Source organism: Semicossyphus pulcher, unplaced genomic scaffold (genome assembly GCF_022749685.1).
Source record: "Semicossyphus pulcher isolate SPU_LCO1_2020_fin unplaced genomic scaffold, fSemPul1.0.p SCAF_8, whole genome shotgun sequence".
Lineage (NCBI taxonomy): Eukaryota > Metazoa > Chordata > Actinopteri > Labriformes > Labridae > Semicossyphus > Semicossyphus pulcher.
The window spans coordinates 20,833,304-20,969,082 of NW_027211759.1; the positions used below are offsets into that span (position 1 = coordinate 20,833,304).

Sequence of the window (135,779 nt, forward strand, 5' to 3'; positions counted from 1 at the left end):
AACAAAAAGATAAACCCCTTCAAAATAAAAGCACATGATTAAGGACAATTACGTCTCGTCCGGCCCTTTCCCTGCTATCTGCCGCTATAAATCTCACCCCATCAAGCACAATCTCCGCCTCCCTCTCCCGAACCCAACGTGGCGTGCCGCCTCAGTGGCAGTGGTAGAAACACATTTGCTCACACATGCGCATTGTTTATATTTAATCGATGTCGAGTGGAAGGTCCTGTTCCGAATGGCAGTCATTTGTCAAGTATTAATAATTCAGCCTCACGAACACAAATACGTGCAGGGAAAGACACACACACACGTTAGCTCCCACGCTGGATTGCATGAAGTTCAGCCTCACCTGAAGGTGAACACTCGCACGCAGCTTTCATTCTCTTTTGCAGACAGCTCCTGTTGTTTATGGTCTTGCAGTAATCATGAGGGGAGAGACGGCTGTGTGGCACCTGCAGAGAGACCGGTCGTATGTGAGGATTCGCAGGAGGCGCCTTGAACCGAGCTTTAAACAAATGCACGGTCAAACTTCCTTTTATGATGTGTAATGGCTAATAAGCGTCTGTTCTGGCGAGCATAATGGGACATTAGCTTTTGCCTTATAGGTGCACACACACACACACACACACGGGAAGCTTGTGCGCAGTTTTGAAGAGCCGGAACAGATGATAGGTGAAGGTGAGGTTGTGTGTGCGTGATGGGAACGTCCCATTATGTACGTACCCGACTGTCCCACCCTGGACCCAATTATAAATCTAGGCTGACCTGGACAGTAGCCACAAGGAGAACACGAGGAAGGACAGAGATGTGGAATCTGTGGTTAAATCAAGCTTGTTTCACCTTCCTGCTGCTGCACATGACAAGCTCTCTCTCCCTCTCTCTCTCTCTCACACACACATGCCTGACAGACCAGTTCTTGTATCTTCCCTGCATGTTGATAGATTTGTAGAGATTGTTACAAAGGATACAGGTGTATGGCAGCGAAAAACAAGGATACCTGCTTGATTAATGAGGTGTGACCAGCCCTCAGTCTTGTCTTCTTAGATAGAGTGAATGCTTTTTCTCTGGGGATTTGCAGGGAATGAAAAACACATACACACACACACAAGCATATATTGAGAGTGGGTAACTCCCTGCGGACTTCCTTGCCAGCCTCGTGAAAGTGCTCATGTTGACTGGAGACCATTAGTGGTGTGTTGATGCCATACCGAGGTGTTGCGGCAGCGGCAACTTCGGGAAGCAGAAGACTTCGTTTGATGGATGCTGAGTGGCAACATCGCCGGTCAAGGGCAGGTGCATGTTTTTAGGACAGCAGGTGGAAGGAGGAAGCATACGGTGTCTGCAGAGGGAGCGACAGAAAAGGGACAAAAAGGTGGACAAAGAATACGTGCGAAGCAAAGTGGTGGTCAAGTAATGTGCGTTTGCACATCACGAAAAACAAGGTGGTAAAAAGGAGAAGAGGTAAGTCTCCTGCGCCGGGGGAGTCAGAAGTTGTTTTCACACCGGTGTTGACTTCTCTTCTCTTGAAGGTTGCTGCAAAAGTACACACGCACAAAGTTAACTTCTATAATCGCATAATGAGTAACAGCACAGCCTCAAATAAAGTCTGCTTTATTCAGTAAAATGTGATTTATTCAACGTATTCTGCCAGAGAACGCCACAAAGACGATGTGTTACAATCACTTATCTCGGCCTAATGCACATTACCTATAAAAACGCATTTTTCTACAGCATGTAGATGGGATGCAGGACCTGATGTGACACTCTATTCGCCGCTCTTGATATCATAATAGGTAAACCATATTTCATGCACAGCCAATTGTGAACTGTGCCTTTTATCTGCGAGTATTATAATATATCAACCATCCAAAAAGCATTCGCATAATACTGAAGGCGCAGAGAGCGCTGATGTGTGAAATAAAGGACAGCTTGACAGCACTTGAGCCGTCCCATACGACCCATGCAGAATCGTCCACATTAGAAGACAATGGAATTCTCCGGGAGAATAAAATGCAATACATCACACAGGCTTCAGTGCCACAAAGAGAGAGAGACAAAGGGTAATAAATCACTCAAAGCTTGTGTGACCCTTTACAAAATCCTTTTCGGAGTTTGTCATTGCACAGCAACCCAAAGTTGGCCCCAACATGTTGTACCTGTGGAAGAAGTTAGCTGTCAGAAACCATAGAAGAAGAAATGTTAGCTTAAAGAGGGTTTTTTGTTTTAAGAGATAAGATAATGTTACAATGTTGGATGTCCATACTAAACGTGGGTGAAGTTTCAAATCTGTAGGTAAAAGTATGTTGGAGTAACCCCCTGCTTAAAAAAGTCTAAGTCTGCAGGCTGCTGTGAATGCCAGGTTTCAGACAGACTTCTCCAGACGCTTCACTTTGTGATGTCACAAAGTGGAGGAACTCTATATTTGGGCATCTGCCTGAGACACAGCAGAACTTCCTGCCCCTGGCACAGTTTAAGGACACGTCCACCCAGCAGCTCAGTCTGCCTCAGAATTTTTTTTCACTCCACCAGTCTGCTCAATGGCTCTGCTCGTCACGTTGGTTAAGCGCCCAATCAGACAGGGCGGGTTTTAGCAGCTGGGGGCGGCTTTTCTTTAGTTGTTTTCAATCAGAGGGACGCTTTTTGCGCGCTGCTTTTGTGTTGCAGAGTGCCTCACATTTCTCCACTCTGTGCGCATCGCGTTTTTGAGGAAATGCTCTGAGCGGCTTCAGTTGAAAAAAATTCAACTCAAAGCAGAAAAGTGCCCGACATCATTACCGTTTTTTCTCATTGTCCAATTGGATAAATGTAGAGGCGGGCCTTCTGTCAGTTTACAATATAACGGTTAGGTTGGACAGCTAGTATTTTGGTAGTTGCCTTAACAACAGTAGGAAAAAAAGGCGCAGCAAGCTGCTCTTTTTTTTAACCGTAGGCTTCAACAGAAAAGGCAGTGCCGTGCAGCTTGCGTTTTACTTTAAAAAGTCTCTGCCAACAACTCTGTAACACAGCCACAGGGTAAGAGGTGTGCCGCAAACATTAGCCCCTTTTACATAGCCCCTTCCGCCAGTTCAAGGCAGGATTATTACGGCTTTGTTACGTTCTGTCTTCTATGTAAAACACACAGAGGCAGAATGGTGGGGCAAAGTCATTTCGTTTCTGAGCCGGTTTTGCCCCTCGGCAGGCTTCGGAGAGCTGGCCAATCAGAAGAAAGCGGGCTTGTAGGGGCGGGGTTTCTTAAAGGGACAGAGCTGACTGAGTCGTTTCAGGCAGAGGCTGTACAGAGCACCAGTGTGAGAAAAATGAACTGTAAATTATGCTAAGCTACTCCACAGGTATCACAGAGTGAAATATGAAGCTTGAAATTAGCATAATTTCCCACCTTTAATAGTTCTGAACTTCCATGTCTGACATATTTAATGTCATGAGCTGCTTGATAAAAATAAATGAGCAGTCTAGTATGATCATCTCAGATGAGTGACTGTTGCATGCAACGCACATGAAACATCCTCCCCATCAGTCATGTTTGTTAAATGCAAATTAACTGCTCAATCAGTCATTGATCTTCATTACCACGACAGCTGAAACAGATAGTGACATGTTTTAATCGTGTCACATCAGAGAGCTGTATCTTCACACGAACATGCCACACAGACATCTCTCACTTTGAAACTCTAAGCTCAATCAGGGTCACTGTTGTTAACAGTCTGTGATGTTTGAATCAGCAGTTTACCTAATGTAATTGGGGTCACGCTGAAGTGCAGATAAATAGAAACCTAAAGCTAGCCAAGCTGTGTTTAATGTTTCACATAAATGTACCCCTGGGATGGTTTACAAGAGGCTCGTTGAAAAAGGCCTGATGGATTGAGATTTTACTGTACTGTACGCGTGTGTGTGCGAATCAAGTCAGGTGAAGCTGCGGTGTCACTGTCAAGGTCATAAACAAAGCTTTCGATGCTGCTTTTTATTGGAGGCTGTTTTTCTTCCCGTTACCTTCCCCTGACTTTATTACATCTTTGTGAGTATGTTAATGCATGTGGGAGTAAGGTCTTTAAAATAGTGTAGTGTGCATACACTACATATGTGTCGAGTGTTTTCTGCATGCATGTGTGTGAACATATGTGAGTTTTGAAGCCCTGCAGGAGATGTTCCTCCAGGGTGCCGTTTTTATCCCACACCTGTTCTTTCTCCTTCATAGTTCTCTCATTATCCGGGCGTCTAATCTGCAGAGATGCCACCGAGCACGCACACATCTTATTTGATTTCTGCAGGCAAAGCTCCCGGATCATTGCCATCTCCTTTTGCAGTCAGATAAAACAAGTGTTGCTGTTTAGTCGGGTGAGCCAAACTCAGCCAATCATTAACAACCCGAACTGTCTGCCTGATGATTACCACACCGAGAATCCTGTTAAAGGATGCTGTTGTTCTTATTCAAATTAATGTCTTTATTTCCACATTCTTCGCACATTCCAAGGTAATGAATGGACTTCTATTAGGCAGGGAAACAAATCGGAGCATGTAATTAAACATTTCCAGGTCAGTGTGCAAACAATACCCCATAATGCTTAGCTGCTCAACTTTGAAATAAATGAGCGCCATCGCCGAGTCGCTGAGTTATTGCCCTCTAACCGGTGAATTTCATACTATCCCTATAACTGCTCTGCTACATTATATTTTTAGCATTTTCCCAAACGAGGTAACCTTTCACTAGAACAACACTATCTCTCCTCTACAGCCACACCACTGCTTACAGGCACGGACTTAAATTAGAGCTCAAACTACTATGGGGCTGGTAGAGGGCTATGTATTCACAACACACAGCAGCACGCAGCAAAAATCAATACAATAACTGCATGAGGTCTGGCATTAGTTCAAGAGTTAGGTGGCAGTAAACAGAAAAAACTCCTGGAAGAACGACATACGAAACAGATCCAGATCTCGGGGGAGCATTATCTGCGTTTGAATTGCGCTTTAATTGGATAACTAGTCAAACTACAACCATCTTGTTTATGGATTAAATCAAGCTCTGGTGTAATGAGAGCTAGAGACAGAAAAGAGAAGACATAGAGTCATCTGTGCACTATATGAAATTCCAGTTGGAATCCATGGTAACATGAGAATGATGTCATCACAAAGCTCTGTCACTTATGTGTGATCTTGTGAACCATCTTTTTTTTCAGAGAAAGAAAACGGCGGTAGAAATGAGAGGAAAATTGTTGCACGTAACCTTTGCTGTTAATTATTTGTGTAATCACATGCTTTTTGCGTCATCATAACATGAATGCAGTCAAAAATACAGACTCACAGCACTTTTCAAAGAGGATGTACTAGATGCACATTGTGCTGAAAGTCATGTTTTAAGACATAAAATACTGTGCTTGAATTTTTTTCTTTTTAGCAAAATACGTTTAATTACCTCCCAAAGCATCTCCTCCTTCTCCATCACTAAAAATTCCCCAATCTGCATAGTCCCCGCCCACTGTGCACATTTCCAACCGCCCCCTCCTTCGCCAAAACAAAACACATCTCTGCCAACGTTTAGTGGGAACTTGTTGAAACTTTGCTCGCTTAAAATTCAGTAATTAGCAGTAGTAACATTAAGTTAGTAGTCAGTAGTGAGTTTGCAAAATTACAATGACAGTTGGCTCTCGTATCACCAAAATGGTTGCCATAGGTTACACATAATGATATGCATAGCGTCACCCCGTCCATTAACTCGGATTGGCTCCATAGGTTTGTGACGTCTCAAACCTGCCAATCTGAAAACGTGTTGTTCAGCCTGTCCTTGGTACACTGCAGTTTAAAAGCAGACAGGCCCAGCCATGGAGATGACTGCGTATGTTGTCCCTGATATGTCTTGTAGCACATGAAAAACACCACATGTTTACAAGGTTAAAAACTTGATTTTCACCTGAGCTGTTCTTTAAATGTTCAGTTAAGGAGAAGCCTTTCACTTCAGGACCTTCTGAAATAAATTCCTTTTGTGGCTATGAGCACTTAAATAGTCATTGAAATAAAACAAAGTTTAAATTCTAAAGTTCTAAAAACACTCTTCAAAACAATCTTCAAGTGCAGAACTGATTTGACAAACTAGATTTAAACCAGAAACCACCATTTCTGTAATCACAAAACAAAGTCAAGCAATGAGCACAGAAAACAATCCTCCTCTCTTAATTGTTTCTGACACCACTTCAGCTTTTGTGCCTCAGTAGGACCCTCAAACTAGTGAGTCTGAACCAAATTACACATAACACTTTCCCCTCTCGTTTGAACAGAGAGAGAATCACAAAGGAAAATGCAGCGCCATGCAGCTTTGAAAAAACACAACAGAGTGGCAGATTACCTGACTATATAGAGTGGCATTAAATACAGAACTACTCTAACAAAGTACAGAGTCAGCAGGCACAGCCTGTCTGCGCAGCCTGGGTGATATAAGAAAACATGGCTCCCTACAGCAGAGCGACTCAGCCAGCTGTAAAGAGAAAACAAGAGACACAGCTACACTTCAGAACAGAATGCACTAAACTCCAGCCTGTGAGAACTTATTATTTTAGCTAATTCACACGCAAACAACTCCAGCTGTACTCCAAAGTACAGCATAATTCCTCCAGTCTTTTCTCCTATAAGTTTACACTCATATGCAACTCGTTTGCATCAGCAAAATACATTTTGGGCGAAACACAACGCCTTACAGAAAACATTTTTATCAACTTATCAAACAGAACGGTCCAAGCATTTCTGCCAAATCAAACATCAGCAAAACATGATTAGGGTATTAGCTGTGTCCCAATCCAGGGGCTGCAGCCTTTGAAGGGTGTATTTGAAGGCCGATTGCGACACAGTGGTGCAACGAAGGCTGTCCCAATGTCGAAGGCTCCTTCAGATGCGGCCGACAAATGTGTCCTCCTTTTCCACGAAGGATCTATCGAGTGCGTCCTTCGTGGCCCAACATATCACGAGATTCATTGCACATCAATTCAAATGAGATGGTGGACTGTCACGGAGCAGAGGAATACACGTTTAAATGTAATGTGGTGTAATGTATTTTGATTTCAACTCAATTGAACAGCTGCGTTACACATGTTAAAAAAACAAAAGGACTCTTAAAACAAATTATCTTTAAAATAAGAGGTTAAGTTATGTGACATTAGTTACATTGCGTTTGGTGACACAAGGGTAAGGGCGGGAACAGCAGGTGACACAAACAGGAAATCCTCCGTAGACCAGACCGTCTCATTTCAGTTTGGCTTTAGCACTCTACACAGGCTACGACTGGCGCACCCTCCGTAGACCGCCTCCTTCGAAGGCTGCAGCCCCTAAATTGGGACACAGCTATTGTTAACATAATTCCACTAAAAACACAAAGCCAAGAATAGGGACTTGGTTACAAAAAAAACCCCCGTCCACACGACCGAGGTTATAAAAAATCCGTCCAAACAAAAAAACACAACAACACAACAGAAACGCTGTCATGAGAATGCCACACCAACAGGTGGCAATATAACCCAGTCATGCAAAGAAGAAGAATCGCTGCCAGTCAAAAGTCTGAAAAAATCTATCCCGACGCCTTTGTTCCTCAATTTAGTAGACAAGCAACTATACATATACTGTGTGTGTAAACATGTAAAAAGTCCTGTTAAGCATCACTGTTTTTGTCACATCTGTCACTTTGCAAAGAAAGTCACCTCATAAGTGACGCCTCTCAAAGGAGATAATGCAGCACAGCCTGACATCACAACCAAAAATGCCATTTACCCCGTCTACACATCTCCGCGGAAAAGGAGTTTCTAAAAGTCTTCACCCTGGCCGGAGTTTTATAAAATATCAGTTTTCAGTGACCTAAAAGGGCGTTTGTGTGTGGACGAAAGGCCAAAACGCAGAGGAGAAGCTGCGTTTTGAAAAATACCCGTGTACGTGTAGACATGGCCTGAGGATATAAATACTGCTCACTCTCAAATCTCCTGAAATCCATGTACCTTTTTTGCACTTCGACTTTCACATTACATTCTGCATTGGTATTAAATATTTCAGTGAATGTAAACCCCTAACGTAGACTGACTGAGTGAGTGAGTGAGTGACGGTACTTTCACAGCTGTAGAGAGAGAGAGTTACGACATCGCAATGGCGGATCATGGAGCATATTGGACCTCAACTGACACGACTCTTTGTCTTTGGCTCTGGATAATTTGTTCGGGGAGTATGCGGGGCTGCTCCTCCGCAGCGCGCACCTGCTTTCAAACACACTGTCATCAGCCTCATAAGGACGGTCCTTGTAACACATTGCCCACAAAAGCGCACATTGACCTGATGTGGTCAGCCACATACTAGGCTTTGACCTCGTCTTGTTACAGGTTAAATGTAGAAATGTCCCATTTTAACTTAATACATAAAAATAAATACACATGTAGAAGGATGGTCTTTTCTACTGATTGTCTCATGCTATCTTGTCTAAAAAAAAGCTTTGTGTCATGTTTATGTTTTTATTTCAAAATAACAATGAATGCGTTTCATTTTCTTTGAATAAGCTTTTTGTGTTTTCCTCTGCCCTCTTCCACAGAGTCTGCCATGTTGCACCGTCATGTTTCTACAGTAGTCCAGAATAAGTCTGTCATGGGACAACCCCCGGGCCCTCATGAGTAAGGTGCACACTTAAATGAAGAAATGCTACACTGCTCTTCTCTTTACTTAACATCAAGCCGGCTGGGAGGACTGTGCTGAGTGTTAGCATTGCATGAGTTAGCATTGCCAGAATCGTTACTCTGTGTGAAGGCCTGACAAAACATTAACAACTTACTGTAAGAAAAACACAAACACTGTAGCTTAATGAAAGAAAACGCACAAAGACATGGTCAAGGATACAATTGTTTGTTACCTGTTCCTCCTCTGCCATGCTCACCTCTGTTCAGACCAGGAAGTGCCAATCGGAAGGGAAGCCTGTGATTGGCTTATCAGGAGGGTGTTCCCAGTGAAAGGCTCCAAGCTAGGTGGAAGAGGTGGATGGGGTGTTTGTATTGTAGCAAATAAGAAATGTTATTTCAAATGCATTTTGAATATTAACTTACCTCAAATGTGTTTGGTAGACTGTATTGTTGTTGCTCATGTTTGGTAATGTAGCACACTGTGTATTTATGTCCTTTTAGTTAATTGATTTGAATTGTTGTTGGTATCACCCAACTCTTATAAAAGAGAAGGCTGGGAGTCCTGGAGGCAGTTGAGTTGTGGCAGGAGTTGTGGCAGTCACAAGTGACGTTAAGCGAAGCAGAGAGAGCATAAAACTGCAAGAGCCCTGTTTTTTTCATTTTAATTTTTCCAAGTTTTGTTTTCTCCAGTTTTAATACATTTTTGAGCCTTAACCACTAGGCCATCCTTACAAAGTCCATTCACAAGTGCCCATTTGTCTTTGACGTTATGCTCAGGTTGGGAGGCTCAGATGCTGTTAAAGTCAAGTAATAGTGAAAATCCATTGGGATATTGTGCCATATTTAAAGTTAAAACAACATATTTGATAACTCATAAAGTACTGACAGCTAAGTTAAAACAGCTAGCAATAGCATTCACCCCCCTCCTAGCTTTCATTAGCGTTAGCTTAACATTTCCTATCGTATCCTGTAACTTTATTAAACAGTGTTGTTAAATAATGTCTCATTTTAATCTATAGAGTTAATTGTTAATTATATTGATACACACAGTTTAGGCTGTCAAGTAACGCAAGAAGAATCTTACTGCAAATATCAGAGTGGTGGAGTGGATGGTAAACTTCCAGCTGGCCTGGCCCGTTAAAAAAACAACAAGATGGCTGCTGCTGATGTAGAGCTGTAGAGCAACAAACTGGACAATAGTTCAGTTTCAGATGTACAACAGGAAAGTGTTGACTTATAAATCATGCCATAACAAAACAGTTGTGTATAATGTTGAACTTTAAGCCATATGAACTGTTTGAAAGAACTAGCCTAGCAGCCTACAACTAGGTCACATGCTATGTTGCTCTGATTAGTTGTAGTTCTATTCTTTGGATTTAGACGCACTTTGGGTTTTTGTATGCTGATAACCTCCATTGGAAATAAAAAATAAACTTTCCAGATTATTTCACATTTGGAAATTGGTCCAACTGTGCCAGGCTTGGAAGAAGGTATACATATAGTGCATTGTTTATGTTGATTTGAATATGTGGCATTATTAATTAGACTTTTTTTTTCTTTTATGAAAATAATCAGAGCACAAACTGCATCGTAAGCTAATAGTGTTACATTACAGTATTCGTACAACAATTGCAAGAGGCCCTTTTCAATCAAATACCCAGCACAGATTTGCCTGTTGACTGTGGGAGCTCTCTGATTTCTACAAAGAAAAAAAGACACTTTGATTATCCAAACAATCCCTGCTGATGCTTATAAAGCCAAAACAAAGCAATGAAGCATGCACAAAGCCTTTGGGTTCAAGTAATGGCTTTTAGCCTCTTCACAATGGGAACATCGTATCCAAATGTCATGTAACATGTGGTGTGTGTGAGGAGGCTTTCTTCTAAACCCCAGTGACCTGGATGTTATCTTGCACCCAACTGGTAGGCTGCCCTTCAAGGGGCACATCAATGAGTAAATATGTGGCTTTTGCAGAAAAGAAAATATAATCCCTGTTTGACGCTGAAGAGGCCTGATTACTTTCCCTGCTCTGCGGATTCTTTGTACGAGTGGGGGGCTGCGAGTCTTTCCCCAGGAGAGGGGGGACATCAGAAAGCACAGCGCCTGTCATCTTACAGCTGTCCTTCCCAACCCCTTCCCCTGTCATCGACGATTGGATCAGGGATAATGACTCTCACAGGGACCCTTTACAGGAAGGTGGTCATTACGCAGATATGGTGGAAGAGCCACAAATACAGCCGTCCATGTCATGGTTAACAATACGCTACAATACAGCATGTGAAGGAGAACAGGATCAGCCACCCGCCATGTAATGCATTGCATCATTTCCTCACCCTTTCCCCCCTCACCATCACTATTACACATCATGTAGAACGGAGATTTGAAGGGACAAATAACCGCATCCGTCATTCATCCTCTCGCAGATACACAGAACACATAGCTTGTTAAATCCCCACACCGGCCTTTTTACAACATTTGCATTCATAAATCAGCGGGAGGACTGCGAATAGCCTCGATTCCCTTATTTATTATTTTCCCAGCTACTTGAATGCTTCCATCTGGATTTGAGGGTCAAGACATCAACAGCATAATGCAAAAAAAAAAAGTCAACACATGCATAAAAGCACAGCAGCTGCTTATGATGTTCTTGTTTTGGCAGATGGCTCTCGGCCATTCTTCTTCCTGGATCACGCTGCTGTACGCATTTATAGCCGCTGGAAAACAAGCCTTTTTTAAAGCCAAGGCTTAAGAAAGACTGTCTCTCCTCAGCACTTTGAACACAGCAAACATCATTATTGGCCAGACTGTGAGAAATGCCAAGATAAACTGAGAAAACCTCAGACAAAGAGAACGGGCGTATGACCAAGAATTCTGAGATCTAAATAGACAGAATGTACCCGTGGTATATTAGCTTAAACATGGAGATACATTTAATTTAATGTACCTTTTATTTACATGTTAATGGTAATTTAAATTATCATAAGATATTGCAATAATCTACTGTGCTGTAAGCTATAGAAAAACATGTTTGCATAAAGAATGTCCAAAGAATGCATCAGTCAGACATTAATGCTGATTTACAGCCTTCATATCATAAAGCCTTTCTTTCATTACCTCTCTCTCTCTCTCTCATACAACTAACACAGCCTGCATTCTGTTACCGCCGCTGCTCAGAAGTTGCAGCTTGAGCCACAGGCAAGGCTGTGCCACTTACACTCAGGTTTATAGTCTTGGTTTTATTATACACCTCCCCATAAGGCAGCCCTCGGAGACGATGACACCCCAGACACCTATTTAAAGGGCTTGGTGAGCTGCAGATGACGGAGCCCGGGCGGTGGCAGGTTGTCATCTGCAGGCCTTGTCTCTGTTTATGGGCTGTTAGAGCGTTTTGAACCGCAGGGTCAGACCTGCTGCGGAGGCACCATCACACTCCATAGGCGCACCACGAAATGAACAAAAATAAATCCTAATGAACCTTTTAAGCCCGCTTGCCCGTCCCTAGGCTAGGAGCGCCATGTGTAAAGAGATAATGCAAGGGGACAGGGGGAGAAGTGGTCTGCCAGCAGGGACAATGAGAACGGGCAGAGAGGGGCCTGTCACTGCTTTGTAAAACCTGGTGATCATCCGCGGAGGTGACAGATGCTGAAGAGGTGTTAGTTTACTGGTACACGAATCACAGGGCGACGCTGCTTGTTTGTGTAAGCATGAAAATGTGTGGGTGTGTGGTGTGTACTTCTCTGTCTGCTCTCAAACTTTTACGAAACAAACACCCCTGGCAGTTAAATAATGGCCAGTCTGTAAACTACAAAGGTACATGAACCTGACAACAATGGTCTGAGGGCGCTTCATCTTTTTCTGTGTTTTCAGATGCCTGCTGTCAGTTTTGAAACTTCAAATTAGCAAACTTCCTCAAAGTTCCTCATTCTAACCTCTCTGTGATCGGCTTTTAGACCTTAAATCAAGCCCTTTATCCTGCTTTCCTGCTCCGGTGTGGTCTCACTACTTATTAGACGCCTGCATCAGAAAGCCTCTGCTGAGAGAGAAGACAGCAACACACAACTCAAGGGAATTAGGAAACACTTTTTAGAGGTAGGAATGAGGAAGTTGAGATTGACACGATTAAGAGTGTTTTTTACTGTAAGCACGTTGGAGGTTGCTGACTCCACCTGGTACCAAACCTTGATTTAGGGGATCTGCCAGGGGAAAGGCGCAATTATTTCCCTTCTGTCGCCACTCTGCCACCTCTGGACATCCCCCTTGACCCGGAGTAGGCTGGGATCCATTTTCAGCTCTGTACAGACAGACGAGACAACCACATCCAAACATGAGCCTAACTGAGTTTGGTAACTGTGTCATGTTATAAAGTGTTGGGCAAGCTACTTGTAAAATGTAGTGACCTAAGCTGCCAGTTACCCCACATTCAATTTAGCTTCACTACACTAAAATAACTACTCTAAAATGATATCTAACCATATTTTAAGCTAACAATATTGACCAAAGGCAGACACTCAATGTCAGTGCCTTAACATTGTGTAAGTTGCACAACGAGTTCATTCGGCTAACTTTGCCACTTAGCCACCATTCTGGCTGTAAAACTTAGCATTAAGGCTAATCTTTAGTTGAACATGCCATGCTTGTAAATCACCAAGTTTAACATTTTTATCAAGATAAATCAGCTTACATTGTAGTAAAAAAAAAAGTAGCGTTTGTTGACTCGACTGCTTGATAAAATAGGTTAACTACTGAAACGCTATTTGATTCAGAAAACAATGACGCTACCACCTCGCTGAGAAATGACGTTAAATGCTAATGCCGCTACTTGTAGCGCCTGAACTGCCCAATGTTGCATAACTATATGAGGGGATGTCGTACTAGCTCTTTGGTTATAGTACATGCTGTAAAATGATTGGTATGCTGGTTAGAAGGGCTTTGAAGAAAAGATAAATTAATTGTATTCACCCTCTATTTTAATATCCATTTCGTTTAATTCCAACTTCATTGTATTAGAGTCTTTTCATCACCCTCTTGACTTGAGGAGTGCAATAGTCGCAGTCTTATGACAAAACCTCAGCTGCACCCTCACCGCTGTCATCTCCCTCCACGTCTATAGGAGAACATGTGGACGGAGGCTCAGTGAAAGGGGGCACTGCAGAGAGCAGGCAGGCTGAGGAGGAAGGTAATTTCTGCTGTCTCACCTCAGCGCTTTCCTCATTCGAGTCTGATTAGCTCCAATAATGTATCTCAGACTTTTCAGCTGTTCAAAAGAAAGGGGGCTGAAAGGAAGCGAGCGAGAGGGGCAAGATGGTGAAGAATACGTCCCCTCCCTCACAGCTCTTCCACACCATTAATCTTTCTCTTCTCGCTGTCGTCTCGAGAAAGTGATTATGTCGACTTAATTGTATTTGAGGAGTTTCTCTACATTGTATTTATTTTACCTTATAAGAGGACGTGTCAAACTTTGGGAAAGTGGCAGCATTTCGCCTGCACCACTTAAAATAGGACTTCAAAAATATATTTATAACAAATACGGTATTTAACAAATTTATTTCACAGATTGTATCAGTTTTGCTTGTTATTTGCATGGCTGTGTCTACAAAAAAGAAAGAAATTGCCCCCTCCTGGCTAAATCATGAGAAATTTGAGAATTGATTGAGCAAAGTTCTCATTTGTAAACCAGCCATTTTTGGTTATTTATCTTCTTTTTTTAGGCAGCAGCAGGAACAAGTTTGAATAGTTACACAACCAGTAGTGACAGCGAAACAAAACCATTAATTTCATTTCTGGTTACCTGGCAAATCGGTCCAATAACGGCCCTCCTTTTAGCTCTGCCCTTGGCCTCAACCAACTCATCAGGGAAATATCTGGTACAAATAGCTGCGTGAAGCTTCCATATTTAACAGCTTGTTTCCAACACTGTCTGTCTGCAATTTGAAGCTGAGCTGGCACTGTAAAGTTTTACCTATTTTTCAGTCAAAAAAGTTTCCTGCTGCCGCTAAAACAGCAAAGTTGTAGGCTGGAAAGCTGAACTAAGTACAAAGCTTTGCTATGCAGAGGAGAAAGTGTTTTTTTGGGGACAAATTCTCTCTAGGTCTGTCACTGTGAATGAGAAAATGCAGACATGCTCATGTTAATCAGGTGTAATGTTTATTGTTGGCATGCTAACACTTTCTAATTTGCACTAAAGGGTAAAAACTACAGCTGAAGCTAACAGGGATGTCATGAGTTAAAAATTGAGGGCAATATCACAATTAAGTCACATCACACCATACGTCTTATGTCACTCAAAACCACAATTGTTGACCTGATGGCCTATGTAAAGAAACTGAATAAGTCTGGGAACGATAAATGCCTCTTCTAAATGTGCTGGCCCACCAAACCTATAAATGTTGAGATGTTTCGTGATATGATTGAAAACGTTCAATCCAGTTGCTCTCAGCATGGCAAAATCTATCAAATGTCAGCTTTAATCAATCCTGCTTTGTTTTCTTAGATTCAACAAATGCCATGTGGGAGACCTCAGAAACAAAGATACTGCTGGCTTCCTATAAAAATATTGGCCATGAAAATGTTGCAGCCATGTTGATAATATAGTGGGGGGTTTGAACAATGATTTAATAATCATTATCTATAAAGTCAAAGATTAAAAGTCCGAAAGTCTCTTTAGACTTCCAATCCATACACAGCTGTTTGTTGCAATTTGCAAGCTAGCTTCCACAAAAAAAGCTCAATTTAGGTTCGCTAAAATGGAAGGAATTAAGTAATTTAATCTAACAAGGACACATTAAGAAGTGGAGAAAATATAAAGACCTCAACACATGCTGGTACCTTCTCACCTGTTAATGGAAAACAATATAGCATTACAGAATAAGTGATTTATACAGAGCGATTTGCTTCAGTTAGTCAAATGGAGAAAATGGCTACATGTTTACACTGTTTTGACAATAAGCAAAGTTTCCGAATTGTTAAGCAGTTTGTCAGTAGTCCGAATCATGATGGACATGTTGCTAAAAGTAGTGATTTTTGTAACCATGGCAGAGTAGCGTTAGCTTGAAAACTAGCTAACAGCCAATAGTTAACTGTCAGGCTGTGTCTGTATCAGACTGGCCCTGCTAATGGCTAAATTAAGGTTAGCTAAAAAAGGGAGAAATGCAAGTAATTGTATTTAACAATGCTTGGAATTGCAGAGACACATCAATCTACATGTCTTTAAAATATCTAAGGTTAATTCATTCAAAGTATGAACAAGAGCCCTAAAGCAAGAATAAATGTGTAACTATGGAAAACTAAAACAATTTGTTGAATGTTTTTCATGTTAGCAAGAGTGAACGACTGTTTTGTCATGAAGAACTAGCTTATTTTCAATCACATACACACTCCCCAGAGCAAATGGTCTCGCAAGCATGCAGACACGCAAAGGGACACGCGTTACAAACACATTGAACACGCACATTGTCCGATAGATACCCAGTGGTCATCAAGAGCTGTCTCTTTCCTTCAGCTCAGACAAAAGCTAGTGACATGTTCATTAAGCAGCAGGGATCCCATTACTGCACTCAACAGCCTCCCTGTCACAAAGCTCACACATAATTAGTTACACATGCAGCCTCAGGAATGCTAATTGTTGCTCTCCTCCCCTCACTCGCTCATCTCTCTGGATACAGTTCCTCACTTCCTCCTTTCTTTTCCCTCGTTTGTTCACTCTGCAGGTGGCATAGTGTGCCACTTTTAGACTGTCAAAGTTGTTCAGAAAAGCTTTCAAATTACAGTCTAAATTTCCCTGCTGAGAGCCTATTAATTCATAATGGAGAGAGTCAGAGAGAGTGAGACAAAAAGACGAGGCAAAGTATTGGGTGGCAGGCTGGAGGGCTTAAGACATAAGTGACACTTTCACATGTCCTGGAAAAACACTCCCTTTTTCCCTCCTCTTGTCACTTCCTGTCTCACTCTCTCTTTATTATCCATCATTAGCTGCTTGTTAAGGGGGAAAGGTCAGCGAAAAGTGTACACTGATGAGGCGACGGACAGTGGACAGGGGTGTCACTTTAATTGCATAGCTTCTTAGTCTGCAATTATTGATAGATAAAGCTGAAAGTTTGTTCTGAAACATCATGAAGCAGCAGAGCCTGGAAACACATCATTAAGTAATAGTAAGTGAAAAACAAACTGTGGACTCATTTTTGATTTTTTTTTCTTTGTTTATTTGTCTCTGCAAAATCATTCTTGGTTCTGTCTGCAGCCTCCCTTCCTATCTCTGTTAATTGGATCTTAATGAACTATGAAGACACTGTTACACAGATCAAGAACAAAACCCAATAGACATGGCGCTTCTGCTATTTTTGGCTGGTAAATTATCACTGTATTTATAGCAGTGTTTGTGAACTTTATGGGAAAAAACGCATCCATTACAAAGAAACAGACTATTAGATTCTAATAATACTAAAATCAAGAGTGTGTGCTATTTTGGCAAAGGGCTAACTACTTAGCGATGAGTGAATGTTTGTGCTTGACGGAGGCATAAAGGTCAAGTCAACACTAAGGCTATGTTGGGAAAAAAAGCCTGGGGTCATGTGAAACTTGGTTTAAAACCTAGTTTTTCGACTTGCATAGGCACATTACATTTATCTCAGTACAGTACACAACATTTATATATAAAAACACCACAGACTACAATGAAACGCACTACAAAACAACTTCACACCTTCATACTCTCCTGTAACAGGTCAATTTCTTCTGTCATAGAAAGTAGGCCTACAGATATTAAATCTCCAAAACAGATTCCCTGCATGCAAACAATCACACTAATCTAATTAAAAACTTCTGAGTAGTGTCAGAAACTATATCCAAATTTGGAGGAATCAGTATTTGGAACCATGCCACAGTTCGGTGCCAATAAACCCTTCTCACGAGCATATTGGTCCAGCAATGCAATGGAAATAAAATAACTTGCGCTGCCACAGAGGAACGACCACCAAACAGCCAAGACAACAATGGCATTGTGTCTGTTAGTGGTTGCCAATTGGAACATTAGCATTGCTAACACTTTAACCAAAAGAGTAATGTTAATGTTTTAAGGTAGCTAGAAATCAATACCACAAGCTAACGTTGCTGTAGCAAAGTCACTGGTAAGTAATTACAAATATTCTGATTGTTGGTTTCATTGTTTTTAATGGCTAACCCTCACTGTATTTTAGCTAGCATTAGTGTCTAGCCTATCAGCTAACGTGCTAGTCAAACAAAAAAGGGGCTTAAGCGGCATTGGACTTGTGAGTTCAGTATCTTTCATAGTTATTCTCCTTGCGCCGAGACTGCAATGGAGGGAGAGTTACACTAAGTGACAATTTCCATCATATAAATCTTTAACTTTGAAAGCTTTTTGATTTAACTAAGCTAACTTCAGAAAGCATTATCACACAGAAAAGAACTGAATTTCGTCCCCCATCTCTTACATCGGAGCTGCACTAGTGAGGGTTAGCTTGAAAGCCAGTATGGACACGATGAGATCTCCAAAAAATGACTCTTACAATTAGATTTGTTCGTGTCAGTATTGTAATTTGTAGACTTCTTATGTTGTGAAGTTAACTCTATTTTCCATAAATGGCTGTTGAGGGCCCAAAATTCCATAGTGTGAACATATTTCCCCACAGTTTGATTAATAAGTACGACGTACGATGCTCTCCAGTTTCTCTTTCAACAATAAAACCTGACAAACTACACTTCATTAACATGGAACCATACGACTGTTTTCTATAACTTCCTCTCATTCATATTCACATTAAAGTGTGGGAATTGATTAATGTGACCTCCAACGTGCAGTTTTACAGAATAATCACATTACCTCAATCATACATGCACACGGTGAGCGGTCTGTGGTAATTTCAGTAAAAGGTTGACAGCTCTGAGAGTACTACAGCTAATTCACTGAGACCAGAATATCAGCCCCCTGCTTACACAGGTGGTTAGCTGACTGTACGGCTCAGCCTTCTGCTTCAACAACTGCTCTTTCCCAATTTAGCCACTTGTCACGTTTCTGCTGGTTCTTAACGGCTGACAACTTGTACCAAGAGAGGGTTTTGTTTCATAAGGAAGGGACAAATATGAGATGCATAGTGTTTCTTTCCAAGGCAACCACTATCCCCTTAAGCTTTGCTAACGCCTGATGTCTGCGTCTCTGTCGCTCTGTTTTTAGACTTAATTTCACCCAAATGTGTGCTAGTCGTGTGCTCTACAACACCACCACTATCCTTGCATTGCATACACTCTTACTGCCTGTTGACATAGTTATTTAAGACAAAACAGGAAATGATTACCTTGGAGATTCATGGAGTATCTTAGCCTTGTACACTTACAGTAAGTAAATCTTTAACCAATTCAACATTCTTTTCAGTTTTAAACTCTTCTCCATGAAGCCTCCATAATATTGAAGCCATTGAATGAGTTATTTTTAAAATCTTTGGATGTAAAAATAAAGCCCTGTATTAATTATATTTTTAGTTCAAAACCTCCTTGATGTTGATAATAAAAAGCATTTTTCAACTATAAAACAGTAAAACAGTGTGCAGTGCTAGCAGTCAAGTATATACTTGTCTATAAAAGGGCTACTCAGTGATCGTGTCATGTTTTGCTTGTCCCGACTTGATTAGTTGGTCAAGAACTCTTTTACATTTTAAGTTAAACCACTTAAGCCATAGCAACTAAATACTAAACAATGCAATGCTGAATATGGATAATGGCAGGTCAGTCTCATACTAACATTATTATATAAAAAGTATATAGCATGATGCAACAGTTTGGTTATGTTATTGTATATGCTTTCAGCGGTGGACAGGGGATAGCAGCCCCATACGCAACAAACTGTGATGCCCTGTGTGTTCTGACATCTTTCTATTAGAACCAGCATGAACTTTTTCAGCAGTTTGAGCTACTGTACAGTTAGCTCTTCTGTTGTATCGGACCACACGATAGGTGCTACTGTAACGAGATAATCAATGTTATTGACTTTTCCTGTCAGTGGTCATAATGTTATGGCTGATCTGTGTGTTTTGGCCTTTAATCATGTTTAATTTTCAAATTTCAGTTCTGCCAAGTAGGATTGTTATGGTATTGCACTGACGTAGTGACGTTTTCATACAGAACCAATTATAATACTTAATGTTACTGTTCTATATTATTCACTGTTGCCCATGTTTCCAGGTGTGTATCCTTATACCATGCAGACATATAGTGGTGTCAATCTTGTCACCTTATTCTCATCAAGAGTGCAAACAAGCATTGTTTTTCTCTTAGTAAGAACAATTTAAACTAAAGCAATAATGAAAGCAGCAGAAATAAACTGGAAACAGTGACATACTAGTCAAATTTCTTGTTACCTGCCAAATATTCATCTCCCTTCTGTAAAAATGCAGGAGTGAAATATCTGACTCTTTAGCTATTAAATGCCCCATTGTATTCAACAGCATTTTGCATGCACATCGTGTTGTTTTTTTTTTTTCAAAACAGCTGCCTGCTGCATCTGGATACGATGCTGATGAGAGCAGGAGATGTGAAACCCAGACAATGAGGTCATAGTTCTGCTGTACATAGCTGAGGAGATCTGCAAAGAGATAATAATTATGTTTGGGACTGCCATTAATAAAATCTTGAAAAAAACACAATTTGGAAATAAATGACCTCTGCACAGCCTCAGTGTCTTGTTTGAGCCTGCAGTAGTTAGGATACTGAGAGACAAGCAGTCATTGATGCCCCAGAAGAACTATGTAGGTGGATCTCTGAAATGCGCTAATTGAAACACAAGGGGCTGCCACTAGCTGTGTCTAACCTATGATACAGTACAGCCTTGTCACAACAAGCTCACACTGCACTCTCTGCAGTCTGGTCCGACCCTCCTTTCTTGTCACTCACATGTCTCTCTCTCTCACATGTATCCTTCTTACACCTCTGCAACATTCCCTTAAGGAGGTATAGGAAGTGTATGTAGGTTATTTTAACCTGTATGAGTGGCATGGCATTCACTAACCATCAGCATGCATGTTCCATCGCCTACACACTCTCATATCACATCTGTGTTACTCACTCATCACGTAACCTTGCTCCCAAGCGGTATATGAGACAACAGTGTCACCTATAGGTGGAGGAGGGATGTGCACCCTGCTTTGTCAAGAAGTGAGAAGTAGAAGTGAAAGGTATTTTTTTTTACATCATTCACGCCACGCTCTGGCATTCCTTCACCTGAACGCACCACTCATGAGATGTGCAGAACTTGTGCCCTCCATGCAGAATGATTAACACCGCCGATTGGTTGCCAATCAAACAGACGTGGAGGAGTTCAAAAGACCAGGAGAGGAAGAGGAATGTGAATAATTCATTTCCTGTTGCATTTCTCATTACTGTAATTACACAGCCATTGTTCTTTGACAGGAAGGAAATGTAAAATTACAATTTAGGCAGTGAAATTGTCATTTGTAGCAGTAATTGACACTAATAAAATGATTTTTCCCTCTTCCCCCTCGGATCATATGCTAATCAAAAATGTGAAGTATCAAAGAAGACACTAACGGGCGTGATAAGCAGCTAATGAAAGAGGGGAGGCAAGTGGGACAGTAATAGACATACTCCTGCTAATAAGTTCCTGTTCATTAGAGCGTGCAAACTGTACCCTCCTCCTGTCTTGTCTGTTTCTTCTGACTGACAGCTTTGACAGCCTTTCCTGTCAAAGAGAAACTTTTGACCGCATCCTCAAATGAAGCATTAATATTTCACAGTGCCGCTAAGCAAGTCATAAGCCTCTTTATAAATGGATCAGTAGTGTACTATTATTGGAGGGTGACATAAGCCTCTGCTTGACTCTCCATTTAAAAATAGATGACACTGTCTATAATGCCAGCATTTTGATGACATTTTCTCGTGTCTGGGAGGATGTCTTCAGTGCCTCTCACCATGTTGGTAGCCTGACTCACACAGAGTGGAGTTGAAATGACAGACTTTGATCTCTCCCACTCTGTCTCTCCTTTTTTTTTCTTCTCTCTATTCCCCCAGTGGACTTCTGCATATGTCGACCCACATCCACCCTGAAAAGGCAGAACGAAGATCCATGAAATGAGATGCCAAATACTTGGCTCTCCTGGTGACATAGCAAAAAAAATAAAAAGTGATAGAAAAAGAACAAAAAAGAAGAAGTTTGAGAAGCAGGCCAAACCATTGGCCATGATGAGAATTGTGTGACTTCAGCGCACTGCTGATGGGCCTATTAATCTTACTGCAATAAAATCTGGTCAGGCATTCATGGTAGGACGGCGCCAAACACGGCTTAAGGCCCAAATTACACCCCGGAGGCACTTTACCCTTTAAAAAAAAGGTTGGGGAAACTGCTCCAAAAAATCCAGCAAAGAGCACCTGTGTTACAAACAGGCAGCAGACGGGCTGCAGGGAGAGCCAGAGGCAACTTATCCAGAACTTGTGTAAGTGATGAGCGGTGTCAGAGAGTTGCAGGTGGATCAGGAGGAGTGGTGGGCTTTGCCATTCAGGGAACTCTCTGAGATAATCATGCTAACACTGAATTCCCTCATTACCTCTGAGGCTGAGCTGTGGGCAGCGGTCCAAGTCACACAAACACTCAGTGAAAGAGAGTGAGAGCCTCCAAAGTGAGCTCAGTGTGAACTGCAGAGGGCAGAGAACTTAGCTGGTATGTTGATAACATGGATCTATAGAGTGAGGAATTCAAACAGTAGCAGCTTTCTACTGATGATCACACTCAGGGAGGGAAGTTAAAATGGTGTTATGTCTAACTGCTCTGTTCTAGGGTTGCAAGTTATAGAGAATAAGAAAAACTATTGGATTGGTTAGCAACTACAAAAGAGAAGGATAGTGATATTCCAGAGGGACATATTTCAGACGGAAACAACAGCTGTGTCCCAACTCTGGGGCTGCATCCTTCGAAGGCCATATTTGAAGGCTGACTGCAGCGGCGCATCGAAGGCTGTCCCATTTCCAATCAAAGGCTCCTTCAGACGCGGCAGACAAATGTGTCGTCCTTTTCCCGGGCCGCGAAGGATCCATCAGGTGCATCCTTCGCGGCCCAATGTATCCCAAGATTCATTGCGCACCAATTCAAATGAGATGGTGAACTCTTACGCAGCCGAAGAAAACACTTTTAAATGTAAACGTTTTTGGTTTCAACTCAATCGAAAAGCGAATGATACAAATTTTAAAAAATACGAAAGGGCCCTTGAAACAAATGATCTTTAAAATAACAGGTTAAGTTATGTGACATTAGTTTTGCAAGCTAGTTTGCTTTCTAGCTACCTGTTGCTAGGCAACTGGAGCGGCGTTTGGTTACGTTAGGGTAGGGGTGGGAACAGCTGGTGATGCAAACAGGAAATCCTACATAGACCAGACCGTCTCATTTCAGTTTGGCTTTAACGGTCTACGCAAGTTACGAATGGCTCATCCTCCGTAGACCGCCTCCTTGGAAGGCTGCAGCCCCTGGTTTCGGACACAGCTAACATAGTACTGACAGCTTAGCTACCAGCTAATGTTAGCATTCAACCAAGTCCTATATCCTTCTAGCTTTTTAGCTAACATTAACATTAGCTAGATTTACCTTTCCTATCGCATCTTGTAACACTATCAAATAGTATAATGTCTCTTAACTATAATGTTAAATACCTACATTGATACACTGTCAAGTAGCAAAAAGTTCTCTCAATACATTACAAATGTATTGGAGTATCCAAGTGGGCAGCTTATATCACTTCACTGCTTCCCAATTGATCAGCAATTGAAAACACAATAGATAGTAAAAAGCTGGAGACATTGGGCCACATTTCAAGACAACATTTAGACAACAGCTTAAGTTAGCATTCAACCACTCATATCACAATTAGCCTAAATAAGAGGCTACAAGAGGAAATGCTAAAATCCCTTGCTAACGGTAGTGTAAGCTACGATTTTTTTCTGTTATCAACCTTTTTGGCAAGCTAAATTTTTAGCAAGCCTATCTAGTTATCAAGCTAACAAGCTAACTCTGCAGTAGCTAACAGTAATATTAGCTAGGAAAGTATGCTTTTCCTGTTATATAGCTACGAAGTGTTTGATGCTAACTTCAGCTGTTGTCTAACGTTAGCCAATGGGTTATCAAATCTGTTCTCTATCTTAAATATGCCCAACTTTTTTATTTTTTTTCCCCTATAGACTACCCTGTCTTTTTGGGTTCTTTTGAGGTAAAAGTTTTTAGGACTTTTAAACCTGAACAACAGCAGTACGACATTATAACAGCATTTGCGCTTTACAACCTGAGCGTGACATGCGTGAATAATGGCTATGTAAATGTGGTGTATGCCCTAAATGTTAGCCTCATGAGGTGACTAAATATTAGGACTTTGATGTTATTAAATATGAATTCATTGTTTTTATAGTTTGACATTATATACGGTTAAATTAACAAGTTTATTTGTTAAGTATCACCTCCTATTTCCCTTCACCTGATGTGCTGAGGAGCTCTGAGAGAAACCTAACACACTTTCTGACAGACTTCTTCCTGCTCCAACCTGTTATACAGTTCAACAGAGCTCAAAGTCACTTCAATTATCAACATAATATTGTTACTGCCTCTGGTCCCGAGAGGTATTGTAGTGGTACAAGGCTACAGATCAGATTTAGATCTCAGATCAAAGATTTTTTTTTTCTCCCCCAAACCCTAATTGGCGTCAAGCAAAAATAGAAGTTTTGAACTCCATCGGATCGCTGTCAGTGTGGGGCAACAGCGGAAAGAAAGAGTGACTACATTCAGTATAAAGGCTTTTAAGACACATTAAGACCGACATCTACGTGGGTATTGTTTGTTTAATCCGTGCAGTTTTGATTTGGAAAGACATGCTTTGCATTTGGCAGATGTGAAGTGGAAAAACAACAAAACAGGAAAAACATGTTTTTAGGAATTTGATGAGCTTCACATTCATGATCTTTTATTTTTGCACTATTTGCTCACAATGGCTGATTTAAATTGAAACACAACTGTTCAGTACTTTTATTGTCTTAACTCATTGTAACATGTCATTTAAAGTACTTTTTGATGTTCCTTTAAAGAAAGCTTATCTTGTCACCAAAGGATGTGTATGATCCCTGACAAGAGATTACTTAACCACATATGAACACTGTTTACACAGAAAGAAGCCTTAAAGCTTTTGATTCTCCACTCCTGTCACTGTTATGTGCGTCTCAGTGGGATATGTAAGCGGCATACCAAAGCTAATTGTCATCTGTCAGTTTCCACTCAGACACCTGTGGTTCACAGCATGACAGTGGAAGCTATTTTAAGAGTTGATCAAAGTTTAATGCGGCTGTGATGAGGCGAGGTCATCCATAACTCAAGGTGAGACTGAAATAAGCTCAACCTATGTAGTGAAATCGTCGCTCAAAGAGGCGCAAAGTGGAAGCCGCTTTGGTATTTGAAAGCTGAAAGAAACCACAGTAAAACGATTAGAGACATTTGTAAATGTGTTACCCAGATGAAGGCATTTTCTTACAGTCTTTTCAGGAACACAGTTTTTGCAGTTCCAGCGACGTTCAGAAAGAAAAAAGTCTCTCAGGGCCTCTTACCTAAACTGTCAGCACCTCGTTCATCATGATGAAATAAGGGAAAACAAATGTTGTGCAACGCTGTAACACAGGGGAAATTTTCTCCAAAGGTTAAACACTATTTTAAGCAACTACATGAACAATGATTTCAAGCAGTTTAACGTTTCCTCCATGGGCTTATGAATGTGTTTGGATCCATGCCTGTGTATATATTATGTGTTTCTTGAGTGAGTGTAAGAGAGAGCACGTGAGAGAGAACAGTGCCAATAAGGAGTATGAAAGTTATGTCAGGTGTGTGTGTGTGTGTGTGTGAGAGGAGTGGAGGGTTGTTGGTGCGTGTGGGTGTGTATCATGCAAATACCTACCTGTTATGAGCATGGACAGGTAGGTTAACCGATTGGTGCGGTATAAGGAAGTTAGGAGAATAAAACAGCCATTGTGATAGGGGAGCAACTAGTATGACTGCATGCTTTTATGAAGTAATTCAAAGATTTGGGACGCTAAAGGACTACGTCTGACTGTAAATACTAGTCCTCTTAGGGTATCAGGACGGCCAGATACTGTAGCTGCTCAGCAGTGTTTGGAGGGGATCTACGTGAGACATTGATCAGGCCTGGTTGGATTCATTCTTCTGCCGGGGTAAGCTGTCTTACTGGCATTGCTTTTTTTTTTCTTTTAGCATTATTTTTGCCTTTATTTATATGACAGCTGAGAGTGGGGGATGACGTGCAGTAAAGGGCCAAGGACGGGAGTCAAACCTGCGGCCACTGCATCTCGGACCGTAGCTTCTGTATATGGGGAACCCGCTCTACCCACTGAGCTTGTGCTTTTTGAATTGACTGAATGCTGTACGATCAAACTGAAACTTGCTGTGATAAGCTCAGTGTGTTAATGCCATTTAATTGTAAAAAAAAAATATGGTGAATATTTTGTTTAACATGCTTTTTAACTCGTTTAATTCACTGTGCCTGAACAAGTGTCACCAAAAAAAATGCTATTTTTTTCACAATTCTGACATTTGTTTTGTATTAATGCACATAAAGGTTTGTGGATCCAATCAGTTTAGACCTCCAATGACCTCCGTGGGTCTCATTCTACAGACTGATGATACATATAACAAGCTAAGATTATCTGTGTAACAAAACCTAAAAACTAACCGATTAACCCTCAATACACTTTTTGTCCAAATTCCTGAAAAACATGTATTGGGACGCACTATTATTATGCATTAACTTTAACATTTTCCCCTGAGCTTGCAATCTTTCAGCACACTTTCACACAGTCAGCAGTGCACATCCCCGCTCTGTTTCAGCAGTTTGGAGTTGCAGAAAGGTTGCACATTTAATGCAAAGGAATAACGCTCAGTTTTAGTTACAGGTCAGTTTAAAAAACAATACTTAGAGTCGATGCAAATGATGGTTAAAAAAATGTCTGAGTGAAATGAAACTGAAATGAACTCACCTGACTGCTTGTGTAAACTTCTTTATATCGCCTTATCTCCTCAAGTCATCACAAAGACACAATGGACGGATTATTTTACTACCTTATGACTCAGTTACGGGATATTAATTCATAACTTGAATGGTGGTAAAGACATAACCCTGCCTTTGTTCCTTTAGCCGTGCTGCGTGACTGTTGTGTTGTCAGACAGTACCTGCTGCCTTGTTGGTGAGACACCTGCCTGGCGGTAACAGACAGTGTCGAGGGTTAACGCACAGCATACGGCAGTCTGAGCAGACTTGACAGACTGTCAGCTGAGGAGCTGATCTACCTTGGCATAGTGGCATGTGTCACCTATCCCCGGAGGAAATCTCACTCGGAGCTCTTGACTTTAGGATGTTATGAAACTGATATGGCAGATCTTAAAGGAAAACGCGTTGCCTGCCTGTTCAGATGTGTTAGAGTTTAACTTGCTGTTGAAACGTGTGTCATAGTTTGGTTTATAACCTGTCATAAAGGTGTGATCTTCCAGGGAAGAGAAGAAGTGGGTCACTGTAAGGAATTTATGTAACCTGGAACAGATGGCAGACATTATATTGACCTTTGATAGCTTGGTTAGCTTGGTTAGGATATAAAACTAACATTTACAACACCTGCGTTCACTGTGACTAACATCTTTTTAAAATGTCTTATGTAGGGCACTTTTTAAGACAATTTAAGTTTACTTCCAAAGGCCGAGAAGATCTTATTTAAATGTTGGAAATGTTATCGCTTCCATGGAACTAAACACAGTAACACAAAACCTGTTGTTGGCAGTGAATAGTGTCAGAAATGACTCAGCTGTTGTGGATGATTCTCCACCTCCTGCCGGGCCAAACAGAGCCTCTGCTGAAATTTTGACAAGCTTTATTTACATGGGATGCAAATATGCCTTTGGTTAAGTCTGAAACATGCCATTATTCACCTCTATATTTATACAGCGCTGCAAACCTTTTAGAGTACGAGCAAAGGTGCAGCTTAAACACTACAGGAAAGAAGAGGTAATTATGTAAAGTCAAATACATAAAATATAATATTAGTAACTCAGACAGGAAAGGAATTAACTGTAGATTTATTTTGCTTTAATGTTACTAAAGGATAAAAATAAGCCTCCAAGTCCAAAGAGCAGCTTTTACAAGCCAAAAACTGAGATGACCTGTATTACTATTTTCTATCGACTAATTTACAGCGTTTAAACTTTACGCTTAATATATTAGGCCTGCTTAATTTGCTGACACCTATGGCTACTGTGGAAAAAAGGTTTTAAAATACAAAATTCTCTTGGTTTCGCATTAAAAGCCGCCCCATGTTTTGACTTTAACGTGAAGCAGCAGCAGTTTCTGTTCGAATTAGCAGGGAGCTCTGATAAAACTGTTAACTTGAAAGGAGATGTCATTCAGATATAACTGCGCCATTTGCATGCATGCATTGTTTTCCTGCATGACTTCGCTATCAGTAATCAGAACTATTATATAGTTGGGGCGCTGGTTTGGCTCAGTTGGTAGAGCAGGTGACCCGTGTGCAGAGGCGACAGTCTTACCCTCTGATGCATATCTAACCCCACTCTCTCCACACATTTCCTGTCCATCTTCACTGTCCTATCTCATGAAGGCAAAAAAAAACAACCTGAATTGACCTTGATGTTTGTGGCAGATGACTATCGACCAATGAACCAGGAAGGTTTCTGCCTTTTTCAAAGGAAATGTTTTCTTGCCACTGTTGCAAATAACTCGTCCGTTTGGGGAATTGGCACTTGCTCTTTAAGTAAAGTGTCCTAAGATAACTTTTGATGTGATTTGTTGCCGTGTCAGAAAATAGATTTATTGATTCTAAGCAATATCTTATGTGTTGTTTTAAAAGTTATTGATTTATTTTAATCTATCTGTACAGTGAATTCCTCCTCTCCTGCTCAGCCTCTGTGCCATGGTACAACAGAGTGAAGCAGCTACAACATGAGCGTAACTCCCTCCACCACCCTGGACAGCCAGCTGACCTCCACCTGGGGCCCCACTAACTCCTACCCTGATGGTGAGGCCTGTCACCCGCGCTAACGCGCTCCTAATAAAGCCTTTTGTGTTCCTTCCTGGCCTCGTGTTTGCACCCTTCACTGACGCAAATCGGTTAATTAAATAGTCTGAATAATATCCTAAAACGCCTCGAGAAAATATGTAAATTTTCTCTGCTGAAGGATTCTGATTGCTCTCTATTCAGCAATGCGTTTGTTGTTATGAAACGGCGATGCAAAATGAAATCATTTAACAATTAACATCTGATGTATTGCTCACCTGGTGAGCCCACAGATCTGAAACACAAGGCACGAATTAGAGAGTCCCAGCTGAGAAGCTCTTTCAGTAAACTGCTCCGCCGATTAATTATAGACAAAGACCTTCAGTAGACACATTTCCCTCATCAGACGCATATTTACATTCAAGCGAATTAGTTTCCTGATGTACACAACTGTTTAACGATGTTTTCATACACAACCATCGATGTCTGCAGTTTCCATGGTGATGTCGGGTCACACAGGTCGCCTGTGGCCTCGGGACTCCCAGCCTCAGTACTGGACGAAGTTCCAGGTGTGGGAGTGGCTGCAGCAGGTGATGGACATGCACCAGATCGACGCCTCCAACATTCCCTTCCAAAACTTCGATATAGACGGCCACCAGCTCTGCAGCCTGACGTACCAGGACTTCCTCCGTGCTGCCGGCAGCGTGGGACCCATCCTCTTCCACAGCATCACGGATCTCAAGTGGGGAGGTGTGTGACAGAGAGGGCTAAAGGGGGGAGAAAAGGAAGAAAGGTTAGTCCTAATGAAAAGCTGAGATAGGTCTTGAAAGAAGTCTTGCTGAAGTGTTTTAGGGAAGGGATCACAGAGCCGATCAGGGGTCGCACTGTACGGGGCTACAGGAGGGCGAAGGACAGTGTGAAGCGAGGGAGATGATGGATTTGTTGTTTGCCTTTGCCAGGGAGAGTCTCTTAACAAAGCGCAGAGAGGATGTGAGGCCAGGCTGAGGACTGGCTGTTTTGTAATCAGGGTTATTTTGAGTTCATAGACCAGAGGTATTTTGTTGTTGAATGTGGGTTAAAGGAAAGTAAAGCAAAAAAAAGAAAAAATATTATTAGCACTTTTTTTTATCTACCATCTTAAAGTAAAAGCCATTTCAAAACAACAGTAACGCCAGGAAACCAGGCACAACAGGTTTAACCTCCAGGTGACACAGACATTTAAGGTCTCTGTAACTGAAAATAGGTCACAGTGCTGCTATTGTTCTCACTGCCTGTAACCCCAGCTCACTTTAATGGGTGTTTAAGGTGTTACACTGTCACACTGTTTGATAGTATGATACCATGAAAACACGAGGCCATAGCAGTCGCTAACACTGTGAAGTTGTTATCAAAAATAAGATTAGGTTTCCGAGGAAGGCTGCTTCCAGTTGAAAAATGTTTATTCTTTCTTATCTCTATTTTTCTACCTGATTTTATTCTAGAGAACAACACAAAGGAGAGTGCGGTAATTTCTGTTATCTCACCTTTTGCTATCCACTGTAATGAAAACAGTTGAAATGCTTCCTATTTGGGTAGTAAAAACATTATCTGCATTGGCCAAAACTGACCAAACACCTGCATCACAGTAACTGTAATACAGTTTGTAATGTAGGGCTCTGAGGGGGCTTTCAACATAAAAGTAAAAGGTTTGTTTTATACACTGCTGATGTGTCTCAGTATGAATGTGAAGGTGATCAATTCATCTTCAAACATTACACAACACTGACTAAATTCCCCGAAGCTAATTATTCACTTCCTGTTTCCTTCTCATCCCTACACAGGACAGTACCCTGTGGAAATCGGGCAACTTGACCTCAAACCAGAATGTAAGAATCTCTCGAACAAGATTATTAGTCAGAAAAAAAATAAAGATAATTCATACGTCCTAATGAACTCTTCTTACCTTTTTCCTTCATAGTAGACTTCTCCTGTCCATTTCCAGATGTCAGCTATCCAACTGGAGGTACGTTAAAGTGCTACTCTCGGCGATCTCAGTTTCATTCTCTCTGGCGACTGTCGCCACAGACACCCAGTCTGTAATAACACTAAATGCTGCAAATGCAAAGGCTTTCATCAGTGGGCCATAGGCTCAACCAACATTGTGTTCCCTCATTTGGTGATAGAGAGTGACTTTAAATATATTAAACTGCTGTTTTTATTGTTTTTATTCAAACAGATCATGTAAAATGCTAACTTTGATTTTTTTTCTCTCTGCTTACTCAGAAATCTTCGACCCCACAATTCACCTAGGACCTACTGCCTCGCCCGCCCCCTCCAGCCCTGGTGAGGAATTTAAAATAAACACAAAAGTACATGTTCACACTTCCTGTCTTTTAATGGAACTGAATAATAAGTAAAAAAAAAAAAATCAATAAAAACATTGAAAAATATTCGTATGTCTTTCTTTCAGATATCAAAAGGTCTTCCTTTCGTCCTCATCAGGTCAAAAAACACAGTAAGTCACAGCAACACATGATGATTTCTATATGTTATCTACTATATGTATATTCCTTCCATTCAATGTCCTCTCTCCACCAACAGACCCGAGGGGGACCCACTTGTGGGAGTTCATCAGAGACATTCTGCTAAACCCCGACAGAAACCCGGGGCTGATCAAGTGGGAGGACCGGACAGAGGGCGTTTTCCGCTTCCTGAAGTCGGAGGCCGTGGCACAGTTATGGGGCAAGAAGAAGAACAACAGCAGCATGACCTACGAGAAACTGAGTCGGGCGATGAGGTAAACCTGCACAGCTCTTACACATAAATACAAAATCAGGCAGTGTGAAATCTTTAACAGGATAAAAATACAGCAAATATAGTTCTTACTCAGCTTTTTCCTCGTGTCATTTTTGAAACTTGTCTGCAGGAAAATCCTGCCCCTTCAAAATAATCATCCCACGTGTACACAGCGGTGTTCTACTTCTACTTTTGCAATGGCTTGTAAAATCAGTGATAAGGAAGAAATTTCACCCTGCATTGTTTCCTAATCCAATTTACTTAAGCAGCTTTTAATGCACTTCCTGCAGAAAAAAACACACACTGTAACAGCTCTGAAATTTACTTTGAAATAACTTCAGGTCCTTAAAGATGGTATCAGTGAAGGTCACGCATTAAAACCCAGTAAACTCAACCATATAAAACACATTCCCCATAACTGATCACCTAATGGACTCGTTTCAGAACTGCCTCATTGTCACTTCTTTCTTCTAAATGAACTGAAATGGCCTTCTCCTCCTGGCTCCTGCTACAGTCACAGCTTTACATTCAGATGAGCTAATCTAATGAGCTTAATTTCATTGTGGTGCAAACCACTGGGAACCACAGAATGTGCCCGCAGGTATTGTCACTGTGACCACAAAGCTGATTTTCTCTTTACTGTGTTGCAGCAGCAGAAGGATTTGCAGCTTGATGGCATCACCGCACAGATTGGTGCTCTCTGTTATGCATAACAAAAGCTAAGGGATAACAACCAAGCTAACTTAGCTTCCTTTCATCTGAATTCCTGCGATGGAAGTTTATAACACATTGAAATAAAATGCTGTTTGCCAAAGAGCAGGGAAACTGAGGCAACTTGTATGTCCACTGAAAAAGTTTTATTATCATCCTTTTGGTGTACATACAATACATCCATCCATCATCTATGCCGCTTATCCTGTTCAGGGTCGCGAGGGGCTGGCATCTATCCGAACTGTCATTGGGTGAGAGGCGGGGTAAATCCTGGACTGATCGGCAGTCAATCAGACAATCTCACGCTCGCAGTAATACCTATGGGCAATTTGAGAGTCACCAATTAACCTAACGAGCATGTCTTTGGACTGTGGGATGCACTGGGGAGAACAAACTCCACACAAGCCTATTCCCCACTGGTCGAAAAATCCGCAAACACCCGGCTTTTTTGCTGAGTGACCCCGGTAACCCGGGTGACCCGGGTAATTATCGCCTCGGCTCCGATCGGCATTTATGGGAACACCAAACCCAGGTCGACACGCAAATCTCCGCCCCCATTACCGGCACGATGCTATGCTCCGTTGGTAACTTCTGTGACTCTTTGTCATCTCAGCTATAAATTCCGCCCGTCTCCATCCAAGCAGCACTCAAACATCTTTCCGAATTAGTCGGCGACGAGTTTGAGAAACAAACTGAATGAGTAATAGACACAATAAAGACCTAACCACCGCAACATCTCCGTCACGTTTGTGACGTCAGACGGTGACGCAGCAGAAAAGAGACCGAAAGCAGTATACTCAACTGGCAATGGGAAAAGAGACAATCAGCATCTATATGCGGGTCTTCCCGGGTCTGAAAAACCTGCATCAACGCGCTGATTTCACTGGGAAAGTTGTAACAAGAGCCCCCTGCTGGCCAGGGGTTCAAACCAGGAAACTTTTTGCTGTGAGGCCACAGTGCCAACCATTGCAGAACTATGTAGCCATGGTGGGAGACAAACAAATTATTTATTTATTTATTTATTTTTGTTCATTTTTATATCTTTATTCAGAGAGAGAGGAAAATGGATAGTGTTGGAAACAGGGGAAGAGAGAGAGTGGGGATGACACGTGACGAAGAGCCGGGGGAGGGAGTTGAACTCGGGGCCGCCGCATCGAGGACTGTAGCCTCTGTATGCGGAATTATGTAATGTAATGTATTGCGATTTAACTGCTGAGCTAAACCGGCGCCCCAACAAAATTTTTTTTTTTAAAAAGATTACAAAAGTAAAATGATATGGCTGCGATCGTCAACACGAAACATGAAAAGCTCCAAACAGAAATGCAACTGTCTTCCTCACAAAGCTCTGACTTCTGACTCCAGAACCTGTCTGAGGCTGTTGGCCCAAAGTCCACTGGTTCCCACTGATGACATCACTTTTTAAAAATTGCTGAAAATATATAATTCAATTTTAAAAAGTCATTGAAGCTGAAAAAATCAGCTTTATCTTTTGAGCAAACATTATTTAAACAAGAAGCGTTTTTTCGGGACTGTTTCAGCTGTAGATGTGCACCATGAGTTGTTGGTTGGATCCACAGACAGTACTTGTTAGCAGGATTAAGTCAGCACACCCTTGGAAATAATTAAAGTTCTGATCATATCCCATCACAAATTGTTGTAATTCATCTTATTCATAAAACATTTATTAGATGTGCAATTTAATTGTAAGATGTTATTTGCAGCTGCCGACGTGCTTCAGATGATTCGTAATTAATTTTCACTTTTAATGAATTTACGAGTCCCTTCATGTGTCCTCTGTTTCAGATATTACTACAAAAGGGAGATCCTGGAGCGAGTAGACGGGCGCAGACTGGTGTACAAGTTTGGAAGGAACGCACGAGGATGGAGGGAGTCAGAGAAGTGACACTTTCATTAAATTATGTTTTCTTTGATGTATGATGTTTTTTGAATTTACTGTTTTTCATAAAGATATGTTTGAATTGTTTACACATTGTTTATAACTGTATGTTTTGCCACGTTTTGTGTGTTTGGTTGTTTCTTTGAATCCATCCCTTTATTGTGACACTGCACTGAGACGTTCTATACTGTGCCTTATTAAGAACTCGCTTATTATACCTGCATGAAAGCACTGCTTATGTGTGTTTACATAAGAACACACTGAAGAAAGGACATGAGAAACTGCCAGAAGCCAACATTAGACATTGTGAATACTGTTTTTCTTACATTTTTAGACATTAAAGTCCCAGAGGAGCACATGCTGATAGCATTCAAACACATGTGCAAAACATGTACGTTGAGTGTTGTGACACTAACACTGTGAAGTGTCCCTTGGGAAAGATGCTTGATGATTGCAGAAAAACACCATTAAAGAAAGATAAAATAGATTTCCATGAGCACAGAGCAGCAATGAAGTACACAGATGCATAGAAGAAGAAGAAGAAGTGATGCATATTTACATGAAAATAACAGTTTGGTTTGTCTTATTTCATGCTTTGCATTCATTAAGCTGTAAAGAAAGTGTGTAAATGTTTGTTGATGTTTCTTACAAATAAAGTTTTTTTCTATTTATTTCATGAAGTCATTTCTGAGTTCATCAAATCACAGCTCATCTGGAGCTGATCGTCTATCTCGAGTGAATCTGAATCTGTTGAGAGCTCGATGTTAAATAGCCGTCCACTTTGAGATAATGCAGGTAAATTCTGTTTTATCACATGATTGTGAAATGCCACACAGGTATGCGTTAGCGAGTGCGTGCCACAGTTGTTCCTGCAGTAAGTAGCCAAATGAACGGCCCTCGATGGCTAACAAGATAACAGCAGAGTCAATGAAGGCCTCCTTTCTCCGGCCTATACTCCACAAGCAAATCTGCGTCTAATCTCCTCCCTGATTTATCTGTCAGTTTTCATGCTCTCCTCTCACACACATCAGTGTCACTAACCAACACTGTCATGATGCTAAGTGAGGCGAATGACAGCACATGTCACTATCAAGAGCCACATCAAGAACAATCTTCCAGTATGAGACTAACGGAGCGTTTCTTCCTGTTAGCCGGAAACCGTCCCTGATTAGAGACTGTAATTTTGTTTTCCGTGGATACAATAGGGAAAATTGCGTGCGGAGAGACGTTATAATAAGTGACTGCTCCTGATTGGATCGATATAATAGCTTCTGATTGCCATATTGTGATATAACATGGAACAAGCTAGCAGGGAAATTAAAATGCAGTGCATCTCCATCATGCTCCATTGTTTAGCTTCTGTGTTGGAGCATTATTCCCACTCTCTGAAGCAGCCATGACGCAAATGATCCACTTACATTTCAAATATAAACATAATCAAACAGTCCTCTGATTAATGTTTCACGGAAATAAACGTTATAATTAGGAGTAAAATAAATATAATCCTTAAATAATTACAGGAAATTGGATATTGTGTTTGATGGCTGCAAAGCAAAGGGCAGCCACCAACAAAGGAGGTACAGAATTATGTATAGGAATTATCTATCATTTATTCTATACCTCAAATGATTCATTGTATAGGACTTAACATTCAGACTTGTGAACACTAAGTGCTCTATAAATAAAGCTTTACTTACTTACTTACTCGATGCATTTTAGAAGATCATTAATAAAGCACGGGGAAATTAATTAATAGAAGTTAATGCCTGTAGATGAGTGTGAGCGTCTCTATGTGTCAGCCCTGTGACTGACTGCCGATCAGTCCAGGGTGTACCCCGCCTCTCGCCCAATGACAGCTGGGATTGGCTCCAGCCCCCTGCGACCCTGAACAGGATAAGCGGTATAGATAATGGATAGAGGGATGATAATACTACTTTCCATTTAATTATACGAGGCAGGCAAACATGGGCAGAGTTGCCTCAGCTTTACCTCTGAGCAACGTGGCTGCTGCTCTGAGGTGAGATACGGGCGCATGTTTGATGTAACTGCATGCTGATAAGTGAACTGTTTTAGGCAAATCGTCCTCATGTAACCTCTGCAGCACAAAGAGACCGGAGCTTGATTTTCCTAACAGACCACTGACAGTCCTGTGAATGCAAACACCGGCTTTACATACCCCCAGAGTGTTAGGATCCATGACGGCCACTGCCATCTGATATCAGCCTTTAATATGCATAAGTGCGGCCTTTGTATGTGATTCATCCGGGCCTCTGACTCTGTCGGTTTCTTGAGGGGGTGTATTGTTTTCAGAAATTTGGAGAAGCACCGTTAAACCAGCATAACAAGTATATTTACAACTCTTGCTTTTAGGGCATCAGAGGCAAGCAAGGTGATGGCACACGAGCAAACATGCACCCAAACCGGTTGTAATCTATCTGAGAGAAACAGAAACACACACATGCAGCTGCAAAGTGATATTTAATCCATGTGTCTCTCTTAAGCAGTGACTGGTTTTTGTTTTGCATGACAAATTATGCCAAGAATAGTGCAGACGACAAGTCTAGGGCACTGACAGCAAAATGTGTGAACAGGTAAAATCTATTTGTGTTACACCAGGGTGCACAGATGATGCAGGCCACCTTTGTTTCGCTAAAAACAATACGCAGTATCTGTCCACGAGTGTCTTTATCTCTTATTGTCAGAAAATTATTCTCAGATTTGAATGAGCCACGCAAGAGCTATTTTATTATTTAAAAGGGAGAACATTAATTCAATCAGATAGATGCTGGAGGACGGACGGGGAAGTGATGAAAGATAGCCTGATCACGGGCATAAAGACAGCCAGCTGGGATTTTGTGTCTGTGTCCCCAGCTGCTCAGTGGGGCTATTGTGTTCTCTCAGCAGATACACAGCCGCAGCTTATCGTGCCCCCTTATCACTTTCTCTTCACACTCAAATGAACCTGTGAGGCATTCAGTCCCAACTGTGAGTTGGACAGATTAGAGCTGCGTCACTAATGCAGCTTTACTTTTTGGGGAACTGTGTCACGGCCCTGTTAGAAATAACACACTGCTTTAATAAATAAAACGTGACATAAAGTGATCCAACATTAAAGAATGAATGATTCAATGTTTATTTCAAGCAAAGCCAACCCTGAAGTCACGGTGCCTACATAAACAACTGATAATGAAGGGTGATTTACTACCTTTTCTGCCTTTTTGATGACAAAACACGAGGAAGTATTCAAGATATGTTGTAATGCCGACCTGTTATGAAGCCTATTTCCTGCTCAGATATTGGGCTTCTCATAAATGTTCATTTTCCCATGTACTTATGGATATTTATGCACCTAATAACTTCCTTGTTTGCAACTTACAAAACAGATTGAGTGTAGATGGTTATCTTGTCACATATGTCTTTTTTTATATGTGAAGTTTGAACACGTATTTCTAATGAAAAATTACATGTTCACATTCAACAAACCATCATGTGAATCAGTGAACTTCAAAATTATAAACGTCACTTTTACATGTAAAATCAGCTTAACCAGAATTTCTATTAACAAGTGAAAAATTAGCAGATGGTACTGTTTGTGAAGTAAATATTTTGATTTAAATGACCTATATTTATAAAAATATGTCATGTTGTTCGGTCTTACAAAGCATAATTGTATGTATTTTTTTAAAAAAAAGTCTGTGACTGTACTTTATTATTACTATTATTTTTTTTAAAACAATTTCAAAAAATGTCTTAAAAATTGTTATTAGGGTGTTAAATAGTAGCTGTATTACGAGCATTAGCCCAGTTATTCCTAATACAGCATTCTGAGCTTGTTTTTAATTTACAGGCATTAAAAACATAACAACTTTGTACAGAAGTATTGAGGGCAGCTGACGCCAACAGACTGCACAAACTGATCCGCAAGGCCAGTGACGTTGTGGGGTTCGAGCTGGACTCTCTGACAGCTGTGTCAGAGAGAAGGATGCTGTCCAAGTTACATGGACAAGTTACATCTTGAACAATTTGTCCAACCCACTCAATGATGTGCTGGTTAAGCACAGGAGCAAGTTTAGTGCAAGACTCATTCCCCCAAGATGCACCACAGAATGCCACAGGAAGTCTGCCTGTGACCAGCAAACTTTTCAACTCATCCCTCTGACTCTCTGACTGTCTGACACTCAGACACCTACTTTAAATGGTTACACTAATGTGTATACAATTCAGTGTGTATATAATTCACATGTTTACTTCTGTATATATAATTTACATATTTTGTTACATTTCCTGTATATATAATTTACATATATTCTTACATTCCCTGTATATAATTAAGATATTTTTACATATTTTTACGTTATTTTAATTTTTAATTATATTTTCTATATTTCCTCATATTTCTAGTTTGTATTGAGCAACTGCAACGCACAAATTTCCCCCCGGGGATAAATAAAGTATTTCTGATTCTGACTCTGATTTCACATTCCCTCCAGCAGAGTGCAACAGCGCACTGAGTACAGGGAACTTCGACTGCAACAGAATAACAGTAATAAGGACCTCGAAGGACCCGAAAAGAGTAACTCCCTTTTCGCCTGCTTGTAAATGTTTTAACAAACCAATAAAACATTTTTGTGCAAATTGTACGATTAAAGAATCACTGTATTTTTTTCAAGTGTTCTATAGTTGACTGTTCTCAAAATATTCACTTAAATGTATCAATAATCAAATCTTTGCCCCTCCCCTCCTTTTTATCGTCAGGCTTTTGTACGGACACGTCTCACCGACGGAGGACGACAACATGGCGGCCTCCTTGCGTCTCGGTCGTCAAGGGATTTTATTTGGCCTGAGATTATCTCAAATTAATAAATGTATATGGGCCACACATCCCTGGCAGGAGCATGTCAGACACTTCTTTCAGTCACCGTGGTTTCTCGGTGAGTGTTGACAGTTTAATAAAAGGATAGTTTGTTGTCCTTGTGTGAGCTGACAGCCGCTGACATTTGCTGTCATCTTTTTTTCCCGCTGCTGTTAATCGTGTAATTAGGTTACTTCGGTGTCGTTTTCAATGACTCGGTAACTAATAACGGTGTTGTTGAATGGGGTGAATGTTGTGTCGCATTTCAACCTGAATTTTGAGGGATTTATTCGGCCTGTTATATCAGGAAGGCGGGGTCCAGTCGTGATATTTATATCATGCTGGTCAAGTCAATATCCATAACAGCGTGAAACCAACATCTCTGTAACAGTGTCACAAATTTGGACTCATGTCATTCATGAATTTTCGAGAGGTTTTGACTTGCTTGGGAAACGGATTGAGTGTTAGTTAAGAATCAAATGAAATAGACATCAATAAATAGCAACGTGAAGCTGTTTGTGATGATCTTGCTTCAAATCAGTTAACGTTTTTATTTTATAAGCGTCCAATTTGCGATTCCAAAAAGCTGTCCGTTACTTGCCATTACATAAGTTATGTGTAAAAGCCCTACAGGCACATCTTGATTTTTCCCTGACAGAAAGCCTCAGCAGTCCGAGGTGCAACCAGTGTTATTCGGCCATGCATGTCCCTTCATGTCATCTGTCAGTGTGAAGATGCTTTGATGTAAACTGTAGTTTCTCACACTGGCAAGAGTTGTCACATCCCAGATAGTCAAATGCAATGAATTGCAAAAGTATTATTATATATTATATATTATATAATCAGTTCAAAACTGAAATTACTTTTCACAGTAGACATTTTGACTTCTAATATCAAGAAACCACAGGTGTTACTTATACAATAATGATGGCTGGCTCTAGTCAGACGCCCCACTAAACCCTGACAGTGAGCCAAGCATGCACAATGCAAACACATTATAAAACCAAAGCAGGATAATAAAAGTTCAAATGCAGCCTCTATTTATTAAAAAGGCCTATTGTATCCGAGGTCAGACTAGTAAAATCTTGCCAAGAATACTGACGAGGTTTTGTGCAACATAATTAAGATGGATGATGTTGGTTAGGGTCAAAACAAATCAATAAGTCATACCCACTGTGTTTTTGGTGTTTTGTTTTTTTACTTACACAGCCTGTAATTTACTACTGTACTAAATCAAGTGTGTGAATGACAGGTTGCCTCTTGGGATGCATGATATTATCGGCACATTATCTGTATCTACAGGTTATTTTCTGCCGATAAAACAACGCTTTAATTATGCCTAAATGCTCGATGATTCCCTAAAAAAGAAAAGAAAATGTTGCATAAAAATAAATATGGCATTTTGTACACAAACCAAGTAGTTTTCTTATCTTGCCCAGTGAATCTGTACATTTTAAAAAGCACTGTATTATGTTATTTCTGCATCTGCCAGTGGGCCACTACAATAAGAGTCGGCATGATATCAATTCCACTACAGGGGAGACTTGCTGTTCTCTGCAAGTAGGTGGAAAAAAACATGTGCCTAATATATCGGTATCGAAATCTGGAAAAGGGTTGGAAAATAACAGCATATCGGATACCGGCAAAAAGTCCAATATCGTGCATCCCTAGTTGCCACTATTAGGATAGGGGAGAACATTTTCATTTATATAGCACCAAATCATAACAAAGGTTATCTCAGGACACTTCACAGGTCTAGACCGTACTCTTTGCTATATTATACCATTTCACAGAAGTCTTATAGATCCAGAAATAATGTTAGGAGCACTAATTATCTCTATTTAGAAGTTTAATACTTCAGTTTTAAATTGTCTTTTATTCCAGGTCACTGCTGTAACACGTTATACACACAGAGACATGTGTTAAAGAATGATTCATGTTAAGTCTGAATGATAAATAATATCGATTTACCTTCTGCTTTTTTCAATAAATATGTTGATGTGTTAATGAGGGTCAGAAAGATATGTGAATACGTGTTTTAATAAGGGGTTAATGGTAAAGTTTATTTTAGATGTTGGGGAAAAATGTAAAGCGTGAAGTTTCAAAACAATGTTCCTTATAAAGTCATCCAAGTTTTGTGACATTCCCAAATATCCAGCAGATGGCAGCAGCTCACAACATGAGCAGAGACCACACAGGATCTGCACATTGTAGTGGAAACGTTTACTGAGTTGAGGCAAAGGCAGCAAACCATACATGGTCATTAAGACACTGTCAAATAGCTTATTTAAAAAGTGTTTTGTTTCCATGTATTCAACAGTAGGAATCAACTGCAGGGTTGAAAAGACCAGCTTTTATCATTTTTGATTCTTTATTTATCTTACTGAATTAACAAACCGGCTACATGTAGAGCTGCGACTATTATAAGAGTTTCTACTTTTTCGCAGTTTTTGGAGTTTGTTGGAAAAATGATAAGCAGATTAACCAGATGATAATAATCATACATTTAAGCCCTAATAATGTTTAATCTAGTGTTTTTATTTAACAACATCTTGTCTCAAGGACGCAGTCTTTATGGGCTGTGTTTGAAGTGTTGGGGTCACATCCAATAGTTAAGAAAATATCTTTAAAACACTTTCATATCCCCTTTTATCTGCCTCATCTGTTTACAGAACATTCCTCTTTCTGTACATCATCATAAATGTCTGCAACATGTGAGCAGTTCACAAAGAACACATTGAACAGTGACGTCTTCCTTTCCGGTCCTGCCTATTCTTCACTTTGCAGCGCTGCAGGCTCGTTGTAGTAAAGCAGTAGTGCCTCTGGCGGCCTGCGGACCCAGTGTCCAACACAGTGCTGTGTGCCAGTTGACCTCTGACCTTCTGAGTGACTGCTGCTGGTGACAGCGAGGGGGCTGTGATGGTAACTCAAAGACCAGCCTCTGCAGCCTCTGGCGCAGTGTCACACAGGATCACAATTACATAAGTGAACCTGCCTGCGTTCTTGCCAGCATTCTACTGTCATAGCGGCCCTGTCTCTTCCTGTGATCTGCTCCTAAGTCGAACATGTTGCGCACCTGGAGGCCTTGTTGCAGCCAAACACTGCTACCTCTGTGTGTGTGTGTGTGTGCGTGTGTGACCTGGGTGTAGGTAGGTTCTGCATATGATTTTTAAGGAAACACCCCTGATGTAAAAAGTGTTTTTCTCTCTCCTTCCTGTAGGTGTCAGCGCTGTCAAAGTGCAGATGCCCGCTCTCTCTCCCACCATGGAGGAGGGAAACATAGTGAAATGGCTGAAGAAGGAAGGTAAAAAGACAACCTCATTTTCCAGCTCTCATTACTTCATGTTTCTGCCTGACTTGTTATAACTACACAGCTTAAAGTACCTATTGGTTTAGGCAGGGTTGCCTAAATGACTGTAATTCTCACAGTTCCACCTCCTGCACCTGTGTTCATCAAATCAGAAAGCTCAGTATTTCCCCTTCCCTCCGTGATGGACCAACACTAGCTCTAATCATCTACTCGATGACATCACATATCGCTCCGTAAAGGCAGACGCCTGAGCTCTGGAACACCTGAGGGCCTCCTCTGGTGGGTAATTGGCTCAGGGAAACAGTGCAGTCACTATTCATCAATGCTTAGCAACTCTGCTCAGCCAGGCGCCTCAGCCACACACTCATTTATCAGGAGGCGGTATGCTGAATTCTGATTGGCTGCCGCGCTGTGTTGCCATGTGCTTCTGTGGCTCGGGGTGAGATATGTACATGCGTGTGTAAGTGAGAAAGGGAGAGATAAATTCTCAGTGACAAGAAAAACACATCCGGGATGCTGCTTTTTTTTATGCGTTAATTCATCATTATGGATTAAAAGAGCGAACAAAAACACTTATTTTTTATTTGATGAACGGTTCTACTCTGGAAATCTGTTTGAAGAACTGTTTTTGCAGTGTGTAAACACCTTTGTTTTATCTTCCTGCTTTATTTATATGTTAATAAAACCATGCATGTATCGGTGAAAGAGGCTGTTTTTCCACTGAAAACAAAAATAGCATCTTATTTTTAGCAGATTTATACAGTGTGTGCAGGTAGGTTAATACAGCCCTGGCCTGCAAACCTCTACAGACTAACTATCTTCTCTGTTGTTTTGCCCGTTGCCTCTCTGCCAGAGCAGAGGTGAAAAAGGCCCGGGGTCGCCTGTTTAATCTTTAATATTGCACATCGCACCTAACCCCTGGGGTCATACGGCGTTAAAGCCTCATACAAATCCAATCTTGACTCCACTACCGCCTGCTCTCAGGGGCCTTCCCACGTCAATACTCCCTCTGCTCTCTCCACCTTCCCCTCACCCATCCTCATCTCCTTTTCCTTTGACCCACCCTGATCCTCCTTCACACACATCACTCTACCTTAAACATAGCCTAAAAACCTCACGTCTTTTTCAATTAAGGCTGTAATTTGAGGTTTTACATATTTGTCTTGCTAATTTTCCCATCTTTGTTTTTCCTGCTCTTTGCCACATGCTCAGCTTCTTCCGCCAGAAGATTAAATCGTGACCAAATTAAGGATATGGATAACCCTTGACCTTTATCTCGTATTGCTTACCTCCTCTCATTTTAGCACATGGGCACATGTCCCAAAGAAGATTCACTCTTTTGTTGCCTGCAAATGCTACCTACTAGAAATTGACAGTGCTGGGAGGTGACATGTAGCATTTCTACTACTCTCCTTTTTGTCCAAGCAGATAATAAGCTCCATTTGTCTGCGTAATTTCCATTAAAAACCAATTGGAGTTGTTGCACGAACAGGTGTAGCTCCAAATAGATACATAAGCATGACAGAACCGAACCATTGGCTCCTAATTGCTGCCCTCTTTCATTGCTAAGCAGATGCTAATATATTCCAGCTCTCGTGTGGTGGACCAGTGGGAATCTACTGGAATTCTAAGGAATCCTGAGGATAAGGAGAGATCTCGCCTTCCATCAGACACGCTGCGTTTCCATATCTCACATTCTTTCCCATGAAACATTGATTAGGCTCCTCGTTTGATATGTAGGCCAGAGCCCGAGCAGATATCTTCTTGCGTAACCTTTTTTTTTTTTTGTCCCTTCAATGGGATTCTTCCAACCAATTTGTCCTCAGTGTGTGTTCCCCGTGAAAGAGCAGTTGTTTTGAACATGCTGCTGATGATCGTTATTCATTCATGTCCAATCAGGGAGAAAATTAATCAGAGGCCAGAAACCCCTTCAGAATACACAAAAATGTTGGGAATTAGATGCTTAAAATGTCATGTAGATGCTGTAGTATAGTCAAAGTTGTAGGATGTGGTTCTAAAAGGGGCCGTTCTTTTAAATGGATAATCTCATTTTTTGCATTGGTTTTGATTTTTTTGTGTGTTTATTGAAAAACTGAAAACTGCATAATTCTGTGTACATGTTTAAAAAGGTCGCCTCTGAAATGGGCCGTTCAGATCAGCGGCAGGTTTCTACATAGAACCTTGCTTTCCCCGAAATCGACCAATCGTCAGTCACCGTTAGAGCTGGGCGATAAATTGACCCAATTTTCACCTAACTTGGGTGCACACGGCAGGGAACCGCCACAGCTTTGCAGAACCTCTGAGCTCCCGTAGTTCATAGTAACGCCCCCCCCAGACACAGGCAAATTGTCAATATCTATCCGTTTGGAAGTGGTTCAGGGTTTGCAGTGTCCGACAGCGAGCAGACCATTCCCTGCTGTAAGAAAATAAAGTTGAGTTTGTGCTCATGTATAATTTCTTATATATAGCATGCAAAAATATTTTTAAATTTGTTTGCAAAAGTTTTTTCCTTCAGGGTATCCATTCTTTTCAAGAGTTTCCTTTTTATTTATTTATAAAAGTGAGTTTGGTTAAAGTTAGGTTTAGCACTTTATTAATCCCTATTGGGAATTTCATCTTTGCTTTCATTTGTATTGTAAACAAAACACAATGTAAACAAAATGTATCTGAAATAGTTCCTTCATCTTTTTTAGTTTGTTTTAAAGAGAGAAAAAAAGATCTAATAACATCGTAAAACGTGTTTGGTGTTATTTTTAGGCCATATCGCCCAGCCATATTCACCACCATTCACCGTCATTCACCTCAGGCTGCCTTCTGGCACTAGCTTGTAGTCAAGTCGTTGTCAAGATTTCAACTTACCGTTCCGATACCTCCTGCCGATTCTGTCCGCACAGTGCACTGGGCTTTCGTGTCAGCCAATCGTGGCTAAGGTCTAACCTTTGAATAGCAAAACGGCTTGTTCATTTCAGGAGGAAGGAGAGGCTTCGTAAAATAATTAAATTAAGATATGTATACAATTTTTAAAACGAAACAAACTTTACCAACAAGATTCAAAACCACATTAGAACAATAGAAAATTGATTGCACAGCTAAAATTTGCCCACTTTAACTTTTCCAGGTGAGGCCGTGGCAGCAGGTGACGCCCTTTGTGAGATCGAGACGGACAAGGCTGTCGTTACTATGGAATCAAATGACGACGGCGTATTGGCAAAGATACTGGTGAGTGAGCACACGCACCTCTTCTCTCTCTTAGACTTGGTGCGTTACCGATGAATGTGTTGGGTTGAGTGAGTAATCAAATGCTGCTAAGTGTGTGTCAGTATGAGAATTGTCGTTATATCTTCAAACCATGTAAATTCAGCGTTTTGCATAAGTTGTGTTTTAAAATGAGTTAACATTCAGATGGAAACACTCCTGTTAATTAATGCGTAAATGTTGCATTGCTCCTTTTTCCCTGTGCTAATTGGCCACGCTTCAGCGACAGCAAAGCTTTGACGAGGTGTCTTCAGTGACAAATATTCCCCTCCTTCCACCCCCCTCATTGGGCCTGTTTGTCTTCTGAATTTTTAATAGGCTGCCAAAGACAGGAACGGTCGCTTGTCTTTCATCAGTACTCCGCCACATGTTCGTCCCCCCCGGAACAAAAAGATGAAGATGTTTTATGTTTCTTCCGCTGTTTGACTGACGTGCCATAAATCTGACTGCTCTTTAGGAAGTAGGAGGGAACGGCGGTTATAATTTCACAACAGTTTGTGCTTCCTTTTAAGTATTTTTTCAAGGGTGGTGGAGGTGTTGCTGTGCTTTTGCTGTCCTTGCACAACAGCACACACTCTTACTCCACGCCACAGAGACTTTCTTATCAAACAATACATGTTCCCGGGCTGTGTATTTTTGGACACGCTCACATTCTGGACAAGCCTGAGAGCAGCCATGTTTAATTAGGTGTTTTATGCAATCTTAACAAATACACAGCCAATCACGAATGCGTTTGTCCTACACATGTCTTGTCATACATGCGCAGGCACAAACACAGTAATGGCTCAATTCATTCATTAATAATCAGAGGGATTAGTGCCAGTTTGTCAGCCAAAGGTTCATGTGTCTTTTTCCTGCCTTTCACTTCCCATGCGTCCATTCCTCCACATTCCCTTACTCCATCCTTGTGTTTGCCGCTGTGGGGATGAAGTAGTTTCCATAGCAACCACCCAAGAATTGGGGGTAGGGGGCTTTAGAGCTGAAGCTGGCAAAGAAAGATGGTCTGCATTAGATAAGCCCCCTAGCTCTCCCTCTGTGTGTGTGTGTGTGTGTGATGGAGAGTATGTGCATCATTAATAAGAAAAACAGCAGCTTGTGGCAGCATGTCAGAGATTTGTACACTCCTCCTTTACACGGCTTGGCCAATGTTGCATCCACTTTGTTTGGGTCAGAGTGCATTAGCCCTTAGAGGTGTAATTGTGGCTCTCCAAGCACCCAGTAGGTTTCTAATTTAGAGGCGGCCGTAATTACCTCCTGTGGCCAAACGCTGGACGGGCTTCAGTAGACGTGGGACTTCCTGTGCTCCACAGGGGTTATTTATGGGGGTCAAGCTCTGCTATGGCCCTCTACCAATTTCCAACCATTGCTCATGGGGGTGACCAAACAGGGGATGGATCCTAGATGTGGAGGTTGGGGGTTGAAGCACCAGCACCATGAACACAGATTACTGTATCTCATCATACTCTTACTGCTTCGCTCTACCCTGACCCGGGGGCTTCAATCGGAAAAGCTGCCCTGGGTACGATCAATCATAGCAGGAAGTGACATGCGTGTGTTTGCACGTACATGTAGCTCCTCTGTGTTCAGACGTGTATGTGAAGATGAATGTTATACAGGATACAGGTCCAGAAATGGATTGATAGGTACATCAGAAGGTAGTTGAGCGCGGATGAGCTGGTGATGGATTTAATGATTTACATGGCAGAAAGGACCAAATGATCTATGGATACATTGATGAAGATATCTAACACATCTTGCAGTGCTAACCTGTCAGATTCCCATTCATCACTGCCTTTCCCCTCCTCTTCATCTCCACGCCCTGTCATCCAAGGGATCAATTTATCAATCGTTGGTTTAAATCACTCTCTAACCTTCCTGCAGTCTGAGGTCATATTAGGTGAAAGGCTTGTGTTGACGACTCAAGAATTTCTAACCAAGTCATTTCAAAATAGCCTGTAGGCTGTTGGCAGAAAGCTGAATTGAATTAGTCCATATTTTCCTTCCAGAAAGACCCGCAGTGAGCGCGTTGGGGGAAAATGGCAGGGATTGAGAGGATAGAATATTTTCAGGGCATCGAGCCATTAGAGGAAACAGAAAGTGTAGCACAGTTGAAAATATAGCAGCGATGAAGAGAAGTGACATTTAATACGAGGTTTAAACCCAGAATATTGCGGTTATGCGGTTAAAAAGCCAAACAAACACGATCCTCGGGAGGAATGAGCTCAGTCGGGAGCTGCAGCCTGAATCGTGTGTTTGTGCCTTTATGTGTGGGATTTTATTGGGCCGGCAGACTGTTATTGGTTGGAAGAAGGATGTGGCTACAATCCTCTTTGTGCGATATCTGTCATGCTCTATTGATCGGTGACGAGCCCCCTCTCACTCCCCGAACAAGGGTTTCTATCTTTTTTTCTGTTTATGCTTTCTCAGGTTAAATCTTGAAAATCTACTCCTTAAAAAGAGCAACAATCTTATTTTATTGTTACTGAGCTGTTAGACTCTCAGGGGGCTGGTATGGCCGTATGATAACAGTTTCTGTAACAAGTAGGTTAAACCTCATAAATTGGCTAGTCTGACTTTGTAATATGATTAGCGTAGCTGATGGGCTCTGGAGAGGTCCCTGAAGAGCACTATGTGAGATCTGTTCGACTTTTCACAGAGAGGATGTTGCCATAGAAGAGGCTAAAGACTGGATCATGCTAGCAGACGGTCTGTATCCACAGCTGTCAGGGTCTTGTCCAAGGGAATAAGACAGGAAGATCACACATTACCCAATTACTCTAGGTTTATATGGTGTACCGTTAAAGACACGAGTACTGGAAGACTGTTAAGATTAATTGTTGCTTCTTATTTGACTTAATAAGACTGAATTTTAGTACTAGCTTTCTTCGTAGCACCTCCTCGAGCGGTAGTGAAGCCAACTCTGACAAACACAGATGATACTGTATTTCAATCACTGTAAAAGCTGAGGTGTGAGCATCACCCATACTTCCCATAGGTTTCAGTGTGTCTTATAACCATTTGATGGCAGTGTTGAGCCCCACACCATGAGTGCGTTCCTAGGCACCCATGCAGTCTGTAAACAGTGCAAGTGATTTAACTGAGAGATTCCACCCAATTACAGTAGTAGCAGTGTTGTGATGGTGCGTGTGTGATGGTGTGTGTGAAACTGCTTTTGGATTTCCTGCTTGTTCTTGTGTTTACAGTGTGGTGTACACTGTCATGGATTTCACCACTTCCACTTTTGTGAAAAATGCACTCGCCTTGCTGTCGCTATTAATGCACTGCTTATTGCTCAACCTACACATTGTGTTCCTCAGTACTGATAAGTGTAACATCGTTAGGTCCTCATCGCTTATAAATTGCAGTTCCTTGTAAAATATTGTACGTCCCATCAGGCTGTCTAAATTTACACCGGTCTACAGTTCATTGGGGATAGCATAAATATTTGACAGCATTCCCAACATGTTTGGAATATGTTTGTGCTGGTTGAGAATGGGAATTAGGGTGGGGGAGCAGCAGCAAACAGGAAGGAGCACAGAGAGCCAGATAGTGAGTCTACCATTCTATTAAAGGGGCCAGTTCCTCTATATATTCTACCATATTATATTTCCTCACATATTTTACAAACACAAGATGCAAATAACATTTTTGAGTAGGTGCAAATCTCTGCTCCTGGGTTTTCCTAGACTTGATATGATGTGTTATGTGTCATGTGTTATACTTTTTCTCATGACTGACACTGTAAGGTCCCGATCCGACAGAGCGCACTTTAGCAGCTTTTTTGTAGTTGTTTTCAATTCGATTTTTTTTACATTTTTTACGCTCTGTGCTGAGTTTTTGGGGAGACGCTCTGAGCGCTGCGTAAACTCAAAGCAGAAAAGCGCCCGATGTCATTGGCGTTTTCTGTCATTGTCCAATCGGGTGAATGGAGAGGCGGGCCCCACACGGATCTCTGTTTCCCTGTGTTAAATGTATTTGGGAACAGCCTGAGCAAGTGTCCTCCGCCTGTCCATTTTTTAATTTAGATATAACTAATCTATTGAACACAAAGTTAAGTATTTTAGCTAGCCAAAATAAACAGGAACAGATCTGTCAGTTACAGTAACGGTTAGGTTAATGACAGCGAATGATTCAGTGGTTGCCTTAACAACAGTAAAAAACAAAAACACGCGCTCTGTCTGATAGACACCTGACTGTTCTGCATTCTGTCAGCCCTTTTGACATTTTGTGACTGTTGGTGATAACACTTGATCATCATGGTGTTTTTAAGCATGTCATAGTGCTTTGAGTAAATTGAGTATATTATGGACCTTGTATTTTCGCCGTTGGGTCTCTTTAGGGATCCGTTTCCTTTAGTCCCACGCAGATATCTTAATGGTTGTCTGACAATATATCACATATCACAGCTTTGCTTGTGTCTTGATCGCAAGTCTCTAAATGTGGAAAAATCCCTTTGGAGACTGAAGAGAAGGACTTGTGTGGAAATTTACAGAAGTCTGAGAGGACCTTACACTTACCCTCATCCATCACTTCTCACAGCAGCCACACATCAGACCTATTGTTCAAGATTCAGCTTATCAATACTAATTATTTAATTGGTATCAGGATAGTTAGCATTTGTGGCTAAACTTGCCAGTTGATTTGCAGTTTCTTTTTGTCCTTATCTCCATATCCCTGCTGCAGGAGTCTACATTGAACTAAATGAGCACAGGATGAGCGTGAAAATGCAGCTCTTTCTACCAGTGAGCGCAGGTGTTCGTATATCCTGCTGTTCTTTCCAGTTAGCTGGCTATGATTATTGAAGTGCTGCTTTTGATTTTGCCAGCATGCTAGAGGGAGGGATGGGGGTGGAGTAACTGTGGGTATGCTAATAGTGCTTCCAATTTGCTCCATTTTATAGTGAAATATTCTTTATTTTCTCATTGGATCAGGTGATTCAAAGTGCAGGTTATCACCTCTTTGCTGATTGGTTGTGATGCTGGATGATGAAATACAACAACACAGCCGGGATCCGTCTGCCTTTATGGGCAGTTCTTCCTTTCCTCCTGCCTCTCTCCTCGTCTCGAGCTACACCCTTTGGGGGCAGCTCTCTAAGTGGATACCTTTTGAAAAGAGATGAAGTGCAGCAGCCCGGCCCTGTGTATTGTGCCTGGCCTTTCATTTACACTGATCAATATTGACTGAGGAACAACACCTTGCGCAGCTTGGGGAACGTAGCAAGAGGCTTGGGATGGATCTGGATTACTCCGTAACAAGATAGTGAATCAATAGTTGACAGCATTGAGCAGCATGAAAATACATCAATTGCACTGCAGGAGCCTATTCCAGCACAGGCAGCTTTTTAAAGTTGACAGGAAGAAAATAAAATGATTGAAATTGATGTTAATTGAAAGGCATTTTTCTTGAGTGTCCTTATTAAACACTGTCTATTTTCTTTTTTATTCTTTGCATCCTTATCATGCAGTCCTTCACCTTTTTATTCCAGCAATTTCACTTGCACTTCTGAGGTGGCTGAACTCACTTCGCTAATGCTCTCTACATACTGTCTAAGCGCCTCTCTCGCCCTCTTTACAGATGGAGGAGGGCAGTCGCAACGTGCCCCTTGGAACTCTCATCGCCCTCATGGTGGATGAAGGGCAGGACTGGAAGCAGGTTGAGATCCCCCCTCCGGATGCTGCTGCTCCATCCGCAGCTCCACCTGCTACGCTTGAAGCCGCTGCCCCAGTTGTGCCCGCTGCTGCCCCCTCTCCACCTCCGCCGCCAGCAGCCACGTCAGGCCCGTGAGTGTCTTCTTCCTTCTATTTAGCAGCTGAAATTATACCCGTCTATTGTATTGGTATTAAGCAAAAACAGCGGATTTGCTTAGACCTCCTTCAGGTTCAGGTACCACCATCTAACACGCTGATAAGGATAATCCCTCTCTGTTTATGTGCTAAAATGTGTGAGATCCTTCTTACCTCTGTTTACAAAATACACACTCTTGTGGAAAGCAGAAGAGCTCCCACAGGGCAAACAGGCCCTATTTGTTATGCAAACATTTAAAGCTAACTAATCCCACAGATCCAGATTTGCACCTCGGCGTCTTCAGTGTGACAGAGGTGAGAGATGAAAGGTGGAAGTGCTGTGCAGCAAGCATGATTATGAGGGGATAGTTATGGGAATGGGCTATATTAAGGCTGTCATGTCAAGTGGAACTAAAACCAAGAAGGAAGATGTTATCTTAGCTAAGCTATGAGGCCTTTCACCATGTTCTGGAAATTGACTTACTATCATATGAACCTGAACTAGGATTAGTTTATAGAGTAACTTCTCCTCTTTAAAATGCAAGAAATGTAGAGCATATTTAATATCTTTCCTAGAGTTAGAACCAGCAAGATTAAGGTTAGGCCTTTCAAACTGTATGCCCTTCATTTCCCTGTCCCATGCAACACATCACCCCCACCCTCATCCACCTTCACTGGCCAGGTCCCGCATCTCCTATAAAATCCTCCTTCTCACCCACAACTCCAAAGTACCTTTCTGACCTCTATACCCCGTCCCAGAATCTGTGCTCCTCAGACACATGCCTGCTCACCATTCCCCACACCCGCCTGCAGACTTTTGGGCAGAGAGCCTTCAGTGTGGCTCTCCCTGTTGAGATCCACAACTCAACAACCATTGACTCATTTAAAAAACTGGTCAACAAGATCAACAATCCGTAACAACCACCTCCCAGCTCACTTTGTTTTCTTTCCTTGTACTTGTGTTTTGGTTTGAATTACCATGTAAAGTGGGTCCTTGGGTTTCTTGAAACTAAATCTATATAAATCTAAGTTATCATAATTATTATTATTATTTGTCCAGGTTACGCCTGAGTCCAGCAGCAAGACACATCCTGGACACCCATGGTATAGACCCAAAACTGGCCACGCCCACTGGACCAAGAGGACTTATCACCAAGGAGTGAGTATGAAATGATTTGGATTTAGCCTAAAGGCCTGTTTATATATTCCATGTTAGGTATTCCCTCCTTAAAGGGCCAGTTTGCCGATTATTCAACCTCAGTCCTATCATGCTATTATGGGGAGTTAATGTCTTTATGGTAGAAAATAATGCAATTTGGCTCTGTGATTTTGGAGGACGCTATCCGCTTCTCCAATGGGCCCTGGAAAACCTCCGCCAGTTCAATTTTATGAACTGCTACAATAAATAAAGGCCATGCAGATTGGTTAAACTTCAATTCAATTATAGAAACTATTATATATTATTAAATATATTAGATATAGAAACTTTTCTTTCCAGTGTTCCACTGTATTTGTTTACACAGAAAGTGATGTTTCATCAGCAGGGGCTGGTTTGGCATTAGAACAGGCCTTAGGGCTCAGATAGAAAGGGTCCCCTTGTGGCCTCCATGACACACTGGTGTTTCTAAATGACAGAGGTGTCAGTCGGAGCGCGGCAGGTTAAAGCCACTGTGTAGGAAGTGTGAAAGAAAAAAATGAATTTTGATAAGTGAAAAAAGACTTCAGGTGCTTTAATCCCGTTATATGGTAATGTCACACTACATAAAGCTGTGAACACACACTCGCACACACTCTGCTCTAACTGCCACCTGCTGTCAGTAGGGGACCTGATTGAATGCTCTCGTTACCCACCTTACACCCTGCTGGGGAATCTCATTAAGCAAGTTAGGTCGCCATGGTAACCCAGTCTCCAGGACCCATTGGTGACCATAGAAACGCAGACCATATGTTTTCGATCACGAGGGTCTTAGACGATTTAAGAGAAATGCATGAAGATGCCTAAACCGAACCCTGGGTTAGCCTTTCATCTTGATAATTACTTCGTTGTCAATGTAGCAAAGTTTGCTCATTTAAAGCTGCGAATTATAAGTTTGCAACCAACTGTCTTATAAATCCCATAACCAGTGTTTACAGCTTAGAGAGTGTCTCATATTAAGCCAATTTAAATAGTGTACTGTCAATTTAAATAGTATGATGCCACAGTGCTGCAGAGAGAAAATGTTTTCTAAAAAGCATCAAGGGAAGACTGAAAATTATGTTTTTTTTGCCTTTTGTTCCTTCAGTGTAAAGCTGAAATTAATTGTCAGGGTTAATAAACACGAGCATGTTCCTTGCTGCAGGGCTGTCAACATGATTTCCAGGTTCTGAAGTTTAAACTGTTTAATTAGGGAGGCAGTTTTAATTATACCTTTATGTTTTGTTGTGTCGGTTTGGCAGTTTGATCGCTCAGTTACCTCTCCCGCGTTGGTCTCGGCTTGCCAATTCACTCGGTGACACCTAGACTAGCTAATTAGCCCTGCAAGTCTTCAGAAGGGAAGGTCGATGCTGAAAGAAAGCAGAGGAAGGATCTGCTTGATTTGAAAGAGTCCTGACGCAGAGACGTTTTAGAAAAAAAACGGTGTGCATCTTTGCAGAGAGGCAGAGTGAATCAAATGATGTGCTTTTCCGAAACCGTTTGCTGGCCAAGCCACAGACAAAAAGAACGACACAAAGCTTCACTCTTTAGGCAGCACCTTGCTCAGTAATGGACGGTGTGTCTTTCTTCTCTTTATCAAAGTGGATTTCCTGTTTGGAAAAGCTGCAAATGAAGATGGTGAATACATAAACTCAGGAAAGGACACTGAAAAAACACTAATCAATCACAAATAAGTGGGATATTCAAAAGAATCACACACAAAAAAAATCTTTATTGAAATGAAACCAATAAAATACAGTCATCTGTTATCGAGTTATTTGTAAATTAACACAAGTTTATAAGGTTTTTATATAAGGCCTTTTTCTTTTAACCAAAATCCATTACTTTGGATATTTACCATAAAATCCGTGATTTAAGTCGCAGTCTGTTTTGGGGGGTATCTCAGAGGGAAGTTTTTTTATAGCTATTTATTAATAAAAACGTGTATACAGGTTATTTCAACACTATTTCAATTTATTTTCATTTAAAACACATTAAAAAAACACACAAATTACAGCCTACCATGTCGAGTAAGCAATCTTGCTAGCTACTGGTGCTGTAGCTAGCGGTAGCATATTGTAACTAGGAGACGTTGGACCCGGAAACATTTTAATGCGGAGATGTGATGTCACTACTTAACAACCGGATAGCGTCATCTTCTGGGTAACCGTAACACAATAACATACCTCTCTGCATTTTATACTGGTATAGTGGTCGCACCCTATACATGAAAAAAAGTATTAAAAGTGTGTCTTACACACCGGATTTTACAGTAGATATGTTTCATTATATATGTCCACATAATTATATAAGCTGTATCTTAGGTATGCCGAGAGACTGAAGAGTTCTGTTCTTGTTGGAAACCAAATCTCCTTGCACATTATAGCTTCATATAGGCTTAGCTCCTTTAAGAGAGGCCTAAATAGACCCTATTTCCCTTCCTTTGTCCTTTGGCACATCAGATAAGACTGAAACCAAGGAGAGGTACCCCTCCCATTCCAACCTCTGCTCCACTGAGGCCCCTCTATAGTGGGCATGAATGACAGAGGTCACGCAACCCAGGGATGAGATCATAGCATGTTACATAATCAGTAGTGAGGGTTAAATTCAGATTGTGTACAAATAAAGACATTTATATTGCTGCTTTATTTCTTTTATATCTCATCATTGGGGCCCTCTTGTTATATACCAGTATCCCTGTACCCTGTGTAAAGGCTCGGGAAATACTACTATTTATGTGGAGAGGATAACTCTTACAAATCTATGTATTTATATATGTATAAAGAATAGTTAAAGCAGGATACACCTGGTGAAACTTGATCAATTAAGGCCCTTTAAGCAGGCTAGGTGTGTTATAAATGTTCAGTAATTACATATCTAAGTGCTGTAAGATCAGTTTAATTTTTTGCTTACTACTGCTGCCGTACTGTACTATTAAATTGCCAGAAACATTTTCTCTGTTTTAAATTTGGATGTAAAAGACATGCAGCTCCCACGCCCCTTTATCCATCTGTCCTAGGTGGCAGTAGAAGGCAAAGTTTATTCATCTGTGTACATTCGGTGCTCATTTCCTGTGTGCGTTTGAGCGTGTGCGAGAGCTGCCTCGATCCCTTTTTAATATTCTGCTCACCCTCCCTCAGTCTTTCAGAGGCTTCTTTGCCTTGGCTGTCAGTACGGGTGTAAATGGTTGGTGTGAATAGCACTTTGTCAGCCTGCTACACAAAAGGTATCTATGGTGTCAATGCCAAACGGCCGCTGTAGGCTGCTGTTGACTTGACTTCCTCTTAAATGTATGTTTGATATTCTCACTAAAGAAAAAGTCTTTTGCACATCTCAGCAGTTTGGATCCCTTTTTGTAGTTTTTCCCTTTTACATTTTAACTTTCTATTAATTTGAATCCGTTTTTCTGTTCTTCTTCTGTCCTATTTTATGGTGCTGCTTCTGCTTTTTCTTTTCTTTCTGTCATCATGGGACACTCAGTGTGTTCTTCTCAGGTTAGCTGGGGGATTTCCAAGTTTCCTCAGTCCCTCCACAAACAAACACTCCTATCAGAGAGAGAGAAAGGGAGGAGCTAACGTGCTAGGGGACATAAAAAGATGCAGCTCAAAAGGGAGAGAATAGCTGTGGGGCCCAGACAGTTCCCGGCTACACGGTGAGGTCAGAGGCAGCTGGTCCAGACAAAAGACTGGATGTGTGCGAGTAGTTGGACCCTAGTGCATTGAACTGGAACCAGAGCGCTTCAAGCAGGCGCACCTGATACCTGCCCCTCCCACCTCTTTTGCTGCTGAGACCAAAATGAATGGGTAAAAATAAAATCCAGGACAGATCAGTCTGGTGTTTACTGTACGCTTGAGGTAGAAAGAATCCCTCATGTTAGCTGTGTGTTAATCTGTGAGTTGGGAATCTACTCTCATCAGAGATGTAAAAGGTGTCTTTTATAGCTAGATTCCTTTAACAGAACTGTATTTGTCCATGCTGTTTTATTGTAGTCCCTTAGGAAAAAGATGATGTATGAAGATTAGGGAAGTCCATGCCAGAGGGAGGTGTAATGAAACCAAGGTTTTGAATAAGCTGCAGCTGACACCTGATCCGGCCCGGCCTTACCCTGCTGGGGTTTGTTTGTGACTAGCAAATGATTCTCATGGTGCCAATCCGCTGGAGGACAACCCAAAGTTACCTCTCTCTGTGGGAGCCTGACACAAATACAAACCAGATAAAACTAGCAGAGTGCTGCTTCCAAGCTCGCCAAGTGGGAGCAAATGGGTGAATAATGCATTATTGCTGTCATGAGATGCGCCAGTGTTTTCTACCCTTGTAACTTTCATCTATAATGGTCAAAGCGAAATAAAAGAAATGACGTTTCAAGCTGGAGGAAAAAGTTGTTTTTCACAGTTAAAATTAGGCCGTCATTAATACAGTCCACAAATGAAGACTGAAATAGATCATCGGTTTAACTGTGAATAAACCACCTCGCTTGGGCACAACAAAATGAGCTGAAAAAAAGTATTGTTGTGGAAAGGCTGGCTGGAAAGCATTTGTTTATGTATGTGTTTGTCCTTGAATGTGTCTTAACATCATGAAATTTTAATCTTTTCCAGATTTAATATTTGTCCTCTTCTGAACCAGCGCTGTGTTGTGTTGACTGCCATATTGGTTCGGTTATATTTACAACTTCTTGTCCATTTATTTCCACCCACGTCAGCTGTCCTCGAGTATGAAGTATGCAGACTTAGATATACAATAATAATGATTAAAAAATAAATTAGCCTAAATTACTTTGTATGTCATCATAAAGTGGGCATATTTATCTGGGTTCCAGACCAATAACTGTATATATAGTTGAATGACACATCTCCATCTGCTATCATTGTACGAAATTGAAGCCAAAATAGCCCTGTGATAGACGCTGCCATCTTGCGCTGGTGTCGCATGTGGAGCCAGAGACTGCGCAGTAGAGAACGGCGGGTGGAGTTGCTACTCTGCTAATCCGCTACAAATCCTCTGCAGGAGCCTAATTTGTCAACAGAGCTGTCAATCATCCTTTTGACAGCATCAAATAACTAATTAAAATAAACTTGTCAGAAAAATTAACACTTGGGCGTAAATCAGCATGATAAGAACGAACTATAATGACAGAAATCATGTTTGAGAAAAATGTATTTGCCGTGTATTTTGATTTCATAGTTTGACTCATGTCCCATCTGTTAACATGGAGGAGGCGGGCTTTATAACCTATACTGCAGCAAGTCAGCAGTGGTCATTCAGTCTATGGGACAGACATTAAAATGACTATATATAATTTCTTTTTACTTTACCAGAGATGCGTTGAATCTCTTGAAGACGTCTCCTGCCACCAAAGCAACCCCAGCCACAGCTGCCCCAGCTGCCCCGAGTCCTGTCCCCACCCCAGCCGCCCCGCCTCCACCCCCAGGCAGCAGGCCCAACATACCTCCCCTCTCTGTACCAGGGAAACCAGGAGCACCGGTGAGCTCTCCTCACATTATCTCTCTCTCACACACACAAACACTCTTACACACCACAGTGCATGTTCTGTGGTAGCACTAAAAATATTACAAGATACCATTAGCCACAGCTAACTGCCCATCAACCCACCAATGGTTTGTGTCAGAGTCTGGGTCTATAAATAACAAGATGCACACATTTTTTTACAAAGCCAGCCAGCCACTCCTAACCAATCATTAACTCATTGTAACAAGCTTGTCAATAGCATCTTTACATTGTTACCCCCATGCCTTCTTGAGTTATTGATGGCCGCTGAGATTTGCCAATCAAACATCCTTCTCTCCTTGTTAAATCACTGCCCTTCTTTCCATTTGCCCCCGCTTTAGGGTACTTTCACAGAGATCCCAGCCACAAATGTCCGCCGCGTGATCGCTCAGAGGCTAACGCAATCCAAGACCACCATCCCCCACGCGTACGCCTCTGTGGACTGTGACATGGCTGCCGTCATGCACCTCCGCAAAGACTTGGCCAAAGGTAAAAATAGAGTAGTAGTGTTGTGAGTGTACGCATTAGCTAATATGTTTTCCATGCCTGCAGTGTTATCTTCTACAGTGAAGGTCTGATGGCGACACTTGGAGGGAACTTTTCCATGAAGATGTGGATTTCAGGCTTTTCACATGACTGCTCGTTCGACAGAGAGGACAGTCTGTTGCATTGAAAGAAGATCTGGTGCATGTACCTGTGCTTCTTTAGATACACATAGTTTGGGTGGAGTTAATATCTTTCGTGGGTATGAATGGGGATTAAAAATGACTGAATGGGACCCAGAGGCCCGGCAAACCGTGTGAGCCAAATGGTGTGTGGACCTCAAAAACATGCATATCTGACTCTGATCACATCTTCCCTTTCTTCACACCGCACATTACAACAAGCTGATCACATCTTGATAACACACCCACAGTTAGTCATGCACATAGCATGCTACTCTTATCTTTATTTTCTTCCTTTTGTGTGATGGGTTTGCTGGAAATGGCTCACTTAAAAAAAACAACCTTTTTGAACCCACAACTGGGATTGAATTTGTTCTTTGCTGCCAGCGCTCTGTCAGAGTAATCATTTCCCTCTGGTCCAAAGGGTTTCAAAGGGATTCTTTAGAGTGTTTTGATGCGCCTTACATAATTTATCATGTAATGTATCAAATCAAGTTTATTTATGTAGCACATTTGATACGACAGACGCAGACTCAAGTGCTTTAGATTAAAAACATGGATAAAAATCAAACATGACAAGCATGTAAAATAGGAACACAAAAACATAAAAAGACACTGTGTACAAAAAACAGATTTTAAAAAAAAGCACTCACAACGGCAAACCCCGCACCCGAGACCCACCCACACAACCGGCCACCTGACAGCTGAGACACGATCAACCAAACACAAACACCCAAATCCTCCCCAACGAGCTCACTTCAAACCTGACTAAAAGCTTTTGAGTAAAGATATGTTGTAGGTCTACTTTTAAAAGAAGACCTTAATTCAATTGGTAGAGAATTCCAGAGAGTGGGACCATAATGACTGAAGGCGCCATAAGCAGATTAAGAGTTAATTCTAGGTGTAAGGAGGAGACCTTTACTTGACGGTCTAAGGGATCTGTTCGGTGTGTATTCAGTGAGCATGTCACCAATGTAGGAAGGAGCTAAGCCGTGCATACTGTACATTTAAAAACAATGAGAAGTATTTTAAAATCAATTTGTTGTTTTACTGGGAGCCAGTGAAGAGATTTTAGAATGGGAGTGATGTGTTCAAACCTTCAAACCTCTGGCTGCAGCATTCTGGATAAGCTGGAGTTTAACGACTGCTTTGTCAGTCTAGCAAAAAGTGCGTTGCAGTAATCTAGTGCACTTGAAATCAACTCGGATCCCATCAGCTATAGTCTGGCGACGATGAAGCCTCTGGGGACACCTGTGAACATGCCGGGGCGTGTAGCTGATGGTTTGCGATAAACGACTTCCTTTTCCGTGTGCTGCACTGTTTTTACAGAAAAAGAAACTTTTTTTTTTTTTTCTTGTGATTGACTTTAATTTACGGGCCTTAAGTTTGCTGAAATTTCAACATGATGCAGATTTGTAAGAAGTAAAAATGAAGCTTTGTGAAGAAAAATGCTCGTGACAGTAAACATCTAACTTAAGCTATATTCATAAGATGATAAAAGAAGGATAAAATCACGCACAGGTTTTTGGTATGCTCACATAGTTTTGCCGATTGGGGAGTTAACATAGAGTGAATGTGGTACCTCAAAGCCTTGGGGCCTAGAATGTATGTATATAAGCCCATGGAAAAGAACTCGTCCATGCGGTATCAGTAAGTTAGATGCTGTACTTGAGTCTGGTAGTGCCTAAATAGTAACTACAGTACTGGCAGACCTTTCCCCTTGTTTGTAAAGCTGTTCCTTTACTCTTTCAGCCACACTGACTTCCCTAGCAACTGTTATCGAGCTAACCGCAGCCCCTTGTGAAACCCCCTGATATGTCTGCTTAAGTTGAAGGGTGGTTCATACCACAACCAGAGAAAGGGAACATTGCCAACGTGTCGCAACAGTCATTTTCCAACTGATTGCTACATTAAGCCAAGAAAATATTTGTAGTTAACGGCTGCTTTTTGAAGATTGTCTAAATGTAATCTGCGCTTACTTTGGGCCTTTTTTTAACATTCAGTTCAACACTCTGTCACACATTCGGCTTTATTTAGCTTAACTTTGCCTAGCTGTCAAACAAAAGGTAAATCTCTCTGGGTCCTGTCTCTGTGATGGAGGAAATGGGACGGCCATTCCAGACCTATTAGCGAGGTCGTGTGTGTATTGAGGGATTCTCTCTCCCCGGTTGTTTTTGCGGGGCCTCATTGTTCAGGAGCAGCGCGATTTCACGGTTAGCTCGTTAATCATCCCGCTCACAGCATTCATAACGGTCTGGCACTGCACTAATAGACACTGGTAAAAGTTGGCAGCGATGCCAAGCTCGCCTCGTCCACTGGTGTCACACACAGAGTGGGGAGTGGGGAAAAGGCTTGTGACTGAGGCTATAGGCTCGGACTGATTCTGATCAGCTGGAGTCTAGGTCAATAGGAGATGAGGTATCGGACATTTTTCTTCCATGTGAGGGAATGCGTAGTATCACTCATATGCTCATCACACTTCACAGGTCTTGTACAGATAAATGCCCATATGTCCTTTTGTTTTCACCTCCACCCCCCACCCAGGCTTTAAAAGCTATCCAACTATCTTACAGCCTTAATAATGGTGTTAAGCAGAAGTCACTTGTGTTGCTCTGATTAGAGCTTGAATTTAGCTCACTGGCTGTTTCTTCTTTGTCTTTTCAGAACAAATCAAAGTGTCCGTTAACGATTTCATTATCAAGGCAGCTGCTGTTACACTGAAAGTAAGTACTGATCACAATCTATGTTGTAATGTATCCTGTTTGTCTTTGTTTTTTTATTACCTAATCATGGGTGTATTTAGAGAGCAGCTCCAGTCCTGTTTAAAGACGTATAAAATGCTCTGCTTGAAATAATAAATTGTGTCTGATATGTTTTTTCTGCAAAATACGTTTAATTACTTTGTAAAAATCCTCCCAAGGCATCTCCTTCTTTCCCGACTCTGCAAAGTCCCCGCCCACTATGCACATTTGCATAGTGGGCACAACTCGTCTCTGCCATCGTTTAGTGGCAACTTGTTGAAACTTAGCTAGCTTGAAGTTTAGTAATTAGTAGTAGTAACATTAATGTTAGCAGTCAGTCGTGAGTTTGCAAAAATTACGATGACTGTTACAGCTGGCTCGCGCATCGCCGAAGTGGTTGCCATAGGTTGCACATAATGATATGCACAGCATCACCCCGTCCATTAACAGGATTGGCTCCTTAGGTTTGTGACGTCACAAACCTGCCAATCTGAAAACGTGTTGTTCAGCCTGTCCTTGGTACACTGCAGTTTAAAAGCAGACAGACCCAGCCATGGAGATGACTGCTTATGTTGTCCCTGATATGTCTTGTAGCACATGAGAAACACCACATGGAGACGTTTACAAGGTTAAACACTTGATTTTGACCTAAAATGTTATCCAAGACATGTGGGGATCATTTGACTACTAAAGCCAGGTTTCTCTCTTTTTTCCTTGTTGTTGTTTTGGATCGACCGGTTGCTAGAACCTTGCCTTATATGCTGAGGCTAAATTTAGACGCAGACTCTACTGATTTTGTTATTTTTTACGGCTGTTGATGGAAATTCTTAGGAAACTCTTGAACCATCCATCTTCATAAGCAGCTTTAGAAAACAGAAAATACCGGTACATGCTGTGAAGAAAGTTCCAGATTGATGACGATGGATGTAGGAAAAATAGATCCAGTCCTCTGGTCAGTTTGTTATTCTAGTCAGGACTGTGTTGGCAAATCTTATAAGAAAAGCACTTCATTTAATCTACTGATGTTGTAATAGTGTATGTGCTGTACTTTAAGCACTAACATGTTCCAAACATCATGGGAGCTCAGCAGCACACAGACAGTAGTAAGACATGTATGAAACACTGCTTTATTAGAACCAGCAGCAGCTGAGAAACCTGCCTGTTTGTTGCATGTGTTACAGTTAATGTGAGGAATGTGGAACAAAAACGTGTTCCAGTTCATGTGAGTTTTAAACGCCAAAGCACCACATGCCTCCCTCATAGTCCAGGCACTATTATTTTTTTACTGTACGTATTCTCACAAGGCCAGAATACCCCTTTGGATTGGCTTCAGCTCTAAACTGAGAAATGTGATTCTCTTGTGTAACACTGTTAAATTGGCAGAAGCAGTTTTAGCCTGAGTTTATCTGAGGACGCCAGGAAGTGGCTTCTGGGGCCAGTTTGTTTAGACTTTTTTTAAGCTGTACTTTTTATAGGTAAATGAAATATTTCTGCACTACTACTCCAAGAATTATACATAAATATTATCCTGTGAAAAAATTATATTTCATTATTTTAGCTCCACCGCCGCAGACTCATCCATATCGACTCCTCTGATTATTTACGCATTATCATTATCCACCTAATTGATCAATGATTTTCCCCATATTCACTGATATATAATGCTCATTTAACTGCCATCCTAATTGCTTTTCCACTCTCATTAAAGTTGTAATCTCGAAGATTTCAGTTTCATACACTTTGGCGGCACCCATGGCGATAAACGGTAACTGCGGGAGCACACTTCCCAGATATCCAAACCTTTTTCCTTCATCTGAGCGTCAAATTTGTTTCTTTTTCTTTGGATTTTCATTTATTACTTATATTTATTACTTTATACTTATTTTTGAAGTTCTATTGTGTCGATCTTTTCTTTGATAGTTCAGCCATAGTAGATTACTGTTTACTCGCAACACTTGAGGGGCCGGAAAAGCAGCAGCTTGGCTCCGTCTACCCTCTCTGGTAGACCAACCACTAACTGGGCGACGCTTGTGATTTTTTCCACAAAAGTCGCACCAGACACCCAGTCTGTAATACTGCGAATGCAAAGGCTTTCATTAGTAGGCCACTGGCTCAATCACCATTGTGTCACTTCATTCGGTGATGGATAGTGACTTAACAGACGAATCTTTGAGATCATTACTTTAACTGCACAGACACAGTTCGTAACCTCATCAGGACAGCTTTTTTAATCTCTTTGTCTACTTTTCATATATGTCAGAATATGGACTGACCTCTGAAGTTTCTATCCTAGGAGATGCCAGAGGTGAATGTGACCTGGTCTGGTGAGGGACCCCGTGCCCTTGATTCAATCCACATTTCAATAGCTGTGGCCACTGACAAGGGCCTCATTACCCCCATCATCAAGGATGCTGCAAACAAAGGAGTCCAGGAGATCTCAGCTAATATTAAGGTAAGAGCAAATAAGGACAAGAAAGCATGACAAAACCACAGTGTTTAAAAAAAAAAGTAATACATGGTTAAACTTGTCGCAAGAGCTGTTTCTTTAAGGCATATTTTTCATGCTTTTTTGCAGTGGTAAATTATAGCCGTAAGCTGTGGGTGCCTTCAGTGTCACCTCAAGTAAAGATATGCTGTTTGGGATAATAGATAAGGGAGATGAGACCTGAACTTAACCCAGCTGTCTGGGAAATCAAACTCTGAGGACATCCGTAAGGTTTCCCTCGCCCTCTGGCTCCAACTTCACTCCATACAAAGTCTTTTCTAGTCTTTTTTTCCCTGTTGTCTGTCACATCGTGTAAAATAGGGAGAACATTTTCAGATATGCTTGATAGATCTGTAGACGGCTGATTGTATTTGGGATTGTTTGATTTTATGGGTTGTCAGGTTGCAGGTCTCAGCTGTCACAGGCCACAGATGGAGTTTAAAGCAACGTTGGGAAGCTATTTGTCCTGCTCGCTGTCAGCAGCTGAGGACAGACAGTTCTTCATACATCTGATCTGCATGTACAGACAGAAACATGATGATTAGTCTCAGTCTCCTTCTCGTTAAAGAAACGCACACACGCAGTAAAAATAGATACATTTCTCAAGATGAGGGTTGTGAACGTAATTTCTCTCACCAGCAGTGACCTGGTGTCTGGTCAAACAGCATCTAGCAACAAGCATGGAAGAGTCGTGTGTATCCTTAAAACAGTGTTGTAGCAGCAGCATTGCTGCTCATTTAGCAACTGAAGGGTCAGTGGCTGATGTTATGGTAGTATTTGTTGTAGTGACAGTATCAATTTCACACTGGCAGCAGTGATGAGTCAGTGGCAGTGTGGGTGTCAGTGAGTTTTGGTGAGAGAGGGAAGGTGAGGGTGGGTGTGCAATTTAGATTGAGACACACTTCTACTCTAATTCCAGCATTTATGACTAAGCTGTAAAGGCATTATTCGTGCAAATAGATGCAATTGCTTCAGGTATCGTCTGTGCGTCTGGACAGATATCAGAGTGCACTGATGCTTTACAGCTATGATGTTAGCAAAACTAGCGTTGAATATGGCGTTTCAGTGCTAATGGAACTGATGTGTTGCCTCAACCTGCTGTTATGTAGATTTCTAGTATTTGATTACAATTGGAGACAGCCTACATATTTACATTTACACAGTTGTTTTTCATTAACTCGTTATTTTTCACATAGAGTACGTGTAAAGTGCAGTGTACAATGTTTTCTTGTTATATTCATAATTTATACAAAATAAACATACAGTTTTTGTTTTATGTACTTTACTCACACACAGTAAAGAAAATGAACTAATAGTCGTTCATAATAAGACAACAAAAATTAAAGATTTGCAACAAATCTTTTAAACAAAGTGTAATTTTCGAGGCGCTGTTTTAGCTCAGTTGGTAGAGCACGCGTCCCATATACAGAGGCTACAGTCCTCGACGCAGCAGCCGCAATTTGACCTTGTTCAATTTACTCAGAATCAAACCTCTTAAATTTCTGTTTCCGTCTAAATAGTTGCTCTATTTTTGGTTTGTATGTCCTCTGATGCTTTAATGTAGTTAGTCAAAAAAAGTTCCTACTATCATGTTGAATTGGTATTTTGATTCGGTATAATTAATATAAATGTTATGAATGGAGGGATGATTCATCCATCTTACTTGGCGTCACCAACCATGTATTACAACTGATGTAAACAGGATAATTCAATATAGTTGGTCAGAGGAAAGTAGTACTATGAAGTTGAATGGGTATTTTGTTTTGGTAGAATTGTAAGTGTTGTGGCAGAGAAAAATATAGTTACAGTCGTGCAATTAAACCTTTTGTTTTACTTGTTAAAAAATGTGGATTATTTTTAAGTCTAATAATGCAATGTTAGTTTGTGCTAAGCAATGAAATCACTGCAAGAAAAAGCCACAAAGCCAGAGTGCACACACAAACACACAGAGACAGCAGCTGCAATAAAGCATGGGCACTTACAATGCAAGCAGTCCACTTAAGCCTTCAAAATGTGCTTTGCCACCCACTGCTGTTGAGTTTGGTTATGCTGCTGCCTTGAATTAAATCCACGTTTCCGAGTCCTGATTATTCTCAAATTAAAATCAACATGTGGTTTGAATGAAGCGTAGAGAGTTCTCTGCTGGCTATTGATGTGATGGAGCGCTACATGAGACCGCTTTGTACTGAAAGCTCTCATCTCAAATGTGCCCACCGTGTCCCACTGAGTTTCATGATCCTGTGAGTCATTCTCCACTTTCTGTGTCGGTCGTGTCCCTGCGTTAACCTTTGAGCACATTTCCATTTGAATAAAGTTCAGGTTGAATAAAGATGTTCTGGATATCCGGCAGTTGCAAACTAACCTAGAGAGGAAAGCTTTTAAAAGGTACATTTAATGTTAGCTTTTTAACGGTGGCCCACTCTTTATTCCAGGTATAATGTAGCCTGAACAGATTAAAAAGTGCATACTTGATCTGTGGGACCACTGCTTTTTAGAGAATCACTGAAATACTACTTAGTAAAAGTCTAGTATATGCACACATTCTGACACCAGACATGACACCATCCATGTACTCGAGTCTTTAATGACAGGCATGTTGTGTTTTCCCCAAAGTTGTCGTTCCCATTCATGCTCTGATTGAACATGAATTCACAGAACCTGGCTGCAGTAATGTGTTAGTTTTCCCGGCCAGATGTCTCATCTTCCCTTCTGGGTGTTGTCAATTCCCTCCCTTCATTTTACCAATGCACAGGCTGATAGTTTCCATTTATCTCAGTGCTTGCTACCGGACATTTAATCATTTTCTTCAACAAGATATTTGAAAATTGGCCCCTGCAGCCTTTCACTGAAAGGTCTGAATGATATGAAACTGGGACTTGGAGGCTTTCAACACCCTAGAAGAATTACTCTGGATAGGAAATTAGTGTAAAAAAGAAGTCTGTCGAAGCTCGTTGACTCGTTAGACTTGACAAGGTTCGGTTTCCAGACAGTACTTCCAGTACATCATGGAATTGATTTGGATATTAAGTGGTGTCTATGTTTACTCGGAAACTAGGTTATTTTTTGGGATAGCATGGGGGAATGGTCTGTCGCTCAGTTTGACCACCACTTTTAAAATGTCATGTTATCAGATACAATAACTTGGGACCAAATATCTGCTAAAATAATGCCGTTATCTCATCAGCCTTAACTGTCCTTTTCGTATATGCTAATTAGCAAATGTCAGCATGTTAATACTCTTTATGTCGATGGTGCTAATTAGCAAATGTTAGCATGTTACTACACTGAATTTTGATGGTGCTTATTAGCAAATGTCAGTATATTCATACTCTTAATGTAGATGGTGCTAATTAGCAAACATTAGCATGTTAATACAGTAAATTCGGATGGTGCTAATAAGCAAATGTTAGCATGTCAATACACTAAATTAGGATAGTACTAATTAGCAAATGTTAGCATGTTACTACTCTAAATAAGGATGGTAAAAAGTAAGGTTACAAGCTAACTTCAGCATGTTAGCCTGAGATTTGAGACTGTTAGCATGCTGACATTAGCATTAAGCTCATAGCACGAATGTTCCTGTTCCTAAGAGCTGCTCGCATGGCCGTCGAGTGTTGTTGACACGTGTTAAATTAGGGTTTCAGATGTGTGTGTTTTTTCACAACAATGTTGACTGTCGTTGTTAGAACTACAGTGAAGACAACGAAAAAAGAAATTGCTCCCATGGTTAGTTTCGGAGTTTGTTTATGAAGAGCATTCAGCCAAAACAGATGGACAAACCACAATTACCAATCTTCTGTGTCAAATAGCTTGTGTGCCCTTTATATATGCCATATATATGCTAAATAACCTGCTTGGATCTGTTCTCTCTTATAATAATCTTAAATGTTATAGTAATGTGTAATGTTTCCATAGGCTCTGGCCCAGAAGGCTCGAGATGGGAAACTTCTGCCTGAGGAGTACCAGGGAGGCTCATTCAGGTAAACCACAGACAAGACACGTCAACTCTCGAATACAAGAGTCATACAGAAAGTCATGACCTCATAAATTGTAACTTTATTTACCAGTCCTCCTTCTCATATCTTTAGTATGACTCAATTTCCTCAATTCAATGGACTGATTTTTTTCTGTGTGGGAACACTGGTGCTTTTATTTCACCTAATTCCATCTCCCAATTTCCTTTGTAGCTCAGCGATAAGATAGCCATCATAAATTTCCACCATTATGACTTAAATCCGGTTTCACAGATAGTCAATACATTATGCATATTCTACATTTCATGGGGGCCTGAACTGAACGTGGTCTCAGGCGACAAGTACCATCCGTTACTGTGCCATCAATTGCAGAAAAGTGGAAGGGAGGCTTTTCAACTCATTAGAATTAATGGTGTCATTTAGACATAAATGGGGTTTCTGTGTCAGGCAGGAGCGATGAATTCCTATGGAGATGCAGCCCTCTTTGTACTCCTGAGGATATATGTGTACGCCCTTCCTCTATTCCTTTTTCCATCCCCCTGAGCTACAATTCTCATTAAGGCAAACAGCAAACTGCCCTCGGGTCAGTCTTGCTCAACATACACAACATTAAGGGAGACGTTTGGAGGCTGGAGCTGCTGTGATAATCTATACTCATCAGTGTTTTATCTGTGAAATAAGAGGTCCACAGCCAATGATATTTATATGAGATCTATGTATATTTAATGTTGTAATTATGTTTCCTGTATTCATTTATATACACTTTCTAAGCTGCTCAGCTTGACTAATCATGTACTATATATGTCTTTTCTCTTCCCTCTTTTCTCTATTTGTCTCGGTTGCAGTATATCTAACCTCGGGATGTTCGGCATCAGTGGCTTCAGCGCCGTCATCAACCCTCCTCAGGCGTGTATCCTCGCCATCGGGACCTCGAGGTCTGAGCTGCGACTGAGCGAGGATGACCAGACCCTGCGCACCCAGCAGCTGATGACAGTCACTCTGTCCAGCGACGGACGGCTGGTCGACGACGAATTAGCCTCACGGTTTCTAGATAAATTCCGCGCAAACCTAGAAACACCGCAACGCATGGCGCTAGCCTGAGAACAAAGTGAGATAGCTGTACGCAAGTGGCAAAAAAAACACCTGCATTTCAAAGCCTGGCTCGTGCTTTCACAACCAGAGTGATCTTAAATAATGGTGATCGTAAATAATAGATTAAGGCTTGTACATAGTATAAACCTCTGCTTGTGGCTTACGTCTGACAGATAATCACCAGGCTTTGTGATGGAGGAGTTAAACTGGCCTTCAGCAGATGGAGAACTCTAGCAGTGTTGCCAAATATAAGACATAAAGGAGCATCTCACGACCTGTAAAATCACACCAGTGTTGTACATATAAAGTGATTATTCTAGTTCAAGCTCTATTTTTCAGTCCCAGTGCATCTACCTTGTGACACTACTAATAAACATGCAAATATTACTGTTTAAACTATGTTCATTGGTCAAACATATTTATTACTGAACATCAGTGGCAATGCAGTTCCTAAAAAGACCCAAATCCAAACTGATTCCAACGACTTAATCGATCGTTCTTGTTGGTATGTTTTAACTTATTGAAAACAGATCACAGCGCTGGAACTTATCCTTCAAATCCATGTGTGTACAAATAACAATAGTTTAGCTTAGATGCCAATAAAACGCACTGTTCAACCTTGAAACGTCTGCGCTCTTCATTAAAACATGTTTCTCCCACCTTTATTATGTTACAGCTACCAGAGAAACCACACATCAATGTGTCCGTGTGTGTGTGTGTGTGAGTCCTTTTCTATTTAATTAGAATCTAAAGAGATTACATAATAAATGTGCTCTTAGAAGCCAATTAGGATAATTTGCTGGGCTGAGTATACAGGTCAGGCTCTGCTGGCAGATGTTTGTTTTTGCTGTAAGCGCGGGCAGCACAGCTGTTTACATATGTATCGGCACCAGTCGGACACGGCTTATCCTTGATATGCATGAGCAGGGTTTGTTTCTTTTTTTTCAGATGAAGGGAAATCAGACTGAGACATGATGTCAGTCTTTTTCTTGTCTTCAGCTTATATTTCTATTTTATATATCACACACTGCTGCAAGGGCAGCATCTACAGTGAGAATATCGGTGCAGTTAATGCACTTTGACAAGGCAGAGACGCTGCCCTTGAGGCACGTTTGTTTTTATGTGCTGCATTAACTGATTTTTCTTTTCTGGGCTTTCTTCATTTTTATTCAGAATGTAAATTACTTAAGGTGAGCTGTGTTTTATGTGTATTATACATTTAGCAATGGAATAGAGGTACAAGAACATAAATATTTAATTCTATTACGGCCAGGGCTGTCGTGAAAATCACTCTCTAACTCAAATAACCGTCTTTTCCCCTACTGCTCAGCTTTTATTGCAACCCCTCACTTGCTCCAGTGACTGTGGCGTGAGGACATTTTGTTCACTGGTTGCTGTGGTATCAGATAGAGATGTGTGCATTCTGCGTTTAGGAGAGGGAGACTTACAGGCGGTAGTACAGGCAATTGGCACGGCCCAGCTGTTTCCTACAGTATGCCCACTGTTCGGCCGGCCATTTGCAGACACACACATACACCTTCCTCGGGGCTAGTTGCCACAGCGATGGGAGGTACACTCAAATAAAAAGTGAGGAGAGGACACAAACGGTGCCCTTTAACATTTAGGCTTGAGTCATAATGACCATACAACAATGTGGGCATGAGTCAGAGATGTTCACATGCAGCTTCGTCATTGTTTGTGCATGAAACGTCATATAAACATACGTTTTTTTGTATTTTAACACCACATTGGAGGCCAAATTCCACCGTCTAACATCTCCTCTCAGACCCAGACTTATCCCTCTCTTCCACTTATCTCCTCCTCATAGAATATAAATGTGTTATTGCTCGATGAGCCGTGCTCATAATCCAACCGCAATGTTGTGTGAGTCTTTATCTGCGAGCGCAACTTCCCCGGCTGCCAGAAAGAGATACAGCAGCTTCACACATTAACCTGAGATCAGGGTAAATGCAGAAATTGACACAGCTGCTTAAGAAGGCAGAACTGGCGTGCAAGCCGCCATCAAAGCACATGAAAAAAAAAGCACAAGATGAAGTGACAGGAAGTGAACACAAATGTGTATATACCGCTACACTGAGCGGTTTTAGTGTGTTAATTTTCCTAGAAATGTAGGTTGCTGTCTCGTCTGTTTGTACCCGCATGAGATGTTTGTGTTGGGGAAAGTCTCAATTATTCATTTGGTATGCAATTTCCTTCAGACCTTATATGCACGATGACATACACAATTCTTACCGTTGAGGCAATATCCTCTTTCTTCATTGCTTGTAACTAAATCAAGATGGTGAAACCATGTTCCTTTATTAGCCTGAACCTGCTTTACCTCATTTTGCTATCAACTCGACTGCAACTGTTCAGCGCAGCGCTTGAACAATGCCCTTCCAAATATCAGCTCTGCGAATGCACCACAACAGATCCTGACATTTCCGCAGCTTCCTGCCGCAGTCTGACATTTACGCCTCTGACTGCCGGGCCGCCAATCTCCGCCCGGCCATCTTGTTCTGAGTAACAGCTGGATAAGAGAGTCGCCAGACACAAGGCATCAGATTTGTTCCGACCGAGCTTTTGATGAACTGTGTGCAGGGTCTTGAAGATAGAGTGGGGGCTCTGGCTGGCGTGTAGGTCAGACTCATGGACGCGCAGCACAGCGCAGAGTGATGGAGGCAGTTGCTATGGAGACCAGTGTGCACTTCTGGTGTGCTGATATTTGGACGTCCTTCATATCCGCTGTTGACACATAAATGTGGTTATTCCAAACAGCAGAAATAGTGATTGAATGTCTGTGGGGTTTTGAAAACACATCCAATGCCAGGGTTGGAAGCACCTCATGACTGACAAGAAAAACAGGGTGTGGTTTGGGTGCACCCCACCCTTTTCTCTATCCAGCCCCTCCCAGGAACACCTTTCAAATTAAATCACATATATTTTGGATGGAATTCTCTGTCTTTTTAATCAAGTTTTGTAGCATGAAATGGGGAATAAATGATGAATAATTTGACTGATTCCAAAGGAACTTGATGGTTTTATCATCCCATAATGAACCATTTTAATCTGATTGGCCTCAGGACTCCATCACTGTCTCTGTCTCTGCTCTCGCACACAGAGAGAGACACATATTTCTTTGTGTGAACAGGCTTTGTGAGTGATCAGGGTTGGTGAGAGGCTTTCTCTCATCCACATTATCTCACGCTCAAGTTTGTTCAACCATTGTTGGCAGGATTTCCTCTGGTCTCCCCATTTTCCCTCAACACCAGCACTTCTCCATTCAGCCATCTTTTTAATATATCTATTTTTTAAACAATATATCATTTTCAAACTCAGTAGGTGTTTTAAAATCATCAGTAACTATAGCGATTGGGAAACTGGGTCTTAAATTCAAAGCCTCAAACGTGTAGAATAATCGGCAGTAGGTTGTAAATTAAACAAGCTAAGCTCTTCTGTTTAAATGAAGGTTATAATAAAGTGGGATGCAGGCTGTGCTCACAAACCCTGCCATGAAATAACCGCCTCCCACTTCCTTCTTCAGGCTGAGTTACACCATGATGTCATTTCTTTAAAAAGCTTCCTTTACACCCAACGTCAAGCTTCCTGTTGAAGTGTTTTGAAAGGAAGCACATGTTTATCAACTACAAACTGAATGGCATCCGCAAAGACTTCACCTGTGAGATTACTCGATTATCATCACCGTGCTGACTGAGAGTATATGAGCTCGGGGGATGACACAGGACATTCCTGATGGCTATACAGTACTCTGTGACACTCACTGTCCAAACACGCCCGCTCTGCTGTCCCAGCACCCAAACACAAGCGAGGCCCTACTTTGTTGTTATTGCACAAAGCCCGGCCTTTTGAAGCACTCCAGTCATGCTCCTATGACGCCCGAATAGCTCACTCAGCCTGGGACTCTGCATGGTGAGACAAAGCTCACGTATCGGCCAAAGGTAGAGGACAAGGACACTCTCCTGACCAGGCCCGCCCATAGAAATGGCGGGGCCCCTTAGAGGTCCATCCACTGGACCCTCCTCAAATCTAATTTATTCATATCAATACATGGGCTTGGTCTCTCAACATGCTCTCCTACATTGACACATGTAAAGCCCCTTTCCCACTGGTCAAAAAACCTGCTAACACGCTTTTTTGCTTTTGGGAAAGGTTACAATCTGCATTCGGACCCGAGTCAAGACGGTCTGGTCTACTGTTGCGTCACCAAACGTTGTCCTGGCGCCTAGCAACAGGTAGCTAGTAGGCTAACTAGATAATTTGTTTCAAGGGCCCTTTCGTTTTCTTTAACACGTGTAACATTTGCTATTCGACTGAGTTGAAACCCAAAACGTTGACATTTTAAAGTGTGTTCCTTTGCTGTTAAAAAGTCCACCATTTCATTTGAATTAGCGCACAATGCATCTCAATGGGCAGTGATCCATTGCATGCATCCTTCGCAGCCGGGGAATCAGCGGACGCATATGAGGGCTGCATCTGAAGGAGCCTTCGAATAGGGACAACCTTTGACACGCTTCTGTAACGCAATCAGCCTTCAAATACGGCCTTCGAAGGATGCAGCCACTGGATTGGGACACAGCTACAGAAGAATGACATACAACGACGAATTTGTTCTTTGTTTCGTGCAAGATGCAGCAACACGGGCAAGACAGCGAGGTGAGAGCTTCTTCTGATCCGTGGGTAATTTTGTTGTTCCCCCCTGTTTCAGGCGCGTTTGTGATGTCAGACAGCGACACAGCACAAAAGAGCCTGAAAGGAGTACACTCCACTGGCAATGGGAAATTTTGCGGGTCGTCCCGGGTCTGAAAAAACAACGGCAATGTGCTAATTTTGGTGGGAAAGGAGACACAAAAGACAGGCCAATACTCTAACAGCATTTCCCTGCCCTTGTGTTTTTCTGGCCATTTTTCTGGATTCACCGAGCTACAGGAGTCAGTATACTTTTGCAGCCAGCTTCCCTTTCATGTCCAAATTAGCAGCCTGTGTTTTGGGTCCGGGCTTATAGAAGTAGACTCAACAACATCATTAGTATCCAGAGAAGTCGATTGGTTTAAATTCTGCCGTTGGGGTTAAAAAAAGAAGTTAGTAGTGGTAGTGCCTTTACTGGTGCTAGCTACCTCCTGGTCAGTCACATTAGCTGTAACGTTGGCTGCCACCTGGCTGTTGTTTGTCTCTTCAGCCTGTCTCGGAGCAGCTTTCTGAGCTTACTGAAAAAAGTTGGTCAGCACATTAGTGTTGGGTCAAAAGCAAACTCCCATTTATTCTTCTCCTTAATTTTTCAATATCCCCATTTATGCACAGGTGCTAGCGTGGCTAGCACTCCGAAATAGCTATCCTAGTAGGTAATTAGTGCTTCACACTGGACATTTTATATCAGTTTTCATTATTAAACAGGCTATTTTTTACTAAAGAAACAATTAATGATATTTTTGTTCTGAAAATTGTTTGGGCTCCTGTTAAATATTGGTTATTGTTGCTTATATTTGAGATGAACAAAATTTACACTGGTCTCAAATGGGCGGCCCTGCTCCTGACCACTTCCCACACTTCCTTAGAGACCTCCAGCACAGGCAGCAAACATAATAAATAGACTTAAAGTAGTAACAGGAAGTTGTCAGATAAACACACAAGCACCTGTCTATAAATTCCCAAGAGGTCACATGTTCTTCCTCCAGTGAAATGAAGTAAAATTTGCGGTTGCTTAATGTTATCGTTGTCGCCAAGGGATCTTGCACACAAATATTCAACACCAGAACCATTTAGTCCTCACTATTACACCACATCTGTGCAAACACTCATATCCACCACATGTTTAGACAGTGATGGTGTGTTTCATCCACCTCTGTGCGTATAAGGACATCTTGCAATCTCCTCTAGTCACATACCAGTGAGTGTGCCGGTCGGAGGGAAAAAGACGCACAGCCGTAGAGGAATGCTGAGGAGGTGCCACGCCACAATGATTCCCAGCCACAAGGCAGTCTGATGCATGTGTGTGTCCTCACTGAGTAACCATCATGGAAACCGTTTTATTTTTTTTGTTGCGTAGCGGCTGACTCAGCTGTCTGATGTTTAATTTAGGATTCAGTCATGCCCATTATGCAGCTGTTTTCTTTTTTTTGCTGCTGTAGCGTCACGCAGATAATAACCCTGACACCTGGGTTAACTGTTAACTCGCTGAGGTTGAGTTTTGAAGCCACTTTACACTTGAATGATAAATATCACCTGCATTCATGTTAAACAGAGTTCAACTAAGGTCAGCAATTTACTTAACCTCTTTAGGCTGACAGTGATTAAGAGTTTTGTGCATTTTGTCGTACTCAAGTGTTGACTCTTTTGTCTGTATTTTTCAGTCTAGCCTACATGGGACTGTGTGCTTATTTAGCTGTTTGAAAAGAGATTTATCAATCACAGCAAATGTTACACATTGACCCAACTATTCATTAAAGGACTGGGCTGTCTTTGTGTCAATGTTTTCTCTCCAGAGACAGAAACTAGGACGGACATTGTTCAGAGAAGGAAGAGAATCAGGCTGGATAATCATTTGTCTTCAGACCCTCTTTTACTTCCTTTCCGTCTCGCACTTCTTTTTCTCCATTAACTCATCTGAGCCCATTTTACATTTTTATTTCCAGTCATACCTTATTAGATTGAACTTTAAATTATATTTAATTCACTTTCACTACACTTCATAAAAGAGAAAATGCATTAAAAACAGATGACAAGGTAAGGTAAGCTTTATTATTGCAGTGCATGTCATACACAGGGGGGAATTCAAACAACATTGGTTTGCATAAGAAACCATGAACTAACCTTTGACATGTTTGCTCATGCCATACGCAAGCTTGTATCTTTGTTGTTATTGCTTCGGATGTGCCACCGTGGCAACAGCTAAAACAGGAAGTGGCTTGTATCTGTAGGATTAGAGGTGTGAATCTCTCTGACAAACTTCTGTTTCGACCTTTAATTCTGGGGTGAAATCATGGGTGGGTGTGAATTCAGTTGTCAGGGGAAAACAAATGTGTGAATGTTGAATCTGCGTCCGATATCACGGCTAACACTCAGTATGACATTTTTAAACTCTTCTCTAACATGTTCTCAAAACCTAATCTAAACATTCTCCAAGTAAATATTAGTCTTTGTATTTTCACAAAGACCATCTCTGTTTTTATTTATGAAACCACATGACCTATTGCTATAATCATTGGTTTGCCCAATAACAGGGGTCAGTAGAGGCTAAAGGAAGTCAAGGTAAGGTTGGTCCTACAGTTCCACTGGGAGTAGGCTTGTTATTGTTCTCTGTGTCTTGCTTCACAATGAGTTGCTTCCTTTTCCTGCATTATGTTTAGATCATGTGTGATAGGCATTGTATCTTTGTCTTTATGTTCAGGTGTAGGCTATTCTGGTGTTTTTAGCCATGCTAGCGACATGACTCTAGGGATGGCAGTGTCGTTCTGTTGGAAAGTAGATTGTTTCACTACTTTGGTCCATAGGCTACTGAATATCTCGACAACTAGAAGATGCGTTGAAATGTTGAAAGTGATTCTTTAACTTTTCATTTTGAGTCAACGCCAGTTTTACTTTTCCAAAAGCCTAAACTTAATACCTACAAAGCTAACACCCATTCGCCTGTACTCTGTGTTAAGCATTACATAGGAAACATTAGCATGCTAGCACATGAAACGAAGATGGTAAGCATGATAAACATTGCTTAATAACTGTTAGCTTTATCATTTTGAGCATGTTAGCAAGTTGATGTTAGCACTTAGCCAATGTGCCTAAGCACAGCTTGACATTGCTGCTAGCATGGCTAACTTCAGGCTCGATTTACACTTCCTGTGTTTCACAGCTAACATGCGTTACAAGTTTCTGGTTAGGAACATCTTTCTGGTGTTTGTCCCGTGCTCATACAGGCTAAATGAGCTGGAAAAGCTGTAATGTGATTGTCATAAGCTGCCGAGTGAAATAGGCCAGTTAAGTGCTGTCCCCATGACCACTAAAGTACTGGCCATGCTGCGCCATTAGACATCCTTTACGGCTAGTTGGTAAGGAAGTCACAGAATTAGACTGCCGTTACACGCAGTTCTTATCACAGTTGTTTATTTGATTGCTCAATCACATGCAAACGCAAGATACGCTGTTGTCGGGGAGATTCCAGAATCCTGAGATGGCTCCATCTGTCACCTGGCGAAGCAAACTGTCGAAATTCGAGATAAGAATAGAGGCAATTCATTTATTCATGATGGAAATGGAAAATACTGGAACATTATTGGAACAGGTTTTTATGACTATTTTTGTCTCTCTCTTGGCCAATCAATGCAAGGAGATGAAAGCAGGTAAAAACAGATGTTAGACACAGAAAAGTTTGCAGTATATCAGAGTTTCTTTTAATGGTTTGATCTATAGAAACTGAGGTGCCTCTCCATGAATCGATGTGACCTCTTTGAATTGGACACACTGACATATACAGCAAGAGCGACAGAGAAAATCTGATGCATTGAAAATGGAGTGCGGACTGAACAAAAGACCAGATGGGCTCTCAGAAACTGTTGCTGTCAGGAACATGAAAAGAGGAAAAAGGGAGGGAGAGCTGGAGACAGGGAGGGAGGGAAGGATAAGCAGCCAGACAGAAGCAGAGATCACCTTCTTCTTATCCATTACAAACTGTAGAGGCAGGAAGAGGAGAGAGAAAGAGCAGAAGAGAAGCTGTGTGAGGTGGGTCGGGAGGCGAGAGGAGGTGGGGCGAGTGTGGGAGAGGCAGAAGGGTGTGTGTGCTCACATGAACCGCTCTTCCCCTCCAGTGTGTGTGTGCCACTCGCTTCTGTGTCTTTCGGGCAGTGAATAGAAAAGTTGGAGCAAAGTCTGAGTCAGCTCCAGCAGCTACCAGACACTCACAGCGACTCCCTCCCCAGTGACAGGTTCCTTCTCTCTCTCTCTTTTCTAACTGCTCTCTCTCTCACTCATTCAGTCTCTCTCTTTTCAAACACACACACACACACACACACACACAACTTACACACAAACCACCCGTCTCTCCTGGCAGAGGGAAGACAGGACCACTGGAGAACTGTTACACACCTTTACTCCCAGCTACTCACCCAGCCATCGCCAGACTCTTCACCCAGGATGTGGACGCTTCTCTTGGGGGTCACCTTTGGATTACTGGCCTCCTCCAGGTCGGAGGAACTTCAAGGTGAGGAGACTCTGACTTTACCCAGCGGATTGCTCTTTGTTTGGGGATTTTTTAAACCTTATTCTGCATTCATTTTGCCTGGCTGATTTCAGGACTAGACTATATTGTCCCTTTTTCACTGTTCGAGCCTTGTTGAGAGTGTAAGTGAGCGCTCATGTGAGGAGAAGACAGTGAAAGAAAGAAAGAGGAGGCTGTGCTTGTTGCTGCTGCTGCTGCTGCTGCTTGTAGAACGGATGAGTGGATGCCGGCAAGAGAGCGTGTGCTACACCAGCGCAGACAGGCTTACGTCTGGCAGTCTGAGACTCCTGATAGACACAAAGGAGACTCCTGCTCACTCTCTGTCTGACACACATTCGCACCCAGGAAAGTGAGCCTTATTTATCAAGGTTTTTGGATGCCCTGCGAAGCTTTCTTCTTTTCAGGTAGAAGCAGAAATAGAGAGTTTTTATTCTTTTGCTGTGCTGTTACAGCTGGGGTCTTTGCTGCCACGCTTAATGCTTTATTCCCTGACACAAAGGATGTTCAGCAATCGCTCGCTCCCCCCCCCTCAATGTCTCCCTCTTTTCCCTTTGTCTCTTTCTCACATGTGCTTTCTGTGTAAGCTTTAGATTGGATTTGTAGCTCGGAGCGATATATCTCTGGAGGTGTAGTTGGTACTGAATCAAACAGGTCTGGGTTCGTCTGGCTCTGTTCCCTGAGGAGGTGGTATAGTGGGGTTGTTCACAAAGACTCCCTATGGCAATGCACCAAATAACAATCAAGCTATAAATTTGACCAGTATTTAAAGGCAAATAAGAGACAAGCTAGACAGCCTGTATGTGCACTGTATGTAGGATGAGGCAAGGGGGTGCCCCCCTCCTCGACTCACCAGTCTTTCAACATGTGCTCCTCGTGTGCTGGGGACTTGTGAGCTTTCCTGTGTCTTTGTGGGTGTAAGTCTATGCTTGACTTTGTGAGTAATTGGTGTCTGGTAAGAAGTGTCCTGCTGTGGTTTCCACTTGTCCTGATCAATAAGTTGTCTTCAAACCTTAAACCTGTGGCTGTGTTTTGACTCAAGCACATCATTAAGAGCAGGTCTCATGGACTTGTGGTCAGGCCAGTTGACCAAGAGCCTACAAGCCCAACAGTGCGTCTGTTTACATATTTATGTTTGTTATTATTTTATTTTAGTAGTACTGCTGTGAAGACAGCTGGATAGGTGCAGCAATCGTGTCTGAATCAAATTTCCCATTAGGGACAATAAAGTGTATCATATCCTATTGTTTCTTACTGCATGGTATGGTATCGTATTATACAGTAATGTATCGTATTGTATCAGACTGCATCGTGCCATACTGCATTGTATCTTGCCGCACCGCATCTTATCATATAGTATCTTATCATATGATGTCGTATCATATCGTACCACATTATATCAAACAGTAAAGTATTGTATCGTACCGTACCGCATCGTATTGTAGGATGTAGTATCTTATAATATTGTATCATATCGTACCGTATTATATCATACAGTATTGTATCATATCGTATCGTACCGTACCGTACTGCATCGTATCATATAGTGTCTTATCCTATCCTACCGCATCATATCATACACTATCTTACTGTACCGTATTGTACCAGAACCTACCATATAGTATCATATCATATTGTACTGCATCGTATCATATACTATTGTACTGTATCTCACCACATCGCAATATAAACTATCGTACCATACCGTACCGCATCGTATCACATAGTATATATCATATAATATATACTGCGTCGTATCGTATCATTGATAATATCGTTTTAAATTGTATAGTATTGTATAGTAACGCATTGTATCGTATACCCTAGCATGTATGATTCAACAGAAATTGTCATTTCAATACAATTCTCAATAAAAGTTCCCCTTATGCATTTTAATTTATATGTATATGCAGTCCTGCGAGAAATGTAACAAAATACCAATTTAGAATAATCAAAGGTATTAGGGCACTCCAATAATTTTGTTTAGATTTTGTATTTTGTTTGTTTTGAGACTTAATGTCTATTATCCATCTATCATCTCAATTTTGATACTATATCACAGTATCATACTATCATACTATATTTCAAACTCAACTGTCAGTGCTCTTATGTCTTTTAAATTTCCAATAATGCCCATAAAAGTCTACAGATTCTCCACGCAACAACATACTGACCATCAAGTCCTGCTTTTTCCATGCAGATGTTAAGACACTCTCTCTCCCTCACACATACAAATATAAATGCATGCACTCGTCCAACCTGACCGCTGGACTTCCCGCAAATGTGGCCACCATTGCCATGTACCGGTGTCATGTTTCAAGGTGAGGGGTGGTCAGGGGCCCTGTGGACTGGTACCGGGCCCTGACAAAGAGGGCTTGTGCCTGTACGTGCTGAGTACCATCTAATGCCACCTGAGACTCTCGGACACGTGTTTGCCCTCTCCACCTATGTACCCTCCTCTACAAACCAACCACCCTGAAGCTGAAAAGCCCTCCACCACTATCTTGTATAACTCCTTTCCTCTTTTAATTAATTCCTCTTTACCCAGATCTTTGACACTGGCTGAACTGGTCTTTAACAGTGCAGGGGTCCTCGTATTCCAGGTCTCCTCTGTCTCTTTGTGTGCTTTTAAACCTTGTAATTACTTTTTTAAAACCTTTTTGTGAGTTTCAGTCTCCCTCCCCACACTCCCCCCCTGTCTGCTTTTCCCTCTCGTGTACACTAAAGTCTTTGTGTCCTTGGGAAAACTGCTCAGAAAGATCTTGGTAATGTACACACATCCCTGAATGAGGCAGTGATTTTCTAACTCACTGTATCATCAGGCATAACTGCAGATTATACTGGATACACTTTGATTTTAGGCACAAAGGCACTGAAATGTGCATGTCAGGACAAAAAGGGAAAAGGTTCCAGACGCTAGTAGGATAAATGAAACACACAGTTACTTCAGAGGAGTAGTTTGACATGTTGGAAAGAGGGAATTCTTTCAAAGAATCATAATTGTGGAGCTACAGGGAATGTTAGCTTAGCCACAAGATTTAGCGCACTTAGCAAAATGTTGTTCTAAAATGTTTGTATTATAGTGTTGTATGTGTATAAATCTTAACAGTTAGCTTTAGATGTGTTGTTGAACATATGAGCTATGGCGAGAGGTAGACGCTTGTCCCTTGTCCTGCTTTTGAGCTAAGCTAGGCTAGCTGCTAACCTTTTTGAAGCAATAAGCATATGTAAGGCAATTTCTTCAAAAACAAACACAGATATTTTCATAAAATATGTGGTCCATATTGTAGAAACATCAGTAGAACATATCACAGTTTGACAGTTAGCTTGTTGTTCTAACTAAAGAAGGCAGTGAAAGACTTCTGCTGCGCAAGGTCTCTTGTGTGCAACTCTGCTAAAGTCTCCTTTATCTTCACATCTAATTGTTGAAGGTCAGGTTTCTTATCACAGATCATCTATTTGGATCCACTGAAACCTCCGTTTTAATTTAGAGGAGAGCTTTAAGGCTAACATTTAATAAAAGGCAAAGGGAAAAAAAGTGCCCTTGCCCCTTTCTATTGGAAAGAAAGCTGGGCTTGCTTTACAAAGTGTATGTCAGGGGTGTAGGAAGGTGCAATGTGGTGAATGGAAATGCCACAGTAGAGGGAAAAACAGATAGTTAAGAGTCCTTATGGTGACCTTCAGGTAATGTTCTGAGTGTGTGTTTGTTGTGTGGGTGTGTGCGCACAAACACGCTTGCACCAGATCTCATGTTTCGCCTGTCCCACTGGCCTGGCTGACCTGTGACCAGCAGAGGGAAAGACAGGCCTGCTGACAGAGCAACTTCCCTCAAGCGTAATAATGTAGGAATCTGGACACCAGCTGATGACTGTGGCTAAAAGGATTTCACAGTAATAATGGGAGATATACTGTAGATTCTCTTTTCCAGCCTGGGATTCCTGCACTCAGGACACATGAGAAAACTTAAGTGAGAAATGTCTCAAATGCAGTAAAAATGCAGGTTAAGAAGCCATTTATTGTGTTTGTTACTAATCTTGACATCAAGACACTAAATTTAGTGGCTTTCTTGCTGTGTCTAGACCCTAAAAAGGTTAGAACTGAAGACATTTTCAGCCACCTTTAAAGTGTGTGTGCATGTGCGTCTGTTATCTGCCGGTGTGTTTGCGCATCTGCATGCAGGGGGTACTTTGTACTTTATTGCTGGCATAGAAAAGACAAACAGAGGATAATGAGAGAAAACAAGAGAAGCAGAGAGAGAGAAAGTGAAGTGGGAGTGGAGAGTCGGGCTTGTCTATTACTTCTAGAGCAGCTGGAGGTTTTGGCAAGACGCTTTGTTTAAGCTCCCTTTCTCCCGGGTTCTGCACATCCAGCCTGTGCAGTCTCCTTGGTTTCAACTCTATTAGGTGACAATGGAGCCTTTGGGAGAGTCAGTGCCTTGGCGTAGAAGGCTTCTCGACTGTATAAAGACACCCATGTCTGTCCCTCTGCATACTAATGATAACTCCTCGGATTCATGTCAGGCTTCTTTTCAGCTCACTGATGGTTAGCCGTGCTCCCTTTGATCTCTCTGGGCAGGTTTGCAAGGCCGGGGCTGTTGTCTTGTTTTTCACTCCTTTTACTCTCAGGGACGCTGCGCCATGTGGCAGCAAGTGCTGAGTTTCTTTCAGGTGTGTGTGTGTGTGTGTGTGTGTGTGTGTGTGTGTGTGTGTGTGTGTGTGTGTTAGAGATAGAAGCAAAAAACTCCCTTAGAAAAAAAAGTGTTGGCACTTACTGGTGTTGCCTAACTGCGACTTGCTGCAGAGAGCTCCACTTCCTGCTGCTGCTTGCTCTGTGTTTACTCATAACAGCCAGTGGAAAAACATCTTTTCCAAGTCAGCTCTCTCCACAGCAAAGTCATAAACATGGCTGCCTTATAACAAACAGTAATTAACTTGATATTTGAGTCATATAGCTTCTCCAGTAGGGATATAAATATCTGCACGAGGGGATAACAACAACAACATATGAGACCAATATTGTGCCAATGTGTTCTCAATATTTATTTTTTATCATGCCTCACTACAGGATGCAGCCTATGAAATCTGTAAAGATGGTTGCTAGAAAATGCACTTCCTTCTTCAGTGCGTAACAGTGTGTCTTCATGGAGCATGTGATAACTGTGTGTATGTTGTTCTATAATGCAGAACAACAGCAACGCAGACCACAGCAACAATGATTGTCGGGTAGATTTGATACCGCTGAATGAAGCTTCACAACATAATGTATTCATACATTATAGGACTGATGAGTGAGAATACATTGTGTTATCCAGGCAGTGTATTTAATTGGTGTGATGGTATATATTTGTTTGGAAGAGGTTACAACTTTTTCAAGTTAAAGGCTTTAAAAAAAGAAAGAGAAAAATAACCGATATTGTGAACCATCTTTGGATTTTGTGCCAAAGCATGATCTCTACTTCCAACTTTAGTCTTCTTCCAACTTACAGTTTATATTTTCTGTTTCCCCCTGAAACTGTGAGCAACATCATCCAAATGAGAAAACTTGTGAATCAATATTTGTAATGTAGGGGAGGCATGAGAATCTTGAGAAATATGACATTTTCAGTTGTTTCATTTTCACAGCTGTTTTCCTGTACAAGTCAGTTGTCGTCGCTCTGTGACTTAGCCCAACACTTTCACAAGCTGTGAATGTGTCACCATGGTAGCACATTTAAACAAGAACTAAACAGATATGGATTTCCTCTTTACATGAAGTAAATCTTCATATGACATCCGTGTTCGTGGTCAAGCATCCTGCTTATGCTTTTCTTCTTGAAAACAATATTGACGCTCTGTTATTTGCTGCAAAGTTAGTCAGAACTGTCTGTTAAGCCTCCGCAGACTCTGGAGAAATCTGTTTCCTGAGCAAATTGTGTGTGTGTGTGTGTGTGTGTGTGTGTGTGTGTGTGTGTCCCTTGGTAATTTGAACAACTCTTACTGGGCGTTTTTGCTATTTATTTCTCAAAGCAAATAATCACCTGGTCATATTGGGAAGCCCCCCACCCTAAAATCTATTTATTGCCAGCTTTAAGCCTTCTTTTGTTTGCACATGCCGCCTCTTCACCTGTTCGGCCTAGTTTGCATTTTAGTTTTCATTTCAGTGGGTGGAAAGTCGTTTGCCTGAGGTTTCTCCTTCATTCAGGCAAACTTAAACAAATAGGCCGAACAAGGGATTGGATTGGTACAAAGTTTTGAGGAGTACCAACTCAAGCCAATACATTTCCAGGACCGTTGGCTGCTTTTGTTAAGACTATAGTGAAGGTTTCGATGCAATCTTCTAATCTAGAGAGTCAGTTAAACGGAGGAAAGCCAGGACTAGTCAGAGAAGGATATAATGTTCTATACAACAGCCAAGAGGATATTTCGCAACCAGGCAAACCAAATGTATTCTTATTAATGGATTATTATTGATGTATTGAGAATTTTTTATGCCTTTATTGATAGAGGACAGTGTTGGAAACAGGGGAAGAGAGAGTGGGGATGAAACGTGGCAAAGGGCCAGGGTTGGGAGTCGAACCCGGACTGCCGATTTAACCACTCAGCTAAACCAGCACCGAAATTGAGAATTTTTAACATGCTGCAAACACCAATAAAGCTTTTTTTTGTCCTCTCCTTGTTAAGTATACACTTGTTTGCACACTTTGGTTAGAACAAAAAAGGCTCTTAGTGAGGAGGCCCGGGGAGCTAAACTGTAGATAAGCACGAGCATGCTGCCGTCCTCATGATGCTCCTCTCCCAGACCACTCATCTGATTTAACCAGTCAACTCATGACTCACAACACACCTAACATTTATACATCAGGAATGTACTTATTATACATTTTATGGCTGTGACACTTTAAAGTGCACCATCATGATGTTGAATAGAAACAATAACCCATATACTGTATCTAACTTGTAATTAATCCTGTCAGACACTGACACTGAATCTTCTCTCTCCCTGCAGTGAATTCTCGCAGCTGCAGCTTTGCCAGGGTCTTTCTGGTTGAGGGAGCGTCCCGTCACTCCCTGAGCTTTGACATGGCTGTAAAGGTGTGTGAGCAGCTGGAGAGCACCTTAGCAAGTGAAGAACAAGTCAAGGAGGCCTACGCTAGTGCCATGCAGACATGCAGGTGAAGCCACACGCCTTGTTTACTTCACATCTGTATTTATTGTTTTGTTAAAAGACTCAGAAAGTGATTTTATCACCCCATCCCATTAGCTCATTATTGCACTCTATTGGTAGATGTGAAACCAGAAAAGAGGAAAGAGGTCTTTCAGTTTTAGTACACAGACACGCTACGTTTGTCATGTGATTACAACCACGTAAACTTCCAATGAAGGAAACCACCATTTGTTCCTCAGCTTTGTCTCTACTTCTCTTTTGTATGTTGAAATGTGTTTAGACGTCTACTACTTGGAGACAGATTACATCATGCAGTGTCCCAAAATATGTTTCCTTACAGTAATCTCATTGTGTCCATTCAGGAACGGCTGGACCAGCAATGTGAGCACGGCCATCCTCAGACACACTGAGCATGAAAACTGTGCCAAGAACGTGACTGGGTTCATCACCAATGCAAATATAAATCCTGATCAGCTCTTTGATGCCTACTGCTATGATGAACAAGGTGACTATACGCACAGGAAATGGACAGCTACACTTTATCAGACATATAAATGTACAGTCTGCATCGCACAGACATGTTGTATTGGCTTCTTTACATTGTGATGACGTCTCCTTCCTGATCCTTCATGTTTCAGTCGGGCCTGAAAAAAACTGCAGCGCTGCATTCAATTTGAATGTAAACTTGCCCTCTGATGAACCAGGTTAGTGCAAGAGGCCCATTCACACTTACCTTATTGTAGTTACAATGTGTCACCATGTATCCAAAAAATATATACAGTAATCAAACCAAAAATTGAACCTGATTCTGCCATTACACTGACTGAAATACAACCTTAAATGAACATAGGATAGGATGTCAACACTTAAAAACATGCAGAATGTCCAGCCATTAAAACTTATGCATAATGTTTTCATATTAAGCAACCATCAAAATATTGAATTCTAAACAATAAAGTTCCTATAATAAAATCTTTTGGACATCACCTCAGTCTAGTTATCCAATGATGTCATCTCTATCGTCAACAACAACAACAAGACAACTTCTAGCTTAGCTGGAGGCAGATATACAGTTAACTAGGGGCGTAATCGCAGGGTAACTTACGATACAATAGGATACGCGATACTATGCGTGACACATGGCCCATGATAACAATAATATCACAATACAGTGATTCTGCAATAATTGCTATATTGCATTGCATATTTGTAAATTAGCATCACATCACTGGAATTCAGTACCACAGTCAATAAGAGAGTCTAGTATACTAGTATATATATATTTTTTTTATCTAAAGCTAATATATTTCTTACTATTTTGTCAATGAAATAGTTTTTGTTGTTTTAAGATGCCACTAACATCTAGCAAAAGGGACTACCAATGAAAACTAGCCTTTCGCCTAACTCGGGTGCATTTACATTTTGTTTAAAAGTTGATTAATGTAAATTGTCCCTTTTCTTCAAGTCAACTATTAAATTAAAACATTTAAATACTGATATTTGGCGCCAGCCTATCGATAACTGTATTGCCCAAGTTGCACGAGTCGAGGATATGTCGCCATGTGGATAATTGTATTGCCCGAGTTGACGATATGTTGCCGTGTCGATGATAGTATTGCACGAGTCGACGATATGTTGCCGTATCAATAATTGTAAGGCACGAGTCGACGATATGTTGCCGTATCAATAATTGTAAGGCACGAGTTGACGATATGTTGCCGTGTCGATAATTGTATCGCACGAGTCGATGATGTGTTGCCGTATATTGCCATATCAATATTTTGTCCCACCCCTACAGTTTTTGTCTTTGGACAAACAATATCACAGCTGGGTGAGGTTACCTGTTACCTGCCTCAATATAGGAGTCAGTTGCTCCAACACTGTTAGTACAAGTTAGTCAATGCCCTGCAAGGAAGAACAGATTCACTTTTATTAAACATTTCTTACATTTCAAAACATAATCAAAACAATGAAATAAAACAAACTATAACAAGCAAGATATGACTCACTTTATGCCACGTTTAAATAGCACTTATATATATTTATATATATATATATATATATATATGAAAAAAAAAACAATTGGATTCACTTATTTCATAGAAATACACTGATACCTTTGTTCTGTTAAAAATGAAAAAGTTTAAATATTAAAAGTTATGTGTGGTTGTAACAAGCATCTATTCTCCACTCAGCGGACCCCTCGTCACAGCCTCCGGACCCGACAACAGCAGAAGGCCATGAAGAGAGCACCCCAAAGGCACAACCTGAGGATGCCTCCGATAGCGAGGGTGCTGATACCACGGTATCACCTGGTGAAGACGCTTTTAGGGATGCCATGGAAATCACTCCATCAGCTGCTACTATTCCCTCAGAGCTGAGTCCAGGTGAGGCCTCCACGGGGGATCCTGCAGCGAAGGAGAACGGCAGCGTGGGGCCCACTTTCACTCCCGGACACTTTGAGCAGCCCGCTGGGTCTGGGATGCTGCCGGAGGGAGCCTCTCCTACGGCCCCTGTTGGAGAGTCGGAGGAAGCACATGCTACCACGGAAAATGGGGGACATGCCATGGGGGCTGAGGGAGAGGGTTCAAGGACAGAGGGTAAGAAAATCACAAGCAGACACATAAGTGCACCAAATCAATGCACAAGTAGAGCTGTTTGTATGATTACACCAACGTATACAGAAATTTAAGAACCAACAACAACTGACAATATAATGCATTGCTCTACAATATTTGAAAAACACATTTCTGTAGTGCTAAGAATGTTTATATGGAGACTGCATCAAAGAGAATGAGTGCAGCAACCTCCTCTACAGTCCTTTTTGTATTTTAATGCATTGCAAGATTCCTGTTCTGTTTACACGAACATGCAATCATAGAAAATGAGTTAAAATAGATGTAAAAGGAAACATTGTTAAAGGGCAGCGCTTCCTGTCATGAGATGCAACAGGTTTAGAGGGGACTAAAGAAACTTTAAGATCACATGACGCCCCCTTGTGTTAGCTTGAGCGGTGGAGTGAATTCATAAAAAGCAGGCCATGGTGCAATTGTCCCCAAGAGCAGTTACAAGCAGGCTCAGCATGTTAATATAACATGCATTGAAACATACAGCATATATATGCAATTCAACTTTCAGTAAATCCAAGTACAATATTCAAATTATATCCATAAGCAAATGAGAAACAACCTTCTGTTTATAAAGAGGGATCTGGTTCAACAAAGCCTGCAGCCTCATGTAGGAATGAAAAAGCATCATCAGGCAGGAATTATTTCCTCTTCTCTTCAGCCACCAAGTTTCATGTTTTAAATATACTTAATTTTGGAAGAGTAACCGTGTCATTTCTAAGGGCTGCACGGTGATGTAGTGGATAGCGCCGTGGCCTCACAGCTAGAGCTAGAAGGTTCCTAGTTCCAATCACGGTTCGGATGAAGTGAGCCTTTCTGTGTGGAGTTTGCATGTTCTCCCCGTGCATGCGTGGTAATTTAACTCCTCCCACAGTCCAAAGACATGCTCGTTAGGTTCATTGGTGACTCTAAATTGCCTGTATATGTGAGTGAGCATGAGAGATATCTGTCTATGTATCAGTGTGATTGACTGGCGATCAGTCCAGAGTGTACCCCACCTCTCACCCAAGAATGACAGCTGGGATAGGCTCCAGCCCCCCGCGACCCTGATCAGGACAAGCGGTTTAGATAATGAATGGATGGAGGGTACTTCTAAGTTCAATTCATCAGTGAGTGACCTGTACAATTACAACCTTGTTTTTTGGCAACACGCAGCTCCACCCCAAGAGCGCCCTGAAGGCAAGGGTCGTGTCCTCGGTCCTTCTGGGCCTAAAGATGATCAACCTAAGAGCAGCGATTCTTCAAGTAAGAAACCACGCCAGTCAATTTAGAACATGTTGGGAAAAGTGGACTCCATAGCTTATTTACAGTGTTTCTCATGTCTTATTTCTCCCTCCAGACTGGTTGGTAATCATCGGCGTGATTGTTGCAGTTGCTGCCATTCTCTTCGTCTGTGTAGCTGTCGCTAAAAGAAACACGTATGGCTATTTATTTTCCACCTTACGCTAAAAGAGCTGTCATGTATTCTCCTGTTTTTCTGTCTTACTGTGCAGAGTAGTCAATAGTCACTGTTCCAATTCTCACATCATTTCCTGCCGTCTCCGGCCTGGCGAGAGAATCGATAATAAATAAATGTGCCTGAATGTGCTTTCCCCAGCTGGTGCGGCAGACAGCAGACCCTGATGATCACACCCAAAGATGGAGGCGAGGGGAACGGGGCGGCGGCGGCGGCGTCGGCGTCCGGCTCCCACGCCCAGGAGAGAGACCAGGAGATGGTGACCCTCATGAACAAGGAGAAGATCCAGGAGAACGGCAACACGGAGGAGTTCACCGTCATCACGCTAGAGGAGTCGCCGGATAAAGAGCAGCTGGCATGAGAGAGGAGTGGAGAAGCAGAGAGTATAGATGAGGAAAAGGAGGGATGTAGAGTGAGGAGGTGTTTGGGTGATTGGACGGGTGGGGGCTCCAAACACTGGGGGTAAAAACTGCTTACACTGAGTGAGGATGTGTGTGTGTCTAACTGAGGTACAAAGTTTTGTACTGGGTGGGACGTGTCACACCAACATGTGCAGCATTTTGTTTGTGTGGTATGCCAGCAGTCAAAGAGCGTCATGCATGGTGGGGCATCATGCAGGGGGTGTGAATGTGCTCTGTGTCAGTTTGTGCTTTGTTGATGATGGGACTGGGCGGGTGTGGGCTTTTAAAGGAAGGGGTGCTGGAGGACACACTGAAGACAAATGATTCTCCTTTTTAAAATAGGGGGAAATAATAAATCAATGATGAAAACTGGGATATTACATTTCAGATATCGCAAAAAAAATACGTAAATCAACCCTTGATGTGTTCCATATGTTTCATTTATTTGTCATGTTGTTGTAACCTTGTGTATATTTCAGACGTTGCCTGTGGACTTTGGTTTCCCCCATTTGCAAGAGAACTGGGGATGTCACTACCTTAATTTATGCAGCTTTGTTTCCCTTTTTCTTGGTCTCTGTATATAAAGTATATGTTTTGGAAATGCCTTAGCAGTAGCTGCCTGTGCTTTTTGTTGTTTGGTAGAGAAAAAAAAGGGGGCTTTGTATCCTTTTTTAAATAAAGGAATGTGTCATTTTTTGAGAGTTATTTATAGGAAACAGAACAGGGAGGATCGAGCTGATGTATAGCATCCAAAACTGAGCAAATGATGCACCACTGAAGTCAGTAAATATGAATTTATATGATATGCATGATGATATGAAGTCAGTGATGTTATCCTGAGGATAAGTAGAATGACAAGAAGGATGTATACATAGTATTTACACAGTGTGTACATTAATTAAAGAGTAAACAGAATTGGATTAACCATTTTTAATACAACATCTAAGCTCAGTGGATGACAGTGAGTGACAGCGGCCCAGCTTTAGGCACATATGATAATGTGGGGCTCGTGTGCTGTAAACACACAGCAGTGTAAAGGTTTCTCCGTACGAGAGAGGCCGTGACAACGTGGGGGGAGGGGTTCAATGAATGAGTCTTGTGTGTGCTTGCCCGGGCCTCAAAGTGCCAGTCACTCTGTACGTTCACACATGTCAACAAAATGCTGCAGTTTTTTCTACTGACCTTCTCATTGGTGAAATATATCATCCATCATGTCATATCAATATTAGTCCACGTGTGGCCGCTAATCTCTCCTGGTTTTCAGTGTAACGCTGAATTATAATCAGCCGTTTCAGACCGATTTTTTGTCTCTGACTTTTTCCTGCTTTCGCTCCTAAATGATTGACGACATGTAGCACGTGTAGGCAGGTTTTTATGACATATTAACAAAAGATGTCTCTGAATGGATTTGTAAAGTCATGACAAAATAAATGTGTATAGAAGAAGATGTGCGGGAATGTGGCGTTCATTCACTGATTGCTCTGTGTGTGCGTGCGTGTCTGGAGACAAAAGGGAGCGAGTGAATGGTGTGACAGGGGATGTGAGTGGTTACATCGCCCCCCCCTCAACACATTACAGGAAGTGAGGTTTCCATGGAACCGGGGTCACGATGCGTGGACATGTTAACGCAGGAAATGAAGACTGAGATAATGGCAGCCATTTTGAAAGACAGAGTTGGCATGTTTCAGTGTTACACTGCATGTTGTCAAACTGTCTCTGACAGAGCACAATTACTCCTTATTTATTATCTGTTTAGTAAGCAGCGTGCGTCTTTTAATACTAGGAAGCTGTTTAGACGTAATGCTGCCATCGAAAAAGACTGATATGTAGGCTAATAAATTATTCACATTTAAGAAGAACATGCATTACATGTCCTAATGACATTTTTTTCTTGACACTTTTTTCACGAGAAAATGACATTTATATGATGCAGCGGAGAAGACTGGGTATAAATCAATTAGCAAATGTGCTATAGTAAAAATATGATTTTTCTTGTTGTGTGTGTGTTTTTGGCTGAGATGAGGCCAATTATTTTATCATCGTTTTATTTTTCCTTTCCTCCTTCAGATGTTTATTGCCAGTGGAACTTTTTTCATCCCAATAATAGTAGCATGTCTTTCGAACAATTGCTTACAATCACCTGGACCCAGGGACGTGTCTAGACTTATTTGGCTGGGGTGGCCCAACCTGGGCTCTCACTTATACAGGGGGGGCATGAAGTGTGTGCACAAATACACGCCTGCAGAGCATTTATTTACCATTTCTATCTCCACTCATTATTTCTACTTTAACTACTAACGTTAAGGAATCACAAAGACGATGCATTCCTTGGTATAGGTTTCATTCAATGACTGTATATCAAGATGGACGACGCATCCCCATCTGCTCTCATTGTACAAAATTGAAGCCAAAATAGTGCCCAGTGTTAGGCGCTGCCATCTTGCGCTGGTGATGTCTTTTAGAGCCAGAGCTGCGAAGTAGAGATCGGCGGGTGAAGCGGCCATACCTGCTTCCGCTAAGCAAAACATACACTTAACTTACTGAAAGACTGCAAGGAACCCGCACGCCGGCATGTTTAACAGCAGAACAGCTTCTGGTGTTGGCCTGAAGCAGACGTTCACAGATATGTGATTGTTTTATAGTTTGACTCATGTCGATATTTTTATACAGTCTATGTCTTTATTATTTAAAAAATAATACAGACTGGCACCGTGCAAATCTTCCTCTTGCTTACTGTAATTCTTTAAGAACTCAGAAACAAGATGTATCTCCAAACGTTGTAGTTTAAATACCAAGAAAATACAGCTTGTTACGTTTAAATGCAATAAAAGCGTCTAGTTAGTTTGAACGTAAATCCCGCCTTTGACTGGACAAATCATAGTTAAGGATTTTGGGATTGAACTTTTCATTGGGGGGACCTTCGACTACATAATGTGCACATTTCTATTTTTATACTTGTAATATTTTATGGTTTTAGTTCACACCCACATCACTGATCTGAGAGTTTTGGGTGAAGTTCAGACACAGTGCATCAGCTGGTTTAAATAACAGCACATTGGTACAGCAAAGCCCCTCTGTTACTGTCATTGCATGTTCATGATGGCTCTGGGGATTTAGCTTAAATGACAAGGTAGTCTGGAGATGTGTGTGTGTGTGTGTTATGTGACAAGATCCACACAGGCAACAAATCCAAAGAGCCTCCATGTTTAGTTATGAATCAACATTTATTAGTTATATTTGTATATGTACACCAAAGGTACAACACTTATTGATATGTAGAAACAGATTTATTTTTATGTATACCATAGACCGAGGAAAGAATTCATGTATTTTTTTGTCTTTTCTTTTCTTGATAGAGTATCTCCCGCACACATACGCTCTGCCTTTACATCAAAATTACAACAGCTTTACAAAGAGGGAAGGCCTAGAAAAGTAAGATGAGGAAAGCACGTCGTAGGCAGGAGTGAGACAAGTTATCAGCTCGGTTTAAAAGACACGTTTCAGTAGAAAAGATACACTGGCTCTTTGTTGTAATACTGTCAGTCAATTCCCATGTCATCATTTAGCTCAGCAAGTTCCAGGTGTTTGTGCATAAAGTTTCTGTGTAGAAAGCAAAGAAGGCAAGTCGAGTAAAGGCAGTTTACTGAGTGGGATTACTATAAAACCTCCGTGGCGTGGATGGCAGGTCAGAGGTCAAATGTGTGAAGATGTGGCATGAAATCTGAAAGATCCAGTTATCCATGTGTTGTAGCTTTAAATGCACAATGACGCCTGAGACTAAAGCCAGTTTCTCCCCTTTGAAAAGACAAAATGGTTCAGATGAGTCACCTGAGGAAAGTTGCTCTATACTGTCACAGGCATTTGAATGCATCTGATGTTCACTAGGCTGTTTGACTCCTCACTCTATCCTACATACAGGGCAAATATGACCTCTTTCCTTTATGTGTCTCTCTTTTCAGCAACCTTTACAACAGTAATTCCTCATGTTGGCCCCCTTTATCAAACCAGAAACTTCTCTTTGTTCTCTCTCTCTCTCTCTCTCTTTCTTTCATTCTCTTCATGCAAACAGTGTTTGCTTCAGGAACACCGTCATCTCCGGAAAATTCTGCATCGCCACTGAACAGAACAATTATATATTTATTTATGTACAATGAAAATGAATGCACACGGCTTATATCTTCATGGAACAAACATTCAGAACGCTTACATTAGATTAAAAAAAAAAAAAGATATTTATATATTGGTGTGTGACAGGTAAGTAAAACAGCTAGTTAACAGCTAGTAGAGAATAAAAAAACAAGCATTTTATTACACGATTTCCTCTCTATACATTTTTGTCTAATCTAAATTTACTCAGGACATAGATGATATTTTTTCTCTAGAGGATTACATTAAAAATGTCACAGCAATGAACCTATAATCCTACGTACCATTTCAACGCCCCCCCAAAAGAAAAAAAGGGAACAAAACAAACAAAAAAAACATCTGTTACCTACAATATATACACAAAGTGCAAGGAGGCACTTCAAAATATCATGCTTTTAAGATAGTGGTGCAAAAAAATAATTATACTTTTATTTTATTCATGCTTCTAAAACTGTGAGTTTGAACATAATAGTGGTCCAACACTCAATCCCCATCGGTGACGCTATACGGTCTGCATTTTCTCCTTTTCTTTTTTTTTTCCTGAAGATCACAAGGTCAAAAGGTCAGACCTGAGGGGCCTGTTAGGGTGTCAGTGCTGTGCTCTGCAGCGTGCAGAGTATAAATGTAGTGACCTTTGTAGCTTAAGAGTGTTTGCATGTGTGTGCATTTGAAAAAAATCTGCGTGAGTGTGTGTGTGTGCATGCATCTTTTTGTGTGTGTGTGTATGAGCAGAACAGCAAGCGTGCTCTACGTTGCATCAGAGCACGCTCCTGTTAGCTGGTATCAAAAGACGTCTTCTGAGCGCGTGTTTCAGGAGGTAAAAGGACAGAGTGCTGCACTAAGTGTTTCGTTTAGTTTCCTAGTGTTACTTTAATTGGCATCTGTTTTAAGCGAACATCTCCAAGGCAAGGTCGAAATTAAGAACGGTAACGAGACAGGAGAGAAGGTCACAATACTGATAAGGAACTTAGACCAGCACGCACATCACTTTCACTCACACAGGCTAAAAAAGATTAACAGCCAGAAGTCCGGCTTTGTTTGTGTGTCTGCAGATCTCTTTAAGCCATTTGGTCCTATGAGAGGAAAATACTGTGTGTATTATTACCTGATAGTTGGCAACATTCTGGCATGTGAAGGGTACATTTGTTCTTGTCTAAAACGCCTTCGCACCTGTACGGACACACAGCTGCAGCATCTAAGGGTTTGTAGAAACAGTCTTGAGCTCTGGTGGCTAAAATATATTGTTGTTTACTTTTTGTAAGGTCTGGTTAAACAAGAAGCTGGCATGCATCCCCGCTGAGTGTTATATCAATGATCCGTCTCTCTTCGTGCAAGCCAAGAATCCGTTTGACAGCCGAGCGCTGCACCGCTTCTTCTTCTTCCTCTGTGTCTTTTTTTATACATTTTTCCTGTGGTTCACCTCGTGTGTTCTTGTCAGGAATAACCGCGTTTGTGCTTTCAAATAGTAGTACACCACCACTGGAATGTCGTCTGAAATATATATGTGTGTGTGCGCTTTAGGTTTGTGCTAAAAAAAACTTTACTTCCCAGCGGAATATCATATTATAAAATCTCTGCAGTAAACTGTCAAAGTAAAAGCTTTCAAATGAGCTGTTAAGAGGCCATTTTCACGAAGCTCCAAAGAGCAAGTAAACATGTCAGGATGTTTTTATCCCTGTTAACTAGTAAACATACAAGCCTGAGTGTCTTTTTCTGTCTCACATTGTGCCTTATAAATCAATTTCAGTGTCGATATGGAACAATAATGTGCACGACTAATTTTCCTCACTGGCTTTATTTGTGCTTGTGCTCTATAAAATCTCATTTTTGTGCTTCAATTTATTCACGTCAATTATTAATCACTTTTTTTACGCTAATTAAATTTTAATTTCATTGGCATCACACATTTATTTTTGCGGGGAGAAGGGAATGTACTGTATGAAGTTCCATATTTATGGCAGTGCTTTTCTGTGCTTTTATTTTGGAGGCTTGATCAGAAAAAGGGCCGATATCCTCTGCAGTTCCATTCAGTAAAAAATGGACTTCAATGCAGCGAAACTGAGAGATGTGTCGCGAGTGACGTCACAGAGGCAGATCCAAGGCCTCTGCGAGTTGATTGATTTTCTGCCTGTTTGGTCCCTATGACTGACTTGGTCATGTTCTTAATCCCAGCTCTCACACACTCTCTCTCTCTCTCTCTCACACACACACACACACACACACACACATGTATTACATCGCTCTCAACAGGTGACACCAAGAAAAAAAAAAAGTCCCTTTCCTTTACGGTTGATAAAAAATAAAAATAAAAGGGGGATAAAAACGAGCTCCATGGTTTGATTTGTGCTTCAGCGTGAATGTGCTTTCATAGGTTTGCTGGACCTGTTTAAGAATCAAAAAGATGTTTGAGACTAAGCTGAGCAGGAAAACACACTGTGATGTCACTAACAGGGATGCAAAGCAGGAAGTTCAGTATGTTCGTTGATGTGATTAATGCTCTAACTCCCACTCTTCTTCTGGCATTAGAATAATGAATCACCTGCATGAGACTTGGAAGATGATCTCAGTGCTTCCCATGTTACGCAGCCTCTCATCTTATTAATGTAGAACCAACATGTATTGCTAGAAGCAGCTTATCTAACTTGTTTTTCTCTTCCTTCCCTCCCCAAGCCTTGAAGTATGTTGTGCAAGTATCTGCTATAATATAGGACATATTTGTGCTCTAACAGGTAAAGTATACCTCTGTTATAGTTTCACGGTTAAGTGAATTAGTATTACATATCAGTCAGATAGACAGTTACAAAATCTTTTTTTAAAGGGACTAATAAAAAAAAGAAAACTAAACTACATAAAAAAACAATTAGTAGTTCTGTTCGTGTGACTTTTTTTTTTTCATTCACTCGTTTTTTTATCACCAGGTAGGAAAGCTTGTGGAGCCCAGGAGCAGGGGATCTCTGTGCTGCCATTATTCATGTTTCCATGGTTCCTCCTCAACAAGCGTGCACTCCGCAGCAGAGCCGTTTGTGGCTGAGGTTACCTGCAAGCAGTTAGCATGGAGATCTAAACAGAGGATCCAAGGCACAAATGACATTTACATAAAGCTTTCATTTAAAGAGATGAAAAATAACATTGAATTTATGAGATAACAAAGCTTATAAAACCTTGTTTACCATGATATAGCCTGCGCTTCAGCATCTTTACCAAAAAGCCTTGCTATTTCCTAGTTTTAAATGTCATATGGTGAATTAAACCTTTAAAATAACACATATCTGTAAACATGTTCTAACTGTAAAGCCAGAATACCATTTAGGATATTCTTTACTTGTAATTTTGGATGCTGTAGCAATGGTAAACTTGGCAATTAAAACACAGCCACTTAGGTTTTATAGCTTTTTTGCAACATGCAAAAACTACAGAGGAATATTGTAACTCCTGTACGACCACAGGTGATCATGCATATGGCAGTCCTAAGAGTGGAGTCCCTTTAAACTGACCTGGGAACAGACCACAAGTTTTTGATGAACAAAGACTCAACAGTAAGTAAAAATTAAAAAATACAAATGAATAAATAATAGTAAAATAGAAAATAATACATAGAAAACAAGGTACAAACACTAATGAATGAATGCATTGTTAAATTATAGCTAATTTGCAAGCACTATACAGCAGATTTAATCTTTAAAAAGGGGGTTAGAGATGTGAGTCAGACTATTTACTACAAAAACAAACCAGAAAACAGAAAGAAATTAGTCATGGTGAATACTGGAAATAGCAGCCTTTGTGTCACATTTATATGCAAATGTCAGATAATAAACGGAGGGAAGAAAGAAGGATATAACTTTAAACTATGGACTGATTACTTGTGTGACAGGTTGCTGGCGTTGCTAGGCAACACCTTTCATTCTTTAATAAATGAATAGGCTCATCAGCAGACCTTTTCCGCCCGTGCGTGCGTGCATGCGTGTGTGTGTGTCTGCCACGGAAGAACAAGCACTCTGAACTCACGCACATTATTCTAAAAGCCTGAAAGCTACATTCAAAGCTGGGATTGAAAGGGCATTATGTTTTACATTATGGGAGCTATACTTCACAGCTTTGGATTTCACAGCACAGTTCTCACAGTGGGCAGAAATAGCTGGTGTCAAAACGGGAAAAAAAAAAAACTGACTGCGAATGAGTCACAGACAGCGTGGAAGATGTGTGCATGTAGGGACTGTATGAAATGCTAATTAGCTAGAGCGCTTTTCCTTTCCGCCTTTTAAAACCTACAGGGAAAGATTTGCATTTGGAAATTATCCTGCTAAACATTTAAGATAATTGCAGAAAAAAGAACCTCTCTTCTATCCTGAGGGTTTTTCCTTCCTGGAACATGGATGTAGGTTGAGCTTTTGATAGATGGGAGGGCTGCTAAATAATTCCTCAGGGTCATAATGAGGATTATCTGGCTCTGCCTTTTGAGTTGGAGCCAATCCTCAACAGGTTACAGTCATCAGATTAGGCTGACTGATGAGCAAAAGCTGAGAGCAGATCTCTCAGTTGCATGCACAACACTTTCTAACGTCTAAATATGTTTTGGTCTGTTTATTTCTGGAAATATTTGGCGAGAGCGCTTCGCATTTTTGGACGTTCAACACAAAAGCTGCTATTCCAGAAGAACAAACATACATACGTGCACATGCATCTGTTGTTCTCTTGCTTCACTTCTGTCATAAAATAACAGTGGGTGTATTTACATGATTATGTACAGAGATGCAATATATAAAACAAACAAGCAAAGGTGCAGGGTGAGCATGCGACAACAGAGAGGGGTTATATACAAGTCTCTATGTCTGTAAGCATTAATTGTACCTTGCATTCATCTACTACGACAGAATTGTTAGCAGTGGCGGTAGCAGTTGTGCTAGCGGTTTCGGTTAAGACGCACTGGTTGGAATTGTTTTCGTGGTGGTTCTTCATGTCGTCGTAATAAGACTGGGTCTTCGTCATCATTTCGATGTCGTCCGATTTAGCCGCGTGCGCGTCCAGCTCCTCAAGCTCCGCCTTGGACATGTGGTACACGATGCCTGCACCGTAGGAGTCACCCACCACGTTCACTGAGGTCCTGAATCGATCCCTGAGGAGAGAGAAAGCAGGGAAAAGGGTGGGTTTGAATACTTTAGTAAATGAGGAATTAAACAGAAGAGGCAAAGGGAAGATTCAATGTGCATTTCAGTCTTGTCAAACTCACAGCAGCCAGTCAACAGCAACCAGCAGACTGATGTCCTGGGTTGGCAGGCCGACAGCAGTCAGGATCAAAAGCATAGTCACCAGACCGGCACTGGGAATACTGGCAGCTCCAACACTGGCCAGGGTGGCTGTCAGACTGCATGAAAACACAGTAAAGCAGCACTCAATCACTCACATTCTCCAAACTCCAATCATGCCTAACCCATCCAAACCCTCACCTTACCTCTTTAGACAGCAATAAACCTGAAATCACTTCACTCCACAGCTACATATGCGGCCATACACTCTCTGTGGTACTTGTATAAAGAGCAGCAGAGTGCCTCCTCCATCGCACATGAAGAGAGGTGTAAATGTAAGAGATGGATGTTTAATTTAAGGGTTCATGGATTGATAAGCCATAAAAATGTCAGGCTAAAGGTCGTCCATCCTTGACTCACTCCATTAACAGAAGAGCGTTTGGGAAAGATAGTTACAGATACTTGGTCGGGGTTTGTCTTCCTGTTAAGCGTGAAAAACGGTGCTGGCACAAATTGTTGCTTCCTCCTGGTGGTTTATTAGCTCCACTGTAAATTTCTTCTCTGAAGTTGTTGCCACAGAGGCTTTCCTGTGCACTGATAAATGCCTCTACAACGCTGCTGTGTTGTCCTCATTTGTTAAGAGGGAAATGTGTTAGCTGAACCACATCCTCTGGGCTCCATTTAAACCCTCTTTAAATACTGGCAATTACAATACTTAGCACTAAAATATTGCTTTCTCTTAAACACAGTGTGATTTTTGTGTACAGTCCAATTCGAGTTCATTTAAGAAGCCAACTTTTATTGAGGGATTACCAATCATTTTTTCATACAAAACAGTGGCACTGTCTACTGTGGACAGATACATCCAGAGTCCAGATGTTCCATTACCTACCTTTCCTTACCGATACTGGTTCTATTACCAAGAATTGAGCAGATACTGAGTAAACTTTTGATACTAGTTGGATAAAAATATACCAAATATTGGTGGAAAAACTCTTGCATCACACTCTCTGCGATTACAGCACAGTTATTGTCTGTTGTTTTCACATGATAATTTACCTGAAAACACTTTTTTTTTTAGGGGGCAAATAAATTATTATGGATCAATCAATCAGCAGATACTGGTAATACTGGTATCAATGTCGATACTGGTATTTGTATTGGTTTTGGAACAACTCTAGTCTAGTTGTTATATACTGGTATCGATATCAGAACAACTCTAGTCTAGTTGTTCCATACAAGTACTGGTATCGAACAACTCTAGTCCAGAGACAAAAGTAAATTTGTGCATTGAAATTTCATCTTCACCACACAATATTTAATTTCGTTCAAACTGTCAACATAAGCTTTTAAAAGTGCTTGAAGTACAAATAAAAACGTAAAAATATAAACTTTTATAGTCTCTTCTGACCTGACGGTGACGATCTGACCAGGGTCCAGGTGGATGCCGTTCATCTGGGCAATGAAGATGGCAGCAACAGCCTCATACAGAGCAGTACCGTCCATGTTGATGGTGGCACCGACTGGGAGCACGAAACGGGTAACTCGTTTGTCAATGCCCAAGTTCTCCTCAAGACAACGGAAGGTGACAGGCAGTGTACCAGCACTGGAGGGAGGAGCAGAAGACGGCAGGTTATAGTTTGAGAAAATATTTCAAGTCACTAGTTTCCATTTATTATGATGCAGACCTGGAGGCTGTCCCCAGGGCAGTGATCCAGGCCTGGAAGATGCCCAGGAAGAAGGTGAAGGGGTTTTTCCTGACTATAACAAAGTAGATGCTGGGCAGGAAGATCACTCCATGGATGATGAGGCCAATGATCACAGTGATCATGTACATTCCCAGCTGCCTGCCCACCACCTCCAGGTCCTTGATGGAGATGATCTTACCGCAGATGAGACAGGCAATACCAAAGGGAGAGTACCTGACAATAGAATAAAGCTTAGTTATACCATACATTTAGCTTCAGATACAGAAGACAAATCAGGATACTCAAATTCTGCTTCACATAGCTGTAACCTCTTTAATGTTGTAATGACTTGAGAAATAACTTGGCATTTACAGTTATTTCTAACTCAGATTAATTAGCTGAGTTTCAAAATGGATCAATGAGATTCTTAGGTGATACTAACCACATGATCATGATGACAAGTTTCATCACAATCTCATTGAGGATGTTGAAGAAATCAATCATGAGCCTGGCCTTCTCTCCCATCTTGCCCATGCAGATGCCAAATGCAATAAAGAAACCAATCAGACCTGTGACAGAAAATCATAAATGTATCAAACTTTAAAGACCAGTGTGGACAGGTGAAACTGCCACTTATTATTAGGGGATGAGATGTTTCAGATTTACAGCTTAAAACATTAGGTTTGCCCATATGTTTGTAATTGGGAAATTCTGTAAATGTTATACTCTTGATATTTCTTTATTTGTAACCATGCCAGCAGCATGGCGCTAATGATGGCAATGTTGGCTGTTTGGTCCACCACTTTGGTTCAGACGGAAATATCTGAATGACTAAAAAATGAATAACCATGAAAACTGGTAGATATTTTAATTTCCATTTATTGTATAAATTGCTTTATGGCCAAAAAATACAAAACTAACTGTATGTTATATTTTATGCTAAATAGCAAACGCTAGCAAGCTCAAATGCTAAACTAAGATGGTGATCATGCTTAAAACTAAACTTGCTAAACACCTGTATGTTAGCATTGTCATTGGGAGCATGTTAGCAAGCTGCTTTAAGCATTTGTTTTGTGCTAAATATATAATGTTAGCATCCTCAAATGCTAAACTAAGATGCTGCACATGCTATAAACTAAACCTGCTAAACATCAGTATGTTAGCATTGTCAATGGGAGCATGTTAGCAAGCTGCTTTTACCATTTGTTTCGTGCTAAATATCAAATGTTAGCATGCTAAAATGCTTAACTAACATGGTGAACATGCTGAAAAACTATATCTGCTAAACATGAGCATGTTAGCATTGTCATTTTAAGCATGTTACATGCTCCTTTTAGCATTTAACTCAAAGCATCCTTCAGTCTCTGTGTCTGTCATGTCTCGTCATTTATGTTAAGTTCACGCCTTTCAGTTCAGTCATGTCTTTTGTGTTTCCCGTCCTGTTTTATTTTGTAGTAATATCTCTCCTCTCGTTTCAGAAAACTTCACTTCCTGTCCTGGTGTGTTTCCCGCCTTGGTGATTGTCGTCCCCGCCCTCATTGTTTCCACCTGTGTCCCATTACCTGGTGTGTGTATATATAGTCTGTGTCTCCCTTCGTCCTGTGCCTGTTCGTCTTGTCATGTTAGGAGATTTCAGAGATCAAGTTGTTATTTAGGATATTTGAAAGACCAGCCTTGCTGTGATTTTTTTTTGTTACTTTTGCTTTTTATGCCAGTTCTATACTGTGATTTTTGGTTAATACTTTGGCTTGTTTTTTTTACTCGAATAAAGAGTCATTTTGGTTGAACTTTTGAGTCGTGCGCCTGGGTCCTTTACTTGGTTCTTGTCAGTGTCCAGAGTCATTAACAGTTCTGTCGATGCTTAGTGTTTAATGTTGGTTACATACCCAGAACATTCATGCCACTTTTGAACTGCAGGGACTTCTTGATCACGAACTGAGGCTCCTTGGTGATGTTAGCCACCAGGCCCTCCACAGTGGTGGCATTGACCTCCTCCTCAATAACCACCTCTACCTTCTTTGTGACCGTCTGGATCTGTTTAAGGAGGAAAAGGTTGCAGTAATACAGGACATTATGTTAACTTTGACACAAGGCCACTAAAATGTCAATAATGCAAATCTGCTTCTTATTTTTAAATAATCATTTTATTAAAATATATAATAAATTGTATTTCTCTGTTAATAAAACATCAACTAGTTCAATTTCTCAAGACAAAATATTGTGATTCACTTTAACTACCAAATTAAATTCCTTATTAGTTCTGCTGCTTATCTAAGGCTAACAGTCAGATATCGCACACGTACTTTCAAAGCATCTAGCACCTGCACTGGCAATCATACTTAAGCTTCCCTGTGCTCAATCTTGTTATCATCATCTTCCATTACCTGTTGGAAACACGCCTGCACCAGGTTCTCTGGGAACAAGTTCCTGATCAGATCAAAGAAGGCATCCAAGCTGGACACCTCATCATTTTTCTCGCCCTCGCCCAGATTCTCCTTCAATTTGGGGTTACCAGGGTGGATGACTAGCACTAGGATGACTCCCAGGACAGCAGCAATAATAGTGGTGGTCATGTAGTAGACCATGGCTCTGGTGCCAAGGCGACCAGAGGATTTGGCATCCAACCCGGCCAGACCTGCAGCCAAAACGAGCATGATGGTGTTTACCTGGTTAATACTCACAGAATGGAAAGGTTGACATAATACTGTGACGCATCAGGGTTTGACATGGAATATGTTGATTATCATTTCAGAACCAGCATTAGAGTAATAACAGGGCTTTTTTATGGTGGCTATTCTTAGCAGCATCACACCAGTAGAAGGTGTAAATGAAGAATTATGAGTTTATAAAATTGTAGTCCAGTTTTACTGTTCATGAGCTGCTGACTCTTAGTATCAAGGGTGTAAATATAACAATAATATATGTATTCAGTCACACTGCACCTGTGATTAAACTGGAGATGATGAGTGGCAGGATCAACATCTTCAGCATCCTCATAAGGATGTCTCCAGGAAATGCAATCACCATGACAATATCCGGGTGGATCGGGGAGGCGACGCGGAGCAACATCCCTGCTACAGCTCCCAAGATCACACCTGTGAAGGAGCAAAGAGGAGTGTGAGTGTGTGAAAGTGAGTGTACACTCCTCAAAATAGACGACAATCTGAAATGAAGTCAGACATAATAAAATCAGAATTGGATTCTCTTTTATGGGTATTGTCAAGTAACAAATTGAGTAACAAATGGACTCCTTAATAAGTGACCCCTGCTTTATCAGCTGAGCTATACAACAGGCTGTCTGTTACATGGGTTGGGAAGATAAAACAGAAACCTGCTAAGAGAGTAAAGCTCATGGAGGATTAAGATCAGATCACTTTGAAGCAGCAGGGAGGAGGCAGCATGTCAGATTCCCTGGTGAAGAATCTATAATCTCTGGAAACCCAAAATGCTTTCGAGGATTTTTACACTTCGAGGCAGGGCAAGTAAAAGAGACTACTAGTGGGATTCAAGAATAAGGGGAAAAGGGTTTTGTATCTTTGAGCCTCAATCTAGTCTCTAGAAGCCTGAAGACAGTGATATTTAAAAGATCACCCCCTCTCTAACAAAGGCACTGTTGACCCTTGACATATGTCTCTCCCAACTAACACTTCTTTTCATGCCATAAAGCGTTTCTGCGCCAAAATAAAAGGTGACCTCTGCTACCAGGCCCAAGAGTTGGCCTGTCTGCCCGTCTGTCTCATACCATACAAAACTCCAGCATCCCCCCCCAGGGCTGCACTTCCTCTGCCACCACCCAACTGCCAAAGATCACACAGCCCGAGATGTTGTTTAATAACACACACTGCATGTAAAAGCCCTCCAGTTTGTTTTTTTAGGGGAGGGGGTGTTTAAATTATAAACTGTCCTCTGTGCTTCGATCTATCCTCCAGTCTCGCAGCATCCTGTGGATTCTGCACACCCAATGCTTTTGGATGCGACTTGATTTCCTGTGCCTTCTTCTTTGGCCCATTTGCAAGTTCTCATTCAGGCTCTTATCTGCCAAGTGACAGATGATCAATGATCATGCTGGCTGTCTTGCTTTGCGAGAGTCCTGCCAAGTGGGGTGAGATGTACACATTACACATGCTCACACAAACACACATCCACGCAGGAGGGATACAGACAGACAGACAGGCACACACGACTAAATAAAACATACACATACTATATGCATTTATGCATTTTTAACAGGTCACAGCCTGTGATTATGAAATAGGTGGACATAAAGCTCTCAGATACAACACAGTGTACATAATATGTGCTGTATTAACAGCTGATTTAAGACCTAGAAGCAGAAATTGCATCACTACTTCCATGCCCTTTCTTCTTTTCATTAATTCCCCTCCCTGTGGCGCAGTGAGCTAAAGCTATAATGACGATATTTTTCATGCACCACCACAGGCTGTTTGGGTGTCCAGTGCTGCAGAAAGCTTTTGATAGCAACAGGTGGCACAGAGCTGGGGAAGGTCAGGACACCCAGTCATCTTACTGTCTGGTATACTGAGCAGACACAGATGGCATCTCCTCCTCATCTGAGGAGCAGGCTGTGTAATCGAGCTCAGAGTTAACACAACGCTGAGCTCAGCGGTGGTTTGGGCCCATCTTTAGCACACTCTGTCTTTTATTAGGTCCTTAGGGAAGAAACACACACACACATGAAGAAGGAGGCGACTTACCGAGGACGGTGAGTGTAAGCAGAAGGTTCTTGAACAACTTGGAGCAGATTTTGGCACATTTGGACTGAGGCCTGGCCTCAATGGGCTCCAGGTGGCTCTCGTGCATCCTCACCTCCACTTGTTTAGGCATACTGTTGGCACTGCGACAGAGAGGAAGAACAAATAAAACACTTATTCACCAGAAGCAAGAAATGTATTCATACCATCTGGTCATTTTGTGTCACATGTGGTTACTGTGAAGACAACAAGGCATCACGCCGACTCTACAGAAAAAGAATAGCACTGTGATATTCATGTCAGACCATTTGGATGTCCATACTGTCTCTCAGAACCATGATATCGTTAAACTGCAACTGCAAAATGTAATGCATTCAAGTGTGCTGCCAAGCTGTCACTCCTCAGCACTGTTCATGGTTACTATGGCATCAAACAGATGGAAGCTGACTACAAGCTGCTGCTTTAAACACTGCAGTCCTTTTGAGTTTAAAAGAAACTTCTGTCGTATCTTAAGCATTATATTCTAGTGGAGGAAAGTTCATCTGTATTTTAACAAAATAAGTCATCTTGTATGGGAGAGTCTTGGAAGTATTTACAGACATTTATACAATGTGCACAGAGGGGAGAAGCACACATATTGCATGTTAAGGCTTATACACCCACTTCTACATTCTCCTCTGATTGTGTGAAGGTAAATTTAGAAGCACACAAAACCTCAAATACAATAGTGTGAAGAGGGGGCTCAGTCACAAAGCCTAATTAATTGAATGAGAAGTGATTTCCCACCACAGAGCAGCAGCTTCCTGCCATCACGTTTAGGTATGAATGAGTCTGTTAGTGTGAAGAGAGCCAGCTGTGTTTGTGTGTGTGTGTGTGTGTGTCACATGCCCGTCAGGCAGGTGTTCACTAACTCCGTCAGAGAGAATGGATGAGAACGAGGAAGAAAGTTGCAGGAATAATCTATCAAATTATCCTTCTGTGTTTGACATCTTTTTTTGTCTGTGAGGGAATGGAAGTGTTTCTATGTTGCTTTTCATCACCAATAAGCCCATGAAAATGTCCGCTGTGATGATTTACAAAGAAGAAATAATGTGGCTCCGACCTTTGACCTCACCCCCCGGGGTTCATGGCCTCAAACTCACAAACGGAAGCCTCAATGGTAATTTTTTTGTCCTCACACCCTCCCCCCATAGTCCGAGATGAAGTCACAACACTTCATAGATATAAATCATGCTGGCTGTCAAGTCTTTTTTCAAAGCCCGATCCGGATCAAAGGCAGGACAGGGAGCTCAAATCAATAGGCCGCATTTGGAAAACTTCCACGCAAACCAAAGACTCTTATGGTGCTATTGTTGTTTTGTAAGCACACGCTAATAATTCCACATGAGCACACACACACACACTCACACGTTTACACACACCTCCCCCAGCTTTGTGTATCGCTGCGCTCGCATATATATACGAAGACCAAATGGTCAGCTTCCAGGCACACAGATGGACCAGTCCTATCTCCTCTTATTAAATTCAAAGTGAAGTGTGAAAAGCACGCAAACAGCAGCAACCATTGCACCCTACCTCTGCACTATTTCATCCCAAAGATAAGAGCTGAATGAATTAGTAAAACCCCGGGAATAAAAGGGTGAAAAATTACCATTACCATGTAATCCCATTCCACAAGAGTGATGAATGCTGCTAATTGAATTTTCACCCTTTTCTCTCCCTTCCTTTATTTTTAGCTCAGAGAGAGAGAGAGAGAGAGGAAGCAGGCGTTAGACATCACTGAGGTCGGATATTATTCTGTCATGATCCTCTCATTAGCACTCCTCTCACCAAGTCAGAGACAGATTAGAGAGTGGGGCTTGTGCGACCAAATGATGAAAATGTCTCGCAAAGGGGACTCAGCTACAGATGACAAGTGTCAGTTCACAACAGCAGGAAAAAACAACGTGTTTTGGATCTTACAGGACAATTTAACCAAGTGGAAATGTCTCCTTCCTCTGCATAATTTAAGCTTTTATTAACATGACATGAGGTTGGAATTAATCCTCTCTGCCCTACAGTAAAGCTCTGAAATATTAAGCTCTAGCACCCATTGAGGAAAAATGGATCTTCTTCTTTTAGAATCTGCAAAAGCAGAAAAACTGCCGCTCATGAAGTTTAAATGACTTAAAAGTCCGACAGAACCTCATCATTCAAAAGTCAAAACATCCACAGATACACACACAGAGTTTCCTCACTGCAGTCTCTAATGGGATGATCTTATGAAGCGGTTAATCTTGGCCCAGGGCTCAGTCAGATTAATTGCATTACAGCAGCGTTAAGCCATGAAGAATTAATGAAGGTCTTCATAAAACAACACCTGGTGTCGAAGCAGATTACGCACAATCTAGAGTGAAAGATGTTCTCCCAAAATGTAATGTCTATGCAGGAGAGAAGTTAGAGAAGTTCACTCATATTTTCTGCTCATGTACTTTAGGAAATAATAACTTCAAGCTTTGTAACAAAAATCAATTGCTTTAGTTCAAAAGAAAGAAAAAGTATATTATTCCCATAAAGGTAAATAACAGCATCTACTTACTTCATTTCTGGTGGAGTTGAGGTAAGCGCTATATACATCGGCTAGAATCGAATCTCCTTTGGTATTCAGAGTGATCAGCACAAGAAATAGTAATTAGGCTCACGACTGCTCCATCCAACAATGTTCCCACAAGTCTCCAGATTAGGTCCCGGGTTGAAAAAACAACAACAACACAGTAGCTCTGCTGACAGCTAGCAGCTCTCAGCTGTCCAACACTCCCACAGCATCCAGAGAGGAGCGAGTCAACACAGCCCAGACCACAGACCCCATCACAGCCACGGCAACCTGAAATGCCCCATCCTGAAGTCTGCAAACCCCCCTCCCACCACCACCACCTACAACTAACTAACACCCCAATGCACACCCACACAGATCGCACACACACAAACACATCAGACAAACCTAGAAATACATAAAAAAAAACAATAAATGGAGGGAGGAGTCAATAACTGAGCTTAACAGTCAAATCCCTCAGAGACCCTCCATTCCCTGGATACTGTAATCCCCCCAGAGAGCGCACTCCGAGACTCATCCGGCTACGTGGGAGAGCGAGGGAAAGGCCAGGCCGGTGGAGATGAGCGTGATGATGCCTGCTAATGGCACAATGCGGACAGTAGTGCTTTGCTAGTAGTCTGACCTAAACAACAAAGGAAGGATGAATGGAAGATTTAACGTCCATAATGGTGCTGTTTGGGGGCTTAAAGGTCATCCTGATGGACGGCAGATGATGTTTACAGCTCTTTATAGTTACGCTACAACATATGTCACTCTTGAGCATATATTATGAGGTATACTTAGATCTATGTGCATCATTAGATCTTAAGATAATGTTCTAACAACCTCAAAGAAGAAAAGGCCGCAAATATTTGTCTTTTCAAAATAAAGGTCCACACATTCAAGTCACACACACTCTAACATATAGATTTAGCCACCATTCAGTAAAACTCCAAAGCGCTGGACTCCACGGCACAAATGACCAACGTGATTCATGTGACGACGGTGTCACGCTGATTTCCCTCTAGTCTCCCAACAGCATGGGACTTCACATCGTATTGAGCAGTATCACATTATTCTAATTAGGGAAATGTGTTGGAAAGCTATTTCCTCTTCAAACAAATGACCAACCGCACAACAAAAGCCAGAGGAATCCCAGCTCACTCGGCAAAGGTTGTGTCATGAGAAATCACTCATCCTAAATCCCTTGACATGTCATACGCATTCAAAGGGCCACTCACAGGGAAGAGAGGGAGCGTTTACCAGGGATGGGAGCGAGAGAGTCGGACAGAGAAGAAGGGGTTACAGAGGGGGAGGAAGAGGGACACTAGGGGAGAAAGGGGTACTGGGGTCACAGCAGCACCTCACAGCCAAAAGAGGGGCCTGTGAGGGGAAGGCCGAGGCAGCCATCCCTGCTCTTGGCTGGTACCATGTGAAGCTCTCTGCTTCCTCTCTCTTCCTTCTGAGGGGCTTTGTTTCACACGCAAACAGTGGCAGTGGCCCCAACTCGCCCGGCCAAGCGCCGCATCCAAACTGGCAGGGGCGAGAAAAGAAGGGGGGGGGTTCGAATGGGAGGGGGTGTAAGGGTATAGCGAGGGAGGGAGGGCACTGGGCATGTCCAGAATGCTAGCTCTTTCAGGCCACTGATGTCATGCCTGTGCCCACCGTGGGAGAGCAGCGGAGGGACCAAGGCGCCCCTTTCTCTTGCCCCCCTCCACAGTCTCTTTTTCCAGGATGAATGAATCTTTCACAAGCGGCAGCCCATTGTGTCCCATAATCGACAGCGATTATCCCGATTTTATGCTGCCTTCCCAGTGCGAGGAGGTTCCCTGAGTGCTGGCATTGAGGGCCGCCGCGATGCAGCGAGGACCACGAGGGGTTGTCCTAGCAACGATGTGCGGCTTAGAGAGAAGGGGATGAAGAGGGAAGAGGAAGCTCGCAGCCACACACACAGCAAACAAACATCGCTTGCACACACACACACACACACACACACACACACCATATAAGGACTTCTTGAAAGATAAGAAAATCTTTCCCTCACTAAAGAAGTAATAGAGCACTTACAAAAACTTCACAGGACATTTTCAAATACAGCTTCCTTGGTGTCCCTTCTGCATAATTAATGAGCTCTACGCTCTAAACAATGGCGCTCTACTGTCCACACTAGCGCTTACATAATAATTAGCATGTTTGCATTAGGAACCGCTTGTGTGGTTAAACTTGTGTAACTCATGGGATACATGCGATAGCAGATAAAAGATGTAAAGGAGAATCCAAGTTTCCCCACTTGTCCCTGAAGGGGCCTGAAGCCCGTTCTCATGACTGGAGCATCCCAATATACTGTGAGGTAAAGACAACTGGAGCTGGGCCAGGCTCCGGATATATCTGGCCCCCCTCTGGGCCTCACAGCCACTTGCCATGCAGTGGGAAGAAACGGGCTCACACATACTGGGTGCCTGGGAGCTGTGAAAAAGCCCCCCCCCCCACCCACCCACCCACTCACCAACCTCCACCCAAATGAAGCTCTCAGCAAACACTTCAGGTTGTGCTGTGCATAGGAAGTGGGAGATAAATTCCAGCAGAGGAAGAAAGGGAAGCTTTGTCACCCTACGCCTCTCAATGATGTATCCCTGGATGGTTGTCGGGATGAATGCGTTCCCTGATAGATAGTGATCGAGAGGTGTGTGGACTGTCATTCAAATTGGATTATTCCATCAGCAGTGTAACCTACTGTTCTTCAGCAAACACAGAAGACCCTCTAAGAGTGCTGCCTGCTAGGACACAACATCTACTATGAGTAGTGGGCGAAAAAAAACATTCCCATCGGGTGGTTTGCCCCAAGTTGCCTCAAAACTTTGCATAGATTCAACCACAAATTCCAGGCCACAATCAACACTTGGATCTGTTTTTTCCCAGCATGCATTTCAACAACCTTCTCTCAGTCAGATCCGGTCTTTGTTACAATTGTTGTATATCTACGTCTGATCGACAAAAGAATCCCTGTGTGTATGTGCTTTGGGGTTTCTATATCTAGTGAACCAAACTATGTTCTAGATTTGATCAACTTAAGGAGGAGACCCTTTCAGTGGTCACTTTCAGTCAGTGGTCCACTTCCAGTCTGGAACTGCTAAAGTCAACTATGTGGGGAGAATAGATCCAAGACGGGCCCAGACCCAAATGAGCTGTATATAGAATCAAGTAGATTTTGGCAAACTTTCACTTTCCATACTGTCACTCTTTGCTTTTGGATTGTTTGAAATAGCTCCATGAATGGAGAGCAAAAAACAGATTGGAAAGGACGTGGATCTGTAGTATCAATCAAAGGCCATGAACAGCCTAACTTAAGTCAACAAATTGGTGCATTTGTGATGTTTCAATGGAGCATAAACAATTAATTATCAACAGTCACATAGTGTAGTAGTAATTCACTGTTGGAGTAATATTATGTGAATGGAAATCCTTCTCTTTTGCAGGATATGTCTACAGTATTAGGCCACATACAGCCATCAACAATTCACAAAGATGAATGCTTTTATTTAAAAAAAATTACACAATGAAATGCTGACAAAATAGCATTCTAGTTGATGTGTAAAAGTGGTTATAAGGGGGAAGATGCTTATAGTGTGTTATAGTGCAACTCTACATATCAATCTTGGGTTTCAGTTGCAGTTGTAAGTAAGTTCGACTGTATGTTCCTGCTAAGTCTTTAACCCATACAAGATTTTATATTATTCCTCATTCTTTGGCTGGTTGTTTAGCGCCAACTGTGATCAAGAAGTCTGGACTTAACACTTCCAAAGGGGGTATGTATGGGGAAGCAGGGTAAGATTTCAGTACCACGGTCAGTGACACAAAGCCTAAGACCAGGGCTCACGTTGTACACCAAGGTAGCAGCTTTTACCTGCTTTGATCCTTGGCTTGGCATGTGCCATTCAAGCTACCAAGAGCCCTCACAGGTCATACACAGGCTATGATGAGCCTTCATTGACCTCTGGGAACAAGTCTGTCTGTTTTTCTATCACAGTTTTACTAAAGGGAACAAATGTGCGCTTTTGGTACTGTCTTGCATGTGTGGCAAATTACATTGTATTTAACAGCTTTGAGACTCGAACTCAGGTTTTAATTACTCAATTTCACTTTCCATTTTTACTTTTCTATTTTACAATCAGGGTGCATCAGCATCCTGGCAACGCATGACTGCACCACACTGTACGTGCCTGCCCCTCAGCATCCTCTAAGCTTCCTCTTTGTTTGACACAAGCCTTTGTGTCCGTAATGAGGCAGTCATTAGAGAGAGCCTCTGGGAATCCTGAGGCCAGTGTTGTAGTCTGCATAGGTCTCTCAGATGTGACCAGTCCCACTGTAATTATGTGCTAACAGCCTATTATGCTGGAGAGCCGTTGTTACAGGGCTGAATTGGGTGATTCCCATTCAACTGGATAAAATCTGCGGAGAGATTTTAGTTTGATGGAATCTATTCCAACCACAGCTCTCCTCACAGCCGGAGCTACACTTGGACAAATATAATCAAATTCTCGCCCGCACACGTTTTTCCCTTTCCAAATTTAGGTTGGTTTTTTTGTACATGCGAAGACCAACTCGCCAAATCTTTGGCATTCATATTACATGCCTCAGCTTCTACTCTTGCTCCAACTCTTCCATCCATCATGTCCTACAAATCTTGACTGTGATGCTATTTTTTCAGCATCCTTCAAAGCTGTAACCAAAAGAATTTTGTTGCCATCCTCCACTATCCCTTATCCCCAGCCCCCATCGTCCATCAAAAGCGGACCGATGAAAGGTCAACAGTAAAAGATCATCCATAGTCATGTGAGATTTTCCTTCCCAACCTCCCCTCAGCCTCCTCTATCAAACGAGGGGTCACACACCTATCGCAGACACAGTCATCCCTCATCCCTCTCCTCCGATACGCTCCCGTGTTCACGCCGCTTGCCTATGAAGCGATGCTGCTATCATTAGCAAAGGCGCATCTGTTTAACAGAGCCTGCTATATAGCTGAATGCTGCTTTTGATGGCTTTGGTCCGATTCCCCACAGGAGCTCATTAAATCTGCCAGTAAGGCAGGACCACCCCACCCCCTACTACAACCACCGCTACGGTATACCCGCTACGTAGCCGAGAGGGGGATGACAGAGGCGGAGAGAAAGGGTGTATAGCAGACAGAGGGAAACGCAATATAAAGATAGATGTGTAACAATGTATGGGGGAAGGGTGGAGGGAAAAAGGGGGGAGGGTGGAAAAGGGAAGGTGCGGCTGATGAAGGTGGGGATGGAGACAAAGGGAAAACAGATGAGAAAATAAGTGCAAGTGAGGGTGGGACAAAGGTCAGATTAAAGCAATCAATTGAAGTGGAGAATGAGATTGAGCATGTCGCTACACATTCAGCATATGAGGGGCTTCTGTGTTATCAGGTTATGTGTGGATACACGAAGAGCTGACATCTGTGTTAGGCAGCTGGCCCTGGGAAATGGGATTACTGCACAAATTATGTTTCATACATCACTACACTCACCTGCCACACTCACAAAAATTTGAATGTACGTAGATGATAAATGCTCTCACTGTCTGGCCTCAATCTCTTTTCTGTGAGTATAATGCAAGCATGTAAACACACACACACACACACACACACACAGAAAATATTGCACTGACTGTCTGCAGTCATAAATCTCAGCTGGTCCAGTCCCGTGGTAGTGGAGGCGGGGTGAGGGGTTTACAGTCTCACTCAGGATTTGCCAATAAGAGGACTAAGGAGGATGGATGTTCTCTCACTAATTAAACACTGGAGTCTGCAGGGAGCGAGCACAGCCTGCAGCACGGCCCTGCCCCGCTCTCCTCACACCACCCCGCAGTGTGGACAGAAAGGGCATTCCAGCACACACAAACACACACACACACACACACACACACACACACATATAGCTCATTACTTCAACCAGCGAGGATGGACGACCACACACACATTCATACACATACATACGCATTTCTAGCACCTGACTCACCAAATCCTATAGGCTGTCAGTCAAGGTACATTTCAGGGCATGTTGGCACATGTCTTAAATGTCAAGTAAATGCTGATATGATTAAATAGCTAGGAGTTTTCAGGTGTATTTGCTGTGTACTATAGGTATTTCAGATCTGGCTGCCCCCTTTACAACCAACAGAAATCCCTAGATATACATTATAATACATTTTACACAGTAATAACTCTTAATATTTTGGGGTTTAAGTCATTTCTATTGTATTAATAAAGCGCCAAATCTCAACAGAAGTTATCTAAGGGCATTTCCCATATGAGATATGTGCACTGGCTGGATGTCATGCTATGCTTGTTCCTGTAAACACAAAATGTAACATATGTAGACATGGCTTACAGTAATATTATCATCCGCGCGTTTCTATAGGGTTCGATCATTATCTACCTCTGATGCAAACGCCGCCTGTATGCTTTGTGTTTCTCTCTAATTGCAACACTGTCTGTGTATCTGCTGCTGCTGCTGAAGCAACTGCTTCACATCAACGCTGACCAGAATACAATAGGGAGGCATATCAGAGGAGCAGGGAAGTGTGACAGAGCTGTCACTCTCTTTACAGTGTGCATCTCTCTTCTTCATTACATCCACTCTTTCATTGTCTCTCCCTCTTTTCCCCCCGTTTTTCTTCCTCTTTTTCTTTCATGTCACTGCAACTACAAGGGTGCTTTTATGTAGCAGCTATGTGTGCCTAACAGACTAGATATTTGAACAGATATCTGGAACTGTACTCTTGTTTTTAGGCACCCAAAGAAAACCCCTGGAGTATGGAAGCCTGGAGTGTTAGCAACTTATTAAAGTTAAGCTTAAACAGAATTTCAATGAATAAATTGTATGATACATAATGTTAAAATGATAAAGGCAAAACAATTATCAAATAAGCTTGTTGTGATTGTCTTTAAATATAAACTTTTCTACCCTTTAAGAAGAGCAAAACTTGCTCTGCTGTAAGCTGTATGACTGCTTTCCTTTCAGGACCACTTCACTGACTCTGTTCCTTCAGAACCACATCTGCACACATGAACAAGGAGTAGTTTTCCCTTAAACGCTGCGGAAATAAGAGCGCACCACTGCTTATAACTGCCTGTCGTTACATGTGAAAGCCCCAGAGGGCCCCCCGCCGCTCCTCACTCCATTGTTTTCCTTTCCACGTCACTCCTCACCACATACTTTGTCAAACTATGTAAATATTTCTACAGCCACACGCAGCACTGGAATGCCATTGAGAGCGAACGCACTCGCTTAGGCTTTTCTCCACCGCCTAATTATGACAGCACGCCTATAGTCACAGTCAATCATTCTCAGAACCTCTGGGGGAAAGCTTTCTCCACACATCTCTTCAGTCTGATCCCAGTTACAGCTAAATCCCCCCCAGCACACTCATCTTAGCCTGCTCAGAGGGTGGTAAACCCCCCTTCAGTCCAGATTTAAGGCATACGACACAAATTCCCCGAAATCCTTGGTTCAGTGTAATCCTCATACAATAAGAGGAAGGAGGATTCCCAGTCATGTCGGGATCCATCCGGATAAAACAGGATTCTGTTTGTATTTTTATACAGAAGATAAATTAATTTAAACGACGTTAAATTTGGACTATATTTATGATCTTTTGTCTTATTGTGAAGCAGGGTCGTGTATTTATCTTGGCTTACATCATGCAAAGAAACCATTAGAGATAATGTATTACGTAATAGACAGATAGACAGATAGATAGATAGATAGATGCAGCTCCTAATTAACCAGTGCATAATGCAGTGAGCCAAAACCCGCTAACAAAACCCTCTCTGTGTTCATCAGCCATTGAGGCCGGCCGCTCTTGGAACACGCCACCCCTACTAGAATAATGGGCCACTTTACAGGCCTCCAAGTTAGTTCACAGAATCTCGAGCTGGGAAACCGCTAGCGGGGTTCATCGGGAGGAGGGGCCATTTAATTGTTTCCTTCGTTTTTTGTTTTTGTAACCCCCCCTCCTCCTCTCCTCTCTCTCTCTCTCCTCTTTTAGTCCTGAAAAGGGGGCTGACAAACATGCAATGAAGGGGATTGTTGTGTGTTCCGCTGGACGAGTGGGTGAGGTAAACAAAACGGACTGTAGGGTCTGGGGATGGGATAGGCCGAGTGGTGGGGGAGCAGCACCCGTTGCAGAGGGAGGGATTGGTAGGGAGTATAGGAAGGGGAAGGGTAGAAGGGGTGAGGGTCCCGAGGGTGAGAGAGCGAACGGGGTTTATTCCGGAAGAAGTGGGAGGCCGACATGGGTGCTGAGGTTACTCCTCCGAGCGCAGGGGCATTGTACCCGCCGCTGAAGTTCTCATGCATGTCCCGTTTTTGGCTCCCCAGAATGTCCGAAAGTGATGGAGCTCTCCGCGATTAAGCGGACAAGTGGCAGCTCCGCTCCGCGCTCCCACAGCTCGGGGCTATTTACATACTCAAGAGGAACATTAATGCCGGCCGATCCCCCCGAGCTGAACAAAGAGGCACACAAACCTGCCTCAGGGGCCCATTACGCACTTAATTGAGGATTTGTGGAATGGTAAAAAGAGAGCAAAGGAAGAGGAAGGTGGAGGGGAAGTGGGTGAAGAGGGAAAAGGTGCTACTTTTACTTAAATCTGAACTCTCCTGACATCCTTAAAAAACGTGGTCACCTCAGACGTCAGCTGTTGGCAGAAGGACGAGATGTGAAAATGATATCTGGCTACATCTTTGTCACCATATGGAAACTCGAGGCAACATCAAATCCTTTTTTTCTCTCCTTTTCATCCTCTTCTCTCTTTATTCCCCGTTCGCTGATCCTCCCATTATCCTCATTATGAAGCTGTCATGAAAGCTTTACTCTGGGAAAGAAGCAGAGGAGGAAAGCTGCTTGAGCAAATGTGGAATAAAATGGACTCTTCCAAAGCTCAAAAGTAACACAACAAAGTATGCTTGTTTTTGGTTATGTAAAGTCAAGTGAAAGACTTTTTATTATCTGTGTTTTGATAAATGAGGTTAAAAACAGCAACAGGCTCCATCTGACAAACAGTGTAAATCTGTCAGCCTGCATCTTGTGACAACTGTTCAGATGAAGTCTCCTATTTGTTTTGAACGAGTCACTTAATGTGCTTTAATTATGATTCCTTTGTGGCAGCACAATGGGAGGATTGTCCTCATAGGCATGGTCTTTGGTGCCAAGGGAAAAAACAAAACGACACCCCCCCTCCCCTCTTTCCCTCCCATGTGCGTCCCCCCTTCTTCCCGTTACCAATCACTCAGGGCAATTTCGTGACTCCCCCTGCTGACCTGAATTCCGATGGAGCAAGTGCCAATGGGATGTGGGTGGTTTGGGGTCTTCTGGGGTGGAGGACAGTGGTAGTGGTTGGAGGGGTTTGGAGGGATGAGGCCTTCACTGTACCACAATAAACACTGGCTGAATCCTCTCAGGGGCCCCTAAACACAATGTGGTAATGGTAATGTGCGATATTAATTCTACTGGATCTGAATCCTTTTGAAAAGAAGGAATAAAACTGAAGATGTAATCACCTAAAATGGAATATTTCAGGATGTAACTCCCTTTTCTTTCTACTTTGGTAGAAACGTGTGGACTTTTTAGGCTATTAAGTGCACGTGTTAGCTCCTCTGTCGGTGACCTTTGACCCGTGTCCACCAGATGAAACAGAACAAAACATTCCCAGAAGGTCTTTGTACTGGCTACAGCCAACTTCATTCTCAATGTTTTGCTTCACTTTTGCACAGAGTGTACTAAAGCCTACTCAAAAATCGTTTTTTCTTACTCTACTATCAGATATTTTAGGCCTAAATAAAAGTTAAAGTAATAATCTTGAAAATTGCATGTAAATAAATGTCTGTTAAGTCACTATCGATCGCTGAATGAGGTAACACTATAGTGATTGAGCCTACGGCCCACTGATGAAAGCCTTTGCATTTGCAGTATATAGTATTATTACAGACTGGGTCTCTGTGGCAACTTATGCGGAAAAAATCACAAGGTGCGCCCAGTTAGTGACGCGTTTTCCATCACCCAGCAGTGGTTGGTCTGCCAGAGAGGGTAGGCGGAGCTAAGCAGCTGCTTTTCCGGTCTCTGCAAGTGTTGCGAGTAAACAGTAATCTACTATGGCTGAACAAACAAAGAAAAGATCGATGACTACAGATACAACTTCAAAAATAAGTGAAAATCCAAAGAAAAGAAACAAAGACGCTCAGATGAAGGCAAACAGTCTAAAAAGGAAAGCGACCGTCAGCGAGGAAAATCAAGAGTTACAATCGGCGTCGCCTCGCAAGGCAGAGAGAAATTACCGTTTATCGCCATAAGTGCCGCCAAAGAGAACGAAACTGAGATTACCACTTTAAGTAGTTTGACTGCATGCAAAGCACAATTGTAACAATGCACAACAGGAAACTTTGTTTATTTATATTGGCTTATTAATTTCTATCTAATTATCTAAAACATTTTGAGTATTTCTCATACATACAGTCTTTTACTGGGTTTTTGAATTTACACCTTTTGCACTTTAAAGCTCCTGTGAGGAACTTCATAATTGTGTTGACTTTGGCGCCCCCTGTGGACAAAGTGGTACCTCTGCTCTCTTTACTGATCTCGTCCTGTACATGTGTAAGAAGGTTTTTTTTTAAATCTATTTTATCTTTGCCGTGGAAAAACTAGAAAAAAAGCTGATTTGGCAGCGCAAAATAAATGGCCTCGTCTGACACCTACCCCCCCGGCAGCGGTTACAGACATAAAATAACTATTAGATGTTAATCAGTGTTGTCGCTGATGGTCTTGTTTGCTTTTGTAGCTTTTATAGAGGCATCAGTGCTAATTTCAGTCTGTTTCATAATCAGCTAAAAACTCTTTAAAGTATATTTTGTCGATTAATGATTCATCTTGCTATTTATATTTTCAGTTTTTGGGGGATATATTAAAGTTAATTGGTGTGTTGTGTTGTATGTAATAGTGTCTGTCCTGCACTCTGAGCTGTGTTTTCACCACGACAGCTGTCAAGTGTCTTTTTTTACCTGTTTTATATAGACATAAGGGGTACGTTAAATTTCCACACCATACTGTACATGATGATTCTCAACCAAATAGACATTGTGTGGTGATAAAAATGGATTAAAGTCTCTACATACAAGGTTTACACAGGGTTCGATTAAATGATAATCACACTTGGTCCAACATTTGCAGTCAACGCTCGATCCCTGACACATCCACACAGATTTTATGGGCTGTTTAATGATCGCTGCTTTCTCATAGCGAAACTGAAGAACCGCTTTGACCAGGGCCGGCAGAGATCTATCGTTTTGCCGCCCAGCAGCAGACTGGCTAGTGAATGCCTGTGTTTCTGTTCCTGTGCAGTCATACAGAAGTGAAGGGAGCCAGGCTCTTTGTTTGGTCAACCCATGGGAAAGGCCTCGCTCTGTTCTGCTCTCTGAGAACCGAAACACTGATTCTATAGGGCCGGACGACAAGAGCGAAATAAAAAGAAAGGAAAAAGAGCACGAATCCCACATTTTAGGAAGATTCACATCAGGAGAACAGGCCAAGGAATACAGGGGGGAAAATCAAGTGCAGGGAAGATGTGAAATTATTAAGTTAATTGGGAAGGAGTGGAATGAAAGGAGCAGCTAATGGCAGAGAAAGAGGAGTATTGAGAGAGTGGGTAAAAGGGAGACGGAGATAGACGAGCATGAGGGTGGTAAAGAGTGAAAAGAGGAGCTGGATGGTACTTTGGCAGCTTCAGCGTGTTCCCAGGAGGATTACTCAAGCACTAGATGCCACAGACTGCCAGCAAGACCACAGAGAAGCTCCATGAATGGGGACACACAGCCGCACACATGCGCAGGCACACACATCTCCGAGGACATCTCCCTGCTGTATCCTGGTGTTTAAATCACCTGTTTCCTCTCCTCCATCTCTTACTGTCCTTTCCTCTTTTCTTTTCTTTCTCCACTTTTCCCACCTCGATCCCCCGCCTCTCGTTTCTCACTCTCTATTTTTATCTCTCCTTCCCTCTCACTCTTCCCTGCAGCCTCTCCAAGAAGCAGGGAGAGGAGAGGCTTGACTTGGCCCGCCACAGACAGGTAACATATGCTCCGACTTCAGGCTGTTCTAGGAAGAGAAACAACCCGACTATCCTCCTCTCCATCCTTCTCCCATTTATCTCTCCTCAACCAAAGAAAGTGTCGAACTTTTACTGTCTGTCCTCCCCATCTTTTTCTCTTTGTGTCACTCCCACATGTTAGATCCACTCTCCCACTTCCCTCTCTAACACTTCTGGCAGTGTAAAATCTCAGTTTGTCTGGCAGAGACTGGAGTGTCTCATTTTTCTTAGGTTTTATTGTTCGTCTCAGGCGCTAAACTGCACCGAAGTGCATTATGGAGCAAGGGAAAAATAGGCCAGCGCTGCTTTCGAAGATTTCAGACGTTATATATAAATATGACTAATTCTTGCGATGAAAACAAGACCATATTCTGTTCATGTGCACATCCTATAGGATCCGGTTAATCTTTCAGCTTACTCTCAATGCAATTTTCTTTTAATCAGTTCACGCTTACTGCTGATGGCTCATTTGCCATCTGGTCTACCGTTCCCAGTCTTACACGAGTATTCCAGACACATCCATCCTGTAAACTCCTCATTTAATAACTCTCAACTACTTTAATCAATCCATAAAAACTGCTGAGAATGATCCATGAAATTTAATCAAAGCACATCGATGAAGAAGCTATCAGTTAGTCGGCATATTGATTTTTTTTTTTTTAACCAGTGTGCGGTTACTTCCTTTTCCTCTGGCTCGCATATCTCCACATCTCCCCTTCCCCCATAACAGCCAATATTAACCACAAAGGCACACTCACAAACACACACGTTCATGTAAACATCTCCTCTGCCCCGACTACCCTGAGCGATGTCTCCCCTAATTAAAGTAACGTCCTCACAGATGGTTAGCAGAACAGATTCGGAGGGAGATGATTTGGACTCGTTTCACTTCCAGTGGGCGATCAGCGACGCTGCAGGGTTTGTCTGGACGTGTGGGTGCCTCTGTATGTTGTCTGTGTGCGCGCATGATGGTGCTCAGGAGGGTGAAAATGTCATGATTCAGTGTTGGACTTCGAAAACAGGAACTCCCTGCATAAATTCCTTTACACTAATGATGTAGGACCCTGTAAACAAATGCATAATACGCCCAAACAGACTCTCATTGATGTGCATGTGAATCCCCATTTGAGTGTTATGGCTGTATATTCTCAGCATGATAAACACATACGCTTGCTTATGAAGAAAAAACAACCCCCTACAGATACAGGACATGCTCCCATATATTAAATGACTCATCCTGCCTTTAAGCATGTGTGAGCCCGCCTGGTCTGTCATGCTCATTCATGTACGTTAGCTGATGCCACAGTACAGTAGTTTAGAGAGCAGCCTCTGGGAAAAGGACAAAACGTATTAGATGCATGGACACTTTCCCTTTTACGGATTGTCCCAGCAATTACACCGCAGACCAACGCCAGCTCCTCTCAGCTCCACCAGTTGAGGATAACACCCCCCTTTAAAAACCCAACAAACCAGTACAGGCCTATACTTCAGGAGCAGCATCACCTGCTCTAAACGTTTGCATGCATCAACAGGCCGCTGAAAGAAACAGAAACACCCTATGGGCAATTCTTTTTAAGTGACAAGACAAGAGTAATGCTGAAGGAGGTACCAAGAGAGTTGGTTTCCATGGTGACACTGATGGTGCTATAGGAGAAACGTGTGTCCTCATCTCTGTGTGTGTGAGCGTGTGCAAAAGGGTGTATGCGGTTTAATATGGAAGAGAGCTGCAACGATTGGCTCAAGAGGTGGGTGGCGATGGGAAGGTCAGAAGAATTCCGTTATATCTTCCAGGAGCTTTTAATGTGAAAAATACAATGATTCAGTGAAAGATGCTTTTATTTTGAAAAAACATAAATAAACAACGAGGTCCTGCTGCATGGTCATTTTGTCAATTATACAAATGTTTTGTAGAGGTATGTCAATCATTCGGAGGAAACCGATACAGATATATGATAGCAAACCACATTTTTAACTCAAGCTACAACTTGTTGACTATAGTTGCACATTAAATCTGCAAGCCTATACTGGGAAGCGCAGTCGCACCTTTTTTCTGTTCAAGATCTATTTCACTCTTCAAGTTTCCAAGAAACACCTCAGACACATTTCAAAGTAAGTTTTAAAGTTAACTGTTACAAGGTAATAAATTCAAATTAACTTTTTTTTTTCTTTTCCTGAAGCATCAAACACTTAATCAAGCTGGGGAGGGAAACGTCGCGCGCTTGGCTGAAAGCAGGCAAGGGAAACCCTTTGGTTTAGTTTGGACGCTTTTTTTAAAGCAGGATTAAACCCTCAACAGCAAAAGGTTTCAGAAAAACGTTAGTCTCAGATGATTTCAATCTAAAGCTCTGCCAACAAAGAGTTGCCTGCGGCTGCTGCGTCTCTTCGAAACGTGAAGAGACGCGTTTTGTTTCCTCTGATGTTACTGTTACTGACAGGGCACGGGGGGTCCACTGTGATCATTTATCTGCTGAAAATCTACCGCAAAGATTTGACACCGATTTAAACATGCGATTTGAAGGCGGTAATCTGTGAAACCAGAATAAAGATGTGAGTAAATGCGGCTCTTTTGTTCACGCGTAATGTGCAGCGCGAGTTTATTGTTGACGGTGTGCGCTCCGGGACTTTTCACCGCATGTTGTCACTTCTGTGTTTGTATCAATAGCTGTCTGTGGAATATTATGAGTATTGCACAAAGAACAAAGCTAAATGGCTGATTGAAGGGAGATATGCAAACTGGTGGTTCTTTTATTTTGAAAATGAGTTACCTATAAACATGCGGCCCCTGTGCACCTGCTGGCATTTCGCGTTAAAAGCAATCAATTCAATTCAACTGAGATTATCGTGCTAAAATATTTCACGACAAATCAAGATCAAGAAAAAACATGCATTCTCGCCATCTCCACCAAAGCGCGTGTATTGATCCTGTGTGCACGCTAGAATACATTCAAAACAGCATCTTACCTTTGTAGAAAACCCCGATGAGAAAAGTTTTTGGTCTGGTCCCCTTGCAGGGTCTTGTCGCATCCGCTTCAGATGTGGTCAGCCACGGCGAGCTGCAGGGCGCACGGCAGGTCCAGGACACAAGGGCGCTTCACGGACCAAACGCAGGGATTTTCTGTCTGTAATATCCGAGGAGCTCCGCAGCTCAACGATCCCACTGAATGAGCTCTGCCTCACCTCACTCCTCGGCGCTTTACTCCCCCACCCGCCTCCGCCCGTTTCCCCCCTCTTTGTCTCTGCTGCATGGGAATGCCAGCTCCCGTTGGTTGAGGATGCAGCCTATACCGTTCCCACCTCTCTTTCTTTCTTTCTTTCTTTCTCTCTTCCTCTCTCACACTCTCTGTCACACACAACCTGATTTGGGAAACACCACGGAAGTTGATGGAAAAGCTGTTCATAAGGAGCTGAATTTCCCTTCACTTTGTAAAAAGAAAAATCCCCCTAAATCCCTGTCTGACAGTAGAAAGTATTCTAATTAAATCCCACATTAACATGCAGAGTGTGTCCTGCAGGTTCTCTGCCCACTCACCGTTATTGGCCAGTCTTTGATGTTTTTATGACCTTTATTTTGATGCGCAGGCGAGAGACTCATTAAAGCTACTGCTTCTTCTTTCCATGTCTAGAAATAGCAACCTAAGGTGTTTCGTCAATCCTCAGTAGCTGATAGTTTGCACTGCAGATCTCTTCAGAATCATCATCAGAATCTCTTTAAAAGATGATCAATGTGAGTCAACACCATGGAAAACGGGTGGTGGGCAACATTTTTGTCTGACTTTGTAATACTCCTTTTGGCTTCACAGATGACTCAGAGTGACACAATGTGGTCGTCATGGCGTTTGTTATCTGCTTGTATGGAGTCAAGGTTGACGTTTAGCAAAAAGAAAAGCCAACAAGAGCCCATGACGGGAATAAAAGGGGAAAAAACCTGAGGAAACGTTACTGCAATTTGTCAATTTATTTATTATCAAGGCTGCAACTGCTGTCATAATTGCTTTAACTAATGCCTGGCCCCACACTAAAAGATTGATATTGAAAATGTGAGCCCACACATGACGATATATAATCCTAGATTGAACAGTTTTGCTCCTGTAGTGTGTGGAGAGCAACGATTACGCCAGAGCAGCAAACCACACACTAACAGATTCATTCACCAACAACCAGAGTCTGACTCTCAACACTGGAAATCTCGCAAAACTCTCGCGGTCAAACAAGACTTTAGAGTAAACAAACATGGTGAACAACAGGCAGAAAGAATTGGCGATGATTTTTTAACTGAAAATTCAGGAATTCAGCAGTGGTGGAGACAATGTGAACACGGGCTGTACATGTTACTTTATGCTGCCCGTTTGCTTTTGTAGCCATGGCGGCGGTTGTTGTGCGTCCTTCTTCAGTCAGCTTGCTTCCCCATTGGCTATTGTTTCGTTCCACGTGTCAATCCACAGACTGCGTGCCACTGTGTGTCATCAGGGTTCCCCCCACACAACAGGATATCGGATCGTAAATATTGAACATGTTTTATAATTAAGATTTCAAATCGGTGCGGCCATGACAGATATCCCTCACACCACAGGAACATCTGGCAAGATCATCTTTAGAACCAACAAAAAATCGTGACTTTGCCAATGGTTGTCAGAAGGGGGGAATCGGGCGCGAAATCAGCCTGATTATCTTGATTATCCCGCTTAATGCTAATTATGTTATCAAATCCTCAAGTCACAGTGTAAAAAAAACTTTTGAAAAACGAGCATAGCTATTTCTGAGATTATTGTAGATCGCTTTTAGGATCCAACATCAATCAAAACTGTCAGAACATAGTCCGGTTTATTTCTTTAACAGTCATAGGCCTTTGTGAAAGTAAACTTATAGCCCTTTCTCACCTAAATTTAATGCGTTGACGCGGGTCTTTCAGACCCGGGAAGACCCACTTATAAATGCCGATTGTCTCTGTTCCCATTGCCAGTGGAGTATACTCCTTTCGGTCTCTTTTCTGCTGTGTCACTGTCTGACGTCACAAACGCGCCCGAAACAGGGTAAGTAATCAGTGAAGATGTTGCGGTGGTTAGGTCTTTATAGTATCTATTACTCATTCAGTCTGTTTATCAAACTCGTGCGACAAATTTGGAACGATGTCTGAATGCTGCTTGGACGGAGACGGTCAGAATTTGTAGCTGAGATGGACAAGGAGTCGCAGAAGTTACCGACGGAGCATAGCATCACGCTGGAACGGGGACGGAGATTAGCGTGTCAACCCAGGTTTTGTGTTCCCATCAATGCCGTTCAGAGATGAAGCAATAATTACCTGGGTCTACTGCAGAGTCATCTGACCCGGGTCTGAATGCCGATTGTAACCTTTACCACTAAGCAAAAAAGCCAGGAGTTAGCGGGTTTTTTGACCAGTGGGAAAGCGGCTTTACAGAAGAATAGTAGAAAACACTCACAGTGGAGGTATAACCTGAGAGTATGTATTATTTTAGCTTGAAATATGACTGAGACATTTGATGTAAAATCAAAACAGCAGATGATTGATTTTCCGTTGACAGACATGTTTGCCATTTGTGCTAATGAAGCCACGTGAGACCTTTTTAAAGAAATAGTGACACAACGTTCAGAAGTGTAAAACACTGATAACATAACACATGCTCTTGGATACTATCACAACAACAAGAAACGAGACAGGAAGGAGGGATGGCAGTTTGGCTGCAGGGTCACTTTGCTTGAGGCAGAGTCATATTTCACTTCGTCGAGGCAAGTGATATTTCTTCCTTGCAAGGGGACTTGGTTCCTGTCAGAGTGTCAAAAAGTGTACTAAATTACTTCCTCACATACCTTTCTGACAGTGGTTACTGTATGAAATTGACAAAAACACGCACTTCACATGTGATGTGTGCAGAGGTAACAACGTAGCCAGAATTGGAACGTCTCTCTAAAGCTCACTTTTTAAATCTTCCTCCAAATTCGTCCATATTTTGTCTGAAAACGAGAGTCCACAACTTGCACCGTTTATTTTAACAATTCTCACACCTCTCTATGACTGCAGGCTTTCACCCATATGGCCATTCTGAACAACAATTATAACTATTTAATCCTCAAACATGGTGTGAGAATACTTTGTACGAACCAGTTCATTTCACAAATTCCACCATCCTGGATGGAAAAGTTGTTCTAAATCCACAGAATCTAAAAACAAAAAGAAGTCTGGGTAAATGAATCATCATCAAAGCAGACCAGAAGGTCCTTCTACCTTCTGAGAGGAAAACTTCCCCCATATTGCTTATCAGACGACTCATGAGACAAGGGAAAACAGAATTGTTTTTGCAGCTAATGTTTGGGTTAGTGCTCTCACGCCTCAGAAGCTGATTATTGTGCTGCAAATGAGAGCACAGGGAGTAATAAGCAAATGCCCGAAACCGCTCCAAGAAATGGGGCCGGACACTGACTATGCTTCGAGAGTGTTGGACACCTATGGAATAAAGGCTATAATGGCATGTATGTAAGACATGACGAAATACATTGTTATTATTTATGAATTAATTTCAATTTTAATGAGTTGCATTATTAATTATTAAGTAATTTCTGGAGTTTATAATTTATGGAAAGCCTCAAGGGTTATTGATTATCCAGATCATGACATTACAACAGTTCCATACTTGTCTGCCTATGATGTTGCTTAGCAAAAGGTGTTAAAATGTGTCATATCTACTCATTACCAACCTTCATGTTACGTGCATTTTTGTATTTGCCTCTCCAAAAAGTCCTCTAACTTAGCCCTACCTCAGGAGATAATAACGAACCATATCTCTATAAAGAAATATCTGCATGTGAATACAGATTCTGTAGGTGTGGGATAAGATTTTAGGTGTCCCGTTCCACGATTCTTTTAGTGGGCATTGGCGGTATGCAGGAAAATCAAATCAAATCACACTTTATTTATAAAGCACTTTTCATACAAAATTGCAATACAAAGTGCTGAACATAGGAAGATATAAAAACAATACAGTAAAAATCATGAATGACACAGGAAACAGACATACACAAATTTTTTGGAATAGATCAAAAAGAAATGAAATGAAGTGGTATAATAGAAAGAGTAAAAAGTAGTGCTTACATTAAGGGAATGCCAAACTAAAAAGGTATGCCTTAAGATTTCATTTAAAAGTGTGAACAGCTTGTGATGCCATCAGTTCCTCCGGCAGGCTGTTTCAGAGGCGAGGACCATAGGCACTAAATGCTGCTTCCCTGTAGTTCTTAGTCCTCGCTCATAGAACAGTTAAACAGTTCTGTAAAAGGCCAGTACCAGAGGACTTGAGTGATCTTGGAGGAACATATGTTAAAAGCATGTCTGTCACACATTCAGGCGCTTATAATTACAGCCAGCAATCCATTCATAGAAGAGGTTTCTTAACTCAATAACTTGATTCTCGAGTCTCATGTTGCTAGTCCGACTGTAAATAATGATAAGCGCACAGGAAAAGAATTCTCGGCCTGGAAATCCTGTGTTGCTCGTCTTAATAACCACTGGCTACACCAGTAGGCCAGAAAAATTGTCCGTTTCTTCTAAAAGCTTTGTGCTCATCAGACGATAGCCGATAGCAAGATTGCCACAAACCTAAACAAGCATCACCCTCGCTCAATCTCTTTTTCTGTCCTCTCCTCTTTCCTTACCATAACATTCTTACTCTTTTGTGTCTTTATCAAATAAGTTAAGCTCTCTCCTCTGTTCCCTCTCACCTTATATGCTCCTCCAATTTCTACTGGTCCAAAATCCCAGTACACATGGTGCTCAATTGAGAAAAGCCATCAAAGATCCTAGAATGAATAGCAGTAGATGTTGAGAGGGGTCCATAGAGAAGGCCCATGGAGTATGCATTGTCTTCATTGGGTTGACCTCGAGTGGAGCACCTCAGCTGCATTAAGGTCCATTCACAACTCTGTTCTCCGGAGGACAAAAAAACCAACAAAAAGACTACACATAAAAAACACAATGGAAACGGAAAAACGTGGCTTAAATGTTTTGCTTAAATGACCAAAAGTAAGTAGCACAGTCAAGTTTCCATCCAAACTTTAGAGTAAATTTAATCAGATTTCATGAAAACAGAGGGCCGTTGTGTCTCTGAACAAATAGAAGCTTCACAACATTTAAGTTACATACTTGATTTCTACCTCAAGCCCTTAAATCCAAACTTATTCCCAACTATGAGTTACAAAAAATACAGGTTTACCAGGTAATATGTTTGTCATACTGGACGGTCTCTTTTAATATTTACTGTAAGTGAACAGCTGGCAATCATTGAAGACGTTTTAACACACCGACTCTAAAGGAAATGTCAAACTAATTATGACCACGCCATGGGTAAATACACATAGTTAGAACAAAGGGTGCCGGGAAATGTTCTTAAATGGCAGTTAGCTGTCACATGAAGACCATTATGGGGAATTATGATAATGAGCACAGAGATATGCTAGCTAGAGCAAGTGGCTGGTTTAGTTTAATGCACCAGTAGTTTATACAAAATTGATATCAGTCCACCGTGACACAGGGATGAATACAAAAAAGGGGTTGCAGGTAAACAGGAGTAAAATACACATTTATAAACTGAGGGCTTTGGATGAACCGGAAACTTGTGTGTGCGTGTTGCATCATGTTGGTCTGACGCATGTTACCTTTATCCTGCCTTTGGTCAAGTGAGGCTTGAGGTAAATCTAGCTAAGCTGTCCTTCAGGGCTGCTACAACAAGCTAACGTTTTGGTAAGCTAACGTATGTAGCTACCTATGGCTTGATAAAGACAAAAGCAACAAATATAAAGAAAAGGGAAATTTGGACTCTGATGAAAAGGCCCAAGTGAACGTATTGTGTTTAAAAGTGTCCTCGTAGCAATTTGCAGTTATAATTTCTAATATGATACAAAAATGCCTCTTGCTTAACTCCTTTAATCTCATTTCACATGCAGCATGCTTACTAAATCTATAAAGATTTATTACATCGTTGATGTAGATTTAATATATTGGTTTTTATAGGTTATTGTCCGTTTTTTGCTTTCTTTATTCTCTGTTGACTCTTGCTGGTTAAGAGTACTTAACTAACCCTGTCAAGTAATATAAACGTGAGCGACAGAAAGTTTGAAGGCCCAAAGGGTGCAAAAGCGCGCAGCGCAAGTGTCATTGCTATCTTACAACCGACACAGTCGTCATTGTCACGTCCCTGCCCACGTTGTGTAAATAGCATGTGATTTTGCGCCACCATTAGCGACCGACGGCATGTTGGTTTTGATAACTCTAAAGGAAAGGCCAAACTAAATTTGACCACGCCGTGGGTAAATACACATAGTTAGCGCCCGAGTGCATGTTGGTTTTGAGATGAGTTGTGGTCAGGCAAACAAGTAGCGTGTTGCTATCTAGAGGACATAGAAAGCTTGTCACTCACACGCACAACAGCGCTTCTACTCATAAGGAAAAAACAGTGTGTTTGCTGATACAGTGAAAACATGTTTAAGGGACAGGCTGCAAGCTTTTGTTTCCCACGTCTCCTTAAATCATGATACTGCTTTCGTTTTGTTACCGATCTGCTGAGAAGTGCAGGAAGACGTGGACAAGCTCACCGCTGCCTCCACACACACCTCCTTCACCTCAGGGAGATTCCTGCTACAGCCGAGCAGGGGCCAAAAACTCCTGAGACCGACACAAAGCTCGCATTTAAACGCACGCTCTCTATAATACAGCAGAACCCGAGACACCCTCACACACGCAACTAGGAGGTAAATGAATTACCATACTCAAACATAACTACCTGTGGCACCGACAATTGTGCCCACAGATATTAAAACAATGTCCCATTACGCAGAGTGTCCATTACGCACGAGAATACAGCCATGTGATCCAGCAGCAACAACAAGTAAATTAACATTTACAGCCGACCTTTCTTTGATGGTCAGCACACAGAACTTTAATAAACATAAGATCCTGTCCGTCTGGAGACTTAAATCATTAATGCTGTGCCTCATGCGTAAATGCTCACAGCATCGCTTCAGTGGCTTTAACTTCAATCCGTGATTCGAAATGTGTCTTTTTTTTTCTTTTTTCTGAGTGTTCAAGAACACAGTGGAAAGGAATAAGTTGAATACACCGGTCTAGGTCCGGTTTATATAAGAAGAATGACTGATATCCGCCTTGTAAATATCAACACCCCTGCCTGCAGACGCACGGGTCTCTTAAAAGGAATGAGAGCTGACACTCTGATTGGTTTGATTCATGTTATGCCGAAAACATGCCTATGAATAATCAAGGGACTTAAGCCAACCTCTTTGTGCCTTGCGCCTCGGTTTGTGCCCAGACTGTGCGCCGCCTAACTAGCAAAAGTACGTTGGACCCGCCCTAAATCACTTAGCGTCATGCGCTTTAGACTGTGCGCCTTCCATCGTTTCAATAGGGCCCTAATTCTCCCAGTAATGCCAGCAATAGTGCCACCAGTGAGTCAGACAACATCTAAGCTTCGTTTTTTGCTTGGAAAAACCCATCATGTTGCCTGACACTATCAACCTGTCTCAGACAACCCACCAATTTCAGCTTCGTAACGGTCAATCTGCTGTGTTTCCAAACTGATGGAAAAGTGAGAGCCAGGACTGTTCCATGATGGCTAAACTAAAAACTAAAGCTGACTTGAAATAATAATTAGCTCCACTTAGCACTTAGGCCAGCTTTTGTCAGCACTGCTTTTGTAACAACACATTTTTAATTTTGAAGGGGCCATGCATGACATTACCCAATATAATAAACAGTATATGATCGGTTTGCGAATTTTTAGTTTGCAGAAGAAAGGTGGCTTGCCTTGTTTTGTTGGCTTCATGCTACAGCAAATAAACACTTAGTGGAACTTAAGGTAAAATCCAACCTTCCCAACCTTACCTTTTTGGATTTGCTCGCTCATGAGACAAAGCCGATCATCTGGGCCTCCAACATTTGGCTGTGACAGAAAGTCAATATGGGAATGCCAAGAATACTCTTCTGCACGCAAAGCAGCAATTAAGCCTTCAATTTAGCATTCAATCCTCACCCATGTGTCACGAACACAACACTTTCATCCGGTTAGGGACGAGTAACAATAGATGACAAAGATAATGTTTTATACTATATGTTTATACAAAGCTGAATTGTGTGACTTCAGACGGTGAGCTCCCCTTGAGTCGACTTTGTCCAACCAAATGAGAGCTGCAAGTTGGTTCTCCTTTCCCATCGTATGTTGGTCAGTTTACTTTAGAGGTAATTTGGAGGAAACGTATATTTAATCTGAACAACACTTGTCCAACAATACTGGATTTGTCTCCAATATGTTGAGAGCCAGTCTCTGTAATTTAGGGTTTTTGGTACATAATAGTTAACATGTTAAGTATTCAAAATTAGCTTCAATCCAAATTTGAAATATTGTCATTTCAGTGCCTCAAAGCCTTTCTGATATCAGTTTTGAATTGGAAGTAGTTAGGCTTCGATATTAATTAAGAAAATGACAAAATACATTTCACAAACTAATCAGAATAATAGTCACACGTCAGCTATCTGGCTGGTTAGACCCAGTCTTAGCAAGTTTATTAATGGCTGTTGTCGACTGTTGGACTTGGACTTAGAAGTGCAGGGCGTCTATTTCCTAGGAAATTTGACTACGTAGTAATACGTCACTAGATAACCCAAATAAGCTGTTCAGGAAAAAACTGCACCTGCTGCAGTAATAAGAGTAAATTAACCCTTAAGGCCATTGGCCAGTGTTAATGGCCTCACAGGACCAATCAGAAAACCTAGAGAAGTCTTACGAGCATGTTCCAGGGTAATAAAGCTGGTAAATCTTCAGAAATACCCCAGGGAGGTCGGGAGGGGGTTACCTTAAGGGAGGATGTTAATGCAAGTATTGAACTGTGTGCTAAGCCTTGTATGTTTCAAAGATTGGTTTTGGTGGCTAGCTGATGGTAAAAATCTCTGTAAGAACAGCTAAAACATGGGGACCATATTGGCCCCCGAAACAAAGAAACCACACCTGCCTGAATCTACACATTCTGCTTATTTCCTGCTGTCTTTTATTTATTTGTCTCTGTCATTGTTGTCTGTATATACACTATCTCTGGTTCCCTTTCTCTCTCACAATCCTTCTCAGTTCAGTAGCATCAGCCAGAACTCACGTAAGCTCTGTGCAGCTGTTGTAAGAGTCAAACCATCACAACTGTAATAAATCATTTTGCCACTTCTGGCTCTGCAATTCAGTCACAGGCCTGCATATGGATGAAAACACAGCCGGGGCTTTGCATCAATAACACAAAAATTGCTTCGTGTGTTGAAACATGAATGTGTTGTATATTTATTCAGGGCTGTGCGGAAGTGTATAAATGGCTATCTTCCATTTTATATAGCTGTATGTGGGAGGTAATGACCGAATAATACCCGGCTAGGCTGAGGTTCATACTGTATGTATTAGAGGGCTGAAGGGGGCTGAAGCAGGAATGGTTGTTGGGGGGTATATCATGATGTGGTGCTGAGAATTATGGGTAGAAATGAAGGATGGGATAATATCACAGGGCGGTAAACACATTACTGCTAAAAAATAAGGTTAGCTCTTTCTCTCTCACGATCTACGAAAATACCATAACATTGAATTGATCCCTCCAACTAGTATTTTGTATGTAAGAGAGGCTTGATATCAAGTATTTTTGTTGAGCAGCTAATCTCTATTAACTGTCTTGTTAAAGGGGTGCTGGTTTAGCTCAGTTGGTAGCGCTAACAGTCCTTGGTGCGCTGATTGCAGGCTCACCTCCCGGTCTGCCGATCATTTGGTGCATGTCATCCCCCACTCTCACCTCCCCATATTTCCTGTCTCTCCTCAGCTATCCTATACAATAAAGGCAAAAAGCCAAATAAATGATGTTTTAAAAAAGAGAGAAAATAAGACGCAGTAGCCCAATCCAACGCAGGATTGGATTTTGGTATCGGAAGTTTTCTGTTTTTTCGGTTTGTAGTGCGTTTGTGATCCAAGTAGTATTGACTCATCACATATCAGCAGGCTTCGGTTGCATGCAGGAAAAACAGGCCATGTAGAGAGCAAAAGGGGTGGAACGCAATCCACGGTAACAGGTGCATAGGCACTGGTAGGCCTGGCAGTGCCTTGGCCCACCCACAGTTGACCCAGGCGCACCCACTAAACGATTGTCTGACTTGGTAAAAAAAAAAAAGTGGTTCCCATTAGTAACCTAGACTGAGGCGGCCCACCATAATTTGTCCCGTCGCAGTTTCATTATGAAACGCTGGGTGCGTGTCGGCTGTGGCTTCAGCTGGGCTGATCCTGCCAGCCCTGTCTTTCTACATGAGTTTTACCGTAATAAAGGCCATAAACAATTTGAATATGTTCGCTTTATAAATGCCATTTAGATTTATTTTATATGGAGAAGAATGAAGAGACGTCTGCACAACTGTAAATCATAATTAATACATACAAACAAAGATATACATTAATCACTCTTCACTTTACCTGGCTGTTTGCCATATCCAGAGTTTTTACAGGTGTAGGGTGTTGGTCTTATCATAAAACAATCTTATTTACATTAGAAACGGGACCTTAATTAATATATGATGAAAGAGATAGAGAGATAGAGCTAGGGGAGAGAGAGAGAGAGAGAGATATCACACCAGAGTTACAGTTACATGTGTAACCTGTTGTTAATGTAGCCTAAGTGAGACTTGTGACTTCGAAAATTAAGCAGAAACCCTATAAGTAGCCTTGGGAGCGACTTTATCGACCAACAACTTCCTGTAAATGTTACAAATCAAGTTAAAAAACAAAACAACGGCCCAGGAAACACATCAAAATAACAGCATTGTGTACAAATGAAGGGAGTCAGAATTCAAGATGGTGAATTTAGCCTACCTGAGTTTGTATTTTGACCATTTGTGAAATTCGTTTAACTGTCTCGTTTGCTATGTCATCACCATTCAGATCTATACAACTAATTTGTTTACAATAGCACACATTTTTAGCCTCTTAATTTTGGTCTCAAAGTCCACCAGATTGTTCCGCTAAACATAGTCTCACAAAATCCTGTGGGAAATACTGGCACCAATGAAAATTGTGCCTACAGTCATATCTCGACTCCAACTCCATTTTTTCTTTTCAATTTGCCAGTCGTTCTGTAAACAATGCGGCACATGGAAAAGACGGAAGCCCTTTTTTGCTAACCGCTGGCTACATTGAAAGCCCCGCAAAGTTGGCCATCACTCTGAGAATTTCTGACAGTGGGTTTACACTGCACACGTTAGCAGTGCGTGAGGGAGTATCTTCATTCTCATTTTAAATGCATGGAAACAGGTTTAAGGTCTTTACATCGCCTGCGTGAGTCGACACATCTAATGCACAGCTCATGTGCCGAAACATTTTGAGAATAGGAGACTTGTCGGTTTTTACCGTGCGTCACGCAGGGTTCTCAGCCAAAAATACACTGTGCAAAAGAAATGTGGTAAGTCCTATTGACCTCTTATCAGCAATATTAACACTTGTAGCATATGTCAAAGGCATGAAAAGTGAAGTAGACATTTCCGGTATGCTTTTCAAAGAAAAAGCCTGATCTTGCATTTCAGTGGAGAGACTCCCTTCATTTATACACAAAGCATTCATTCTGATGTCTTTCCATGGCTGCTGTTTGGTAGATAAAGTCAGTCACAAGGCTCCTTATTGCAGTTCCTGCTTAATTTTCTTTGAAATAAAAACAATAGTCTCACGTTGGCCATGAGAACATTATGATAAAAACTAAATAAGATCAGGGTGCAGACGTTATTTTTTCTCATGCTCTTTCGCTCTCGCTCTACCCCTAGCTCTCTCCCTGTCTCTCTCTCTCTCTCTCTGCTTATACAGTTGTTTTCACCTGTAAGTTCAGGACTCACAAGAAGATTGTTTTCTGATAAGCCAAACTCCTGAAACCTGTATAACTGAAAGCTGAAACCACTCCTGGATATAATAAGTGAAGAGGGATTATTGTTTGTAATTTATATACGTGAATTAATTATTATTTACTGCTGAGCAGAAGCCTCTTCACTCCTTCCTGTATGTAATACATCTAAATTACACTTATTAAGTCAAGAAATTAAAATTGTTTTAAAGCCTTACTTATTGACCAGTTGTCTTTTGGATTAAGCTTAGAACTTGTTATGGGAATGCTCATGTTTAAAGAGAGGGCTGGGATCAGCAGCTGAAGCCGCAGACAACACACACCAGGTGTGAACACCTTAACGGTGAGATCCAGAGCCGTCCTGTGACGCAGCCGTCACACATGGCTCACACTTGCAGTCTCACGACGCCGTGAGATTGGTGAGCAACTGATAAAATAAAAAAATATATATGTGTATGTATATAAAACAACATCTGACTCCTTCAAATGTATGTTTCAGGGCCTCATCTTCAGAGTCCCACATAGTTCAGTCAGACCAGAATACTAATGACAGAGCTGTGTGTGAATCCTCAGTGCCAAAACGTTTTAGTTCAA

The 135,779-nt window shown here is 41.8% G+C and overlaps 4 protein-coding genes across 5 annotated transcripts; 3 read left to right on the plus strand and 1 right to left on the minus strand.

Moving 5' to 3' along the window:
- The first annotated feature begins 25,585 nt into the window (after window positions 1–25,585).
- ehf (ets homologous factor) lies at window positions 25,586–34,745 on the plus strand. Of its 2 annotated transcripts, none has more exons than XM_069687194.1 (9): window positions 25,586–25,844; window positions 28,575–28,712; window positions 29,184–29,441; window positions 30,512–30,556; window positions 30,649–30,693; window positions 30,954–31,013; window positions 31,141–31,185; window positions 31,272–31,467; window positions 33,981–34,745. In XM_069687194.1, exons 2-9 carry the CDS (start codon window positions 28,637–28,639, stop codon window positions 34,078–34,080), a joined length of 825 nt encoding a protein of 274 aa, XP_069543295.1. In that variant the 5' UTR covers window positions 25,586–25,844; window positions 28,575–28,636; the 3' UTR covers window positions 34,081–34,745. The 2 variants fall into 2 exon arrangements, with proteins under 2 accessions (XP_069543295.1, XP_069543296.1); XM_069687195.1 differs by having other exon boundaries at window positions 30,652–30,693.
- A 4,121-nt stretch (window positions 34,746–38,866) lies between these two features.
- On the plus strand, window positions 38,867–69,531 carry pdhx (pyruvate dehydrogenase complex component X). The gene is made up of 11 exons (XM_069686513.1): window positions 38,867–39,005; window positions 42,147–42,230; window positions 45,355–45,455; window positions 51,066–51,271; window positions 52,335–52,433; window positions 57,767–57,932; window positions 58,298–58,445; window positions 61,286–61,344; window positions 63,656–63,814; window positions 67,763–67,827; window positions 68,667–69,531. The coding sequence occupies exons 1-11, from the start codon at window positions 38,870–38,872 to the stop codon at window positions 68,920–68,922; spliced, it is 1,479 nt and encodes a 492-aa protein (XP_069542614.1). The 5' UTR covers window positions 38,867–38,869; the 3' UTR covers window positions 68,923–69,531.
- An 8,211-nt stretch (window positions 69,532–77,742) lies between these two features.
- On the plus strand, window positions 77,743–91,210 carry cd44b (CD44 molecule (IN blood group) b). Its single transcript, XM_069687300.1, has 8 exons — window positions 77,743–78,121; window positions 85,121–85,286; window positions 85,642–85,784; window positions 85,918–85,983; window positions 87,475–87,879; window positions 89,062–89,151; window positions 89,246–89,324; window positions 89,504–91,210. The coding sequence occupies exons 1-8, from the start codon at window positions 78,055–78,057 to the stop codon at window positions 89,721–89,723; spliced, it is 1,236 nt and encodes a 411-aa protein (XP_069543401.1). The 5' UTR covers window positions 77,743–78,054; the 3' UTR covers window positions 89,724–91,210.
- A 1,758-nt stretch (window positions 91,211–92,968) lies between these two features.
- LOC138613440 (excitatory amino acid transporter 2-like) lies at window positions 92,969–108,365 on the minus strand. Its single transcript, XM_069687109.1, has 11 exons — window positions 108,131–108,365; window positions 105,556–105,695; window positions 103,783–103,935; window positions 103,225–103,475; window positions 102,727–102,874; window positions 101,283–101,409; window positions 100,841–101,074; window positions 100,564–100,758; window positions 99,137–99,271; window positions 98,758–99,022; window positions 92,969–96,946 (listed from the first exon to the last, which is right to left on the minus strand). The coding sequence occupies exons 1-11, from the start codon at window positions 108,166–108,168 to the stop codon at window positions 96,875–96,877; spliced, it is 1,758 nt and encodes a 585-aa protein (XP_069543210.1). The 5' UTR covers window positions 108,169–108,365; the 3' UTR covers window positions 92,969–96,874.
- Window positions 108,366–135,779: the final 27,414 nt, after the last annotated feature.

Excerpts from the sequence above, each read along its gene's own strand:
- LOC138613440 (XM_069687109.1), bottom strand. The coding sequence starts at position 108,168 with ATGTATATAGCGCTTACCTCAACTCCACCAGAAATGAA. Across the intron at positions 102,875-103,224 it reads TGCAGGCGTGTTTCCAACAG|ATCCAGACGGTCACAAAGAA; the intron begins GTAATGGAAGAT and ends CTCCTTAAACAG. Across the intron at positions 101,075-101,282 it reads CTTGTCATCATGATCATGTG|GTACTCTCCCTTTGGTATTG; the intron begins GTTAGTATCACC and ends TTCTATTGTCAG.
- cd44b (XM_069687300.1), top strand. The coding sequence starts at position 78,055 with ATGTGGACGCTTCTCTTGGGGGTCACCTTTGGATTACTGGCCTCCTCC. Across the intron at positions 85,785-85,917 it reads CTACTGCTATGATGAACAAG|TCGGGCCTGAAAAAAACTGC; the intron begins GTGACTATACGC and ends TTCATGTTTCAG. Across the intron at positions 89,325-89,503 it reads GCTGTCGCTAAAAGAAACAC|CTGGTGCGGCAGACAGCAGA; the intron begins GTATGGCTATTT and ends TGCTTTCCCCAG.
- ehf (XM_069687194.1), top strand. The coding sequence starts at position 28,637 with ATGAGCGTAACTCCCTCCACCACCCTGGACAGCCAGCTGACCTCCACC. Across the intron at positions 29,442-30,511 it reads CACGGATCTCAAGTGGGGAG|GACAGTACCCTGTGGAAATC; the intron begins GTGTGTGACAGA and ends ATCCCTACACAG. Across the intron at positions 31,468-33,980 it reads AAACTGAGTCGGGCGATGAG|ATATTACTACAAAAGGGAGA; the intron begins GTAAACCTGCAC and ends CCTCTGTTTCAG.
- pdhx (XM_069686513.1), top strand. The coding sequence starts at position 38,870 with ATGGCGGCCTCCTTGCGTCTCGGTCGTCAAGGGATTTTATTTGGCCTG. Across the intron at positions 51,272-52,334 it reads CCAGCAGCCACGTCAGGCCC|GTTACGCCTGAGTCCAGCAG; the intron begins GTGAGTGTCTTC and ends TTATTTGTCCAG. Across the intron at positions 67,828-68,666 it reads TACCAGGGAGGCTCATTCAG|TATATCTAACCTCGGGATGT; the intron begins GTAAACCACAGA and ends TCTCGGTTGCAG.